Raw genomic sequence first — 114,624 nt, 5'->3', positions numbered from 1 at the left:
AGCAAGACCACAAAACAATTTTAAAATTGTTGCATGAAAATCACTCAATTTTCAATTGTTGTGTTTATCATACAAAAATTGTTTCCGGGCTAAATCAGGCCCTAATTTCCAAAAAAAAAACTACACTCACCAGAAATTAAACATTATTTTAATACACTTTTTAAATAAAAATGCTATTTACCATAGAATAATTACTTGTTCATAAATTCTTGCGGCACAAAAAATTCCAATTAGAAAAGATACCTAAACAATTTTTCCAATTGGTGTTTTAAAACAAATTAATTAATTTAAAATTATCTTAACCATTGCCACAATAAAGATTAACAATTATGTATGTAATATTTAACATTTTCTTGTTAAATTCTATTAATAAATTTAACAATTTAGTGCAAAATTTTATATACAAATATTTTTTGGCTTCAGCGCCACAATCGCAAATGTCTCAGCTATAAAATAAATAATAATTGATAAACTTACCATTACGCAGCAGATTTTTAAATGAAATTGTTTAAAAAAACAATAAAATTACACACTTTTTATTAAAAATTTATTAAACACAATAAAAATATACTTTTTAATCCTGCGCGCTCAAGTTTTTGTTTACAAACAAACCAAGTGTAATGCATTAAACACATTGAAGACAGCAGGCTTCCGACTTCAATCTGTCAAAAATAGAATACACACGTTTATATGAAGACGATTCTTTTGACGACAGCACAACTTCACGACGACACGACTTCGTTTGCTGCTGCTGCCCAATTAGACTAATTTCTATTTTTGTCAACTTCAAAACAGAAATAGTGTTGCTAATATAATAAAAAATGTAAATCAAATCAGTGCTTAAAAAAAATATTTTTTTTTACTTCATTAAGAGAAGTTTCTGATAACCATATTGAAATAAATTAATAACAGGTACATAAATTATTACCACATATATATATTTACTTAAAATAATTGTTTAAATCTTAATTACTTTGGAATTTTGTACGGTTATTTTTATTAAAGTAAAAAATTAAAGTGACACCACTGAATTATAAATCAGCTGTTTACTTTGAAGCTGTCGTCTTTAAAAGAATTCAGCGGCTGCCGCACGACTTCAACTTCAGCCAGCAGCATTTGTGTTCGTGAAGTCGTGAAGCCTGCTGTCTTCAATGTGTTTAATGCATGAAGTAAACAATAAGGCAAGGCGAATTTACATACCGGTTGGAGGCAGTGACGAATTCGCTCGTATTTGCCGGAATTTGCCACTGCCACCATCTGGTACAAGGCGTATTAACAAGGTGAGTGCGTCCCGGCAACAAATACAACAATGCAAAAACAACAGGCAATTTGTTTTTGTTAAAATGTACGGTAAATGTCAAAATCAAGGTGAATTAAAATATTACTATGTTATTTACAATAACAAATGTAAACATAAACAAAGTTTGACATATAGCAAAGTAAATTAATAAAGTAGACTCAGTAGAACAGCTGACTATTTTTTTTACTTTGGTCTGAACTGTCAATTCACTTGTGGTTGTTGTGGCGAAAAATACAACAAGCCCAAAAGCAAAAACAACAACAGGCAACTTTGACAGCTCAGACCTTAAACCAAAAACAAAATTGCTTGTGGTTTTTGTAAATGTTGTATTTGTTGTAGTACTGTCGCTACTTTATTAATTTACTTTGACATATAGTGTACATAAAACCACAGCGAATTAAGAAACAGCTGATTTTATGCACTCACCTTGTTAATACGCCTTGATCTGGTATATAAATTCGCTTTGAAAACAAGCAAGGCGTATTATTAAATGCACCTTGAAAACAAGCTTAGAGAAAAGAATAAACTAACGGTAAATTGTTAAAAAAGCTTAAAATTTGTTAATAAATTTAATCAAAATTTAGCTGGTTTCCTTGCTAAATATTAATTATGCTTAAAATATAACATTCACATGTGAAAGTTGTTATTGTTGTTGTTGTAACAGCTAAAACTATACAATTTTTCTAATCTGGGGGTTCAGCATCGAGGTCAAGGCCAAAAATTATCCTACTTCAACGTAGTTGGTCCACAAATCCATTGAACTCAGTGAAGTAGGATTGCCTGGGCGGTTGAATATGTAGGAGGACCCTAAATACATGCTGGTCATACATTTGGGATGGCACGGTTTATGCGCGACCAGTAGGCAATGAGACTGTTGCTCCATTCCGACCTCAGTTTTGGCAGGTCCACTCTTGTTTGCCTCGGCAGGTTTTTCTCGGAATCTGTAATGGGCGGTAGGCGAACGCTAAGTACGATATTCATGATGTATCCTATAATCCTATAACGTGCAGTGACCATAAGTCATCAATAGTATGGCCCGTCGCCATTATGCTGCATTCGTCCGCTTATGATATCACTTCCACCACTTGTGGAGGAGAAGGGCGTTTGGAAAGTTAGGCATTTTGGTTTATTTATGAAAATAGTAGACTCACAAGGTATCCTATCATGTCATATTGTTCCAATATTTCACAATGGTTTATGCATTGTGCTGTCATAACCAACCAGCAGAACTTTAGCCGAACGCCTAAGAGCCAGATAAGACGAGACGTGAATTTTAAAATATTAGAACGTTATGACAATATGACATGATAGGTTACCTTGTTAATCCACTAAAAGTGTATCCTTTTAATCCGAAGGCGTTCTAACTCTTGTTTACAAACACAAATGTGTGAAATAAACCACTAGAATTCATTTTTCATAATTCGATTTTCAAAATCAAATTAGATGACATTTCTTTACCATTCCATTATTGCATTCAGCACGAATGAAGACCTAACTCATTTATTAAAAACCTAAGTGGTGAGAATGTATTAGCCATAGAGAAAACACATAGAGCGGAAACTCTCCTGTCAAAGACCTAACTCAGTTGTCAAAAACCTGAGTGGTGAGAATGTATTAGTAAAAAAAAACATGAAAACAAAAACAACACTCGTATGTGTAACTTTTTTGAGTAATTTTTTTGTTTGAGTTTTTTTCGAGTTTCCGCTCTATGTTCTCTATGGTATTAGCAAAAAAACTATGTGAAAACAAAAACAACACCGCAAATGTGATTATTTTGAGTAATTTTTTTTTGTTTGAGTTTTTTCGAGTTTCCACTCTATGTATATTTCTCTATGATTTCAGTCATAGGGTAACATAGAGACGAGACGTCCTCAGACATATATTTTTTGTATTTTTGTTTGACAAATCGCAGTCTATCGTCTCTATTATTTCAGTCATAGAAAATAGAAAATGTTAAAGACCTAACTCAGTTGTCAGAAACCTAAGTGGTGAGAATGTATTGGTAGAAAAAAAATATTTAAAATCAAAAACAACACTCGTATGTGAATTATTTTGAGTAATTTGTTGGTTTGAGTTTTTTTCGAGTTTCCGCTCTATGTTTCTCTATGATTTCAGTTTTAAAATAATTTAGTTTAATAAAACTCTTAAGTTTATCGTTTGTTTTATTTATAACATTTATTTGTTTTCTTATCGATTTTTTATGATTTTGTTTGTTGGTTTTTTCTTTTCTTTTCATTAATATTAATAAGTATGTTTAATTTTTTTTTTCTTATTTATTTTCCTTTTATAAAGCGTAGTAATAATCATTTTGGTTTTTTTTTTATTTCTTTTTATGTAAATTTATTTCCTTTTTTTTATATAACATAATTAATTAATTATAATAATATACGTTTTTTTCATGTTAATATTATATTTATAAAAAAATAATAAAAATTGTTTTTGTTTTATAATTACGTTTAATTTTCTTTTGAAAAAAAAAATCATAAAATAAATAAAATTCCAAAAGAAATTAGTTAGTTTTAAAATCCATTTTCACAATGTCTAGTTATTTTTTAAACTAAAGTGAGAAACTGTGAGTTTAACTTTAGTTTAAAAAGTAATTAGACATTATGATAAAGGGGCTAAAAATGTAAGGTTTTATTTTATTAGTATTTTGTTTTTATAAAATTAAAATCGTTTATATTTATTAGTCATCATGTTTAAGAATTGTTAAGAAGTATTTTAGCTTAATTTACATGAAAAATAGTTTAAAATAAAGAAAAATAATCAGCAAGCTATTAAAGACTTCATTCAGTATTATGAAAAATTGTGTTAAATTGAAAGGATATATTTTAAATCAAACACAATTAGTCTTATATTTTGTAATTTAATGTAATTACTAGTGAGTTAATCACCCTTATTATATTTGGCGTCGTCGACATCGTCGTCAATATTGAGTCAAAAAATGGTATATTTTTCTCCGATATCGATTACTATTGGTAACTTTTGACAGAATTTTATACTTTTATTAGTCGGGTTAAAGTACAAAACGCTGTCAAATGTTATCGATATCGGCGTAAAATATACCATTTTTTTGACTTAATATTGACGACGATGTCGACGATGCCAAATAGAATAAGGGTGAATAAAAATGAAAAATGTGAAAGAATTAAAATCAATGTTCAAAATTCATGGAAATATCAGATCCACATATGTATGTATATTATGGGTCCTCATAAGATTCTAAGGATCTAGCTATATCCGTACGTCTGTCTGTCTTTTGAAAACACGATAGGGCCCAAACGAAAAGAGCTAATGGACAACATAGGTCTATAATTTCACTTAGCCCCCATACAAAAGTCCCCCCGGAAAAGTCTTTCAGCAGTCATAAATAAATATATTGATTATGCGGTAATCGTGATCAAATTTTGCAGTTCTAAATACTCTTAAATTATACGGTAAGTTAAGGATACAAAGTTCCCCTTAAAAATATGACTCGAACATTCATAATTTTCTTATAATAAATATCATAATGATGATATCACGATATCGAAATTAGTTTATCTTCATATCTAGATATTCAGACCTGTCAAAGAATTCCATTCCGATCGAAAGTGGAATTCTGTACCAAAAACTTCACTTTTGTTTTAATATAAAAAACGCTGTCAAATTAAAATGTTAAATACAGAATTATTAAATATTTTTTGAATTTACAACCATTCCGAACGAAACGTGTGACATGTCTGAATCTCTGTTTTTGTTTTAAACACAGTTTAAACTTATAATTTTATTAAGTAATAAACAGTTAAATCATTAAAGGTCTAGTTTCTGACTTGTTAGTTAAAGTTGTTTAGTTAGTAATAGAATTCTACGAATTCGTAATGAATTGTATTTAATTCCACAAAAGCAGAAAATTTGTATCAGACATCTCTCGGTGAATTGAATTCGTACACATCAATTTGTAACGTTTTTCTTTTGATTCTCAAGTTTTTTTTTTGGCTCCTGGTAATAATCATTTCCAATTGTGGTGGCGTAGATGAATTTCCATCTTTATGTCTCTGGAGCACCAATTAAACTTGAATTTAAACTTAAATTGATTACCATATATACTAGGAATATGTACAGGCTATTTTGCGCTTGATGGAGCTGTAGTTGTAGGCCTGTCTTTCACACATTTCATTCGGAAGTGTTTCAATTCCGATCGATTTTGTTTTTCCATTGATTTTATTAATTCCTAAAAGATTTCCGATTTTAATTTTGCAGTAGAGTTTGGTCGAAAATATCTGGTTTCGGATAAGGCCAAAAATCAGATTTCGGCCGAGACTGCAGATAATAAACTTGGGGTGAGTTCGTAAATGAAGTAAATTTATGCATCACTGATATCACCACCTGCAAACTTTTGCAATAGAAACATAAATTTCACAAATTTTTCGGCATCACTGCCACCAAAAATTTACATTACATTGACTTAAAGCAATAATTTCAAATTTGCTTTTTCGAACGCAAAACTTTTGCTGAAGTGAAGCAATATTACTGCTTTTACAAATGCACCCATGTATAGGATATCAAAGCTGAAATCTCAGTACTTAAATCTTGTTGTAATCCTCAAAAATATTTAATTTCAATGAAGATACAACATAAAATTGAGAAAAAGTCCATCATCTAAAGGGGATAATGCAAAGCATATACATATGTATATCATCCTAGCTTCAACATCACAAAACTGGAGCTACATCCGTGTTATGTCAAGAAGGTTCTGCGTGTATACGTGGAGAACATACAAATAATGGTTCGTAATTCGTATATGGGAGCTTTGAACGACATTCATAGAGACGCCATAAATACCCCAATTGCAGGATACCGAATGAATGCCGTACTAGGAGGTCGCCCACCGCTCATAGCCTTCTCGCGGAAAACAAGAGTAGATCTGGCACAACTGAAATCAGGGGCCAAATTACCGCATTAGATATCGAGTAAAATTTATCGTAATTTTCTTATTTGAGATTATGGCATTCGATATCGAGCAAGAAATTTAGTACATTTTATCATAATTTCGATATCGAAATAATTTTTCGATACGATAGCTCATTCGATCACGAATGCGGTAATTTGGCCCCAGAACGGATCAACAAGCTCAATACCTACTGGCCCCGCATAGACCGAGCCATCTCGAATTTATGCCCAGCTTGCGGTCAGGGCCCCCTTGATGCCCCAGCAACTACTATTTCACTTTGTCCAACGGTTTTATGGATCAACCCATTTGAAGTAGCAGAATTTCTTGGTGTTGACTCCGAAACCAATTAAATAAATAGCTGAGATATACAGGCCTGTCACAGAATCAAATGCCGATCGAAAGTGGAATTAATTCCGTATTTCTCTTCTTCAGAAAAAGTAAAACAAACACATTTCTTTCGGAATGAAACCACTTTCAGTTTTCAAAGTGGAATGGATATTTCTTTGCAATTATTTGTTTTTCTAAAATTTTTAATCAATTTCTGGTACCAAAAATTTTGTTTTAATATTAAAATCAGAAATATCCCAATAAGCATTTTTACTGGAATTCAAGTTGAAAGCAAGTGTAATTCAAGCCTTGAAATCTAGTCAAGGAATTGAATTATAGTTGTATTACACTTTATTTCAATAGCATTCTCCAGTAAAAAGGAAACATAAATTCAAGCCATATGTTTTTTGTTTGAAAAATATTTAATTTTTCAAATATTTTTCAAGTTTAAAACATAATTACATTTGCATTCATGTCAAATTCCAACAAAATGTTCAAGTGCTTGAATTTTTGGGGCTTTGGTGCTTACTGGGATAGAATTATTAAATATTTTTTTTTTTAATGAATAAATCACACGGAAAAAAAAACGTAATTGATCGGAATATACAGGCCTGTCACAGAATTCCATTCCGATCGAAAGTGGAATTAATTCCGTATTTTGCTTCTTCAGAAAAAGTAAAACAAAAATTTCTTTCGGAATGAAACCACTTTCAGTTTTCAAAGTGGAATTGATATTTCTTTGTAATTATTTGTGTTTCTAAATTTTTTAATCAATTTCTGTACCAAAAGCTTCCATTTTGTTTTAATATAAAAAACGCTTTCAAATTTAAATCCGAAATATAGAATTATTAAATATTTTTGGAATGAATAAATTCCACGAAATCTGAAGAACCTAAACCATAATCGATTAGAATAAAAACTACGGAATTGAAACCATTCCGAAAAAAATGTGTGACAGTCCTGATAAGCGGAAAACATTGTTTGATTCTTCGCTATTATCAGCTGAAAATCGCTTGTCATTTTGTAGCAGGTTTTCATTATATAATTAAGGATTTATTGCTTTCAAAATGTAATTCGATTTGAAAGAAAACATTTTCGAAACTGAATTTATAAATCATACAAATACAAAGGATTTTCTTTTCGAAACCAGTAACAATATGAAGCCCCTGCTCTTTTTACAGAAATCACTTGATTTTTAGAACAGGGGCGATAACAATCCGAGCAACGCTTTCGTTTTTAAACGATTTCCCATATTTTGGTATTCTTTAAATCAAATCCACATGAATTGCTCGTTTTACTTTCGTTTAAACAACCTTACGTTTTTGAAATAAGGCGCTAAATTATTCACCCCTATCGGCAATAACATGTGAAATTTTGTTCCCATGAAATATTCATTTCCCTCGAAGGGAATATTGCTATCGGGAATATCACGATGAACTTTACATTCACAATAGTTGATTTTGTTCGTAACAGCTGTTTATTGTTTACAAAATTCCATCTAAAAATTTCACAACAAGGGGAATTTTTTCACGTGAACAAAGTTGATGATCGAAAAAAGGAAAAGGGAAAATATTTCATATGAAATATTGATTCGCGATAGGGGTGATTATTCCGCAAATTCACGATTTTGTGCATTTTTTATTTGTTTACTCACAAGTAAATCATGTGGATTCGATTTACAGAATGCCAAAATATGTAAATTCCTTTTACATGGTTGGGGTCTACAGTTTAGTCATATCAAAACCATATGATTTACTCGTTTTACTATCGAGTAAACCAATCTGTTTCAATGTTCGAAAATCATGCGATTTACAGAACATAAATTTGTCAATTGTTCTTTTTTGAAAATCGCACGATTTCGAAGTCAGCATATATACAGAACAGAGGTAGGTAATCAGTCCCGTCTGTTCTCTAAATCGAGTGATTTCAAAAACAAACGATTTTCAAAATCGAATATTTGATAAATTTTTGTTGTGCAAAACGCACGATGTTGCACATTTGAAACAGGGGGCTAATTCTCGCAATCGTATACGAGCGAATACTTATTCGAACGTGCGACATTTTTATACCCTTCACCTTCGTGAGAAGGGTATATATAAGTTTGTAATTTCTACAATTTTCATTTCCGACCCTATAAAGTATATATATTCTGGATCCTTATAGATAGCGAAGTCGATTAAGCCATGTCCGTCTGTCAGTCTGTTGAAATCAATTTTCTGAAGACCCCAGATATCTTCGGAATCCAAATCTTCAATAATTCTGTCAGACATGCTTTCGAGAAGTTTGCTATTTAAAATCAGCTAAATCGGTCCATAAATAACGGAGATATGAGTAAAAAACCGGGACAACCTCGATTTTTGACCTATTTTTGATCTATATATGGATTACTAAGTCATTAATATAGACAATATGCATATCTAATGATTGATATTTCAAAGTCCATTGCAACGATGTAGATAAGGCTATAGTAAGTTGGACCTACAATGGGTCAAAATCGAAAAAAATATTTTTTAACCCGAATTTTTTTTCTTCAAACAATTTTTTTTGTCATAAATTTAAAAAAAAAAAAAAATTAAAAAATTTTTTTTTTTTTAAAAATTTGGAAAAAACTTTTTTTAAAAAAAATTAAAAAACAATTTCGAAAAAAATTTTGAAAAACAATTAAAAAAAATTTAATTTTGTTTACCTAAAAATATTTAAAAAAAATTATTTTAAAGTATAATTTGGTGAAGGGTATATAAGATTCGGCAAAGCCGAATATAGATCTCTTACTTGTTTATATTTTTGATTCTATTATTCGATATCGAATAAATTGTATAGAAAATTTTAATAATTGTGCTCCATAACGAACGAGTTTTTACTTTATTTTTTTTTTTAATTACGAGTGCGAGAATTTGTCCCCATATTTGTTTAATCGAAAGTAAAACGACCATTTTCGACTATTTGTTTTTGAAATCTCTCGATAATTGACCAATTGATACTGTGAAATCACCCGATTTCGTTTTTGAAACCATTCGAATCACAGAACACAGGCGAGGCGTTTATTTTAATAATTTATTCACTTTAAATTTATGATTTGAAGTCATGATTAGCTAGCTGTCTGTTTAAAAAAGCATACATTTTACTTCATTATGAAACATTTTTCTATATAAAATTCTAACCTAATTTGCAAAATTTTGAAGAAGAAAAAAAAAAATCATACAAATTTTGTTGAAATTTCAAAGGACTATTATTAAAATTTATTAAAAACTTTTTTCAAGAGCAAAACGAAAAACTATATTAAAATCTCCTGTAAAAAAATGATGTTCAAAAACTTAATTTTAAAATGTATGAGAGTTTTTTTTTTAAACAGAATAAATAAAAATAAAGAAATAATTTTATAATTTTATTATAAGTTTCTTTTGTTTTTTTGTGGTTGTTTTTATTATGTATATTTTTCTTTTTTGTTGTTGTTGTTTTCAAGTAATTTTATAAATTAATAATAATAATTATTATTTAATAATATTAATTATTTTTTTTGTTTTCTTTTAATTTGTTTTCTTTTTTTAATTTCTGTTTTATTATTAATTAATTCTTTAGTGTGAAAAAAGAACATTTTGTTTTATTTTTTTATATATTTTTTTTCTTGTTGTTGTTGTTGGTTTTTTATTTATTTAATTATTTATTTTTATTTCTCTTGTATTATTATTATTATTAATTATTATTTTAAAAAGTGTTTTTTGTTTTATTTATGTTGGGTTTTATATGGTTGTTTTCTTTAATTTTTTCCGTTTTTTCTTTCTTTTTTTATATAATTTAAATAATATTTCAATATTTTTAAACTTCATCTACGTTTTTGTTGTTGTATTAAGTTGCTGCTGCTGCTGATGTGTTTCCGAAGTTGAAGTTGGAGCTGGTGTTGTTGAACCCAGTAAAATGTGTTGGTCATTTGTTGTGGCTGCGTTTGCTGTTGTAGTTGTTGATGTTGTTGTTGTTAAATTGGCCACATTTATTGTTGTAGTATTTACAGGTTGTAGTTGTTGTTGTTGTTGTGTTTCAGCAGTATTATTGCCTAGTATATTGGTATTAGTTGTTGTCATCGTTGTTGTTGTATTATTTAATACATTTAAAAGATTTAAATCATTGTCCTTTTTAGTGGTTCCTGTTAATGTTGTCATTGTTGTTGTTGCTGCTGTTTCCGAACTAATGACGCCGCTGACGGACTAAATGGTAAAAAAAAAACAAAAAGAAAGTCATTTACAAATTAAATTATTTGTTTTCTTGTGATTTCATTAATTTGTTTAAACTTAAAATGTGTTTTTTTTAATATTTTATTCTTTAATTTATTTAAAAATGCCAAGCGCAACAGTGAAAAAAGCGATTTTCTTTTGATATAAAAAAATGAGTTGTGGTGAAATGGGTGAAGCGTTTTGATTTCTTTTAGGTGTAAGTTTTTAGTGTAGTTTTTTTGCAGTGTAATTTGTAAGTATAATTAAAAGAAATATATAAATATATTAAACTAGTACATTTTCAAGCCGTTGCAAGATTTTGTTTGTTGCTTAAACATAAGTGTGATAATAAAAAAAAGTAAAAGATGTGAAGAATAACACAAAATATTAAGAAAAAAATTTATTTAAATTAAAAAAACAAGTAAGAGAGCTATAATCGACTGTGCCGAATCTTATATAACCAACCTTCAGCAAATTATACTTTAAAATAAAAATTTTAAATCACCCCTATCGCGAATCAATCACCCCTATCGTGAAAAATATGTGAAATTTATGTTCCCATGAAGTATTCATTTCCCTCGAAGGGAAAATTGCTATCGTGATATTCCCCTAAAGTTTTCATTCACAATAGTTGATTTTGTTCGTAGCAGCTGTTTATTGTTTACAAAATTTCATGTTTTTCGTTCATCAACTTTGTTCACGTGAAAAAATTCCCCATGTTGTGAAATTTTTACATGAAATTTTGTTTTTTTGAATTCTCAAAATTGATGGCAAGGGTACGTAACCAAAACGCCAGGGTATCCCACACGATTTAAGTAAGTCCCTAGTCGACCTATATCTTCATATAGGAAGCTGGAACGCTTAAAAGACTTCACGATATGAGTTTTAATTGGTACTCCACCAGTAACGAAGAGTTTTAATGGTCTCCACCAGGGTTTATCAAATTAAAAAACACGACGTAAAACAGGAACCGTTATACGAAGCCTTACATCACACACGTGCCATAGTGAGACGCAAAATTGTCGAAGGCAAAAAAACTAAAACGGGCCTGATTGCACTTAAAAAATAATTGCAATGACGCGCGATTGCGAGAGACGCGCGAACAAAATCAACTATTGTGAATGTAAAGTTCATCGTGATATTCCCGATAGCAATTTTTCCTTCGAGGGAAATTGATATTTCATGGGAACAAAATTTCACATGTTATTGCCGATAGGGTTGAATATTTTTAGGAAAACAAAATTTTTTTAATTTTAATTTCAAAATTAATATTTTTTTTTTTCAAAATTTATTTAAAAAAATTTCAATTTTCATTTTAAAATTTTTTATGCCAAAATTTATTTTAATATTTTTTTTTTCAAAATTTATTTTTTAATTTTTTTTAAATTTATTAATGAAAAAAAATAAATTGGAAAAAAATCGGGTTCAAATTTGTTTTCCCGATTTTGACCCATTGTAGGTCTGACTTACTATGGTGTTATATACGTCGTTGGAAAGGTCTTTGAAATATCTATCATTATATGTCGATTGTGACTTAGTGATCCAGAAATAAATCAAAAATAGGTAAAAAAAAATCGAGGTTGACCTTATTTTTAACATTGATTTTGAATAGGAAAAATGGGAAAAAACTTCCGGGTAATTTTTATTCATAATTGGGCTGATATAGTTTATGGGGTCGCGAACGAAAAATGTGGAAATTACAAACGGAATGATAAACTTATATATACCCTTGTCACTTACCCCCATTAACACAAAGCCTGGTTATGCCTTAACAAATAGTTATACTGTCGGTTAAAATTATTTTTGTATGAAAACTGTCAGTATAACTATTAGTTAACACATAACCAGCCTTCGTGTTACTGGGGGTTAATGGTTTTAATTATCAATGTTGATATTAAAATCGCTAGAATTTTAAAAAAAGAAAATACAAAATTAGTAAGATTTTAATCAGAGATCGAAAATAACTCGTCCATATACTAAAAAACCCAAATTGTGATTTATATTTTTTATGATAAATATGAAGTAATGAAGTCTGAGTAACAGAAATGAGAATTTTTTTTAAATTGTTATTAATCTTTTCATAAATTTTATATATTTAAGCGTTGATTTGCATCAAATGCATTTTTGCGATTTATTTTTCATATTCGCAAATAAAAGTCACAAGCTGACCTTTACGAAAAAAATAAATTATAAATCGCTCATCCAGATTATTTGTGTTTTTTTCATTTTTGTTTCTCTCAACCCCAATCCTAAAATGTTCTCAAATAAATCACTCTCTCAGTGATATATCACAAAAAATTATTTTTAAATGGCTGCGTATGAGAATTTACCATTGAAATGAAAGTGAACCCGTTATTTTCGGTCTCTGATTTTAATAAATTTTTTTTATAAATTTATTTGCTTAAAAAAAAGGGAAATTTATAAATACTCTTCACTGTTCTGTAAATCAAGTGGTTTCAAAAACTAACGTTTTTTTTTACTTAAAAATAAAACGAGTAAATCATGTGGATTCGATTTACCGAACATGTAATCATTTGAATTCGCTTTAAAAACGAAAATGTTACTCAAATTTAGTTAACAGAACAGCTATGATTATAAATATATAAGCATAAATCCACGATCGCCAGTAAAAAAAAATAAACACTAGTTTCACAGAAAAATCTCCAATACTACACGAATTCGCTAATTTCTAGAGTTAAAATCAAGGCTATTAACTGCCGGTTTCTCTAAATGCGAACGAACGTTTTCTTTCGTATTTTAAATTGAAAACAACAAATAAATTTAAAATTTTTTTTGTTCTTTTCAATATAAAATACGAAAGAAAATGTTCGTTCGCATTTAGAGAAACGGGCAGTAAGTTTTGACCAGTATTTGCGCAAAAATTTGAAGAAAGTTCCAAATTCGAAAAGTGGCCATTAACTTAAACAAACTAATATCTATCTGTATGGTTTCCTACCATACAGATAGATATTAGTTTACAAGCAAATATATCTCTCAATTTACTTATCATATTAGAATAATTTATTGAGTTAAGAACAGTGTTATCAAAATTATGCCGTAAGAGAGAGATAGTGTTATGACTGAAAAGGAAAGCCTATTTCGAGGGAGTAATAAATTCACGTACAGAAAACAGTATCAGGTCCTTTAATATGTGTTCTACAAAGACATTTTCTTTCTTTTTAAGTAGAAATTTATAACCGATTATGGCCAATAGGCTAGGTTGTTGAAAATAAATAATAATAAAAAAATAAATAATTCCCTAGTACCAACAGATGTTGATTTAATCTTACACAATTGCCTCAAGCAATTTCAAAATTTGAGGATTTCAGTGAACTTTTCGATCACATTTCTTGCACTCGTACACGAGATACTAAAGTAAATCGTTCAAAAACATATTACAACCAAAAAGTAACTCTCTCTCTAGAAATACCACATAAAAAAATTTATTAATGAAAAAAAAATTCGGGTTCAATTTTTGTTTTTCGATTTTGACCCATTGTAGTTCCGACTTACTATGGCATTATATACGTCGTTGGAAAGGTCTTTGAAATATCTATCATTAGATGCCGATTGTGACTAGTGATCCAGATATAAATTCAAAAAAGGTAAAAAATCGATGTTGACCTACCACATATAATTGAGACATTTAAAACAGTAAGAAAAAACCGTTCATAATATATACAGTGGTTGACAAAACAATGGAAACTTTTCCAAATATTTCATTAGAGGCCTAAAATCTGAAATAATTTTTTAAAAAATTTTAACATTTTTGTAGTATTTTATTTGTATACTTTAATTAACTTAATTTAACAAAAAACAAATTCTAAAAATGAGAAAACAAAATTAAAAGATTTCTTTATTACGGCATTGACAAAACAATGGAAACTTAGGTATTATTTTAACAAATAAGGTCTAAACTTTGCAATAACTCAATATTTTGTTGGGTATCCCTTATTTTTTTATAACTGCTACATATCGACGATGCATTGAACCAATTAAAGAGTCAATGGTCTCCTTTGAAATATTTTGCCATTCCCTTATAACCGCCTCCGATAAATCTTCCTTCCTGGTGTAATTTTGGGTCCTTATTTTACGATCTACAATTTCCCATAGATTTTCTATGGGATTGAGATCTGGCGATTGAGCAGGCCACTTCAAAACACGTACCTCGTTGGATTGTAACCACTCGGTTACAACCCTATAAGGTGTGTTTCGGGTCGTTGTCGTATTGTAATCTCCAAACTAGGGGCATATTTTCTTCAGCGTATGGATACATAACATCGTTTAATATGGTTCTGTATCCTATACCTGTCATGGTATCTTTTATAATATGAATTGGGCCCATACCTTGCCCTGAAAAACATCCCCATACCATAATATTGCCACCGCCAAACTTTACAGTCATATTTGTGTAATTTGGATCTAATCTTTTTCCCTTTGGTCGCCTTACAAATGTTCTCCCATCACTGCCTCTTAAATTGTATTTGGATTCGTCGGAAAAGAGGACAGTAGTCCATTTCTGTATCCACCAGTTTAAATGATCCCTGGCAAATTGTAGACGAGCAGAACGGTTCCTTTTAGAAATGAGTGGTTTTTTCACAGGACGACAGCAACCAAGACCAGCCTCATTTGCCCGGCGACTAACTGTACGGGTACTTATTTCTAATTTTAGGCTATTAAAAACCTCTCGAGGAGTTATTTTTGGGAATGTCTTGAACTCTCTCGCTATTAAATTATCTTGTCTAGGAGTAGTCTTACGAGGTCTTCCACCAAAATGTTGAGTTTTTAAAGAACCGGTCTCACGAAATTTCTTTATAATTTTTGAAACTGCTGATTGATTTATTTATTGAATATTTGTCGCAGATACTTTTTTGTTTTAAACCAGCTTTAAAATCGTTAGTTATTTTATTTTTTAAGTCTTTACAAATCTTAACTTTAGCCATTTTCGTTAACTTTAAAAAAACCAATTATGCGAAAAACTTAGAAAAAGAAATTGTAAAAAATTACCAGAATTTAAAAATAAAATAACTGTAAACAGGATGCTTTTTACATCGTTCTTTTAAATATTATTTTCGTTTTACACTTCTTTCTTGCAGAAGTTTAAAAGTTTCCATCGTTTTGTCAGTAGCGAAATAGTGAATATTTTTAATTTTGTTCCCTTTTTTCAGAATATAATTAATTATGTTGTTTGTTTTTCAGTTAATTTATATAAATAAAACTATACAAGTAAAATACTAAAAAAAAAAAATTTATTTTAAAAAAATATTTTAAATTTTGGGCTACATATGGAATATTTGGAAAAGTTTCCATTGTTTTGTCAACCACTGTAGATCCAAAATTGGTTTTTAAATAGCGGATATATTGATGTATGAATCATTTTTGACAATTTTTGCAACTGAAAATATGTTATTCCAGGACAAAATATGAAAAATAAAATTTTAAAACAACAGCGCCCTAAATATGCCTTAAAATAGAATCTACCTTGTAGACTGATTAATTTTCTTTACCTTACTAGCAAAAATTTAAGAAAATTGAGCAATAATAAATCATTATTAAACTTATCACATTAAAATTAACAAAATGAAAATAAAAACCAAATAATTGTTTGCTATTTAACAAATGATGATTTTTTGTAGCTACAACACAACAATATGATGGTAATAAACTATACAAAAGACAAATTGTGCAATTTGGTAGGTGTTTTGGCAGATTTTGTTAAATTAATAACAAACTATTTATTACAAGCTTTGCTTTTATTTCAACACGTGGCTAAATTTTTAATTAAAACATAAATATTGTAAAGAAAAACAGTGAAGAATGAATTATATATAAAAAAAAAAGAATTAAAGCAAACATAGAAAGAAAAAACGAAGATTTTGTTTTTTTAAAGGATAATTTTGAAATTAACAAAAATTTGAAAACCAATAGAAAATTACAAAAACAAAAAAAAAACAACTGAAAAAACTAACTTGGCAGCAAATCATACTAAACGGCTTGAAGTGTTACCCCTTTGTTGTTTTTGTTGCTGTTGGAGTAGTTGTTGTTGATGTTGCTGTAATTGTTGTTGATGAAGATGTTGTTGGAGTTGTTGCTGTTTACTGTTGCCCATTAAACGCTTTTGTTTTAATTTTTTTAGCAAGTTTTTTTTGTTTTTTTTCGATTTTCACAAACAAATTTCAAAACAACACACAATCAAAAATAATTTAGATTGGATTTTTTTTGTTTAGAAGAAAAAAAAAGTATAAAAGAGTTTTTTTTTTGTTTTAAAGGGGAAAAGAAGAGCCAAAAAGTATTTAAGATTTTTTGTTTGTTTGTTTTTCATTCTTAACACGAATAACACAACAAATACAAAAAATAGTAGTTAAATTATTAAACCAACCAATAAAACCCTAAATTAAGTGTTTAAGAGGAAACAAAAAAAAAAAGAGAAGAAAGAGATTTGTAACAACAACAAATGGAACTTACCGTTTTTGGTGAGAGAGTCATCTGTTTCAGATTGCTAGTTAGGCCATTTATATTGTTGGTTTCAGTATTTTGTGTTTCAGTCATGGCAACTGTAGACGATGATGATGTGGTGGCTGCTAATGATGATGATCCGATGGGGTTGGAGGAGGAAGAGGTATTTGTAGTCGAGGTAAAAGCTTTTTTACTCGCTGACGTATCACTAACAAATGTAGAGGCTTTCCAGTCTATCGATGAACCAGGAGCTAGACCAACAATAATTGTTGATTTATGTGGTGGAACATTTGAAAAGTTTAAATTTTCACCTGTTTGCTGCTGCTGTTGTTGTTGCAGTTGCAATTGCTGCTGCTGGTGTTGTGTTAATTCCTCTGTGGTCATTTTATTTCGTATCAAATCGGCTATATGATTAAGCGCTTGCTCCTTTTGTAGCTCATCAGTGGATTTTGTTGTTGTAGTCGTTGCAGTTGTTGTTGTATTGGCTTGCTGCTGCTGTTGTTGCAGCTGTCTTTGGGCTTCATCGATGGGCTCAGCATCTGATTCATTGGTTTCCTCTTGTTCCTGGGAGGTTGGAAGAAGAGTAAAATTTTTATTTATTTTGTTGAATAAATATTGGTTTTCACCCCAAATTTAGGTTTGAAAAAAAATAAAAAATGCGGAATTTACAATTGATGACGTATATTTTTAACGCGGTTTTTGTCTTTAATAATCTATATTGTATGTCATTTTTAAGGGTACATATCTGTCATTTATAGTGTAAACAACAAAGTTTATATTTGCTTCGTGCCAATGAACCATGTGAGAAGTTTTGCTTTACTCTTTTAATTTGAGAAAAGTGCCGCTGAAGCACACCGATTGCTCACCAAAGCTTATGGTGAGCGTGTTTCATCAGTTTCAACGTGCGAGAGATGGTTTGTGCGGTTCAGAAGTGGATATTTTAACACGGAAGACAAATATCGCCCAAAAATTGGAGGCATTATTCCTTGAAGATTGTTGTCAAACTCAACAAGAGCTTGCTCCTGAAGCAGCGATTTTCAAAACTGATTCGTTTGAAGTGACCATAGGCCGAAAAAGGGTCTTTGAAATATCTATCATTAGTGGGTCGATTATGAATGGAAGACGAACTTCATTTTTTTTTTATTTTTTTAATTTTAAAGATGTATTTTTAGATTTTTTTAAATTTTTTTTTTTTAAATTTATTTGTAAAAAAAAAATTAAAATTTTTAGATACAAAATTTAAAAAATTTATTTTTTTTAATTTTTTTTTTAAAAAAATTTTCCATTTTTTTTTAAAAAAAATTTAATTTTTTTTAAAAAAATTTTTTTTATTTTTTTTTTTAAATTTATTAGTAAAAAATTTATGACAAAAAAATTTTTTGATGACAAAAAAATTCGGGTAAAAAAATATTTTTCCCGATTTTGACCTATTGTAGGTCCAACTTAATATAGCTATATACGCCGTTGCAATGGACTTTGAAATATCTATCATTGGATTAAATCCAATTAAATGTCAACCGATACGGGACTATAGTGGACTTTTATCGACTCCGCTATCTATAACTGTCCAGAATATATATATGTACTTTATGGGCTCTCAAATGAAAAATTATGAATGATATATTTAAAAAAAAAAAAAACTCACTTCTTCGGGACACAATTCATAGGCCATTGACCACGTGTTCTTGGCGGAATGTGATCTCTCCAACATATAACCATTTGTGTTGTCATTACTTTGTGCCGGTGGCGACCACGAATACGAATTATACTGACAACCACCAATGCCACGCTGACGATCCAGCTCATCCTGCAGCCACTCGACCGCTATAATCCAATGTCTACCAATGGCAGGATTTGAATTTAACATTTGCAATGCTACCGGTGATTTATGGAATAACTGTGTGAGACACTTGATGATTTGATAGGCGCGCTTCTGATAATGCGTTTTCGATCTTTGTATGGTCTCCAATAGGCCCTCACGCTCCTCGGCCACACCATTCAAAGCGTTGTGAATGCGATGATGTTGCCACGAGTCCTCAATGAGTAAGATGTGCAATAAGAGTTCGGTGTGATGGCGCATATCATGGCAATAGGCAAAGCCGCACTGCCACAGCAGTTCGGTGAGAACGGCTCTAGAGAAATGAGGATTTTCCCAACTGCAATACTGTAAGAGTTTTAGACCTTCCTCGCCCACATTGGTATCCTCAATGAGTTTTTTTATGTAACTAATTTTTTGTAAGTAAAAGAAAATTCATTTATTTTCATTTTATTATAAATATTATTAAATTATTGTAACTTACCTCGTTCTATTAAATAAAATTTCAACACATTCTGGTGATAAAGGCATTAAATCTTCATATCTTATACTGGGATCTTTAAATGGATTTGGTGAAGGTCTACCATTTTGATTAGATGATTGGCATCTATCCGAGATATCACTGCAACGTATCAAATGCGATACAACTTGATGTAATTTACTTAATTCTGGATATTGACATTTTATTGAAGGACCTGGTCCCTCATCCAAAGCCACTTGCATAAATATAACGGGAACATTTAACTGGAAAAAAATTAAAAATTACTTTATTTTATTTCACTATTCCTTTTATTTTGTTTGTTTTATTTTGTGTATGTACCTTTAAAAGTTGCTGTTTCTCCTGTATGCCTAAACCCACATACATGCTAAATAAACTAAAGTAGTGTGGCAAATGTTTACCATGATCGGCTACCTCACATTTTAATAACTTAAGAACACTTATTAGAATTTGTTCACATAGATTGCTGCCATCATAGCCAGCCAGCGGCTCATCATTGATGGCAAAATGACAAAAGAATACAACTAATTTAACAAAAACAGTACGAACTTCCGGTGATGGTGCGATTAATATATATTCACCCAAACGTGAGGGTGGACTCAATAATGCATTGCTAGCAAACCATTTTCTAACCGATGATGATAAACGTATATGATGTGATAGTGTATCATACCTAAAGTTAAGAGTTGTAAAGAAATCAAATTAAATTTGGAATTTTCAATTTTTATTGCACAATTAAAAATTTACCATTCAATAACTGGTCCACGCATAGACTTTTTGGTACGAAAACCGGTATGAAATAGAAATTGTGAAGCCAATTGAACACCTAATAAAGAGAGCTCATCGGAGGCGGGTGTCTGAAAAAGAAAATTGAAAAAGATTTTAAAAATTCAAATCTTAAGAGAACCTAGATCCCCCAATTACTCACCATTTTATCAGCCCTCGTTGGAATACTGCAACTAACCAATTTTTTAATAAAATTGAAAAACTCTACAGAAAATATACTCTTTGAGTGCAGGAAACGTATATTTTGATTTCTGCATAGAAAAAAAACAAAAATTCATTTCAATTAAAATCAACTAACAAGTCTGAAAATCCAAATCATACCTAACACTTCGCTCAATTGGTTTTGGCAATGGCAATACAAAATTACGACTTTCGGCTAACGATAGCTGTTCAACACTGGCCTCAAATTGTATGGGCTTTTGATCACAACGTGTATAGAACAGCATATAGGCGTTCCACCAGCGTTTCTGGCGACGATATTGCATACGCTTCAAATTGTTATCATAGATTTCACCCATATAGTCGCCGCCAAAACATTGAGCCTTCATTTCTTCGTCTTCGTTCATTTTGCATTCGGTTACGTCGCCATCATCGAACTTATACCATTGTTCTTTTCCAGTGGAGGGATTACTGGTTTAAAAAAAACGTTAGAAATAAAACAAAAATTTTAATGAGTTTGTTATTGGAAGGAAATGCATTTTTTGTGAAACTTACTTTGAACGTATATAACTGAAATAATGACCACCAGAAGCTTGACCACTATGTACAACAATGCCAGTCAATTCATATTTGGTACATTCATCATTTGATTGACAATTATCACCCACTTCAATAACCTCACCCTCAAGTTTAGCCAAACCAGAGACTGTATGAAAAGAAAAATGTTTAACAATTTATATTTAGTTGGATATTTTTGCACCCACAATTAAATTTATACATTTCTAACACTTTTAATGGTTCGATGGACCATTTTTTAACTATGCGTTCATTTAGTTATACAATTGTTTTGAAATTAAATATTTTAAAGCATTAATTTCTCGATTAACGTATGGTTCGAATGAATGTGTTATTTATTAAGGAAAGACAGACATTGGTTCGAAGGACCATTTTTTTAAATTAAAATGTTTTAAGGAGACTGTTGGTGTTACCAAAACAGCTGTTTAAAACACAAATAAATCTTTCGGATATTTTTTGTACTACAATCTACACTATTTCCAATTGATTTCAGATGTTTCTAATTGAATTTAAGAATATTCCAATTATATTTCAGAATTTTCTATTTATATTTCAGAAATACAAATAGAAATTTCTGAAAATCAATTGGATAATTGTGAAATATAATTGGAATATAATTTCAGAATAATACAATTAGAAAATTCTGAAATAAAATTAAAAATGTCTGAAATACAATTGGAAATGGTTAGTTCGAAGGACCATTTTTTTCGAATTCTTCAAAAGCATTACTTATTCTACTTTTCTTTATAGGTTTGTTTCTATAAAAATTTAAATTAAAATTTACTAACCTGTATAAGGCTCCATATCTAATAGTCTTGGAAATTCGAAGTAATCGTTGAATTTAATCGCACAAACACGTTCATAATCATATTCAAAACGTTTCAATTGTATGGCTAAAACGGGCGGTAGTTTTTTCACACACAACCGCTTAATTGTAACTACCTATAAATAAAAATACACACAAAAAAACAAATCAGTAATAAAACAAAACATTTGTTAAGATAACACCTACTTTTTTATCACATTTATCACAATGGTATGCATCAGCGCCCTCCAAGAGTTCACCTTTAACGTACTGTTCTAGAGATTCGGTTAATGAGCTATGATTTCGTATATCAACACTAAAAACACTAAATGGTTCCTCTTTTGAATAGCGATGAGGACATTCTTGGCATATTTTCTGATCACTAAATGACCCACCTAAGGTGTTATTCATTAATTGTGTTTGACCTAAAGCTTTCAGACCTTCATCTAAACTCTCGAACAGTGACATGAAAAATTCAACGGCATCTTGTTGTTCGCGCAAATTAACCGGTTCACCTTGGAGTCTAATAAAGCAAACAAAAAATTACAATTTCCTTTTTTTGCTAACAATATAATAATTTAAACTTACTTAAAATGTGTCCACAGACCACGTGGCACATAGAATTGTAATGCACTGTGACCCAAATGGGCAAAGATGGCCTGCACATGTTTGAGTATGACTACATGATAGTTTTTCCTTACATCATTATTATCATCGTTCGCATTGAACAGAGCCGAACCCATGGCATTGGCTTCGGGCTCACCGCTAAAGTCTTCGTTTTCATTGGTGGCTGCTCCATCAGCTTTAAGTATACCCACGCGTATTGAGGGTACCATATAAAGCTGTTGCAGCACAGAATTCATGTAGCAGGTGGCACCAGCGTTTTTCAAACCACAAAAACCTTTAATCGGTCTAGCTCCGACGGGTGGCAAATAGTCCCAATCACGTAAGGGATCTGTATCTGTGGGGGAAAAAACAAGACATCATAAATAATGCTCTTTGTTGTGAAAATTTATTATTTCCTGAAAAATTAACTTTATCGTGAAAATTAATCTTTTTCGTGAAAAATTCACTTTTACGTGAAAAATTCTTGTTTTCGTGAAAAATTCTCTTTATCGTGAAAAATACACTTTTTCGTGAAAAATTCACTTTATTGTAAAAAATTCACTTTTATGTGAAAAATTCTCATTTTCGTGAAAATTCACTTTTATGAAAAAATTCTTTTTTTCGTGAAAAATTTACTTTATCATGAAAAATTCACTTTATGGTGAAAAATTCACTTTATCGTAAAAAATTCGCTTTTATGTGAAAAATTCACTTTTTCGTGACAAATTCACTTTTATTTGAACAATTCACTTTTTCGTGAAAAATTCACTTTTTTGTGAACAATTCACTTTTTCGTGAAAAATTCACTTTTTTTGAACAATTCACTTTTTCGTGAAAAATTCACTTTATTATGAAAAATTAATTTTTTTGTGAAAAAATCACTTTTACGTGAAAAATTCACTTTTACGTGAAAATTTCACTTTTACGTGAAAAATTCACTTTTACGTGAAAATTTCACTTTTACGTAAAAAATTCACTTTTACGTGAAAATTTCACTTTTACTTGAAAAATTCACTTTATCATGAAAAATTCACTTTATTGTAAAAATTCACTTTTACGTGAAAATTTCACTTTTACTTGAAAAATTCACTTTATCATGAAAAATTCACTTTATGGTGAAAAATTCACTTTATTGTAAAAAATTCGCTTTTATGTGAAAAATTCACTTTTTCGTGACAAATTCGCTTTTATGTGAAAAATTCACTTTTTCGTGACAAATTCACTTTTATGTGAAAAATTCACTTTTTCGTGACAAATTCACTTTTATTTGAACAATTCACTTTTTCGTGAAAAATTCACTTTATCATGAAAAATTCACTTTTTCGTGAAAAATTCACTTTTTTGTGAAAAATTCACTTTTTTGTGAAAAATTCACTTTTTTGTGAAAAATTCACTTTTTTGTGAAAAATTCACTTTTATGTGAAAAATTCACATTTTTTAGTGAAAAATTTTAATTTGTCAACCGTTTATTTATCCACTCACCTGTGCAAACAAAATCCGTTATTGTATTCGTTAGCAACTTCATATTAGGAACGCAATTCTGACATAATGCTATTAATAATTCACAGGCAGCTGCAATCGTATGTGGACTACGACACACCGGTGGTGGGGCAGTTTCAGTTTTTAGTTTACCATTTTTACGTAAATGCAAATATTCTCGGGAGGCGGTAAACAGAAAAGCATCGATTAGCTCATGTATCAAATCGTTCAGTTGAGCCTTCGTTTCGGGCGATAGGAAAAACATCAATTCCTTGGCCAAACACAAATGACCTTCGAGCAGATCCTCGTGCACCTGTATGTCGCCAGTAGTTGTGACATGTTCTCGAATCTTTTGCAGCCATTTAATTTCTTCGGCCAACAGGCCTTCGCCAATGTTCAGCGGCCAGTTGACCACACAGCCGTAGGAGAGAGTGCGACACAGAAGTTGAAAGAAATCAGCACAGGTGGCTTCGTGTTGAGGCACCAGAGTCTTCAGGGAACTAACTAGTAAATTAACCATATAGGCAAAGGGCCGTCTGTCACCGGCACAATAAGTACAAGTGAGAAATAGTTGTTCGGCGGCCACTTGTCTAACATGTCGCGATTGATTTTTCAATATTAAAGACGTTATGAATTTATTCCATAGAGGATCAGCACTGAGCGCTTCATTAGCACTGGGATTTAAGACCAACGAGATGGTTAGCACCTCTAGGGCCTCTTTGCAAACCATAAAATCTTGACTGTCCGGCATGGAGGTATCGTCGGCAAAATCATTCTTCGTACCCAGAGCCTGTAGATTGCCGCACGACGATGCCCAGGCCAATTGCACTACCGCCTTGATGGTGGATATATCGGGACAGGACCACTGCAGAGTCGAGGCGAAGAGCAAGCGACAAACCTCACCTTCAGGACTGGCCGATAGCATTTCCCTGGCCAGATTCTCAGCCAACTTTTGTGAAATGGCCCTTAAAGTAATCTCTGAGGTATTTGGTATTGAGGTCAATATTTGTTTGAGTATTTCCACCTGCGAACGTGAGTCCATGTCGAAGTCGCACAGCATCGGTTCGTCGCCCACGCGCGATAATACACAGCCTACTATGTAGAGGAAAAGTTTGGCTAGTCTCAATACACACTGGAATGATGCACGTTTTGTGTGCATATCGGCGTTAGGTAAGAAATTATTTTTGGTCAGCAGTTCAAGTATGAAATGGGCACAACCTGAATGCAGCCATGAAGATTGTATTTGTAGAGCATTTTCGCCATACGGATCGAGAGCAGGTATGAGCAGGCTGTTAAGTACACACAAGTTGTAATGTACCTGGGCCGGGGTGGGATGCAGGAACAGCATTTCGGGTGTGCAATCAGTTGGGTTAATCTAAATTGAGAGAGTACAAAGTATATGTCACGATAAAGATTGAAAACAATTTATTGGTGAAAAAAAGAATATTTGGTCAAAAATATTGGTGAAAAATTAAAAAAAAATTATAAAAAAAAATCGAGTTAAAAAATATTTTTCCCGGTTTTGACCCATTGTAGGTCACAATTTCTAAGGCCTTGTATACGTCGTTTAGATATCCATATTTTCTATGTTAATGACTTAGAAATCTAGATTTAGTAGATCCATAATAGGTAAAAAATCGAGGTAGCCATTTTCCCGATTTTAAACTGCAACCTAAGCAATTTTAATTCGGGAAAATGTACGTTATTTGGGAGCTTCGGAAATTTGATTTCAACGATCATGGCTATATCGACTCCGCTATCTATTACCACTCATGGTGAAGGCTACACAAATACAAAACAGTTTTAAATTATAAAACAAACTCAAGATACTAACCGGTTCGTTGGTGGAGACAACCTGTTGTTGGGTCGGTTGTGTTGCCGTATTATTGCCAGTTGGCACTACACCCACCACATTGCTAACATTTCCAGCACTGTTATCCTCAGCTTCCCCTTCTTTGGTAACATTTGCTATATTCGCCACATTTACCGTAGTTTGCAATTGCTGCTGCAATTGCTGGGCCGCCGACATGCCACACATGATTTGTAGCATTTTCACGGTCTGACGATCACATGGCAGTAAATGTAACAACATTTTAGCACTTTCCCTCAGGCGGCCATGCTCCAAATCACTGCCCAATTGATAGAGCTTCAGGAAAAACTCTATATAATGGAAATTCTGTGAAATAATCACTCCCGGCAATGTGCTCTCCGATTCGACGCGTTGCATGTCGGGACAGGGTCTGGGTGGTGAACCAGTACTCGAATCACTAGATGTATCTGGACTGCTGGCCAAGCCCACGCCAATGGGTGTTAGTTTGGCAGTCAAGATCATTTTATCCCGTATAGAATACTGGGACAAGGGATTTATCTCGTCGCCAATATCAATCAATTCGCCGTTATTGTAGTAGAGATCGACCTTAATGTTGGCCGTCGAGGTGCCTTTAATGCGTTTAAGTAAGTTGCGCTTGAAGGAGGAAACCATTTCATTGTTGTGTGTGGTGATTTCTATGTCGTCGATTGGTCGTCCGGGATTTTGAAAACGTATATAGAGACTAGTATATTTACCGCGTGTGGCACGTACTAAAGGCAATAGATAACGATCCCCATTAAAGGAACGATCACATTCTTTGATGTACTCTTGCAGCACCTTAAGAATGCGACACATTTTTTCGGCTTCTATGAAACGCATTTTCGAATCCTTGGAATCGTTTTGATCCGCCTGATTGGCATCATCGGCCACCACGGGCACAGCATTGTTGCTGCCCAAAGACTTGCCCAGTATCATGATGTTGGTGTAGTGGGTCCTCAGACGTTCGCAGCATTCGCCTATGAACATTTCATGGAAATCACTGATGTTCTCCTGCAGGCGGGGACCCAAAGCCGTTGAAACTTCTTTGAGTAGATCAATAGCTTTGTTGGCTATTTCCTCGCCGCCCGTGGTTATGACACGCCATAGATAATCTTTACCTATCAAGTCCTCGTTGTCCAATATATAGCCCCGATGTATAGCCTTGAGTTTATCTTCTTTGGAGTTTACCGCCTTGAAGAAACGTTCAAAACACTTGATGCCACTTTCCGTTAGCAGATGTGGATCCAGTTGGAGTATATTGTTTTCGAAAAAGTCTTTATTTATGCCAGGATCAAGATCCGGCTCTTCGCCCATCAGTTTACCGAACCAGCGGAAACACTCTTCACGATCCGAGGGAAACACAGCATTGACGGCCAAACAGTGCCAGATTTGTTTAGCTTGATCGGCACACAGCCACAGTTGGCCATCTTTCAGCAGAAACTTAAGGAAATCTAAACGCTCCGATATTTGCATATTATGAGGATAACGGCCATCTATACATAGAGCGGCAGGATCAACACTGGGCATGTCGGCGATCATGGTGCGTATCTTATCCATGTATGATGTTAGACTATTAGTAACTAAGATGACTAAAGAGTGATCGTTTTGTAGACGTTCGATGACCTGTTGGCGATTGAGTGATTGTTGCGAACGCGGTGCATGACTGGGTGATGATTCATAAAGGCAACATATTTCACGGATCAAACGCAAAGCGGGCAATACCCAGGTTTCGCCATTTTTCAATTCCACCACACATTTATCCAGCCAAACGATTTTCTGGGCATCACGTTCCTGTGAGCAGCTATAGTCTAAGATTTTCACATGAGCCGCCAACGCCTGATCGAGCACCTCGGGCGGTATCTCTGAGCTGTGGGCCAAAGTCCAGAACAGCTTTAACACTTTCTGGGCCATAACACCATTTTTGTCATCTTCCGCTAGGCGTCGTATTAACTCCAAAAGTCTTTCTCTTTGGCGTTTGTTAGCAGTTGTCATGCTGGCCTGTTGAGGAAAAGCAATTATGTTCATGTTAGTGTGAAACAATGAAATGTTGATTTTGCTATATTACCTGGAATGATTCAAATAAATGATCTAATTGTTCTGGTGTAAAATCCCAGGCTAGTTTCGCCAATAAATCATGAACATTCTTAACGATCGCTTCATGTTTACCAGCTTGAGCTCTCCAAACGGCATCCAGGTCTTCTAGGGTTAAAGCATGCTCCTTAATTAAGAAACGTATGATCTTTTCCAACTTTTCTACATATTGTGGCTGATGTAGAGAGTCTTTTAGAACGATGCCCAAAACATCGGATTCCTTAATCCAGGCCTAGAAATAAAACAAGTAAGAAATTACAAATGCAATGACAAACTCATGGTGAAGGGTATATTAAGAAAGTGAATTGTTCAACAAAAATTTAACAAAATATCTACTCACCGCCATCCTTTCCGCTGTCAACCAATCCAAATCATCATCAGACATGCAATGAGGCAATTGTGGAGTTCTATGCGCGTAATATGACACCGAAGTTAAAACCTTATTGATTTCGTTGAGTGCATTCATTTTGCCATTAAAACTGGACACTTGCAACAGACGCAAGATCATTTTCAAACGAAACATCTCCAAATTACGTATCAGTTCCTCCTGGCCTGGCAAACGACTAGCTAAATAACGGGCAGACTTAACAATACCGTTTATATAATCATTACGTCCCTCGGGTTTCGCTTCACGCTTCAGTTCTTCGTCCGAAAAACTATCGAGTAAATCCAAAACCACATTCCAAATGGGCATGAAATATTTAGAAATTGTGGCCGGTGTTAAGAGTTCATAACACTGACCAAAGGGCCGCAACAAACTATAGATGAGGGCCAGTGTTAGTTTATTTTTCTGTTCCGGATCGGGTTGCAGCATGGCCCTCGAACCACCGGGCTTGGCACAGCCCGAGGCTACAGCGGCAGCCGCTTGTTCCTGTTGTTTGCGCAACAGCTGTAGGCCACGATTGAAACGTTCCTGCAGATTATCGAAGCCACCCAATTGACCGAAACGATTTATTAGATCGACTAGCCAGCCGCGGGGATTTTTCGGTTCGGGCGGTGGTTTGGCAAACATTTTATTGCCATCCAAAACACCCCACAGATGTTCGGGTGGCGAGAAGCATTCCGTCTGACGGGCCGCATTGAATGTATTGAATTTATTGTCGGGATCGAATACAATTGCTAGCAAATCCAACAGGTAGGGATTATCACGGGTCATATGAATGGCAATCAAATGTAACAATTTGCCACACGAGATCAAAATACAATGATGGATATTATATTTCCATGAGTTGACAGCCTCATCGGTAAGAATTTTCGTGAAGGATGTGGTTAAAGCACTATGATAAAATTCCACACAATTTTCACATTCATGATCCACGCCTGCGAAATGGAGGTAGGGGAAGAGAGAAAGAAATGAAAAACAATGTGAAAGAAAATGGGTTTTAAAATAAGGTAACTTTTCTAAAAAAAAAAAAAATATGGGTTTTAAAAAGTACTTTTTTAAAAATATTTTATTAAAAAAATACCTTTTTATATATTAAATACTTTTTTTAAAAAGTTTTTTTTTTAATAACAATTTTATTTAAAAAAAGTACTTTTTTAAAAATTTATACATACATACAGTTTTTAAAGCATACCTTTTTAAATATTAAGTACTTTTTTTTAAAAATGTACTTTTTCAAAAAAAATATACTTTTAAATTCAATTTTAAAAAGAGTACTTTTTTTAAATAAAATTTTTAGAAATACAGTTTTTAAATATTAAAAACTTTTTTTATAAACTACATTCTAAAATGATATTTTTTTAATAAAATATTTTTTAAAAAAGTACTTTCTTAAATTTTTAAAAAAGTACTTTTTTAAATAAAATTTTTAAGTAGTTTTATTAATTAAAATTTTTAAGAAGTACTTTTTTTAATTAAAATTTTTAAAAAAGTACTTTTTTTAAAAAGTGCCTTTTTAAATATTAAGTACTTTTTTAAAAACAACGTTTTAAAATGGTACTTTTTTAATTAAATACTATTTTTAAAGTACCTTTTTTAATAAAAATTTTTAAAAATACAGTTTTTAAAAAATTAATTTTTTTAAATAAAATTTTTAAGTACTTTTTTTAATTAAAATTTTTAAAAAGTAATTTTTTATAATTAAAATTTTTGAAAAGTACTTTTTTTAATTAATATTTTTAAAAAAGTACTTTTTTTAAAATACTGTTTTTAAAGAATGCCTTTTTTAAAAACTACGTTTTAAAATGGTACTTTTTTAATTAAATACAATTTTTAAAGTACCTTTTTTAATAAAATTTTTTAAAAAGTACTTTTTTAATAAAATTTTTTAAAAAGTACTTTTTTAAATAAAATTTTTAAAAAAGTACTTTTTTAAAGAAAATTTTTAAAAAAGTAATTTTTTAAAATACAGTTTTTTAAGCGTACCTTTTTAAATATTAAGTACTTTTTTAAAATGGTACTTTTCTCATAAAATATTTTTAAAAAAGTACTATTATTAAATAAAATTTTTAGAAAGTACTTTTTTAATAACATTTTTAAAAAAGTACCTTTTTTAATAAAATTTTTTAAAAAAGTACTTTTTTTAAATAAAATTTTTAAGTACTTTTTTTAATTAAAATTTTTGAAAAGTACTTTTTTTAATTAAAATTTTTAAAAAAGTACTTTTTTTAAAATACAGTTTTTAAAGAGTGCTTTTTAAATATTAAGTACTTTTTTAAAAACTAAGTTTTAAAATGGTACTTTTTTAATTAAATACAATTTTTAAAGTACCTTTTTTAATTAAATTTTTTAAAAGTACTTTTTTACATAAAATTTTAAAAAAAGTACTTTTTTAAAATACAGTTTTTTAAGCGTACCTTTTTTAATAAAAATTTTTTTAAAAAAGGAAGTTTTTTAAAAATTTTATTTAAAAAAATCCTTTTTTTAAAATACATACAGTTTTTAAAGCATACCTTTTTAAATCTTAAGTACTTTTTTAAAAACTACGTTTTAACTAAGTTTTAAAATGGTACTTTTTAATAAAATAATTTTTAGAAAAGTACTTTCTTAAATTTTTAAAAAAGTACTTTTTTTAAATAAAATTTTTAAGTACTTTTTTAATTAAAATTTTTCAAATATAATTTTTTATAATTAAAATTTTTGAAAAGTACTCTTTTTAATTAAAATTTTTAAAAAAGTACTTTTTTTAAAATACAGTTTTTAAAGAGTGCCTTTTTAAATATTAAGTACTTTTTTAAAAACAACGTTTTAAAATGATACTTTTTTAATAAAATATTTTTTAAAAATGTACTTTTTTTAAATAATATTTTTAAGAAAGTACTTGTTTAATTAAAATTTTTAAAAAGTACTTTTTTTAATTAAAATTTTTAAAAAGTACTTTTTTTAATTAAAATTTTATTTTTTAAAATACAGTTTTTAAGATTTAGAAACTTTTTAAAAATTAAGTACTTTTTCAAAAACTACGTTTTAAAATGGTACTATTTTAATAAAATATTTTTTAAAAAAGCACTTTTTTAAATAAAATTTTTAAGAAAGAACTTTTTAAATAAAATTTAAAAAAAAGTACTTTTTTAAAGTAAAATTTTTAAAAAAGTACCTTTTTAAATATTAAGTACTTTTTTAAAAATTACGTTTTAAAATGGTACTTTTATTTAAAAAAGTACTTTTTTTAAAAAAAATATTTTAAAATGTACCTTTGAATTAAAATTTTTAAAAAATACTTTTTGTACTTTTGTACTACGATTTAATGTACTTTTTCAAAAATATTCTTTAAAAACGTACTTTTTTATTAAATATTTTTTTACTTTTTATAAAAGATATTTTTTAAAACAGTATTTTCTTAAAAGGGTTCTTTTCTTAAAGGTACTTTTTTTGCAATATTACATTCTAAATGTTTATTAAAGATGGAATTTTATAAAAGATACTTTAAAAACTATTCTATAATTAAAAATTCTCTACTTACCAGCTGCTGTTAGCTGAATGGCAGCATTTAATAATACCTCCAATTCCTGTTCGGGCAGTACGGGTACAACCCATCTTGGATTTGATATCTTTTGTGTTAAAGATCTTAGTTTCAGCGTTGGAAATGACGCTATCAATTTCTCAGGCGATCTAAAATTACAGAAAATCAAGAGATAAACAAACAATTCTGTAATTATGATTCATTCGGTGTGTTAAAGCAAAGGCATATTTGTACACAAAATATCAAATACATAGTTTAGATAATAAAATTAAAAAAAAAATCAAAAACGTTTGCAAATATGAAAATTATAACAAAGTGTTTTGCATTATAATTAGATTTCTTATCTGGTCATTGGTGTGTTTTTTTTTTACTTGCTTGCTTGGTTTGCCAGTTTTGTTCGTTTTTGTTTTTATTAAATGGCTTTTTGCATTTTAAACACTTTTTTATTATTGCTGTTTTTTTCGGTGCGCTTGTAGTAACAACTTCTGAAGAATTTGTTGGGTCTTTGTTAAAGTTTATAAAATTGTTATGATGACGTATATAAAATATATAAAAAAAAAAACTGATAATTATAATCTTCAGAAACACTAACACAAAAAATAGAATAATAATAAATAAACAAAAAACCATTTGATAATTTATATTGAAAAATTGTTTAGCAACAAGATGTAATTGTTGTTTGTTCCTGTAGTTCAAAATGCAGTGAAATTTAATATACATATTTAATTATGCAAAAACTTAAAGCGGGTTTTGAAACTAAATTTAGTCTAAATAAATACGTAATTACATGGATTTAGTTCATGTTTGAAAACTTTTCATGAATTATTACTATTTTGAAATACCTTTTATTATATTTGGGGGATTCAAACGGTCTCCTATTAGGTCGTATTGTCATAATGTCATAATGTTTTTTTACTTTAAACAAATTCTTGCTATGCTGCAAACAAAAAATGAGTTATTTTATGATAAACCAATAAACATAGTTCAAAAAGTCTTCTTAGTTTATAATTTTTTTGTTTGAAACCCAACAAAAATTTGTTTAAACTAAAAAAAATATTTTAGGACATTATGACAATACGACCTAATAGAAGACCGTTTGAATCCCTCAATTGTTAAATTAAATAAAACAAAACATTACTGGAAATGAGCTATTATAGAAATTGTTTTATATTCATTGCCTTATCATTCATCGCAAATGTTTTTAATTACTTGGCCGTGGCATTTAATAGATTAATAGTTTAATTTGTAGGATCAAAGAAAAACAGATTAAACTAGTATTAACAGTGAGTCTCATAAATTTATAATTCTAGAAAGTTCCCCAAAATTTCTTTATTAAATTAACAAAATTTTGACACTTTTTTTTCTACATTTTGTCTTAAAATTGTTCATCATACAAAAGGATTAAAATTTATCATCTAATGGCGTTTTCTTTTCTTGCATAAATGATGCCTCTATTCTGCCTTTTACCTTTCTTAGTGTTCTGTTCTAAAGAAAACGTAGTTTGTTAAGCGTTATAACGTATTCTTTTCAAATAATGTTGCCCTAAAACCTCGAAAATATGCTACATGTTTCACCCTCAATTTTATCAAAGGGTTAGAAAGGCAGCACTTTTTAAACAGCTTTTCTTGTTGTTTTTGAAGTTCCTTTGTGTTAATGAAATATTTGTTGTACTTTTTTTATTAAAAATACAACAAATATTTGTATCAGAAAAGAAAACGCCATTCTGCTCTGGAAAATTTTGCACTTTCGCATTTTTGCAACTGTCAAAATGTCTTTTTCAAGAGAGAAACGTATAAAATTAACAGAGAATAACAAATTTGTATACAGATATAGTCATATTTGAATAACTTTGTTTGCAATATTGACCAAATATGAAATATCCATTTCCCTCGAAGGAAAAATTGCAATAGTGATATTCCCATGAACTTTTCATTCACAATAGTTAATTTTGTTCGTAACAGCTGCTTAATGTTTATAAAACTCGATGTTAAAATTTCGCCTTTTTTTCACCTGATTAAAGTTGATGAACGAAAAAAAAGGCTTTAGGGGGTGATTGTTACTAATACGGACAGTAAATCGAATACGATTAATATCGAAAATTGATTTTCTGGTACTAAAAACAGTAATATAAACAAGTAAAAGTGATATATCCAGCTGTGTAAAAATGTACATACAGTGGTTGACAAAACAATGGAAACTTTTCCAAATATTTCATTAGTGGCCTAAAAATTTTAACATTTTTTTAGTATTTTATTTGTATACTTTTATTAACTTAATTTAACAAAAAACAAAGCACATAATTAATTAAATTCTAAAAATGAGAAAACGAAATTAAAAGATTTTTTTATTAAGGCATTGACAAAACAATGGAAACTTAGGTATTATTTTAACAAATATGGTCTAAACTTTGCAACAACTCAATATTTTGTTGGGTATCCCTTATTTTTTATAACTGCTACACATCGACTATGCATTGAACCAATTAAAGAGTCAATGGTCTCCTTTGAAATATTTTGCCAATGCCTTATAACCGCCTCCGATAAATCTTGCTTCCTGGTGTAATTTTGGGTCCTTATTTTACGATCTACAATTTCCCATAGATTTTCTATGGGATTGAGATCTGGCGATTGTGCAGGACACTTCAAACACACCTCTAGGGTTGTAACCACTCGGTTACAACCCTAAAGATGTGTTTCGGGTCGTTGTCGTGTTGGAATCTCCAAACTAGGGGCATATTTTCCTCAGCGTAAATCGTTTAATATGTTTCTGTATCCTATACCTGTCATGGTATCTTTTATAATATGAATTGGGCCCATACCTTGCCCTGAAAAATATCCCCATACCATAATATTGCCACCACCAAACTTCACAGTCTTATTTGTGTACTTTGGATCTAATCTTCCTCCCTTTGGTCGTCTTACAAATGTTCTCCCATCACTGCCTCTTAAATTGTATTTGGATTCGTCGGAAAATAGAACAGTATTCCATTTCTATATCGACCAGTTTAAATTATCCCTGGCAAAATGTAGACGAGCAGAACGGTTCTTTTTAGAAATGAGTGGTTTTTTCACATGACGATAGCAACCAAGACCAGCCTCATTTGTCCTGCGACTAACTGTTCGGGTACTTATTTCTAATTTTAGGCTATTAACAACCTCTCGAGGAGTTATTTTTGGGAATTTCTTGAACTTTCTCGCTATTAAATTATCTTGTCTAGGAGTAGTCTTACAAGGTCTTCCACCTAAATGTTGAGTTTTTACAGAACCGGTCTCAGGAAATTTCTTTATAATTTTTGAAACTGCTGATTTATTTATTGAATATTTGTCACAGATACTTTTTTGTTTTAAACCAGCTTTAAAATCGTTAATTATTTTATTTTTTAAGTCTTCACAAATCTTAACTTTAAAAAAAAAACAATTATGCGAAAAACTTAGAAAAAGAAATTGTGAAAAATTACCAGAATTTAAAAATAAAATAACTGTAAAAACAGGATGCTTTTTACATCGTTCTTTTAAATATATTATTTTCGTTTTACACTTCTTTCTTAAAGAAGTTTAAAAGTTTCCATTGTTTTGTCTGTAGCGAAATAGTGAATATTTTTAATTTTGTTCCCTTTTTTCAGAATATAATTAATTATGTTGTTTGTTTTTCAGTTAATTTATATAAATAAAACTATACAAGTAAAATACTAAAAAAAAAAAATTATTTTAAAAAAAAATTTTAAATTTTGGGCTACATATGGAATATTTGGAAAAGTTTCCATTGTTTTGTCAACCACTGTATATAACCTTCATCAAAGTATACTTTAAGAAAAATATTCAAAACTATTTTTGGTGAAAAAAATTTGGATGTGAAAACCAATTTTTTGTGAAATAAATCGTGAAAAAAAATTTTGTGAAAAAAAAGTCTTACCAATCCTCGTATGAAACACAGGTTTTTAGATAAATTTTTTTTTATTTTTCAACATAGTCTCCTTTGAGCACTTCTTTCTATGCACTTTATCCAGTGTTTTTATTCTTTTCTAAAAATATGATTTGTCGCGGTCATCAACGGCCATAGGTATTTTATGTGATTTCATCATTGAAGTCAAATGTCTCACTGCCGAGACATTTCTGCAGGTTTGGAAACAAGAAATATTCACTCGGGTCTAAATAAGGAGAATACGGCGGATGAGGGAGCATTTCGTAGACTAATTCATGGAGTTTTTCCCATGGAAACTGCACTTTTGAGCAAATTTTTATTTTTTCCATAATATTTATCAAGTTTAGCCTAGGTTTGAAAGATTATTTTTGCCGCAAAAAATAATGTTTTACGAAACACAAGCTTGATCAAATTTTGACATGCCTGTTGACAGGAGCAGTGTTGTCCTTTCAATTAAGAGCCGGAAAAATCAAAAAGTCGCTGACTTATTGACCTACCCTCGCCTGTCGGCTATGATTTTTTATAATTTTAAAACCTATTTCAGAACAACATACAAATTTTTTAGAATATCGCGGACTTCTTGACCTACGCTAATAATAGAAGTGATAAAAAAAAACTATTGGTCGATTCACATGCTCTCATGTGAAGTTGTCACAATGTCCTAATATTTCACGTCTCGGCGGTTCGGCTTAACCGACTCTTAGGCGTTCGGCGCAGGTGTCTGTTGGTTACGATAACACAAAAAACATAGCATACAGAGTAGTATTTTGGAAAATTTTTAGCTTGAAAGGCAATAACAACATAGGAGACCTTGTGAATCGACCATATAAGTATATCCGAACTCTATGGTCTTCAATACAACATACATAAATGCTATATTAGAACCGCTGCATATTTTTGGTGTAGCATATTTGTCAAACAATTCCTAATACAAACAAATCAAAAACTTCAACAAAATTTATAATCCCAAAAAAATGTATGAACAAACTAGTAGTATTCTAATAAACAAACACATCAATGTTATGGTAACTTAGTTAAACAGCCTTCTTAATTAGTGGCAGCAAACAAAACTTCATAATAAAAATTTTAAAAGAAATTAATAAATGAAATTTATGACACATTTTACACACACATCATACAAAAACGTACACCCTTAAACTTGAACTAAATGAACTTGCACAAAAATACATAAAAAAAAATAACAATAATAAAACGAATTTAAATTAATAAGTAAATAAAATTTTGTACAATTAGAAATGTGTAGAATAAATACAAGTACAAGAAATAACAATGTACGTTTTGTATACTTATGAAAGATGAAAAAGAAACGTAATAAATATTAAATGTATGTACTAGATGTACATATAATAATGTGTAAATATTCAAATTTAAACTATTTATGGAACAAAAGAAATGAAAAGAAATTATGAACAAAATAAATAAATATTTGATTTTTTGTTTTTTTTTTGAGAAAGCACCATTTCCTCTTATACAGTGGTTGACAAAACAATGGAAACTTTTCCAAATATTCCATATGTAGCCCAAAATTTAAAATTTTTTTTTTGTATTTTACTTGTAGTTTTATTTATATAAATTAACTGAAAAACAAACAACATAATTAATTATATTCTGAAAAAAAGGAACAAATTTAAAAATATTCACTATTTCACTACTGACAAAACAATGGAAACTTTTAAACTTATGCAAGAAAGAAGTGTAAAACGAAAATAATATTTAAAAGAACGATGTAAAAAGCATCCTGTTTACAGTTATTTTATTTTTAAATTCTGGTAATTTTTCACAATCACACCTATCGGCAATAACATGTGAAATTTTGTTCCCATGAAATATCCATTTCCCTCGAAGGGAAAATAGCTATCGGAAATATCATGATGAACTTTACATTCACAATAGTTGATTTTGTTCGTAACAGCTGTTTATTGTTTACAAAATTCCATCTAAAAATTTCACAACAAGGGGAATTTTTTTCACGTGAACAAAGTTGATGAACGAAAAAAGGAAAAGGGAAAATATTTCATGTGAAATGTTGATTCGCGATAGGGGTGAATATTTAAAAGAACGATGTAAAAAGCATCCTGTTTACAGTTATTTTATTTTTAAATTCTGGTAATTTTTCACAATTTCTTTTTCTAAGTTTTTCGCATAATTTCTTTTTTTTTCAAAGTTAACGAAAATGGCTAAAGTTAAGATTTGTGAAGACTTTTATTTATTTATTATTATGTGTTTATTTTTAATATTTATTTGTTTACACTTTATCTTATTACTTAAAGAGGTTAGCAATAAATATATTCCTTTTCTACTTAAACATTTTGTTTTGTTGAAATATTGATAATAAGTTTATGTGTTAATTGTTTTAGAGGAAAAAATTTAAAAAACCTTTTTGAATCAATTTCTATATACTAAGAACTAAAACTAGGTTAAAAAAGGGTAAAATTTATAAAGCGATTAGCTCGTTTATGTGCTGGAATTCTGAGTGTTCACATCTTCTGATAAAGTTTTTTGTTAAATAATTCAATTTAACATTGATGGTAGGAAAATCAGCGAGTGTGTGGAGTCTACGCGTTGAATAGTGCCAAGGAAGTTTAAAAATCATTATTAAAAGCTTGTTTTGTGCCACTTGGAGCTTTTTCCTGTGGCAATTTGCTGACGTAGACCATTTTTTTTAAAGTTAAGATTTGTGAAGACTTGAAAAATAAAATAATTAACGATTTTAAAGCTGGTTTAAAACAAAAAAGTATCTGTTTCAAACATTATAAAGAAATTTCGTGAGACCAGTTCTGTAAAAACTCAACATTTAGGTGGAAGACCTCGTAAGACTACTCCTAGACAAGATAATTTAACACATTGACTGCCACGTCGGACACATATGTGTGACACTGCACTATGCGGTTTACGCCACGTCGGACACATACATATGTCTGACACGACTTTTATTCTCTCTAGCCATGTCAGACAATAGTGCTGGATTTTAAGAATTTTTTCGATGTTGTCTGGAAGTTCCTCATCAAAACTGTAATCTTCACATTCTTCATCACTTTCTGAACTTTTTCTAACTCAGTATCCCATAAAAAAATCCTTTTCGCCATTTCGTAAGACCCTCTTATTTATAAAAAGAATCTGTTTCTAAGCAGTAAATATTACTGATTGACAATTCCAATATTGACGATTTCGAAGAGATTACGCAAAGAAAATGCTGTGGCCCCCAGAATCTTATTTGGTGAAAGTTCCTTGGCAGTCAATGTGTTAATAGCGAGAGAGTTCAAGAAATTCCCAAAAATAACTCCTCTAGAGGTTGTTAATAGCCTAAAATTAGAAATAAGTACCCGAACAGTTAGTCGCAGGGCAAATGAGGCTGGTCTTGGTTGCTATCGTCCTGTGAAAAAACCACTAATTTCTAAAAAGAACCGTTCTGCTCGTCTACAATTTGCCAGGAATCATTTAAACTGGTCGATACAGAAATGGAATACTGTCCTCTTTTCCCATGAATCCAAATACATTTTAAGAGGCTGTGATGGGAGAACATTTGTAAGACGACCAAAGGGAAAAATATTAGAACCAAAGTACACAAATGAGACTGTAAAGTTTGGCAGTGGCAATATTATGGTATGGGGATGTTTTTCAGGGCAAGGTATGGGCCCAATTCATATTATAAAAGATACCATGACAGGTATAGAATACAGAACCATATTAAATGATGTTATGTATCCATACGCTGAGGAAAATATGCCCCTAGTTTGGAGATTCCTACACGACGACACGAAACACACCTCTAGGATTGTAACCGAGTGGTTACAATCCAACGGGGTACGTGTTTTGAAGTGTCCTGTCCAATCACCAGATCTCAATCCCACAGAAAATCTGTGGGAAATTGTAGATCGTAAAATAAGGACCCAAAATTACACCAGGAAGGAAGATTTATCGGAGGCGGTTATAAGGGAATGGCAAAATAATCCAAAGGAGACCATTGACTCTTTAATTGGTTCAATGCATCGTCGATGTGTAGCAGTTATAAAAAATAAGGGATACCCAACAAAATATTGAGTTGTTTGCAAAGTTTAGACCATATTTGTTAAAATAATACCTAAGTTTCCATTGTTTTGTCAATACCGTAATAAAGAAATCTTTTAATTTTGTTTTCTCATTTTTAGAATTTAATTAATTATGTCCTTTGTTTTTTGTTAAATTAAGTTAATAAAAGTATGAAATATAAATATGAAATATTTGGAAAAGTTTCCATTGTTTTGTCAAGTTTGTCATTCCGTTTGTAATTTACACAATACAATTTTCCGATCCTATAAAGTATGTATATTCTGGATCCTTATAGATAGCGGAGTGGATTAAGCCATGTCTGTTGAAATCAACTTTCCGAAGCCCCCATAAAACTTACTATTCATACATCAATATCTCCGGAATTCTTCCGGCTCGGTTGATATTTAAAATCGAGAAAATCGGTTCACAAATGTCTGAAATTTAAGGAAAAAAAACAGGACAACCTCGAATTTTGACCTATATGTATGTGGATTACTAAGTCATTAATATAGACAATATGGATATCTAATGAGAGATATTTCAAAGACCTTTGCAAGACGTATATAAGACCATAGTAAGTTGGACCTACAATGGGTCAAAATCGGAAAAAAAAATTTACCCGAATTTTTTTTTCACCAAATGTTTTTTTGTCGCTAAATATTAAAAAAAATTAAAAAACAAAAAAAAATATTTTAAAATTTAAAAAAAAAAATTTTAAAAAACAATTCGAAAATATTTTTTTTCCAAAAAATTAAAAAAAAAATATAGGAAAATCACATAAATTTTGTTTATCTAAAAATTTTATATTTCGGCACAGCCCAAACTTGTTTTAGTGAAAACAAAAAAAATTTGGTGAAAAAAAATTCGAGTAAAAAATATTTTCATTGATTTTGTTACGATAAAAATAAAAAAAAGAATTGCTTTCAATGAATTGAAAAAATTTACAAGTCCATTCTCTACAAAAAGATTTTGGGACTTGAAACCGGAGATTTCAATTAAAATTTTGACAGTAGACTTTGAAATCTTTCTACATTTGTGGATTTTGAATTTTTTAAATAATTTCATGGTCCCAAATTAACTATTTAATGAAATTTAATTTGGAAAAAGTGTAAAAATTAAAAATAAATAAAATTTAAACCAAAAAAGAAAAATATTAAAAGATTGAGGAGGTGAGGTGGAAAACACTTCATCTCTAGTGTAGGTGTAAAATAATGAACTACGACAGACGAATTGCAGGAAAACAACTTAGACAACAACAAAAATATATAATACTCTACAAACTGAAAAGGAAAATAAAATAATTTCAGAATGTAATGACGTGAGACACTCCCAAAATAAAAGAAAAATACACAACCTACAACACATTGAATACAGAGCAGGAAAAATTAAAAACAAATGAAAAATAAAAAATAAAAAATACTTACAAACATAGAAAATAAAATGCACAATTTAACAAACAATATTTAAAACGCACAAAAAATTTTTAGTTTAAAGAAAATTTGTTAACCAGCTATACTTTAGACTTAAATGGCTGGCTGTTCTTACTCATTCATATGTAGCAAGAAAGTGTGTATAGAATTTAAACTAAAAGAAAATCTAAATAAAAAAATATAAGGAAACAAATATGTAATGAATAAATAAAAAATAAAAAAAGAAAAATATGTACTTTTAATAATAAAATAACACGCGATTTGTTTGAATAATGCCAAAACACAAAACAACACTCTGCCATATAAAACAAGTTGCCACACATTAAAGGTTTTTAAAGCTTTAAAAATAAAATCTATGTACATATATGTAAACGAGTACAACAATACAAAAAATAAAGTAATAATTTTGTATACAAAATGCATGATTTGCTTTATTCTTGAGTTTATTTTATATGTTTTTTTTTTTTACTTACACATTATCCGTTGCCGCCGACACAGAGGCGCCAGGCGACTCTGTTAAGGGATTTATGGTGGCCGAAATAGTTGTAGACTCTGTAGGATTATGCGTAGTTAAGTTGGTTGAAGATGATGATGACTCCAAAGCTGTTACACCGCCCACCCCCACCAGAGTAGACGATGATGAAGTTGTATTAGATGAAGTGCTTGTAGTTGATGAATTATCATTACCACTGCTACCACCGCTACTGCCGCCGCCACCACCACCACCTCCGCCACTGCTGCTGCCTCCACCACCGCCACCACCACTGCCACTGCCAGATGATGACTGGCCACGACCACGCGTATCAGTCATTGTGTGTGGTTGTAAAGTGGCAGCTGGTCGTTTAAAACGCAAAAAACTAACCAAAACTAAAATTCCTTAAATAACTACAGTTTTCCTTGTTATTGTTCTTGTTCTTGTATACTATTTCTACAAAATACCATGGAAGAGGAAAACAAACGAAAAAAAGTATTTGAGGATTTGAACTTTGCAATCTTCACACTCAAGTCTCTTGAAGATTTGAATACCGTTTTCTCTCCCCTCCTTCTTGTTGTCGTTTATTTATTTAATTATTTATTTGTTTGTTGTTTTCTTTATCTGCAGTTAATTATTTTTGATTTTATTTGTGTTTTATTAATAATAATAAAAAAAATAAGAAACAATTTTGTTTTTCTTTTGCTCTCTTTCAGCAGGAGGAACAACAAAAGGTTCCTAAGCATACGTTTTTACATATTCCACACACACTGGCTAAAAGGCAAATGCAAAAATCCATAAAACTGCAAAAAGAAATAAAAAACAAAATAAAATAAATGATGAAAAATATATGTATAGAGATAGATGGTTGTATAGACAAACAAAAAAAAAATATTGTATACATATATGTATGTAGTATATGTATATTTTGCACAACTCAAAATGGGTATGGGTTATTCCATAGATAAGATCAATTTTCTATAGAAAAATCTTAAATGTTCCACAGAAAACTTATCGATATCTTTCTATAGAAAATTTATCGAATTTATCTTTTATAGACAATTTTTCGATAACTAAAATTGGCTAAACAACTTTTTTTGATAACAAATTTTTTCAAAAACTTAAATTTTCGAAAGAAATTTTGTAGACTTCTTAAATTATCTTTAGAAAATTTAACTATAACTTAAATTTTCATTAAACAAAATTGTCGACATCAAAAACTCTTTAAGGTAAATTTTTCGATAACTTATATTATCTACAGAAAACTTATCGATAATTAAAATTTTATCGATAACATATACTTTCCATAAAAAATTTTATCGATAACACAAATTTGTCATATAAATTTTATCGATAACATAAATCTTCCATCGATAAATGGATAACTTGAATTTCTCTATGCAAAATTTTTCGATAACTTATTTTTTCTAAAGAAAAATTAAATATAGAAAACTTATCGATAACTTCTGGCTCCTATGGAAAACTTATCGATAATTTACGTTTTCTATAGGCAATTTATCGAAAACCTCAATTTTCAGTTTAAATCTAAAAAAGTTGTTTCTATAGAAAAACACATCAGATTCTGAGAAAATTTCAATATATTCTAAGCAAACTACTGTTGGAATTATCCATAGAAATATTGTCCAGATTCTGACAACTTTTTCCATAGAAAAGTTGCTCAGAGTCTGACAACTTTTTCCATAGAAAAGTTGCTCAGAGTCTGACAACTTTTTCCATAGAAAAGTTGCTCAGAGTCTGACAACTTTTTCCATAGAAAAGTTGCTCAGAGTCTGACAACTTTTTCCATAGAAAAGTTGCTCAGAGTCTGACAACTTTTTCCATAGAAAAGTTTCTCAGAGTCTGACAACTTTTTCCATAGAAAAGTTGCTCAGAGTCTGACAACTTTTTCCATAGAAAAGTTGCTCAGAGTCTGACAACTTTTTCCATAGAAAAGTTGCTCAGAGTCTGACAACTTTTTCCATAGAAAAGTTGCTCAGAGTCTGACAACTTTTTCCATAGAAAAGTTGCTCAGAGTCTGACAACTTTTTTCATAGAAGAGTTGCTCAGAGACTGACAACTTTTTCCATAGAAGAGTTGCTCAGAGACTGACAACTTTTTCCATAGAAAAGTTGCTCAGAGTCTGACAACTTTTTCCATAGAAAAGTTGCTCAGAGTCTGACAACTTTTTCCATAGAAAAGTTGCTCAGAGTCTGACAACTTTTTCCATAGAAAAGTTGCTCAGAGTCTGACAACTTTTTCCATAGAAAAGTTGCTCAGAGTCTGACAACTTTTTCCATAGAAAAGTTGCTCAGAGTCTGAAAACTTTTTCCATAGAAAAGTTGCTCAGAGTCTGAAAACTTTTTCCATAGAAAAGTTGCTCAGAGTCTGACAACTTTTTCCATAGAAAAGTTGCTCAGAGTCTGACAACTTTTTCCATAGAAAAGTTGCTCAGAGTCTGACAACTTTTTCCATAGAAAAGTTGCTCAGAGTCTGACAACTTTTTCCATAGAAAAGTTGCTCAGAGTCTGACAACTTTTTCCATAGAAAAGTTGCTCAGAGTCTGACAACTTTTTCCATAGAAAAGTTGCTCAGAGTCTGACCACTAGGTAATATTTTTTAATCATTCAATACTTTTATTTTATTTTCATCCTGTGACTATGCATTTTGTTTATGGAATAACCCATACTGCAAATAACAGTAAAATAGAAATATGACACAACCAAGGAGAAATAAATATAACAAGGAATATATAAAACCACAAAACAAATCATCCATACTAGCAGCAGTAGTTTGCAAGTACATTATCTTGTTTGTAACTAGAAAAATAAAAATCCACTAAATAAGAATTCATACATATAGATAAAGATATATTCCTGAAGACATGACTAAAAGTTTTTATTACTCAAATGATGAGAATCATAAAATAATCAATAATTTATAACATTATTAGTTGGTGTTATAGTATTGAAGAAAAATTTAACGTTTTTATTTGTTTAATGAAATCAAATACTTTTTATTTGTTTGTACTCTTATTGAATTTGTTTTTGTTTAATGCACATTCATAAATTTATAACACTTTTATTTATTAATTTTTCACATTTTATAGCACTTTTTTTTAATTATTCTTATTTTTTATGATTTCTTTTCTTTAGTTGTTTGTAGTTGTTTTAATTTTAATTATTTATAAATGTGTATGTACTGTTTTTGTGATGTCATTATAATTCGAGAGCAGAAATGTCATATGATTAAATTTGCATATTAATTCATTAGATTTTTGATTAAGGATAAAGTGAAGAGAAGATACAAAAAAAAAAGATGTTTGATAAACATTGTTTGTTGTTGTATGAAGGTGTGAGAGCTGATAACAATGTCATCGACATGTCATGTTGTCATGTATATAAATGACGTATAATTAGCAAAAATGTGTTTACATTTTGTTTTACATGCCAAGTCTCATACATATACTGTTGTTAAAGTTTTTACTTGATTTTCGTTTCTCTGACTAATATTTGCTTGTTATTTATTGTAATTGCAAGTAATATCTTTTATAGCGATATTATTTTCTTATACAGTAAGGGTATTCCCAAATTTTCAATAAATACCTTATAAAAAAAACTATATCATAATAAAAAGAATAGTTTTTTGCAAAATCGCGAATTTCACAATAAACCTCTTACTTCACAAGACTAAAACAATTCCATAAAATGCCAAGTTTACAAATCAAAATGGTAGGCATAGGTTGAAAATGTTTATTTTTAGAAAATTTATTAATAAATATTCTTTTGCAAAATAAAACATCAATCTAAAAACAATTTGAAATACACATTTAAATGATTATGAAAATTACTAAACTTGATTTTATCGCAATTTCTTTAAGAAAAAAAATTCTAAAAAAGTCATTCAGAAGTACAAATAGAAAAAAAATCAAAAGAAATCTAGACTTATCACACGACCCATCAAAAATGATGTGAGTTATTCATGACATCTCAAGTAACAGCAAAACAGCTGATTAATTAGAAGACGGTTATGGTCTTTCTATAATAAAAAGACAATTAAATTCTTAAAAAATTTCAGAAACTTTAAAATTGCTAATTTTATATCTAGTAAACACTTTCATTTATAGAAAATTAATAATCTAATTGGTATTAAAATCACAAATTAAACTAAAAACAAATAAATAAATATCCTTAAAAGTTATCAAGTTAATAAAAATTAATTTTCCTTTTTTATACATATTTTTCTAGCTGAACAAAAAAGCACACTTTAGTATTTTCAAGTCTACGAAAATCGGCAATTAAACATAAATCCTAAAACACACAGCTGCGGAAACCAACCAACAAAAACATTTCTTTTTTTTAATAAAACGAAGACAACGATTTATTATCGATTTTCATACAACACACAAAAGAAGAAAAACTCAGCCGTCTCACTTGAAAATGAAAAATACAAAAAAAAAAAGTGAAAATGTATTGACGAGTTTTATTTTTGCACAAATTACACATACGATTTATTTACGCACTTGTTTTGTAAAAATAAAAAATATCTATATATTGTATATATAAAAATCGTTTAGAAATTGCTTTTAATTTATTTTTATTTCTTTTGTTTTATGTAGATTTATTTTTGCAAATTAAAAATAAAAACTGTTTAACACCGTCTGCCTCACAACGAATTGCAATTTTTCGCTCTTTCTTTTACACGTTATTCTTTTTATTCTTTCGTTTTTAATGCAATTTTTCTTTTCTTCACTCTCTTCTTTTTTCGCTATTTTCTTTTCTCGTGCACTTTATGTTTCCGAAAAACTCACCGATTGTTTTTTTTTTAATTTTTTCATATTATTTTTGCATCCGCCCAATTAGCATTCGATTTTGTTTCTCTCTCTCTCTTTATTATAAGTGCTCTTTTTCTGCTTTGACTTTTTGTTTTTCGGACTTGTATTTTTCACACAATTTTTTTAGCGACTCTTTTTTTTTTGCTTTTATGTTAGCTTTAAGAAAATTTAATTATTCTTTAATAGTTGTTTTGTATTTTAAAACAAGTGTAGGCAATTTTTTTAGATTTTTATCTACTTTTTTAAATTTTATTAAAAATTTCAACCGGGCACAGACAAAATGGCGACCTTTTTTGCTCGTCTTATTTCGTTTTGAAAAAATATATTTCTTCTCTGCCTGTGTTGCGTTTTTTCTTTCTTTTCCTTTTTTTTTTTTGCTAACTTTGCTTACTTCATTCAACTTATATTTTTCCTTTGTCGTATTGCAATTTTTTGCTTTTTAATTTTTTCAATATTTAATACAATATATTTTGATAATTTCTATTATTTGTGTTGTTATCTTACGTTTTCTATTGATTTTATATATTTTTATTGTATTTTTTGTATTAAATATCCCCAAAAAAGTCGTTTTTTCCGTGCTTAGAAATTTTACATCGACACTTTTCGGGAATTTGCAAAAATTCTTCTCCCAGAGAGAAATTATTTGATTATTATTTGATGTGCGTTGCACCGCATGGTTGTATTTAATACTACAGTGTTGTACATTTTTGTAGTAAAATTTATTTACAGCTGAAAACGAAACATTTCAAGATTCTAATTAGAAAATCAACGGTAGTCTCCAATTTTCAACAGAAGAACAGAAAGAATTAATGTAAAGTAATAAATAAGAATTCAATTAAATATTGAAATAAAAATACATATACAGATTTTAATAAAGTTTAATAAAAAAGTACAATTACTATGAATTCAAATAGAAAAATAGTAATTAATTTTAATAATTTAATTATTTATCGTAATGAAAACATATCTTTAAAAAGCATTATAATTAAGCAAAATAATGGTTATGTAAAAATTTAATTGAAATTATTTTCAATTTAACGCGAATGAAATCGTCAATTAGATATTCCCATGTATGTTACAAATTAATATAAATTCCACTTAGAAAACTGAAAGTGGTTTCATTCCGAAAAAAAATTCTTTTTTTCACAGATGGTATAATAAAAATTCTTATTAGAGCAGATGCAGAAATTTAAGTCAGCAGAATTTTTTATTTTCTTATTAATTTGAAATTAAAAGCGAACTACATATATTGATTTTAAATCGTATTGGAAAATGAAGAAATGAAGATGAATAATAAAACAAAATCAATTTGTTATTAGTAACAGGGTTTTGTTTGCTCTTTTTTGATTTAGAAGTTATAAAGTAATAAAAACACGCTTTCAAGATTGGTTATCGATTCAAAACTGTTAAAAGGTAACGCTAATTTGTGTTATTTAGAGGTAACTGTAATTTCGATCTGACTTAAATGGTTAATAAAGTTCACAAAAATTTCAAATAAGATGACATATGTACATTCTTTATATTCAATTAAATCGTATTAAAATCAAAACTTTGTATTTTCATAATATGAAATTATTTACAGTTCACTGTAGCCCACCTTGCAATTTTGCAATTGAATGAATCAGAGATGTTAACTATTTCGTTCTGGCGAAGGCTGGCTATTAAAAGAAGAATTATTTTCCGAAACGGCTTTTCGACATTATTTTAGGGGATTTTTACGATTTTATTTGCTTAGAAATATAAATGAGTCAAAAATTTAGACTATAAATCATCTACACAAAAACCAACAGCATTAAATTTAAACCAAAAAACCTAACGGTAGTTTTTAATTTTTTTTTTCAGTGTTTGAGCAAATTCCAAGACATTGGCAACCCTTAATCATTATTTTTACTTTTATTTTGACATTTTGAAGAAGTACGAATGAAGGTAAAAGATAAAACAGCAAAAGGCAAGAAAACGACGTACGTGTACTCTAAAAAATTTTTTTTTTCTTATTAATTATTTAGAATTTTTCGGCATTTAAATATATAAATTATCTTAAACATTAGAAAATTTAAGTGCTCTATAGTATATACCGCAGTTTGCGATAACTATAAAACGTAAATAATATAAATTATTTAACGGTGTTAAATTAGCAAATTTCGTTTTATGACAATTTTATGGTTGACGAAGTCTCACAAAAAAAAAAATAGCAAAAAAAAAACTAAAATTATTTTTGTTTTTAATATATATATATAATTTTTTTTCTTTTTTTAATATAATCTTTTTTCTCAACAATTAACTGGTGTCAATGTGTGGTGCATGTGTGAAAGGCAGTATAATAAGTAGGACAATTTACTAAAATTGCAAAAAAGGAAAAAAAACAAAAACATTTTGAGAAAAAAAAAATTAATTTGAAAGCAAAATTAACATCTTCTGGGTGACGATCAGCCAGTGGGCTGGACGTGTTAACAGCAGCCACATTATGCAGCTTTTGCTGTCCACAATATGCTTGGGCTTAACCAGTGCAGTGATTGGCAATGCCTGGTATCAAAAGAAACAATTCTATCCAGCTGTAGTGTACATCACCAAATCCAATGCCTCCATGGCGGTAAGTAGGAATTTAAGAATTTTAAAATTTGTAGTTAGCTGTTAAAGAAATGCATGACCTCATAAATGTACCTATGTGATGATATTTTAATTACAAATTATATTTCAGGTGATTTACATACAATTCTTTGCAATTGTTTTCATGTTTGGAAAATTACTGCGCAAGGTATTTTGTATTTATTGTGTTAAGAGGTTTTTAGTCTTTCAATAATTTTAAATTTTTTTGTATATAGATCTTTTTGGGCACTTTAAGAGCAGCTGAATTCGAACATTTGTTGGAACGATTTTGGTATGCTATTACCGAAACCTGTTTGGCCTTTACCGTTTTTCGTGATGACTTTAATCCACGATTTGTGGCTTTGTTTACGGTATTATTGTTTCTTAAATCATTCCATTGGCTGGCCGAAGAACGTGTGGATTTTGTAAGTATATTATGTTAAAAAGTACTTTGGGAATTAGCTGTTTTGTGTATTTTTTCCTAAGAGATAAAGACAGTTTTAATTATCACACTTGTTAATTAGTTTTTGTATATTAGAATGTTCTGTGAGGTGTTTAACTTGTGTATTGTATAGATGCTTCTTGCACTTTTGACACACATACAATTTTATATTTCAATTTGTTATAGTTTTTGTTGTTGCTTTTTTTATACGAGTTGTTGTTGGTTTCTTTTTGTTTATTTTTTTATTTAGTATACAAATACTAAAAATTGGAATGATCACACTACCATATGTCCTAATGACAAACAAATATTATTAAATCATCATTCTTTAGGTTTTTGATATTTTTAATTTTCTCAAAATATTTTGGCTGAATTGTAAGATGCTTTATAGAAAATGGTTGTCATGCACATAATAAGTTTATACAATTTACATAAAATATTTTAATTTATTTTGTAAAAAAAAAAATTAGATTTTTAAAATTTTAGAAACCTTTTTTTTTCCTACACAATTTTAAGCCAACCATTTTTCATCCAAATTGGAAAATTTTTGATCCAAATTTTTCAAATTTGTATAAATTTTTTCTCGCAAAATTTTTTTTTTTTATAAAGATTTTTTTTTTTTAAACAAAAAACTTATTCACAAATATTTTTTACCAACTCTCTTCTCTTAATTGTTTTTAAATAAATTTTAAAATATTTTTTTTTTTAATTTTTATTTTTTTGCTTAAACAAATGTTCAACCAAAGCTTTTTTTGAAAATGTTCTCCCAAAAATTTAATTAACAATAAATCAGCAATTCGGTTATTGGAAAAATAATTTACTTTTTTTTTTGCTGTTTTTTCAGATGGAGCGTTCTCCCGTTTTAGGCTGGCTTTTCCACATACGTGTTGCCAGCCTTCTAATGGTCTTGGGCACTCTCGACTACATGCTGCTCATGCATGCCTACAACTCAACATTGGCTCGTGGTCCCACTGTGCAATTGGTATTTGGTTTTGAGTATGCCATCTTACTAACTGTGGTTGCCAGCACGGCCATTAAATATGTTTTACATGCCGCCGAAATGCGTACCGATACACCCTGGGAAAACAAAGCCGTCTTTTTATTGTACACCGAACTGTTTATTGGTTTTATCAAAGTCATATTGTATGTTCTCTTTGTGGTGATAATGGCGAAATTCTATGCCCTACCCATGTTTGTATTCCGGCCCATGTTCTTTACGATAAGAAACTTTAAGAAGGCACTAAGTGATGTCATCATGTCACGTCGTGCCATACGCAACATGAATACCCTGTATCCAGATGCTACACCGGAAGAATTACGTTTATCGGATAATATTTGTATTATTTGCCGTGAGGATATGGTTAATCATTCGAAGAAATTGCCCTGTGGTCATATATTCCATACGATTTGTTTGAGATCGTGGTTTCAGAGACAACAGACATGCCCTACTTGTCGTTTGAATATATTAAGGGCCCCAGCTACGAATTCGACGGCTTTGCCGAGACCTGATGACAACAATGAGAATGAAAATGGTGCTGCAGCGGCAGCAGCTGTTAATGCGGGTGCAGGAACGGCAGCTAATGCCCAATTACCAAATGCTAATGCGGCCGGCAATGATAATCCAGCTTCTCCGGCTGCCACAAATGTTTTTGAACATTTTGGTAAGTCTTGACAATTTTTTTTTCGAAAAAAAAATGATTTTTTTAAAAAATATTTTTTTTTACAAAATTTAAAACAAAAATATTTTTTTTACGAAATTTAAAAAAAAATATTTTATTAACATTTTTTTAAAAAATATTTTATTTTTAAAATTAAAAAAAAATATTTTTTACAAAATTTTTTTTAAAAATATTTTTTTTTACAAAATTTAAAAAAAAATATTTTTTCACCATTTTAAACAAATTAAATTAAAAAATTTTTCATATACATATCAATTTTTTCACCTCAATATTGCTTTTGTTTTCTCTATAATTTTAATTTTCCTAATTTTTTTATTTTACAGCTGGTTTACCCAACCCCCTACCAAATTTGGCTGGTACCGGAGGAAATGGTTTGCCCAACTTTGCTGGCCTACCCATGATGGCGCCACCTTTCATGATGCCACCACCATTTCCATTTATTGCACCCTATGCTGTGCCACCACCACCCATGCCACCAGATCTAACCAACTTTACTGATGAAGAACTTAAAGCATTGGAAGGAAATGAAAGAAAGAACATAGAAGAGCGCATCAAGGTAAAAAAAAAATTCCCAGTTATAATCAAAACAACACTAAACTTGTGTACTTTTTTTTAGCTTTTGCGCAACATACAACTAATGTTGGATGCAGCCAACATCTTAATGAATAACTATCAAATAGTAGCTGCTCGTACACAGAACTTAAATCCAACGCCTGCTGCTGCAGCTAGACCAGCAGCAACAGCAGAAGCTGCTAGCTCCAATACTCCCGCAAGTACCGTAGAGCAACCATCAACATCTGCCGCAGCAGCAGCAGCCACAGCTTCTGCAACTGACACGGCTACACCAACTGCTGAAACAGCTAAAACGGAAGAATTACCTACAACCTCAGCGGCAGCAGCTTTACTAAAGACATCATCACCCAAAGCTGAAGTAGCTAACACTATAACGACAACATCTACCACAGATACACCAGTTGCCAAACATAATCAAGTGACTATAGAAGATTTAGGTGGTGAAGATCACATATATGTTGAAAATTCTACTTCAACTACTACTGCTCCCACTACTTCATCAGCTCCGACGTCATCAATAGACAGCACAGCGGAACATATGAACGAGTTGCGTAAACGACGCTTAAAATTCCTCGAAGAACGCAATAAAACGTCTACTGAATAAAAAAAATGAAAAATGTTAAGGCTCAATTTTACAAAATTACTACTTAACACTTTTTGCAACTGAACGTTGGACTGAAAACGATTTTTTCTTTTTCTTTCATATAAATATAAAAACAAACAAAAAAACACACATTTTTACTTTGTTTTAAATACTATATATAGTAACAGTAACGTTTTTCTAGCGATCTATGTGGAGAAATGTTTTATTATTATTAATTAATACTATAATTTTTTGCATTAAACGAAGTTGTAAGTAACATTTTGTATTTGTTTATATTGAAAAATATGCTTGTACGTTTTATTTTTTTAATTTTCATTACTACTATTTGTTTATTTTACTAGCATTATTACTTTTTTTCATTTCATGCCAACTTTTATCTTTCTTTTACAAAAAAAATTGCGTTATGTGAGCATTAACAGAAAAAAAGCCCTTACAAGAAATTTATTAAACAATCTTTTAATAGCAAAACAAAAAAAAAAGCGGATACAAAATGAGATAAAAGAAGAGAGATACTTTAAAAACAATATGTAGTTATAACATGTATTGTGTATAAATTAAGAAATATTGGATTTAAACAAACAAAAAGAAAATCGTATAAAATGGGAATGAAAAATAAAAATTATGATTAATGTATATGTATTTAAATAATTTATAATTACATTTAGAATTTAAATAAATAAAAACATACACAAACATTATATAAAATCGAGGATTTGTTTTAATTTTGAATAGCTTACAAGGAACAAAATCTTTTTTATTTAAAAATAATTTTTTCATAGCATTTCATATTCAAATGTAAATCGATTGATTTTCAAAATCGAATAATTGATGCAAATTGCACGATTTTGTACATTTAAACTTTTTTTTTACTCGAAATTAAAATAATTAAAACTTGTGGATTCGACTTACACAACACTATTGTGAATATGCCCAATTCACATCAATTGTGAATTGGGCATATGTGAATTCGTTTTAATATTTAAAACTTTACTCGTATACGATTTACAAAACGGGGATTATTTCAGATTTTCCCAAAACTTATATTTTTCTTATAGATGATTTATTCAACTCACCTTTTTTCTTTACAACACCTTCTTTATTGACAACAAAATTTAATTGCTGGTTTTTTATATTTTGATTGAAGAAACTTGTAGTGCGGCTAACATTCTATATCTGAAATAAATTTGTTTATTTAAAAAAATGTAGACTTAAATAGAAAAATATGTGTCTTTAATTCACCTTAACTACTGCGTGCTTCACTTTCCCGAAACTCGGCCGGATCGGTAAAACGCACAGTTAATATATAAAATATAGAAGGAAAGGGCACTAAACACAACAAGGCATAGTGATGTCCTAAAGCTATAATACCATAGGCTAATAAAAGCCATTGTATGCCTAAAAATTTGATGTTTATAAAAATAGAATTGACGAATATTTAAAATGTTGGTGAAACTTACATATTATAACTAAATTTTTAATTTCCAAGCACGAAGATTTGATTAGAGCTTTAAAAGATTGATCTAATTTCATGGAATAGTGTATGGCATTGGCTATCATGGATATAGCAATGCTCATGTAGGGAAAAGAATAGTCTGAAATAAAGGAAACGTGTTATTAAACATATGCGAAATAAATATTTTGAAAATAAATGCTAAAATATGCGATATATTTATTAGAAATATAAACATTTTAAACTTTATTATTTGGCCAAATCTTAATCAAGATTAAACTTCAGAAATTAACAGTTTTTCAAAATAATTAACTTGATTGTTATGCAGTTGATTACCAAATCATCCAAAACAATTTTATTTTTGGTGAACAAAATATTTTTTCCATATTTTGACTCATTGTCGCACAGTGGGAGAAAACCCTAATTTAGTGGAACTAAATTCGTATCTTCTAAACGCTTGGCCATATTAATTTCATTTATATGGAAATATTGCACGCAAGGAGGTAAGCTAATAAAGTAATGCAAAATGGGTACTGCTACTTCAGTAGAATGAGCGGTAGTGGCGGCTAAACTACACTACCTCGGAAGAAATTCTACACTATTTTCAATTGTAAGAAATTATTTTAATATATCTTTCAAAAAATTTAAATTATATAAGTAATTTTATTTATAGCAAGTAACTATTTAAATCTATAGATTTTGGACATTTACCCTATTGCCGGCATAGGTCGAAATATTCATATGAAATTAAACTTTTTTTAGTTTTATTAATAAGTTTATTTTTAAAAACGAATAACAATTACACTGTGCAACAACCAAAATCGGAATGGAGAAAATCGGGAAATATTTGGACTTGCTGTTATCAAAAAACTGGAGTCTGATGAATCACTAGGAAGTAATGGATCCAACAAAAGATGCATAACATCTTTCGATAACGGTTCCACTTTTTAATAGCTTTCAGAAGAAGTTCTGGACAATGTGGATATAGCACAGCGTTAAAACAAATAACATAAAACGCTTTGCAAATGTTATATTTTTAATCTAAATAAAGCACTACCATATTAAAAAGGACTCATAATTTTATATCAAATTTGGTATATTGGCATTTGTTTTTAGCAACTTGTAAGTAGTTAGAATTACATAAATTTCATTTTTATATAATGTAATTACCAATAGCACTTCTTATATACAATCTTAAAAAAATAAGGAACAAAAATCGAGGTAGTCGTGGTTTGCTATATCTCAGCCATTTGTGGGCCGATTTTCCCTAATTTAAATTGCAACCGAATCAGGACTATAGCAGATGTATTGATGTATCAATTTTGTATGTATGTCGATATATGACTCAGAATATATTTATGGGGTATCAAATGAAAAATTTAAAAATTCCAAAGGATACAACTTATATATTACCTGATGAAGGGTATAAAAACACTAATACAGGTTATAACTTAATTTACATACTTTACATCACATACTTACATATTAGTCCACATGCCAAGGCATGAATAAACGTAATCAATGGTAGAAAGTATAAAGCAGCATAAATGGGTGCCTTTCCTCTCACTTCCAATATGGTGCTAACCAATGGCCTTATAATAAACATGGTGACCAAACACAAAAAGTAGAAGACCAATATAATAGTTTGCCTAGAAACACAAAGAGAAAAACAATAGATTACTCCAACCGAAATCAGTCTAAAACAAAACTTACAAAGGATACACTGCCTCTTGGGTACAGTGTAAAGATTTCTCATAATTAGGAGCAGGATTATAGAAAAGGGTATACCAATCGGAGAATTTGCGAACTGGACAAGAAAATAAACGAAATTCACCCATGGGCTCCATTAAGAGTATAGCAGCTATGGCCGAAATAATAACCTCCACGCAAGCACAAGTAGTTAAAATCAATTGTTTGCGGGAAAATCTATAATAAAGGAAAATAAAATAAGTTTTACTTACAAAAACATAAAAGTATTTAGTTACTTTCTATCCTTGGCATCCAAATCAATAAAGAAACAGTGCATCATTAGGGGCAATGCCGCCATAAAGCCCAAATAAAACCACGAATAGGCATCCAACTCCTCCTCACATTGGGTACAAGCATAACTTTCATTTACCCGAAAACCTCTGGGACAGGGGCCACAATCACTCCAGGTTTCATTATCCAATTGTATGCGTCCACAATACTGACCCGGACAACGTTCTAATGATGAAGTCATTTTGAATGATGGCTATTTTTTATTTAAATAAATATTTTAACATCTTTCTATAAAAATGTCGCACAATTTGTAATTTTTCTTGCAAATTTGTATTGTTTACGGTCAGCTGTTGGGTAAAAGAGAGAGAGACTTAACCAACACTGTTTATTATGAGTGACACCTGTAGTGTTTACAACAACAAATAAATGTAAACACAAAATTTCCGGTGGAATTTAAATTCAAATGGTTGGCAATACTATTTTATAACTGTCAAATAAATTGTAAATTGTATTACACAGATTATTACAGATATGCAACAAATGGCAGTTGTTTAAAATTATATTTGTCTTCGGATCGAATCATAACTTTCAAGATGAGCTATAAAGCATTCCAATCATTTATCTTAATTCCGGATTTTCGATTTTTGGTGCAAAGTTTTACTTTAAGATATCAGTCAACCGCATAACTTTTAAAATCTCGACAGTATTACTCTTAAAATATTTTTCTTTAATGGCCCATAATTGGGGAGTGAGAATGTTAAATGAAAGCCTAAAGTCTTGTAAATAAAGTGTTCCTTTAATCTGACATATTTTGAGTAAACTTACATATTTCCAATCATATAATTTTTAACCTACTGGGTCCAAAAGTTTTACCCAGCAAAATTTCCATACAAAATTTGATTTTAAAACGTTTAAATTTAAAATTTCTTTATGAATACGGATTGTAATATTTATATATCATGTAAAAGGTATTTTTAAAAGCTATCCAATGACGTATATATAAATCGAATAAGATAAAAAACAACAAAAATAAAAGATAGCAAATATTTGAAGTATCCAGAGTAACGCCCATAAACTAAAGTTTCGCCAAATATTTACATAAATTTGTGTACATATATTTAAAATTTGTCTATACATTTTGAATTAAAACCAGAAATTTTAAATTTTTATTTAACTTTATCCATTGCATAATAAAATTTTCGCCTGCCATGTATATACCACATAGTTTCATGATAGGATTTCGGCAAGACCACCGTAACTTTATGCCCGCACGAAAATGTATAGTAAAATGTATTCGTGGTATGGGCCCCTTCACCACTAGCATCTAAAAGCTCTGCCACAGTCATAATTTGCATAAATCTATCTTCTGTATACACAACATAGGCAATCATTTTAATAATGGAACCCATTTGCACGGGCTTTTCGAAACTTATGTCACAGCAACGTTCACATGTCGGCCGTTGGCCACAATACAGATAGGCTCTCATCCAGCTAATTTCATAGGATTGTCGCATTAGAAAGCCACCAAATACGGTATTTTGAGCATTACGATTTTCGGGAAAGGACAGGAAAGTATTAACAATAAACGAATCATTCATCCAACGACATTTGCTGGGCAAAAAACGATTATTCAATTGTAGATGCGTGTTATTGGTAGTCTTCTGAAATAGATCGTACATTAGGGAATGTTCCTCTTCCGAGGGTTTTATTTTAAATATCGATGTTTCATGTAAACGTTTGCGAATTTTACGTCTTTCTTCACCCAAATTGAAAATTTCTCTTTCTTGTTCATTGCTTGGCTCTAAAGGATTGATGGGAGCCGCTTGGGTATTTGTGGCATTGCGAGCAGCCATTAGAAATACCGCCTGCGTTATTTGGCGAAAGTTGTCTTGATGTTTTTGCTCCAACCAAACACTTATCTCCAATGATGTCCTACCCACCCATGACACATGACCAGTTAAACGTATATCTTGATTGTATAATGGCAGTAACTTTGAAAACATCATTTTATCCACCAAGACGGTAACAAATGTATAGGGCAAATATTCGTTGGCCGGTAATTTGGGTAGTAGCACATGTTGTTGACATATCCACACTGCAAACATATCCAATTGTTCCATAAGCCGACCCAAGCGCACTGTTCCCACAGGACTGACATAATTCACCTGCATATCGGCACAAATACTTAAAGGTATATATGCCTCCATATAGGAATCCTTCATAGAGCGAACTGGTAGTTCCTGTTGTAGGGGGGTATATTTTAAAAGATGCTCGCGATTTTCAGCCTCTCTAATGTAGCCGGTTTCTAAGCCCAATCTTTGCATTATTTTGAGATTAACTAGGAGAAAAGAGACCTATTATTTATTTCAATAATTATTGAAAAATTCGTTTACCTTCTTTCATAGTGCCCGATTTTTTAGGTAGATCATTTTTTAAGCCAATATTTGCTGAAGAGCTAAACAAAATTCAATAGGTGTTGATTATTATTAAAGAAATATTTATTTGCTTTTACCTATAAGTCACCAATTTCAAAAGTATTGAATTGTTAACATATTTCTTGTTGTAATAACAATTTCCTAAGAATTTTAATGTCTTTAACATACAAATTTAATAAACAAGACAATTATAAAAAATATTTTTTGTTGACAATAAACAGGAAACTGAAAATTCAAAACAATTGGCAGCTCTAACTACTAATAAAAACAAATCCATAGAGAAATTAAGAGTAAAAAACCAAATTCAATGTAAATAATTAACACCATATTAACTAATTAACAAGAATATGAATGTAGTATTAACATTTTCTTTGTTACAACGTAAATAAAGTAAAAATTTTAATTTAATATTTAATCGGAACTCGTCTCTCTCTAAAACAAGTTTAAAGAGCATAATACCGCTGTTAAACATTTATCTCTCTCTCTTTCTTTATCTCTTTTTTACAATCATCATTTGTTTTGTTTATAAAAACTACTATTTAGTTTAGTTGGTTGTTGTTTTTTCCGTATAATACGATGAAATTGCTAATATTTTATTATTTAAACAAAAACGTCACGGATTTATAGTCCAAAATACAAATTCAACCAACAACAAAAGGCCTTGTTTTGGTGGTACTAGACTATGTAGGTTATTCATTTTTTTGGTTTCGTCAAGATAAGCAGTTATTTTTCGAATTTCATTCCAGACGGTGGAATATTTTTTAAATAAATTTTATTAAAAATGTTAAGAAATGTATTAAAAATTAGAAATTTGTTAGCAACAACAAGTTGGCAGCCATTACAGAAAGATTTTGTACTAGCGGCTGCTGTGTAAGTTGTAAATAAGATTTAGTTGGAAAGAATTATATGTAAATTGTTTTGAATTTATTAATATTTATAGTGGGTCCAGACGTAATATTGGTTTGCAGCATGGCGAAAATGATCCCTACTATGCTGGTACAATGGCTGAAGGTATGTATGTATTTTTAAACATTTGAGTGGAGGAAGGAAATGATTTAAATTTTTGAATTGCTTTAAATTGTTTACAGCACAAAAAATAAAAGTTGATTTTTATTTTAAAACGAATGATTAATAAATCACACTTCAAGACCACAACTATTCGGGGTTATCATAGAATCAAATCATTGTCGGAATCGGTATTGAAAACTACAAGAAAGGAACATTTCATTTATGAAATCCAATGTAATTTTTTGTTTAATCGATAAAGAATTTAATTCTAGATCGAATATAAAACCGATAACTTTCGATTTCGCGAGACCAATGTTTTTTTTCTGTCGTTTTCAAAACCGATTCTGGATTCTATGACAACCCTGATTGTTTTTTATATTTTTATTGAAGTATTTTTTCCTACAAAGACAATAAGATTCGGCACTGCCGAATATATATAGCTCTCCTAATTGTTTTTACTACATTTTTTCCGCTTTCTCTTTTCCACAGTCAAAGAAGAAACCATGAATCGTTTGGGCTTAGAACACGGCTACTCTCCAGTGCCCAAGACCCGTGAACATCTCTTGAATTATGAACCGAAAGTAAACGATTTACCACCACGTTCTATGCAAGATTCTTTTACCTCGGCCATTTTGCCATTGAGTGAGGACAAGACTTTGCAAGATAAATACATCTCATTTTTGGGTAATGTACGTCTGGGTCGTTTAATGGAGGATATGGATATGTTTGCCGTCTGGGTGTGTCATCAACATATCAAGCCCAACAATCTGCCAGAAAATGTACCCTTGCCATACACTTTTGTAACCATTTTAGTGGACAAAATAACATTTTCCGATGTAAGAGCTAAAGCCACCGAAGATATCAGAATATCGGGTCATGTTACATGGGTGGGTAAGAGTTCTATGGAAATTGTGGTGTGGATAGAACAAAAAGATCATAATGTGTGGAGAAAAATCACTAGAGCTTTGTTTCTAATGGCGGCCCGTAATGCCACAAATACGGCGGCAGCTCCCGTCAATCCCATACAACCGGCCAACGATGAAGAAATTAAGATATTAAATGGTGGCGAAGAACGTAAAAAGCGTCGTCAGATACTGCAGGCATCATCGATTTTCAAAGTAGAACCCAACAATTATGAACAATCGCTAATGTACAACTTGTTTAAGAGAACTACCCCTCAAACAACCATGGAATTGAATACACGTGTTTTGCCCGCCAAATGCCGCTGGATGTCCGACTCATTTGTTACCAATACCATGGCCTCGTTTCCGGAAAATCGTAATGCTCAAAATACAGTATTTGGTGGTTTTCTAATGCGCAATGCTTTGGAAATTAGCTGGGTGGGGGCCAGTCTCTATTGCAAGAGTCGCCCGAAATTGGAGCATATTTGCGATATAAGCTTTGAAAAGCCTGTTAGTGTGAATTCAATCATTAAAATGACCGCCTATGTGGTGTATACGGATGTTAACTATTTGCAAATGATGACTGTGGCCGATGTAATTGATGCCGCCACTGGCAATCAATTGACTTCGAATGTTTTCTACTATACCTTCTCTTCGGCGGAAGAGGTGCCCGAAGTGTTGCCCAGATCGTATCATGAAACTATGTGGTATATACAAGGTCGCCGTAAGTTTAAATATGCTTTGGGTTTGGAGTAAAATTATAGTGGCAGAATGAAATATTTTAGTTTTATTTAGAAAGTATAAGTTAAATAGTTCAAAGCTTTTTTGTAATATTTAATTAAATTAAGCTTTGCATAGAGCTTAAATCATAGATAAATGCACATAGATCGGAAACTCTCCTGTCAAAGACCTAACCCAGTTGTCAAAAACATATGGGGTGAGAATGTATGTGAAATTAAAGATTAGATTTTTATCTAGTTTCCGCTCTATGTTTCTCTATGGCTTAAATTGTTTTTAATAATATTCTATGTTATTGGGCCTATTATTGTGTTGTAAATTCAATCTTCATCCAATTGCAAAAAAATACATATAGAGACCTCGTGCTTAATTAATGAAGATTGAATTTAATTTATTTCTGTTAAGAAAAATGTCGTTATTAAATATTTAATTATACATAAGTACTTATTTGTTTTAAAAATTTTAAAAATTTGATTAAATAATTGTGAATTTATTAATAAATAAAAAATATTTTATTAAGAAATTTCTTCATTAGTAATGCCCAAAATTTGGCGCATTGAAACTGCTAACAATCTACCAATTTTTCGGAATGACGGGTTCAAATCCTAATTTATTTTGGAAATTTTGGGAAAATCTCTTGAACTAATTATTCAGATCATGATTTTAAATCGTTGGTGGGAATCAGTCATGTGTATAAAAAAATAGAAATTACAAACTTTAAATTTCAATTTATCTAAATTATATATATTTTTTTTGGAAGTATTTTTTCCAAAATCTGTTTCATAAAAAATTAAATTAAAAATGGTATTTGTACTAAATTTTAACAAAATTTAGCTATGTAAAAAAGTAGAGAAATATTTTTTGAATGTTTCCCTACATCCAAGAAATCTTAAAAAGTATTTTATTCAATCAGTATAGGGAATTTTCAAAATTTCTTATATAAATGTAACTGAAATATTTAACTTAAAAAAATATTTTAATATAAAATCCACTGTTTGTTCCAGAATTAAAACACCAAATGGTTGAATTTAATATCATTTTTAGTGATTTTGAATTTAAATGTATTTTTAGCGTGTTTTGAAAGTATGAACGGCGCGTTTTGGTTAAAAATAGTTGACAAAGCTGGCTCTTATATATTTAAAAAAAAATTATTTTTGCTCATTTATTTAGTGTAGGGTATTGGCATTGTCGGGCTTGATCAACTATATATTTATAATCAATTTTTAAATTTATTACTGATTTATAAAACAAATTTTGTTTTATAAATCATTTATTAAATTAAAAATTTATTATTTAGTTTTTTGGCAAATTAATTAAATTAAATTGTCTTTGAGTTATTTTGCTACACTGAAACAGGAAATGAAAAATGTATCAAAGTAATTGGCAACGCTGCAAAAAAATATAAACAAATGTTGAAAAAATCCAAAGTAATAACTTAAAATAAGATGAAATAATAAAACCGCTGATTTTAACAATTAAATAGTTTATAACAAAGTATATAATTTAAATATGACATTAATTTTATTTTACAATTTATTATTTATTCCTTGTCCACTCTCTTCTTCTCACTAAACAACAAGTTTAATAAAGCACAGGGTTGTAAACGTTTTTCTTCCTCTTTACTTTTATTTACATTCATCATTTGTTTTATTTATAAAACTGCTATTCTACGTGATGTTGTTGTTGTTGTTGCTATCGCATAAAACAAAAATAATGCAAATGAAAACAATTACGTCACGGTTATATTTTAGATATATTTTATCCAAGAATACAAACATAACAAAAAATATCTTAAGTAAAAGGTGTTGTTTGCAAAAATAGCAGAAGACGCACTAATTATTTTAATATTTCATTAAGATAATCAGTGATTTTACTGATTTCTTGAAATATTTTTCAAATTAATAAAATTTGATTAAAAATGTTAAGGAATTTATTAAAAACGTCCAGTTCCTTGGCAAAAGCAACTTGGCATCCAGTACAAAAAGAAATTCTATTATCGTCGGCTGTGTAAGTAGAAAAGGTTTGGGTGGAGAGTGGAAAAATTATCTATCATTGATGAATTTTGTGTGTATTTGGTTGTATCTATTTTTAGTGTGTCCAGACGTAATATTGGGTTGCAGCATGGCCAAAATGATCCCTACCATGCGGGTACAATGGCTGAAGGTATGTTTTAACATTTGAGAGTTAGAAGAATATGGGATAGTAATTGCTACCAAAGTAAATTAATAAAGTAGACTCAGTAGAACAGCTGACTATTTTTTTTACTTTGGTCTGATCTGTCAATTCACTTATGGTTGTTGTGGCGAAAAATACAACAAGCCCAAAAGTAAAAACAACAACAGGCAACTTTGACAGCTCAGACCTTAAACCAAAAACAAAATTGCTTGTGGTTTTTGTAAATGTTGTATTTGTTGTAGTACTGTCGCTACTTTATTAATTTACTTTGATTGCTACAATACTTAGATAGTCTTCTAATAGAGAGCTTATCTTAAGATATTATCTGCTATTTATTTACGAATTATTATTCCTTTTAGCATGAGAACACTATTACTGTAGCTTTTACATAATTTATTGTAATGAATTTTCTCAATAAAGATCAATTTTTATCTAAAACAGTCTAATTTGAATGTAAATAAGTAATATGTTCCAATACTTGTCATATTTACAGCTTGTTGTCAGGAAAACATGAAATTTAAACAAATTGTGAGTACGAAAACGATTTCCTGTAAAGCTGGCTAGTACTGGGACAAAATCAATATTTTAATAAACAAAATTAAGTCTGGTCTGTTCAATAACAATAACGAATTATTACAGAGTAATTCACCCTTATCGTGGTTGGCGTAAACGTCATACGCCTACGACTGTTTCGTACTAGATTAAAGATAAAACTGTTTCTTTAATCTAGTACGAAACTGTCGTAGGCGTATGACGTTTACGCCAACCATGATAAGGGTGATAATAATAAATGAACTTGAGCCAAATTAAAGATCTACTTTCAAATTACTATTACAAATTTTGCAAGAAAAATTTTAAATTAGTATTGAAAAACAAAAACAATTTGTTATTTTCCCACTACTTCTTCATTCCACAATCAAAGATTTAATTATATTTCTATTATTTTCCCCCATCACAGTCAAAGATGAAATCATGAATCGTCTAGGCTTAGAAGCTGGCTATTCACCGGTGCCCAAAACCCGTGAACATCTTTTAAAATATGAACCGAAATTATCCGATTTACCACCGCGTTCTATGCAGGATTCTTTTACCTCGGCCATTTTGCCATTGAGTGTGGATAAGTCGTTGCAAGATAAATACATCTCATTTTTGGGTAATGTCCGTATGGGTCGTTTAATGGAGGATATGGACTTGTTTGCCGTCTGGGTGTGCCATCAACATGTCAAACTCAATAATCTACCCGAAAATGTACACTTGCCATACACCTTTGTCACCATATTGGTAGACAAAATAACATTTTCCGATATGAAGGCCAAGGCCACCGAAGATGTTAGAATATCGGGTCATGTTTCATGGGTGGGTAAGAGTTCCATGGAAATTGTGGTGTGGTTGGAACAAAAAGATAATGGCGGCTGGAAAAAAATCACTAGAGCTTTGTTTCTAATGGCTGCCCGTAATGCCACCAATACCGCGGCAGCTCCTGTCAATCCCATACAACCGGCCAATGAAGAAGAGACCAAGATATTAAATGGTGGAGTAGAGCGTAAAAAACTTCGTCAGATACTACAAGCTTCATCGATTTTCAAAGTAGAACCCAATGACTATGAACAGTCTTTGATGTATAACCTGTTTAAGAGGACTACACCTCAAACAACCATGGAGTTGAATAGTCGCATTTTACCTGCCAAATGTCGCTGGATGTCTGATTCATTTGTTACCAATACCATGGCCTCGTTTCCTGAAAATCGTAATGCCCATAATAAGGTATTTGGTGGTTTTCTAATGCGCAATGCTTTGGAAATTAGCTGGGTGGGAGCCAATCTTTATTGCAAGAGTCGTCCCAAATTGGAGCATATTTGCGATATTAGCTTTCAACAGCCTGTGAGTGTAAATTCATTTATTAAAATGACCGCCTATGTAGTGTATACGGATGTTAACTATTTACAAATGATGACAGTGGCCGATGTAATTGATGCTTCCACTGGTAATCAATTGACTTCGAATGTTTTCTACTATACGTTTTCGCTGAAGGATGAGGTGCCCGAAGTTTTACCCAGATCCTATCATGAAACAATGTGGTATATTCAAGGACGTCGTAAGTTTAAGTATGCCTTGGGCTTGGAATAAATGCGATGCAATACGACACGAGATTAAATACTTTTAGTTTTAATAAGTCAATAAAACGAAGAGATATTTAAATATGTTATTGACATAAAGTTTTGTTAGTAGTATGGTTTACATACATAGAGGAATTTTTTTTTTTGAATTTATTAAAACTGCCCAATTTTCTTTTTAAAGAAAATTGTCCATATTTTTTCGGATTGTCTTTGCCAATGATATTAAATTTTGTGTACTTATTTATTTATTAAAGTTATAGGTATTGAATCTGTCATAATTTATTAATCATTCATTATTAATTATTGATTTTGAAATAAAATTGTCTAATAAAACAAAAAAAGCATGTAATAATGTAATAAATGTCGTTTCATTATAGACTTTATTCATAATCTTTCGCATTTTATATTTAATTTTAATATTTTATAATAGTGAATACCCCTAATATGTTTTAAAAGACAACATAATTAGATCATAAGTAAGGTATTCACGAAAGTGGAATCATTTTATTTAATTCTCAGTGTAAAATAACGACATCACCAATTGCGGCTTACGCCTAAAGAAGTGTGTCGTCCAGGAACAGCCAAATCGACCTATAGTTTCGTATAGGCAGTCGGAATTCTCGAACTCAACTCCTGGGTTTTATGGCCTCCACAAAAATACAACTGTATGTTTGGTAATCCACCATCGTTCCAAATTGAGTTTTGCTTGGTACTCCACCACGATAAATTATAGTTTATAAATTAAAACCATAACAAATGCATGGTTGCATTTGCGAATATTTCGAAAAACCGTAACGCGGTACAGTTAGACGAGGCCAACCAGTAACCAATGCGAGAGTGAAACGCAAAACTAACGAAGGCTAACTAACGATAATGCCAGTGACGCGCGAGTTCTTCCTCCACCCAGAGCGTAATTATGAATGGAATCATTTGCTTCTTCACAAAAAAGGAAGGTCTCGAGTTTTTCACGGGAATTTTCAATCCCGAAATCCCGGGAAATTGTGCGAGAATTCCCGCGAATTATTTTACTTAGTATATGTGATGTTTTTGAAATTGACTTTCTCTAAAACATGCATAAAGCTCCAAAACAAATGCAGAAGATTCATACAACAAAAAAGATTTAACCCAAATAGACCAATAATAATAAGTTCATTATTCAAATTATTCCATAAACTCGTGAATGTTCTGGGCTGTGGGAAAGACGTAACCACTAAATAAAATATATGTGAATTCTCTATTTATTTCAAAAATTTATTTTACGTAGGATGATTCAAAATAAAAAAATTAGTTTTATTTTATTTTGATGCTGTTAGATCTTACAAAACACTTATAGGAGTAAACACGTCAAACAAGTTTGTACACACACGTCAAATATTTGAGAAAATATTTGCCATGTGTGACCCTACCTTAAGACGAAATTTTTTGTTTGATTTAATAGCAAATAAAAAAATAAAATATTTATTTTTTTTTTTGCCAATTAACAGAATTAATTGGAATTCAATGAAGGTAGAACAAAATCTAATGGTAATTGAAGACATTCCGATACAAATGGTAACAGGTTTGTATATAACCAAAATAAGAAATCCAAACAGTTTATCTCTTTATATTCACCCCTATCGCGAATCAATCACCCTTATCGCGAATCAATATTTCACATGAAATATGTTCCTTTTTCCCATTTTTCGTTCATAAACTTTGTTCATGTGAAAAAATTCCCCATGTTGGGAAATTTTTAGATGGAATTTTGTAAACAATTAACATCTGTTACGAACAAAATCAAATTTTGTGAATGAAAAGTTCAGGGGAATATCACGATAGCAATTTTCCCTTCGAGGGAAATGGATATTACATGGGAACATAAATTTCACATGTTTTTCATGATATGGGTGATTAAATTTTGATTGGATCTTTTTATTTGCATCCAATTACATTTTAAAATCAAATACATTTTTTAGATTTTTAACGAAGTCTACATTCTTAAAATTGAATAATTTATTTTAGGCGGGAATTCCCGGGTTCTTGGGAAATTTCAAAGTTAATCCCGATTTCCCGGGAAATGAAAAAGTGCGAGAAAAGAAAAACTCTAATAAAGAAATTTTTTTCGGAATGAAAACACTTTTGTTTTGATATATAAAACGCTGCAAAATTAAAATTGATTATTTGGCAATGAAATGTATATCTGACCTATGTAATATTCGATTTATTGTATGTTTACCGGAGTCTTTTCAAAATGTATTTCAATCAAAAAAACTGTCAAAGATCAGAGATATGTATGGACTTGTTCGGAAATGCATCAATGCGCTGCATCTGATGCGAAGGACGTTATAAAATGGAAAAACAAGGCAAAACTGCAAATGTCTTGAGTTCTAAAAAGCAACAGTTAAACAGATGATGCGCAAAAAACCATCAAACAAGCATCACAAAATTGGCAGCAAACTAATCACAGATGCGCTTCAAATGCAGCGCAGTGATGCATTTCCGAAAAGGCCCCCTATATTTTATCTGAGGAACACATCTGAGGGGGGTAACCCCCATTTTCTCAATCTCTGGTTATTTTTTATCGTGACGATAAACTGAAAGTGCTCATACAAAAAAATGTTAATTGGAGGTTTATCGTTACGAAAAACGATAACCAGATATTGTGAAAATGGGGGTTAGTGTTAGTTTACTCGGGACATTAAAAAATTAGAGAACGCATTCGATATCGAGTAAATTTCTTATTCAAGATTATGGCATTCTATATCGGTCAATAATTTTAGTACATGTTATTAAATTTACGATATCGAAATCAGTTTTCAATTAGATATCACATTCGATCACTAATACGGTAATTCGGTCCAAGCATTTCTATCAAGAAACTGTCAAATATAGGATAGACGTTAGCAAAATTAAGTAAATTTTCTTTCAAATTATCACATGCTAACCACCAACAAATTTTATTATTATGGAAATATAACAATCTGATAAGATTTAAACACTTGTACTGGACCAAGATTGTTAATTATATTAAAATAATTCGTTAAATTTCCAAAAACAACCTTTAGGATCATAATCAATACAATTGTATAAACAAAATTTGTTCAAGTTTTTTACTAGCTAAGAAAACTAAACATCAAAATAATGCTTTGAACTTATTACCCCATTGAAATTCTAATGTTTCCAAAACAAATTTTGTATGACAATGTTGTTTTATAAACCTTTGAATTTCTTACTGAATAAGATTACAAATCCACCTAAGAAATATAAAAAAAACTATTGCAACATTTTCCCTCAACATAAATAAAAAAACAAAACACATTTTCATAATTTTTTTTTGGGTGATTTTGTAAGTCTTTTTTATTTTACAAAACAGTTTTTTGTCCAGTGTTTTTTTAATTTTACTTGGTAAATTATATTAAAAAAAAAGAATCAACTTTTCTTTCATCTCCACACACCACACAGAAATAACTTAAAATTCTAATTTAAAACTTTAGAATCTCATGCGATGGGGGTATTGAGAGGAGTGCAAAGCGAACATGCTCTTCAAGTATTTGGCGACGAATTTACCATCTTCGTTGGCCTTGATGGCCTTGATGACAGCGGTATCGACTTCCTTTTGGTCCTTCTTGCGGGCTTCGTTGGGAAGGAAACGTTCCTTCTTGGCAGCAAAGATATCACCTTCACCGGACTTCTTGTCCTTCTTGACCTTCAAGCGGCGGAAGTAGGCATCATCCAAATGTTCGGGTACCTTGTAGTCACCCAAGTTGATGCGGGTGGAGGTGCCGATGACGAAACGTTGAGAAACGCGACGCAAGGGGCAGGAGTTCAAGCAGAAGGGTCCGGTGACCAACAAGAGGCCAGAGGACAAGGACTTCAACAAAACAACACGCTTGCCTTGGTGACGACCGGCCAACAAGATGAGTACGGTACCGGCCTTAAGGTTGTGGCGCACGTTACGCTTGTGTTGGCTGAAAGTGGCCTTGGCGGAGCGCTTGCCTACGAACTTCTTGGTGGGGTAGTTAGCCTTGGGCTTCTTCAAGTAAACGGTACGTTCACCGCCGTTCTTGGGGCCACCAATCTTCTTGACCTTCTTGATAGCGGTCTTCACAGTCTTGACGACTGGACGCTTGGTTCCCTTCAAACGCCATTGAGCACGGCGTTTGTACATCTACAAGTAAAAAATTGGGGGAAAATATTTATTAGCATGGTTTCCAGTTTAAGGTTAGGATGTAAACAAAACAAACGCGAAGGTGGCAAACAAAGCAAACGTGGTAAAACAAATGATTTCTTATTACAAACAAGCGAATGGATTAAATATTTATTCCAATTAGTTTTTTTTGGAGTTAACTTATTTCAAATCACTTTCTTTAAACAAAAATTACCCTTTTAAAGTAGCCTCATTTTTATTTTTGACTGTAGAATTTTTATTTTATTTTCACAATAATATTACTTTTCAATAGATTTTCATTGTTTATTAACACATTTTTTTACTATTTACGCCATGTTTTTTTCACTTTCTTGCACACATTTGCCTTGCTTGAAACACACACATTCGCCAGCTTGAGGAGCACTTATTTGAAAAACACTTTTTTTGTGGGAAATTTTAGGAATCTTTACCTGGCTCTTGGAGTAACGCAAGACACCGCCATGGAGGTAAGTATTTAATGGATGTTTTGTAACTTTTTTGCCCGATTTAACGGCTTTTTTAACTTTTTCGACGGGTGCCATATCTGAAAACACGTGTACACCGCACAGAATTTATGGTAAAAAGGAAGGTTAGGTACGAAGGTGTTGCCAGATAAAAATGGCTGTCAAAGTGACAGCTGTCAAAATAAATGTCATATGGCAGACATATTGTTTTCGGAGTTCTTGTTTTTATTTACAGCCTTAGAGTAGGCAATACTAAATTGATAAAATTAAGTATGGCAAGGCTGTTGTGTTGGTGATTTTAAATTAAATTTTGTTCTGATAAATATATGTAAATAAGAGCTAAAAATATAATTGTAAGTGTAATTAAATATTAATAATAAAATTTGTTTATGTATGTACTTGTTTGCTTTTAATATGTTAATTACTTTTGTATTGTTATGCTGAGCAGTCCGTTAACACTACTTATTTATTTATATGGTAGCCTTATTCTCCGAATGTCATTTTATTGGTGGCAGCTATGTTGGTGCTGTGTTTAGTAAACGTAACTATACAGTGCACTCTATAAATGTAACTTATGTATGAAAATATAATTGACATTCCGTTATGTAATTATGTAATTTGATAATTTAATCTTTATATAATTTTAATTCCTTATTGAATCATAAAAATATTCATTAATTCAAATCTATTACACAATATAGCTTTAAAAATGTATTGAATTAAATTAGTTTTTCTTCATTTTAAATCTAGTAAAAAATGGCTTTCAATTAATTTTGTAAATGATTAAAATCCAAACAAATCTGAATGAAGAAGGCCTCCCTCAGAAAATGACTTGAACATTTAAAAATGTTTTATAATAATTAATATCGTGATGAAATTGGACATAAACAAGTTTTATATGAACCTAAATCTTTCTAACCTGCCCCCCATATAAGCCCTATATCAGAATAATATTTTATTGTCAAATATTGATGGTGGGTATACAAGATTCTTACTTGTTCAATCAAAAATTGTTATTCATCTCACCATGAATAACAAGCCTGAGGCTGTTCATTACACTAGGTCTACAACTGACAAGATATGCTTAACATTAACATGATATTAGTGTTAAGTATATACTCATCATGTTAGCGTTTTTCTCATGTTTTAACATGATGGTTAAACCAAGTTTTTTAACAACCCTTTTTTATAACATGAAATGACGTTTAAGCTTGACATCTGTCATTTTGTTGTACTCCACCATTAACATATTAAAGGCCGTATTCATAAACAAATTTAAAATTTAAACAACGTTTTATAATCAAATTTTGTATGTAAATGTTGCCAAAATTTCGGAAAAAATTATTTCCAAGGGAGCTAGCATCATAAAACTTTGTGTAATGACCCCTGTTGCTAAAATAAGTATTTTTAAGAAATTGGCAATAACCCCCTCCCCCTCTAATCTAATCACCATATTACCAATCATTTTCAGAAAAAATTTCAATCTATATTCTCATAGCACTTTCCACAAATATAATTTTAAAAAAGTTGCCATTAACCCCTAAGTTTTCTGATAAGCTAAATTTTAAAAATTTTTTAAATTTTAAAAATTTAAGGAAAAAAAATTTTTAGGTAAACAAAATTTTTTTTCCAGTTGTTTTTTTTTAATTTTTTGAAAAAAAAAATTTTTCGAATTGTTTTTTTTAAATTTAAATTTTTTTTCTTAAATTTAATTTTTTTTTGTTTTTTCATTTTTTTTAATATTTAGCGAAAAAACAACTTTTGGTGGAAAAAAAATTTGGGTTAAAAAATATTTTTTTCCGATTTTGAACCATTGTAGGTCCAACTTACTATGGTATTATATACGTCGTTGCAAAGGTCTTTGAAATATTTATCATTAGATATCCATATTGTCTATATTAATGACTTAATAATCCAGATATAGCTTAAAAATGGGTAAAAAATCGAGGTTGTCCTGATTTTTTCCTTATATCTCAGGCATTTGTGGACCGATTTTCTCGATTTTAAATAGCAACCGAGCCGGAAGAATCCTGGAGATATTGATGTATGAATCGTGTATGTAAGTTATTTGGAAGCTTCGGACAGACAGACATACAGACGGACATGGCTTAATCGACTCCGCTATCTATAAGGATCCAGAATATATATACTTTATAGGGTCGGAAAATTATATTGTGGAAATTATAAACGGAATGACAAGCTTATATATACCCTTCTCACGAAGGTGAAATGTAAATTTTGAACGGTTTGCTATCTATGGACCTGAACAGTGGAAAAAAGGTAAAAAAATCGATTTTTTTAAATTTTTTTGCGATTTTGAACTTGAAGATGAATTTTTTTTGATTTTATATGTTCACAATTTTTGTTCTTTATGACAAGGGCTATAACTTAGCCTCAGAGAGTAAATCAAAATTCCGAACTGTTTGCAAGATATGAGCCTGAGAAAATGATGACTTTTTTTTTTGCAAAAATGATACAGAGGCCCCAAATCTTTGGGGGCCCATAAAAAAAGTTCATGACTTTTGGTCTTTTATCATGTAGTGGTGTCCGTATATGGTTTTTGTTCGTGTTGCACTGTGTTGTGTTATCAACCGAAAATCAATGTTTCAGATGAAAATAAATATAAATATGTATATAATAAATATATATAAGTCGGTAAATAGTAGTCCAAATGAAAAAAGTAGGATATTTTCAACTAAAAAGCGATTTTTCATATGGAAATTAAAGCAGGCATAAACGCGGCCCTAAGTCTGTAACTAGTAGGGATGCCAATCCCGATAATCCCGGTATTTTTCGGGATCGGGATTTACCGGATCCCGGGATTTGTAAAAAAACAATCCCTGGATTTTTTGGGATTAACAAATCCCGGAAAATTACGAGATTTTTTAGTGAGTATATTCAGCATACTTATAATACTAATATAAAACAAGTAAGAGTGTCATATTCGGCTGTGGCGAATTTTGTATACCCACCATCAATATGTAGTTTTGGCCTTCTATGGGGAGATTGAATCAGCATAATCAACATATTTATGACTGCTCAAACAGTATGGGGCTAGAAAAAAACGGACCATTTTCAATACAAAACAAACCTTATCAACAGAGAGTATTTGCGGAAAATTTTGGCCAGCTGGCTCCTTTTGTTTGTGCCCTATCGTGTTTTAAACAGACAGACGGAAATTTTTGGTTATAAAATAAAACAATACTTTTATATGTTATTTTAAATGTTCAGTTTTGTTATGGATTTCTCACTCTTATAAAGTTCAGAATACGGATATGAATATGAATAACAATATGAAATATATTTTGTGTCAAATATATTTTAATTCAATGCATTAGTTTTTGCTTTGTTATATTTTTACTTAGTGTATTAATGAAATAAATAGTTTTTAATGTTGAAGTTGATGTTTTTTGACGTTTAATTAAAATCCCGAAGTCCGATTCCGAATCCCGGGATTTGTAACTAGTTGTCCATATGGAAAAATAACGATTTTTCGAATGAAGGAATTCGATTTCGAAAAAGGAACCATTTTAAATAGAAAAAATAACTATATTTTGTAAGTTGTTTTGAAAATATTTTAATTCCAATCGAATTACAACACTATAACTCCCCAGTTATTATGCATTTCTTACTACCATTCTGTTCATTACCCCCTGTCTATAACTGACAAATATTCGTCATAACAATAAATGACATTTGTCGCCAAGACAAAGTTGTCTAAGCAAGACAACCATTTTGAAGTTTATTATGAAAAAAATTTATCAGGTATAACCAGGGGGTTAAGTTTATTTTGTTTTAAAACTATTTATTCTCATTAAATTTTCTTCTAATTTCCAAAACACTTTTCATTCACGCTTCATTAGAGCTTAAATTCATTTAAACACATTTCAGAAATCGTTCATTATTATACTCAATATATATAAAGAACACTTGATTCAATTACACTATATAAAAATATTTATTTACAAAAACAACGTTTAACTCTATAATTATAGAAAAAAAACAAACAATTTGTATATAGTTCTCGAAGTCTCTACAAATTAATTGACGTCATCATTAAGTCTATATCTATAATGTTAGCGTTTTAACAAGAAGAAGGAAAGAAATACATGTTTCACTTTTCATTTTTATATTAATGTAAAATAAAATATACAAAAAAATAAAAAACAAAAAACGTTAAGTACTTGCACTTAACCTCATCTCATCAGTATCTTAATCTATAAAAGAATATAGATTTTTTTTTCTTTCGAAATAATAAAATAATGTAAATTTACAAGCATACAACATACATTTATACGGTATATGTAGATATGTATGGATGTATGGTGGTCTGTTGGTGTGAGTAGTTTAATTTAATTTTCAAAAGGAAAAGGAAATGTATATAAATAGGGTTACCACTACCACTACTACTAAAACTACTAGAGCTACTGATAATGATGACGCTAGTGCTAGTGCTTTTTTCACCACTTACCAGCACTAACAAAACACTATGCTTAAATAATTTTGAATAGCGAACGCTACAAAAAACAAGCAACTGAAATAGAATTTGAATACAATACATTCAACAACAACTACAAGCAGCATAAATTCATTTTCTATTTATAATAAAATAGAAATAAATAAATTTCTATACAAAATGCAAACCAACATGTTTATTTTATTATATTTTTTAAATCTCCCTCCCTTGGTTTACTACATACTACAAACTATTCCTTGAGCCTTGTTTTCTTCCCTTTACAAAACTAAACCAAAATTTTATTTAAAAAAAACTCACAGTGAAAATAAAAGAAATAAAATTTATTTAAAAAAACAAAACCAAAACTTGTATATGATGAAGATGATTTTTAAAGTGCAATATCTCAAGTGTGTTATTATCGCATCAGAGATAATTTAATAACAACCTTAGTTCTGTTCTGTAACTGTGTATGAGTAAAACTGTTTTGTGGATTAAACAAAAAAAGAAAATACATCTACATGATTCAAAGGACCTTAGCTGCACATGAAAGGAGAGGTAGCGAGAGTAAAGCAACGTTTTGGCGAAAGACATTTTATTCTTCTTAGATTTTCTTAAGAAAAAGTGTGAACATTTTCCTTTATTTTTTTGTTTTTTTTATTGAGGGTGAGAGAGTAAAAGGCAACATTTATTGTGTGTAAAAATTATAAAAAAATATATTTAAAATGTGGTTTAAACAGGAGTATATGGGTCATAACATGACAACCATCATAAATAATAAATATCTAAAAATAACCATAATCTAAAAGCAACATATTCACCCCTATCGCGTATCAATATTTCACTTGAAATATGTTCCCTTTTTTCGTTCATTAACTTTGTTCACGTGAAAAAATTCCCGTTGTTGTGAAATTTTTAGATGGAATTTTGTAAACAATAAACAGCTGTTACGAACAAAATTAACTATTGTGAATGAAAAGTTCATCGGAATATCACGATAGCAATTTTCCCTTTGAGGGAAATGGATATTTCATGGAAACAAAATTTCACATGTGTTTATGATGTAATCCTTGATCATAGAAGTGATTGCCACATTCAGCAGTCATGTAAAGAGAAACTGTAACATAATTAGATTGCGACAATCATAATGTACTTGATGTTAAATCTAACAGCGCCTTTGATAAACTGACTGACTGCAAGTTGCTGTAACTATTTATATACATTCCGCCATCTTCTAGAAGTTGCATGAATTATCTAACGGACCAAACTAGAATGTTCTATTTCTTTAGCAGCTTTAACAGTTAATATTGGTTAATATATTTTTTGCAAAAAGGCTATTTTTTTACAGTTATTTTTTAGAAATCTAATGATGCAATTCTGTAGAGAAATGTTTTCGAAAAAAAATAAAATTTTGTATAAAAATGAGTGTGGTAAAGTTATCTAAATATTATACAACGAAAACTGATGAACATTTTACTACATTTCAGTTGTTTATACAATAAATATGGTTCAACTACAAATAGTTTTAGAGCATTTTTATTAAAATAATATAGTATTTTGAATTTAATAGGAAAGAAAAAATATTTAAATTACATGTATATAGTTTATATAGTATATAGATCTGAGCAAATCAAAAATGGCTCCAAAAAATTTAGCATTTGCAGTTTTCATTAGAAAAAAAAAAATAAGTTAGCTCGGTCTACCTCCGTGTTACTACTACTACTAAATGAAAGTTTGGAATATTTTCTTTCATTTTATGTAAAAAAATTCTGCGACTTTTTGCGATCGCTGAACAAACTTATAAATTTTGTGATAAAACTCACGTATTTTTTATGAATATTTACAAAAAAAAGGTTTTGCATACTTTTAGGCTTTTACTTTTTATGTGGGGGATAGGAGCAATTATGCTCCTATCCTTATGAAACTTAACAGATAGATTTGGGTTTATATAAAACTTGTTTATGTCGAATTTTATCAAATTAATATTTTTGTTTTTCAAAATTGTTTTTGAAAATTTTTTAAAAATTTAAATTTTAATTTTTTTTTAATTTTTATCCAAATATATTAGTGAAAAAAAATTTTTTTGGTAAAAAAAAAATTCGGGTTAAAAAATATTTTTCCCAATTTTGACCCATTGTAGGTCCAAATTACTATAGCCTTATATACATCGTTGCAATGAACTTTGAAATATCTATCATTAGATATCCATATTGTCTATATTAATGACTTAGTTATCCAGGTATACATTATAGGCTTTTCCTTATATCTCAGCCATTTGTGGGCCGATTTTGCCGATTTTAAACAGCAACCGAGCCGAAAGAATTCCCAAAATATTGATGTATCAATCATGTTTGTAAGTTATTTGGAAACTACGGAAAGTGGATTTCAACATACAGACGGACATGGCTATATCGACTTCGCTATCTATAACGATCCAGAATATATGTATATATATTTTGTGGAGTAGCAAATGAAAAATGTAGAAATTACAAACGGATTGACAAACTTATATACATATATCCTTGCCACTCATGTTGAAGGGTATAAAAAGAGGGAAATAAATCTGTAACTTCTAATAAATTAAATAAATTTCGAAATTTGATATCAGGAATCCAGCATTGCCCAAAAAAGTTTTGAAAAATCCCAAAATTGGAATCCTTTACAAAATAATTAAATTTTTAAATTTTGATATCGATTATGCGATTTGAGAATTTTTACCCTAAAGTTGAATTTTAAATAAAAAAATAGAATTTTTTGGATGGATCTGACCCCGTCGGTATAAAAAATTTTCAAATTTTTTTCATCTAAAATACTTCATGTAATGATAGCTTTTAAAAAAGTATAATTTCCTTACATCTTCTTAGGTATTTTTTAGAAAACTTAAAAAGTACTTTTTCCCCCCCCCAAAAAAAAATAGTGAAAAATCGCCTTTTTAAAATTTTTGGAATTCAAATGCATATAACTTTGGACTAAGTAATAATTTTTAAACAATTATTTTTTTTTTATTGGACACCTACATTTATTGTTAGTCTAATAAATGACAAATAGAGAAATATTTGGACCCGCTGTTGTCAACAAACTGGAGTAGGGTGTGTAAAAATGTTGAAAATCGGAACACAAACGAAAAAATAGGATCGTGTTAAAAACTTAACATAGCCAAAGTGTCCTACTTTCATCCTAAATTCATTCTATTTCAAATTAGTTCCCTCCATTTTTTTTCTATACCACTGTGCGACGTTAAAACCAAAAATGGAAATCATTATGTTTGCTATGGAATCGCCCATATAAATTAATGTTGCTCTAACTCGTATGTGTATGTAGGTATGTAGGAGCTTTCAGTTTTTATAACCTTGATGATTTTGAAAAATAAAAATGTATATAATCATATGTAGAAACGTATGTATATTGTATATTTTTTTATTTCTAACCTCAAATATGATTTTCTTCATCTAAGATGTCTTTGTTAATGTGTGCATTACTATGATTTGCTAAATATGAAATCTCTATGAAGTAGTGTTTCCGTAACCGTTTTAAGAACGTTTATTTAATTCGATGTTAACTCACTAGTGGAGAGATAAAAGTTGTGTAAGACTCGGGTAGTCAGGTGGACATCTTACAGAGCATAGGCAGTTGGTATCTACAGCGAATGAGCTGTGCTTTTAAAACATATGTATGTGACTAAGGTTAATGGTGATACCTGTTATGATGGCTCTTTACACCGGGTAGAGATAATGAGTCTACATAGCTTATGCCCGTAATTTCAACAAATAGGTACCTAACAGTGCTTAATTACTTATGGAGTAAAAATATTTTGTAATTTTTACCCGTAGATATTGATTTGAAATTAATGTCAAGTTACCTTTTAGGTAAATTTATCTGGTGAGTATTTTACACAGTAGATATCTATTTGTTGAAGTTACGGGCATTAGTCAAGCTATGGATGGCGTTTCGTTTCGAGACAATTATTGAAAAACTCAGACTGAAATATCAGTCCAGCATGTGATCATTTTAAGATCATGAAAATCATTATAGTCCGACTTAAATCTTTTTTTTTCAGAACCGGATCTATTATCAATCTCCAACAAACCGAAACTTTTTAAATTTGAATCGATAGATAGATTTTAGGATTTTCATTATCATAAAAAAATCAAATAATTTGTGGTGTTTACTCAAGGTGTAGCATCTTACGACACGCACAATTGACCTCGTTCAAAAGCCATATTCCAACCATCATGTCACGAACTCCGCCCACTCCTATACGTTTCTCAAGCTCTCGGCAACAGTAAAATATATTTGGTTGCTACTACCACAAACATCAGCCATTTAACCAATATTCTTCTCGCTTTGGGCCTTAAACAACAGCCGCTACGTGCACCCCGAATGTCCAGTGGCTTCCTACAATTCCTGATAAGACTCTGGTCAGCTTCTAGTTTAAAATAAACTCTTACCAGGTTAAGGCTCCGTGCGGCCCGGAGATCGATGTCACCTATATCTCCAAGGTAAATATACTCCGAAGAGTTAAAACATTTAGGACAATATGATCTTCACCTTCTGGGCGGTTACTGCGTAACTCAATCCGAAAACGAAAATATTCGAAAATGTTTGTTAAATACATTTTAATTCGAAAGATTTCCTTTCGAATCGTATTATGGAGTAACCCCTCTGTTATCTTTCAGGCTGCTAAATAGCTGAAACGTTTTTAAGGGGAAAATAACGAAACCATTGACATTTATGTGGACAATCTTGCTGCAATCAAGGTTGTCAATTCCATCGTAGTAAGGTGGAAGTGTCCACTAGATAGAATACATTCTCTAATCCGACTTGGACATCAACTTTGACATATATGGGTGCCGCAACATGAATGCATCCGGAGAAATGTAAAGTGACTTTTCAATAAACGGGCCGTTCTCAAACAAATCTGTGGCAAGCATGGATATTCATATCTGTGATATTGAATATGATCATTGAATGCGAACACGGGGATTTGGCACGGGATATCTTATTATTTTTCATGCCAATGGTCCCTTGGTAGATACTCGATCAGAATTAGTCCGCACTATATGAACGGACGTATGGGTGGCTGTTTCTGGTGCTCTATATAGCGACATGATAAAAGAGTTCTTTCTGCCTAAATTGGATGATATTGATGTGGAAGAAATGTGGTTCCAACAAGACGGTGCCATATTGATACAGCCCGACAAATAATTCAATAACTGCATGCGACATTTCCTAATCGTATACCTCCTCATTTAGGTGACCAGAATTGGCTCCCTATGTCGAGGGATTTAACATCATAGGATTTTAAAGTCAAAAGTCTATGCCAACTCTGAATTAACGAAATTCAAAAACATTTATGTAAAATGGTCATGGAAAATTTAAAATTAAGGACTTGTATCCCATTGTTTCGACTGAAGTCTTTCACCATTCGATTCGAATGATTCGGATTGTTGTCATTTTGAAACACCCATCGAAGAGCCATTTATTCTTAAATCGATCCATAATTCCACCATGTCCATCTGTATGTTAAATTTAACTTTCCGTAGCCCCCAACTAACTTACATACATGATTCATATATCAATATATCCTCTATAGACCCGGTTGGCTTGCTATTTAAATTCGAGGAAATCTGCCCACAAATGGCTGAGATATAAAAACTAGGACTACCTCGATTTTTGACCTATTTTTATACCCTTCACCATGAGTGGCAAGTTTGTCATTCTGTTTGTAATTTCTACATTTTCCATTTGTGACCCGACAAATTATATACATATATACTGGATTGTTATAGATAGGGAAGACGATATAGCAATGCCCATCTGTATGTTGAAATCAACTTTCCGTAGCCCCCAAATAACTAACAAACATGATTGATATATCAATATATCGGGATTTCTTCCGGCTCGGTTGCTATTTAAAATCAGCCCAAAAATGGCTGAGATATAAGGAAAAACCCAGGACAACCTCGATTTTTTTACCTATTTTTGACCTATATCTGGATTACTAAGTCATTAATGTAAACAATATGGATATCTAATGATAGATAATTCAAAGAACTTTGCAACGACGTATATAAGACCATAGTAAGTTGGACATACAATGGTTCAAAATCGGAAAAAATATTTTTTTCACCAAAAGTTTTTTTTCTCTAAATATTAAAAAAAAAATTTTCAAATTTAAAAAAAAAGATTTTAAATAAACAATTCGAAATTTTTTTTTACAAAAAATGAAAAACAAGCAACTTTGGAAAAAATATTTAAAATTTTTATTTTGATGTATAATTTGGTGAAGGGCATATAAGATTCGGCACAGCCGAATATAGCTTTCTTACTTGTTTTTTAATATTGGACGTAATTGTCAAAAACCTCGCAACAACAAAATACATACATGCTAGTCAATGCATTTTGTTGTTGTATCGACATATGATTTGTTGAATGTTTGTCTCTATGATTTTAACTATTTATTTTGTTTTTGTTGCTTTTGTAATGCTCGCTTTCAGTTGAGGATCAATGACCATCATAATAGTGTATTAAAAAATATTAATAATTATCTTTAAGAAATAAAAATGCAGTTCAAGGTTTGTTACGAGTTTTGTTTGCTAATGTTTTGTACAGTACTGTATGTTTTATTTCAATTTGCAATAATAAAAGAAAACAATAAATCTAACACTGCTAAGTACTACTAAGTTTCAAACATTTTTCCAATCAATTTACTTGTTATAATTTCAAAACAATATTGAAGAGAAAACTTAGTATGAGTGAGTGAGTGAGTATAACAGTAGAATTTCATTGGCATGACAATGCAGGCAGGATACTCTCAAGAGAACGAATATGAACACGAGCATATGAAAAATACGGTAAAATACTAATGATGCACTTGTAAATACATACATACATATATTCATATGTATGTACAAGTGAATAGAAAAGGTGGCCATCTTAGATCGCTCTTTAATCTAGTAAATGGAGGTAAACAATTTTTAAAATACTTTGGAATGCAAGACTTGCAAGGGATTTAAAGTTAAATCTACCATTTTCTATAACTTTTATATATAAAATGTGAAAATATACAGTATTATTGATATAAATCTGACCACCTTTTGCTTTTGAAATTTCCCTCGTTTTTGCGCAAAATATAAGGCTGCCGCAATGTGTGCTTGTTGAATTGATATTTTAAGTTGATAGATAATATTGATGACATCTGATTATAAGTGTTAAAATGATTTTGTCAAATATTCTATTTGATAAAAAAAAATATTTAAGGTATTTTGTAAAATCTATTTCTATTTGACGTCATAAAACACTTAAGAGACTATTTTAAGAATAAATACAAAAAAAGCTTGATAAGAGAAAGAAAATTTATTTAATCATCACATCATCACATTTTAACCTTGATTTAAGTTAAACAATTTTTTTAATACAATTAAATCTCAGTGTATGTATTTGGCGAGGACACTTTGCAATGTATTCATTAAAATGGAATTAAAAATATAAATAGGATTAAGTAAATGTTGTTAATATGTTTAACAACTAAGTATGTAAGTAGGTACTTATCAAAAGAAAGTGTTTCTAACAAGGTCATACATACAAGTCAAGTAGAAATAATGATTTATAATACAAAATAAAAAATATTTTTTATATTAATATGAATAAGTACAAACACAATTCTAAAAATCAGGGAAATTAACTACACAGTTATAACACAAAGAATCTAAAAATTTAAATACTCTAGCTAAATTCTTAATAATTTTTTGATATTTTAATATTTGCGATGTTTTTTATTTATTGTATAATGAAAGTTTTTAATATTGTTACGAAAGTGCCCTAACAATTTAAATTTAACGGTCTGTAGCGAATGCTTTAAAGCTTTAGAAATAGAACATTCTAGTTTTGTCCGTTAATAATTCATGAAACTACTAGAAGATGGCACTGTGTATATAAATAGTAACAACAAGTTGCAGATCAGTTAGTGTATTTTAGGCGCAGTTAGACTTAACATCAACTATATTAACAGTGTGTTTTTATACCTTTTACCTTCGTGAGAAGGGTATATATAAGTTTGTCATTCCGTTTGTAATTTCCACAATATAATTTTCAGACCCTATAAAGTATATATATTCTGGATCCTTACAAATAGCGGAGTCGATTAAGCCATGTCCGCCTGTCTGTTGAAATCAATTTTCTGAAGACCCCAGATATCTTCGGGATCCAAATCTTTAATAATTCTGCCAGACATGCTTTCGAGAAGTTTCCTATTTAAAATCAGCAAAATCGGTCCACAAATGGCTGAGATATGAGGAAAAAACTAGGACAACCTCGATTTTTCATCTATATCTGGATTACTAAGGCATTAATATAGACAATATGGATATCTAATGATAGATATTTCAAAGACCTTTGCAACGACGTATATAAGACCATAGTAACTTGGACATACAATGGGTCAAAATCAATCTATTTAAAATTAAAAAAAAAAAAATTTTAAATAATTCGAAAAAAATTTAAAAAAAAAAATTTAAAAAAAAAAAAATTTTGTTTTCCTAAAAATATTAAAAATTTGTATTTTGAAGTATACTTTGGTGAAGGGTATTAAGATACAGCACAGCAGGCATTAATATAGACAATGTGGATATCTAATGATAGATATTTCAAAGACCTTTGCAACGACTTATATAAGACCATAGTAACTTGGACATACAATGGGTCAAAATCGGAAAAATTATTTTTTAACCCGAATTTTTTAAATTCAAAAAAAAATTTTAAATTAAAAAAAAAAATAAAAAAAAAATAAATTTTGTTTACCTAAAAATATTTAAAATTTGTATTTTGAATTATAATTTGGTGAAGGGTATTAAGATACGGCACAGCCGAATAAAGCTCTCTTACTTGTTAAAGTGTGTAATTGTTTAAATTTAAATAAAGAGTTGTTACAACTACTGCTTGCTTTTATTTGCAATTAAAAGTAACGATAATACCGTTTCTAAAAGGTAAAAACGTAACAATATTTTAAAAATTGTTTATATTTTTATAACCCCCTGTCTATACTTGACAAATATTTATCGTAACAATTATTGACGTTTGTTGTCTTTGCAAAATCACTAACAATTTTATTATAACAAAGCAATAATTCTAATAAATGGAGATTATACCTGATAATTTTTTATCTTGACAATCATTTTGACGTTTATCATGATAAAAATTTATCAGGTATAGGCAGGGGGTATATAAAATCTTGAACGTTTTTTTATATTGAAAATTTTCAATGTTTTTTCTTTTGTCATTATTTGTTTTCGATATTCTTGTATGTTTACAAATTTAAAAAAAAAAAAAAATCGATGAAAAACTTTCGATGTTTTACTTTAAACAATTTTCGATGTTTCCTTCCTGATTTATTAGTCTGCTTTTACACAGGGCAAGTTTACTTGAAGCAAGCCTCTTCGATTCTCTTTTAAACTTGCTCGTCTGTTTACACACAGCAAGTCTGAGTTCAATTTTGTATGTCAAAACCTAATAGACGCCATAGTGGAAATGAGAAAACAAAAGATAATTGAAGAGACTTGCCAGTACAAGCAAGTGTGTTCCCCTCTTCTTTCTTCTTGCCTCTCTCTCCTATAAACTTAGACTTGCGGCAAGAATACTTGACCTGTGTTAAAGCAGACTTATTGTATGACTTAAAAATGAAGGATTTATTCAAACTCCCCAGGAGTTTTTTCTCATTCTTCCTATTCAAATTCTATGTTAAAAAAACGTAAAGGGAAAAAACTCCCGGGGAATCTTTTTATATAATTGGGCTGTATAAATTTATTGTTAGCTGTGACCTTTTCCCATCTTTCGGTCAACATATGGATTCCGAGCAAAAATAACTATTCATCTTTCGAGGCCAAGAACGATTCAAGCCAATATCGGATACTCTGTTCCAAAGTGAAGCGTATCACAGAGAGAGCGTTCTGCATCGATTGAAACAAATAGTAGTCGGAAGAAGCAAATGTTCTGGACTATAAAGTGGGTGAGGCAAAACTTCCCAACCACTTCATTGTAAATACTTTTTAACAGGTATTGTAATATGTGGCAGAGCGTTGCCATGTTGGAATATTACGGTTTCAGGTCTCTTTGCATATTTCTGTCTGTCCGCATATTTTGGGCATTTTTCGGCCAATGCTCGCTTCAAACGAATCAGTTGCGTTCGCTACAGGTTCCCTGTGATGGTCTGGCAAGATTTCAGCAGCTCATAATATATAGGACCCTTTTGCTCCTACCAAATACAGAGAATTTTTGGCTGGTAGGCTGGTCTTCACACACGCTCTCTTAGGCTTCGGGTTATTGTAATGGATAAATTTTTCATCGCAAGTAATGATTCACATCAAAAATTTCTTTTATTTATTCGTAGATGTCCTGCTTTTGGATGAATATTGCTGCTCGAAAACGTTTTTAAATTGCTGCTTCAGTAGCTCCCAATGATTTTGCAAGCTCTTGTTGAGTTAGACAACAATCTTCATGGAGTAATTCCTCCAATTATTTTTCTTCCAACTTGTTGGACTGGCCTGGGCGATCTTTGTCTTCCTTTTCAAAATCACCACTTCTGAAAGGAACAAACCATCTCTCGTATGTTGAAACCGATGGAACACATTCACCATAAGCTTCGTTGTGCTTCAGCTTGTGCTGAAGCACATATGCCATATGTCGGCACAATGTCCTCTCCATATGTCCTCATTGTCAATGCTCTGCTTCAACAGACATTATTCATGTTGTTCGTTGTCGTACCACATTTCGTCTCCCTTGCGGTTTCCATTGCAAACTGGCCTTTGCTGTATATTGCCAATCCACAACCATTAACGATGGCGGATTTCGTGGTCAACGGGAATTTGGTTGCTATTTGACAGCAGGTCGTCGTTTGTGATACGGTTTGGCATATTCTAGGTCATGCAGGTTTAGGTGCAATTGGATTCCATTTGGTGCCTCGACATGTTTCGAGTGTCGAAAGAAGCAATCAAGTGCCTTGGTTTTCTAAAACGGTGTAAGAAATATTCACTCCATCTGATCTCCTTACTATTTACACCACTTATATCCTACCTAAAAGAAATACAACTCTCATGTATGGGCCGGTGCTTCGAAGTCTATTTTGGAGTTACTCGACCGCGTACAGGAGAGGGCGAAGATGCTTATCGGTGACAGTAGGGTATCCAGCTCTATTGACTCACTAGAACATCGTTGCCGTACTGTCCGTATGTGGAATAAGCTTCCTCCTGAAGTCTTTCCTGTCACTTTCAATATAGGAAAATTCAAATTAAATGTCCACAAACACTACTTTCTCTATCCTGCCTCCCATAACATATCTTCCTAGTTCCAACACAATGCTTTGCATGAGTAGGGGGTCATCACCTGTGTGCTGGTCCAACAAAAACCGTCTCATGCCGCTGTTCATATCAAAAGCCTTGCTTTCTTGGCCTTTGAAGCGCGCTTTACATGAAGCGTTTCGGTATAGCTCCTTTATAAGGGATATGAGAGAGTCGGGAATTCCAATATTTTCCACTATGAACCATATTGGCAGTTTATTGATGGTGTCGAATGCTCTTTCAAAGTCCACAAAAACTAAGAAGAGCTGGGAGTTGTACTCTGCGGTCTGTTCGATTATTATGCGCAAATGTGTCATGCTGTACATATTTTCGAAGTTCGAGAAGTAAAAATCCGAATCTAACAGTGATAGTTTCTTCAATCACAACCCGATTAACAAAGACATATCAAAGTGAAAATTACTTTCATCGCTTGGGATGATTTTGCCGCTTTGGTCGCCCAACATTCATTATTTTTGAAATATTGTTCAACAATGAAAACGCGTTGATCTCTCGTGCTCCATATTTAATTCAATTGCACACCAGCTTTCTCATTTAAAGCGTTTCTCTGTATGATTGACTCTGCCATAAACAGTCAGTTGTCAAACTGTTTTTTTGTTTTGGTTGGCAACGCATTACTCTATTAATGGTGGCAATTCTAATCGTGAGTGGATTTTGGAATATCATGCATATAAATATTCTATAAGTATTTATTACCCTTTAATTAAGAATCTCTATTTCTAGGAATTCATTTTATTTTGCTCTAAAAATTTGCATTATATCCTCTGACCTTCAAAATACATACATATGTACATACTTTGTTCCAGTTAATTCTGTTTTATTTTTCCTCTGAAATCAATATTATTCTTGGAAACAAATTTAAGCGTTTATAAGTTAAATGCAAGCTAATTTTAGACAGCTTTTCTTATTACAATATTTACAAAGAAATTGAGAAATATGTAAAACCCAAGCGTATTCTTAAATGTTAATAAGGGGGTGAAAGAAATAATGACAGCATTAAGAATATGAAAAGATTTGGGTGCATGGCAGCAGCGGCAGTTTCACCATCATTTGACACAATAATCAATAATTAATACAGAAAATCAAGTAAGAAAATTTACAGCAGCCCTGAATTAACATTGAATAAAACAATAAAAATTCTTAAGAACTTGAGCAAACACAACACAGAGCAAGGAAAAAGGATCCTTAAAGACAGCTGCAGTAAAGGCAGGCAGGCAGCAAGCAGTAGCAGCAGCTACTGCTCGCAGAAATTCAATCCACTGCCAATAATAACAATAATAATAGAGTCACCAAACAACATCACTTGTCAAGTGTCACTAACACATCATCATCATCAATATTGTCATCATGTACTTCACAAGAGGCATAAGTTTTATTGGGCAATGTCAGTCAGCCTTCCAAGTACTTGCTGGGATTCACACACTCATACTTATAGTAGAGCAAATAAATTTCTCAATTACTATTCGAATGTAAAGGAAAGTCAAGGAAGGAAAGAAGAACGGTAATAAAATGTGTTAAGAGGCTGCAGTAAAATTTATGGCAATTTTGTAAAGAAATGAAAATATAATAAAAACCTTTTTTAAAAAAACTTTAAAACTTTAACACCTCTTAAGCCTGCGCCATTATCTTATAAACAATAATTCCATTTTAACCTTTGAAATTATTACAAGTTTTCTTTGCGATTTTCTTTGCTTTGACTAGACATGACATTTTCTTTAGCAATTTATTTTCCTCACTATCACCAAAATCACAAGCATCATGCCTCCCTCCTTACATTTATCACTTTTACAGGGAGGCAAAGATTCTAAAGTACTCAAATAAAAAAAAAATAAAAAAAGAAATGAATCCTTTATAATTTTTTGTGCTTTTACATTGCACTGCGCTGCACATAAATTCGTTTCTTGTTTCTCATTAAAAAAAAAATAGTAAAAATCAAGCAAAAAGGTTTCGAATTCAAAATGTATTTAAACAACTGTCAGTTTGTATCGGAAATTCAACGTTGTTAGTTGTTAAATTTGAAAAATAACGGATAAAAAAATGCAATTACATATAAAAATTAAAGAGAATAATTTATTCATTTAATTGAAAACAAAAAGTTTTTAAAAATTTTAATAGAAAATTTTATAAAACATATTGAAAAATACATAAAATTAAAATAAAAAAAATAAAAAAATTATCAATTAATCATTGTTTTAATAATTATATAATCATGTAATATTAATGTAATTAAATATTTATTGACAGTGCTAAAATTAAAATTAAAAAAAATTATTGAAAATTTTAAAGTTTTAGTTGAAATAGTTAAGAAATAATTGAAAATTGGTGAGTTATTTTCATACATAAAATTTTATTACAATTCAGAGAAGTTGGCCGTATTTGATTTTCAATTTTTTTACATAAATTAATTAGTAAAAAAGTGAATTCGAAACATTTAAAGTTGTAAAAATACCAAAGATTTTGTAAAATCTAAGATTTCAAAATTTATCATAAATATTAAATGCAAAAATTGCTAATTGTACAAAACTTGGTGAGTTGAGAGAGAGTTTTTAAATTGAAACTACAATATTATAAAGTTGATCTCTTATGAAAATCGGATCCAGCTAATATCTATCGCTTTTTTAACAATAAAAACTTAAGAGTAAAGTTGGTTTTCTCATTTTTTGGAAAATTTTTTTTTCAATTTTGTTAATTTAAATTTTAAAATTTTTTTTTAAATTTTAAATTTTTTTTTGTTTTTTAAATTTTAATTTTTTTTTGGTGAAAAAAAAAATTTGGGTTAAAAAATAATTTTTCGATTTTTACCCATTGTAGGCCCAACTTACTATGGTTTTATATACGTCATTGCAAAGGTCTTTGAAATATCTATCAGATATCCATATTGTATATATTAATGACTTAGTAATCCAGATATACTAGGTAAAAAATAGGTCAAAAATCGAGGTTGACCTGGTTTTTTCATTATATCTCAGCCATTTGTGGACCGATTTTGCTGATTTTAAATAGCAAACTTCTCGAAAGCATGTCTGACACAATTATTGAAGATTTGGATCCCGAGGATATCTAAGGGTTTTCAGAAAATTGATTTCAACAGACAGACGGACAGACAGAAGGATATGACTTAATCGACTCCGCTATCTATAAGGATCCAGAATATATATACTTTATAGGGTCGGAAAATTATATTGTGGAAATTACAAACGGAATGACAAACTTATATATTTATACCCTTCTCACGAAGGTGAAGGGTATAAAAAGTGAATTCGAAAGTTGAATTTTCAAGTTGTAATAATAACGAAGATTTTGTAAAAATTAAGATTTAAAAATTTATCATAAATATTAAATGCAAAAACTTGAAAAGTTGAGAAAGGAGAAGTTAAATATTAAAATAATAATGTTTAGAGTTTTTAAATCGAAACTAAAATATTATAAAGTCAATCTCTTATGAAAATCACATTGGATCCTACAAATATCTATCGCTTTTAAATATTTTAAAACGATTTTTAACAACACAAACTTAACTTGAAGTTAGCACAAACTATAATTCTTAATAACGAAAAGTTTTACTGAAATTAAATTAAATCACACTATTTATTTTGGTTTAATTTTTATAAATTATGACCTACTAGCTGGGTAGAGTATGGACGATTAAAAAGTAAAAAATCGTATAGCAGAAATGCAATCTACGGAAAATTCTAAGAAATTTTCCCCAAGAAACCATAGGTCTAAAATCAAATCCTATCTTGCGCATTTTGTCTTTTATCCAATAAAAAAAATTAATACTGAAATATCATTGGATAAAAGACGAAATGCGTAAGATGGGATTTGATTTTAGACCAATGGTTTCTTGGGGAAAATTTCTTAGAGATGTATACCCCTATCATGTGAAATTTATGTTCCCATGAAATATCTATTTCCCTCGAAGGGAAAATTGCTATCATTCACAATAGTTGATTTTGTTCGTAACAGCTGTTTATTGTTTACAAAATTCCACGTGAACAAAGTTTATGAACGAAACATGGAATAGGGAACATATTCATGTGAAATATTGATTCGCGATAACGGTGATAATGAAAAAACCAGGACAACCTCGATTTTTTACCTATATCTGGATTACTAAGTCATTAATATAGACAATATGGATATTTAATGATAGATATTTCAAAGACCTTTGCAGCGTCGTATATAACGCCATAGTAAATTGGACCTACAATGGGTCAAAATCGGGAAAAAAATTTTAACCTGATTTTTTTTCACCATAAGTTTTTTTTCGCTAAATATTAAAAAAACAAAATTAAATTTAAGAAAAAAAATTTGTAAATTTAAAAAAACAATTCGAAGAAATATTTTTTGCAAAAACTTTGGAAAACAAATTTTTTGTTTACCTAAAAATATTTAAAATCTGTATTTTGAAGTATAATTTGGTGAAGGTTATATAAGATTCGGCACATCCGAATATAGCTCTGTTACTTGTTTTTCTAATATATTCTCACCACTTAGGTTTTTGACAACTGAGTTAGGTCTTTGACAGCAGAGTTTCCGATCTATGTTTACTATAATTTTTAAATTCATATGTTCATATATTCGAATATTATAATTATTTATAAATTTTTAAAGAGCAGCTACAATTTTCTTTCTTTAAATATATCAAATTTAAGTTCATCAGATATTTTAAAAATATTTTTTAAGTATTATTGAAAATTTTTTAAAAAAAATTCCTCATAAGTTTTTAAAACTGTTTTGTAAATCTAAAACAAATCTGCTAAGGATATTCCCCAATTTGTTCTTAACATATTTGTGGAATATTTCATGGCTCTATTTAACATGTCTTTCGGTGATAATTGCATTTTTTTAAAATTCCTACAAATTAATATCAATCATACGCACCCATGAACAATTTCACATCATAATATTAATAGGCAAATCGATTTCACATTATACATTAAATTTTAAAGGGATTTATTCACAGATGTGCAGAATATACATATATTTTATTGAAATCGGTTCAGTTGTTTAGAAGTTATAAGCGTTTAAAGATGTTACTAACACATATGCAAAAACGTGTACATGCTAAAAAGTAAGCAAAGCAATGCGTGTTTGTCCAATTTGTTGTTGTAAATAAATAAGAGAAACAATTAATCAGTATTGATTTCGCTCTGTTTTAAGTGAGAGTTGTTATAGAAAACAAAGAAGAAGACTTTAGTAATTTAAAGTCACTTAAAAAAATATATTTTAAAGATGTTTTTTTTTATTTTTTTTTAATTTTTAAAATACAAATACAAAGTAAATTGTAATTTCTAAATATTTTGTGAACTATAATTGCAAGATTTTCCAATAGTTTTGCATAGTTTCACTGAAAATTTTCGGGATTGGAATAGTGTTCATGGCACACCCAATATAAAGTAAATATTTAATTTCGAATATCTGTAGAACTATAATTGTAAGTGTTTAAAATTTTTACGAATTAATTTCTTATTACTGTGCGGAGTTTAGCTGATTATAGACGGAATTAGATTAGAGGGAGTAGCACCTCCCATACATACATAGTAAATACTGATTTCGAATATCTGGTGAAACAACATGGGAGGGGTTGGAAAAGTATTAATTGCAAGGTTCTTCAAACTTTGATCGCATAGCTCTCTTACCATTTTCCAGAGATTGGCTGAAAATGGTCGGGATTGCATTAGTGGTCGCGTCATAAAGTAAATAATTAATTTTGAATATCTGGAGAACTATAATTCTAAAAGTATTTAAACTCTGTATCAATCAATTTATTACCATTCTATGGAGGTTTGCTAAAAACGAATTTATTCCTGATCCCTGTTCGAAGTTTAGGTAAGCATGATCGGATTAAGCTACGTTTCCGAATACACCGTAATCGACGCCGATAACGAAATTCCATACATTTGCACCGAAAAAAAGTTCGTTTCAGAAATCGGAAATCAGAAATACCTGTCATTTGGGGCCGGAACGAAAACAACTTTAAGTAGGTTGTTTTCGGTGCTGTAGGAACGAAATTATTTAAATTATTTTTTTATTTCAAATTTAAAGAAAATCAAAATGAATAAAAAAAATAAATTTTCTTTATTGGAAGAGGAAAAAATAATAGATTTTGTCAAAAATAATAAAATTCTATTTAATGTGCGACATCCAAAATTAAAAAATAATTTCGTTTCTGTTTTATGCCGCAACCCAACTGAAAAGAAAACAATTCAGAAACGAGACGGTGACGAACACCAACGTTTTTCACTGAAAAGAAAACAATTCAGAAACGAGACGGTGACGAACACCAACGTTTTTCAGTTTCAGTTTTCGTTATCGGCGTCGATTACGGTGTATGCGGAAACCCAGCTTAATAAGGACTGACAGAGATGAAAGTAAAAAATATGTGAAATTTATATATATGATATTTCCTATGAAATATCCATTATCGTGATATTCCCATGAAATTTTCATTCACAATAGTTAATTTTGTTCGTAACAGCTGTTTATTGTTTACAAAATTCCATCTAAAAGACAAATATCGCCCAGGCCAGCCAAACAGGTTTGAAGATTAAGATTTTGAGGTTTTACTCCATGAAGATTGTTGTCAAGCTCAACAAGAGCTTGCAAAATCATTTGGATTTACTTAATCAGCATATTCAAAACGTTTGCGGGCAACAGGATTCATCCAAAAGCAGGGAATTGAATAACATACGAATTGAACCTGAGAGACTTTGAAAGTATATTGTGTATGGCTGAAATTATGTTTGAACGCTATAAAAGAAAATAATGTTTGCCCCGAATCATTACTTACGATGAGAAATGAATTCATTACAATAACCCGAAGCGTAAGATATTGTATGTGAAGCCCGGCCAACCAGCTGAATCGATATCAAAGCCAAATATTAATGGCGCTAAGGTAATTCTCTGTATTTAGTGTCAGCAAAAGAGTCCTACCTATATGAATCCTGCTGAAATCATTACAGACCATAACAGGGAACCTGTGCATTAACCGAAAAACGACCCGAATATGCAGCAAGACATGAAATCGTAATATTATATCATGTTAAATCTCGGCTACATTATGAAATACATACCTGTTAAAAACTATTTAGAAAGAAGTGGTTGTGAAGTTTTGCCTAACCCGCTTTATAGTCCACACCTTGCCCCGTCCGACTACTATTTGTTTCGATCGATGCAGAACGCTCTCTCTGGGATACACTTCACATTGGAAGAGAGTATCCGATATTGGCTTGATGCGTTCTTGACCTCAAAAGCTGTGCAGTTCTTTTGGCTCGAAATCCATCCATGAAAATCACTTAGTATTCAAATAATTTTTTAGGGTTTTTTGCTACAAAATGTTTAAAACTATTTCCGTTCGTGTTTCTGAATCAGGAAATTAATTGATACGAAAGTTAGGGATTAAGTTACTTAATTTTTAGTAGGGCAATAACATCGAAAAAGCCGCAAGCGGAATTTAAAGCAACTGTTTTATTAATGTAAATAAATATTTAAATATAATTTTCAACAACAATTTTAAATATCACCCTCTATTAAATTACTTGCCATTCATAAGTTATTTTCAAGCTAAATAAATTACAAACATTATATTATATTTAAAAAAAATGTATAGAAAAATATCAACATTTAAAAATCACTTAAGTTGCTTGATCAAAGGAAAAAAAATTGTCCTTGTCTGACGTCATTTAGAAAATAAAATTACAAAAAAAAAGAAAAAATCTGAGAAATTTTAAACCAAGTGCATTCGCATATTCTCATTGGCCTCTTAACCTCGTCCCCCGATTTCTCTCTACAACCACACTTAAGCAACCATAATTATTCAGTTAAAAACACAAACATACATTTCTACTCAATGAGACAATTTAAAAGACATCTGTTTTTGCTCGCTCACGAATCCTAATATATTTCAACAAAAGAGCATACACACATACACACCCACTCATATACAGGCTACTTAACGGGTTTTTTATGTTGCTGTTGTTGGTTTGTTTTGAAGTGGTTTTAATTGTGAATTAAGTCGCTATTGTGATGAGAGACAAATAAAACAACAACACAAAAATGACTAAAAGGCAACAAGAAAATATGATGATGATGACTGACTGACTGCACGCTAAATTTTTACCTCATGTATATTGTGAATTCTAGGTTACTATTTCAAGATATTTTCTGTTTCTAAATTTAACATTAACATTTGTAATATGTAATAATAAAAAAATAACGAAATAATGTCATAATGACGAGCCTAGCCGCCAAGGTAATTACAAATGACAATGATTTCTTATTGTTGTTGATTTATTGTAAACTTAAGTGTTTTCCTGTTTTCTTGTAAAAAAAAGGATTTATAAATAAATATTTTTAGGAAATTCAATGTTAAAGACAAGGTGAAATAAATTCTTAAAGAAATAACAAAAATGGTGAAATAAATATGCATTTGAAAACAAATGATAATAAATATTTACTACTTCAATGAAAGGTCAACGCAGCGTATGTGAAATATTTGAATTTCATAAAAGATATTAAAAATAAATGAAAAAATATTTAATACATTTTTGCGTTCATGCAAAAAAGACGAACAATTAACTAAATTAAAATTTAAAGAATTGAAAAAAGTTTTTTGTAGTGGTTTGTTTTAAAGAAAAGTGATTTTATAAAGTATTATTTAAATTAAAATAAATAAAAATAAACCTAAATGTAAAATGTAACCGGTTTTCTTTTAAAAAATCCATAGCAGGTACGAGTGGGGGTCAATATGTCCGTGACTTTTTGAATTTCCCGCCTCTTAAATGAAAGGGCAACATTATTCCTGCCAACAGGCATCTGTTCTGTCAAAATTTGAACAAGCTGTTTTAGTTTGTGTTTGACAGCCATTGATAGCAGACTACCGCGTGACTTGAGGAAAGCATTAAAAAGTGAATTTCGTGTGCTCATTAAGAAGAGTTTTTTTTGTGAAAAAAACTTTACTCAAACCAAGGCTAAGCTTGATAAATTCTGGGAACCCCCCAATTTCCATGGTAAAAAAGTGGTTTACTGAATTTCGTTGTGGCCGTAATATACTCGAAAGATGCCGAACGTTCTGGACGTCCAGTTGAGGTCTCTACATCCGAAACAATTGAAAAAAGATCACGATATGGTGTTGGCCGATATGAGATTGAAAGTGAGAGATTATGGACGCCATTGTTATCTCATATGGCTCAGTGGTTTCAATTTTGAATGTTCACTTGGGTATGAGAAAGCTTTCCGGAATATGGATGCCACGTTTGCTCACAATCGGGTGAGCATGGCAAAATTCCATGAATTATGATACGAATTGCTCCCTCATCCGCACCATTCCCCGGATTAAGCGTGAATGACTTTGGAATCTCATCTCACAAACAAATTGCAGAAACGCTGCACATTGTTTTCAAAAAGTCACGGACCTATTGACCCGCTGACGATGTTCTAAAACTAGTTAAATCAAAATCACTTTAATTTTTTGAAAATTGTTTATACTTTGAAATTTTAAAGTTCAATTAAAAGAATATCTAACCCTATCAAAAAAAAACTGAGTACGCACGTGTTTTGGACATAATGTCAATGCCCTGTGTTATGCTGTCCGCTTTCGACGCGATGCTGGTTGAGCTTTACATACGCCAATTCATTGGTAAGATACTTGGTAAAAGGATCATATGTGCTACGTTAGGAGAGATCAGTGTTTCAAAACTTGCCAATCGTGGAACTCGCAGTGATGAATATTAACTCCTCTTTTATGGAATTTAGCTATGAATCCTTGAAAAAAGGAGGATTAAAATTGTCTTATATGCAGACGATATAGAGGTACTGATATCTTGATATTAATTTGAGAGTGACAATCACCTTAGCTAATCTCTAAGTCATAGCATGCCTACACTAATAGCAGATCTATGAAATAGAGCAGGAATATTCTCTTGTTGTCTTCTAGGACATTAAGCGAAGCTTTACATACACTGATTCATTGGTAAGATATTTGGTAATTGGATCATATGTGCTACATTAGGAGAGATCAGTGTTTTAAAACATGCAAATCGTTGGTTGAGTCGGAAAGCAGAAGGATTAAAATTGTCAAATATGCGAATGATGTAGAAGCATTGATATCCCGATATAAAATTTCGGGATATAATATCGAGTAGTATGGCGTCAGCATTGAGAACACTGAGAGTGTGGAGTGTTGGCTAACCGATACCTTTCTTTGAATATCCCGAATAAGAATATGAGACTAATTGGACTCTTCCCACCTGCAGGTGTCCTGAGAATTTCCTGGGGCTGAATTTCCACATTCGATGTCGAATAAAATTTTTAGTAATTTTCTTATTTGAGATTATGGCATTCAATAACGAGCAAGATATTTAGTACATTTTATAGTATTCGATCACGAATGGGGTAATTAGGATCCCTGATATCTACAAAAGGTGGAATAGGTTCGGTGATTTCATTCTTCATTGAATTATATGGGATAAAGTTCTGTTTCAGGCTAACTAACATTTGTAGTGCTCTACATTCCGATATTTCTACAGTAAAACCTGCTGCTATTTGTATATTTACTTATAGCAAGGAGGACGTTAATGAAAAAGCAGGCATCTTCTCGACATCCAGGTTAACCAAAGAATAAATAAAAATACGGCACATTCTAGAATAAAGCTAATATGAGTCCATGGTCATGATAACTGCCAGGTTAACTATATAGCTGATGCATTTTCCAGACGTTTTGAGGTAATGTACTACGTTTGAACTCTGACATTTTACAAACTGCAACAGGGACTGTTTGGGCCAATGAAAGGTATTAAACGGCGAAAAATAAAGGCTATTGGTGTCATCACGACCAAACGCTGCATCATGGGAGTGTATAAAATGAGACTGAATCTACGGATCAATGTTAATAAATACAGTGTAAATCATATATCGTGAATATATTGAGCTCAAATATGAATTTATCCAATTGAACTTTAAATATTGGGTGTATGACTTGAAAATGTATAAATTTATTCAAAGTGTTGGCCTTGTTTCTGGAAATATATGGATTCCAAGCCAGAAGAACTGGCCATGAAGGGATACTCTGTTCCAAAGTGAAGCGTATCCCAAAGAGGGCGTTCTGCATCAATCGAAACAAATAGTAGTCAGTGGGACAAGGTCTGGACTATAAAGCGGATGAGGGGAAACTTCCCAACCACTTCACTCTAAATAGTTTTTAACTGGTATAACAAGTTGTGGGCGTGTTTTGTCATGATGGAATATTACGATTTCATTTCTGGCCGCATATTCTGCAGTTTTTAGGCCAATATTCGCTTCAAATGAATCAGTTGCATTGTGCAGCTCATAATAGATAAAGGGAATTACCTTAGCACCATGGAAATTCAGCTTTAATGTCGATTCGACTGGTTGGCTGGGCTTCACATACGATATCTAACGCTTCGTGTTATCGCAAGTAATGATTCGGTGCATCATCGTCTTTCATTTATTCTACATAGTTTGGGTAAAAATGGGCGGTATTGTATTAGTGGGCGTTGCACCTACATGCAATGTAAATTGTTAATCACCCCTATCGCAAATCAATATTTCACATGAAATATGTACCCATTTCCCATTTTTCGTTCATAAACTTTGTTCAATTTGTAAACAATAAACAGCTGCTACGAACAAAATCAACTATTGTGAATGAAAAGTTTAGGGGAATATCACGATAGCAATTTTCCCTTCGAGGGAAATTAATATATCATGGAAACATAAATTTCACATATTTTTCACGATAGGGGTGAATATTATAGAACTATAATCGTAAAAGTATTTAAACTTTGTATGAATAAATTTCTTATCACTGTACGGAGTTTGGCTGAAAATGGGCGGTATTGTATTACTGGGCGTGGCACCTATCATATAAATTAAATAGTTATTTTCGAATATCTGGAGTACTATAACTGAATCAATTTCATATCATGGCATGAAGTTTAACAAAAAATAGGAACGATAGGAACAGGGGGAGTCACCTTCCATACAAAGTAAATAGCTATTTCTAAATATCTTGAGAACTATAGTTACAAGATTATTCAAACTATTTTTTATACTTTCAATGGCAAAAGCAAATTAAAAACTAACAAAAAATTCCGGTATTAATTATATTCATTTAATTTTTTATAAAATCCTTCCACATTCTTTATTTTATTACAATTCCGAATAAAGATTTTAGTAAATTAAGCTCAAATTTAATTAATTAATTCAAAGCTCTGGTTAGCAACTAGTTGTGTTTTTATTTATTCTAATGGTTCTTTTTAATACATAATTAATAAATAAAACAATAGCTTAACTTCATGTTAAAATAATTTATGTTTCAACTTTCTTTATTTATAGCAATGAACGCCCAAATATTCCTGTTTATATTACTCTCAATAAGTCTAGAACACTTTGCACAAGCAGAATTTCAGTAAGTCCAAGCTTTTCTCTAATCATATCACATAAATCAAAAATATAATTTTCTCATTATCCCCCCATCAGACATAGTTTAGAAATCACAGATATTTTACCCGAAGATATAAAACGTTACGACAAAATGAGGCCGCCCAAAAAGGAGGGTCAACCAACGATAGTCTACTTTCATGTCACCGTCATGGGTTTAGATTCAATCGATGAGAATTCCATGACCTATGTGGCCGATATATTCTTTGCCCAGACCTGGAAAGATCATCGTTTAAGACTGCCGGAAAATATGACACAGGAATATCGTTTACTAGAGGTGGATTGGCTGAAACGTTTATGGCGTCCGGATTCGTTTTTCAAAAATGCCAAATCGGTAACATTTCAAACGATGACCATACCAAATCATTACATGTGGCTGTATAAAGATAAAACTATATTGTATATGGTGAAATTGACATTAAAACTGTCGTGTATTATGAATTTTGCCATTTATCCGCATGATACACAGGAGTGTAAACTACAGATGGAGAGTTGTAAGTAATGAGGACTGGGAAGAAGTAAAGCAAGTGCAAAATTTATTTGATTGTTTTGATTTTATAGTATCACACACCACGGATGACATGATATTTCAATGGGATCCCACCACACCTTTGGTGGTCGATGAAAACATCGAATTGCCTCAGGTGGCGCTGATACACAATGAAACGGCCGATTGTACGCAGGTCTATTCCACCGGTAATTTCACCTGCCTGGAGGTGGTCTTCACTTTGAAGAGACGTCTCGTTTACTATGTTTTCAATACCTACATACCCACTTGCATGATTGTCATTATGTCTTGGGTTTCATTTTGGATTAAGCCAGAAGCTGCTCCGGCACGTGTCACTCTGGGTGTCACTTCTCTACTAACTCTATCAACGCAACATGCGAAATCTCAATCATCGCTACCGCCCGTCTCCTACTTGAAAGCAGTGGATGCTTTTATGTCCGTGTGTACGGTTTTCGTGTTTATGGCTTTAATGGAATATTGTTTAATCAACATTGTGTTAAGTGATACGCCCATACCAAAGCCCATAGCTTATCCTCCCAAACCCAAGCCAGAAGAACCTAAAAAAGAGGAGGCGAAACCCGAGCCGCCACCACCACCAGCTCATCCACCGCTAACGGATGAAAAAATCGAAAAGATATTCGATGAAATGACAAAAAACAAAAGGGTAAGTTGAGGCTTTTCTTAAAACATAAAGTAGTTTTTGCAATTATTATAAATTTCCAGTCACATTTGGGTCATGGCCATAGCCATACTACACGTCGTGTTATGCGGCCACCACTCGATGCCGATGGTCCTTGGATTCCTCGCCAAGAATCTCGCATTATTTTAACACCCACAATAGCTCCTCCACCAGCACCACCCAAGCCCGCTGAACCCGAACCGCCCAAACCGAAACTAACACCTCAACAGGAACGTTTAAAACGTGCCATTTACATTGATCGTACTTCTCGTGTAGCTTTCCCAGCTTTATTTGCCTCTCTAAATGCCATCTATTGGATAGTATTTTATGAATATCTTTAAGGAGCTGAAAACGTCTAAAAACAACACACTCTCTATTGTAGATGATTAGAAAATTTAAATTTAAGAAACAAACTAAAAACTGTCATGCAGAAAAACACAATGTTGTTGAAGTATTTTTAAAGGTTTTTTATCTGTTTATATTTAGATGAACGAGGCCAAAACCAGCAGACATTTTTTCAAAGAAAATTTGAAGTTCTTTAATTACACTAAATGATAATCTAGACTTACCAGCAGAAGCTGCTGTTTCCAGATTCTTGTGATTTTATTATTTAATGAAATTTTTTTTATATTTATTCAAATTTTATACCATTTTTATATTTTAGCATTAAACAAATTCACTTTTTTATTAAGATTCTTTTAAATAATACTTTTTTTATTTAATTTATTATTTTTCCATTTCTTTAACGTTATTTTATCAAAAATTGTACGTTTTTTACCATTAACACATCTCCAAAAGGAGTGAGCAATTAAAAATGGCAGACACTGAATTTGCATTTACATCTTTATACTTTTTTAACACAATTTTATTTTAAAATAACTTTAATTACAACTTAATACTGCATGTTATCACATTTATTACATGATTTACTTTATATTAAAACACAAATATTTTAATTTTCTTGATTTATTAACACTTTGTAATTAATTTTATTAAGAACCAAAATCCTCTATGCATTTAATTCGCCAATGACTGACACTCAACTAAATCAAAACATCAAAACAATGCAATAACACAGGCATACAAACATGTATTAAATAGGAGGCCATGTTGTGTTTACATTTCTGCTCGTATTTACAACAACAAACGTAAAGAACTCTATTTTTAAGTACAGCTCTATTTAAAAAGATATGTTGTTGTTGTTTTCTAATGATTGTCTTTACTACTAGTTAGCAAAGTCTTAAACCTTTTATTGTGAATGTCATCATGGTGTCACAATAGTGATGTCAATCAACTATTTTAAATCATAACGTGTAATTAATGATGATGAAATGTTGAATAGACATGTAATTTCAAGTTGGATGAAACAAAATATTCTTAAATTACTTTTTTAATACAATGTAAACAAGAATTCATGTAAATAATCAAAAAAATATGAAAATTAAAGCAATTTATTTTAAATCTTTGCAAAAATTTAAAAACAAACAAAAAATATAACTTTTTTTAATAATAATTAGTAGAACCTTAACTAAATTAAATATAATATGAATAAAATATCAAAACACTAATAAAGCTTTTAAAATGTTTTAATAGAATTTATCCAAAATTTAATTTTAACATATAAGCAGTGGATTTTTTAATTTTTCAAAAATTGTTTTAAAAATCTATAATTAATTTATTATTTCTTTATGAAAACAACATTGTGTTTTTCTAAGCCTAAATCTTATTTCAACACAAAAACAATGTTCAAATAATTAAACTAATTAAGTATTTTAATAGGTTATTATTAAAAATATTAAAAACAAACAAATCTAACAAATACTTCAAATACCACATTTAAATATAAAAAATAATATTGTTGTAAATATTCAAACATAATTAAATTAAAAATTTAAAAACTAATTATGTTTATAACATTATTTTTATTTAAAATATAAATTACTTAATTAAAATTGTAAAAAAGAAAGGAAACATTTAAAAAAATATTCTAAAAAATTACAAATGCTAATAATAAAATATAGTACAAGTGTCACAATTATAGTTATAAATTAAGGGTTTAGTGTAAAAACATGATAAAAGACAAGGTTTTGAAAACGAATATTATTACTGAACTTTATAAAAATGACAAAATTATTTTTAATAAGAATTTTCAAACTAAAGTTTTGTTTTTTCTACAAATATTTAATAGTTTTTATTTTCTAGTCTCACATCTATTTTTGTTACATTTATTTTTTAATTTTTAAAGCTTATCATGTTTTTACTTTAAGCTTTTAAATATTTGCCGCAAATTATTATTATATTAATTTTAAGTAAACTATTTATTATGCTAATTGTTGTTTTAAATATTCAGTAAACAAACTTGTAAATATTATTTAGTTTAAACAAAGTAATTAACTTATTATTTTAAAAACATATGTATTAATGTTGCCATAATTTTAGAAACCAGCATATCTAGTTTGACTTTTATAAAAGCGCTGAAAAAACTTAACTATTATATAGAAATCTAAACTGCTAAAGTTTTTAAAAGAAACCTTATGCGAAATTGTTAAACTTCCGTATTTTTCTCAAACTATTTTCGAATTCTGGATATAAGTGTTGGCATATTTTTTAATTTCATACTTTTAGAAACTGGCTTATCTGCTAACAATTTTAAAAAAGTTCTGATAAAATTAAACTATTTATTGAATTTTGGCTGTATACTTTTCAAAATTGAACATTTTTTAAATTGATTGTGTCAAGTCAAAATAAATATTACCAAATAACCGCCGGAATTTAAAGCGATCTTGGATTTAAACTTAGAAAAATATAGTGTGATAAATTTGTATCTCTTTTTTATATCTTGCAACATTTTTCAAATTGAATTTTCTTATTATTTCCACAACTCTACATTTTATATTTCGTTTTAATCTCAAAGAAATTTTACGCCATTTTACTTTTAATTTGTTTTGTATATTATAAATATTATTACAACAAAATAATACACAAATACATTTATACAAACATGCATTCAATAGGCGGCCATGTTGTGTTTACATTTCTGCACATATTTACAACAACAAACGTGAAGTACTCTCTTTTTAAGTCTAGCTCTATTTAAATGAGATGTAGTTGTTGTCTTAAGATGTTTGTCTTTACTACTAGTTAAACCTTTTATTGTGAGTGTCATCATGGCGTCACAATAGTGGTGCCAAATAATTTAAATGATAACGTGTAATTAGTGCTAAAAAAAAGATTCAATAAACATTGGCCCATAATCATAGTCAGAAATAAAGAATACTTTAAGAGAATTTAACTCGACTTTACTCAAGAGTGGACTTTAGGTCTATCATAGACAAGTTAAAGTATACTTCTGACGTTGAAGTCGACTTTAAATACAAAACTAGCTGAAGTTGTTATTAACTCGTTTAACAACAGCATCAGCTGTTCTTCACCAAGTAAAAAAGTTCTGCAGAATGTAAAAAATGTTTAAGTTACAAGATATTGGTAGAGATTTTGCAATTATTGAACAGTTATCAATAAAATTAGTACCAAAATATTCTAATTATGATATTCATCTTATATATTTAATTTTTCCACAACAAACTACTTTTTTTTTTAATTTTGTTCAGCTGTTCAGCGTTGCAATTTGTCTGTATTTTGTTGTATATTGTATGAAAACATTTTCTACAATTGCGGTGGACCCCAGTTAAAGTCGGTTCAATTTAAAACATACTTTAATTTTGACTATAGTTGCAAAATAATTAAAAGCTGGTTTTTATTTTAAAGTTGTTTCTAAAAAGAACCGACTTTAGTGTTTGACTATGATTATGGGCCATTATTTTCAAGTCGAAAATAAAATATTTTACAGAAATTTAAGGTGCAATAGTTTTAAAAAGAGAAACATTATGCGAAAGAAATTGTTTAAATTTAGAATGTTTTTCAAACAATTTTCAAAATTATATAAAATAACCACTTGAATTATAGTAGTCTCCATAATTTCAATCTAGTGGGACAATTGTTTTTATACCGTTCAGGGTATTTATAAGTTTGTCATTCCGTTTGTAATTCTACATTTTTCATTTGCGACCCCGCAAAGTTCTGGATCGTTATAGATAGCAGAGTCGATAGAGTCGATATAGCCATCCGTCCGTCTGTATGTTGAAATCAACTTTCCGTAGCCTTCAAATAACTTACATGCATGATTCATACATCAAGGGATGGGAATTCTCCCGGTGCGGTTGCTATCTATTTAAATCGAGAATATCGCCTAAAAATGTCTGAAATATAAGGAAAAAACCAGGGCAACCTTGATTTTTTTTATCTATTTTCGATATAGATATCCAATAATAGATATTTCAAAGACCTTTGCAACGGCATATATAAGGCCAAAGTAAGTCGGACCTATAATGGATCAAAATCGATAAAAATATTTTTTACCCCGAATTTTTTTCACCAATTTTTTTTTTAATTAATTTAAAAAAATAATTTCTACATAAAATTTGTTTCGATAATAAATTAAAAAAATTAATTTTGTTCATTTAAAAATATTTAAATTTAAATTTTTTTTTTGTATTTTTTAACAATTTTCAAAATCAATTTTACTATTCGTCGTTCTATTTCACAGTAGATTTCTATAACGCTACATTTTATATTTCGATTAGGCTTCTAAAAACATTAACGTACTATTATTTTAATTTTTTTTTGTAATTTTAAGCAGATTTGTTAGAGATTTATATTTAGATAAATAATTTTAAGATTTTAAAGTATTATAAATATTATAAATTAAAAAAAGATTAAATAAATGTATGTCTGTAACGTGTTAATTATGTAAGTGTTAACAATGAATCAATGAAATCTGGTTAATTATATAATTGTTAAAGTAAATACAAAAAAATAAATAAATGAAATTGATTAAAAATTATAAATTAAATAAATAAAAAAATAAACGATTATGTATAAGTATATTAAACAATAAATAATTGTTGTTATTAAAAGAAAAAAAAGCTCTAAGCATAGCTGTCAGATGTTTCCGATCCCAAAAGTCTGATTTAAAATATAATTTTCAAAGATTTACGATTTAAAATCTGCCATCAATCTGTAAATAACTCAGATAATAGTGATTGAACATATTTTTTTCTTTTTTTCATCTAAAATTTAGTTCAATAAATTTGGCAAACAAAAATTCTGTTTAAATTGTGATTTAAAATTTGGATACAATATTAAACAATGTTTAAATTTTTCCAAAATACATAAACATCTCCTAAAATCAGCAATATTCTATATGACCCCATGTTCCAGAATACCCTACTCTTACCTATAATTAATTCTGTAAATAAAATGAATGAATCCCATTAATTCAACAAAAATTCATTCATAAAATTGTTCATTGAACTTTCTAAACTAAAAAAGAAAATGAAGCATCAATGAATTACCAAGAAAAGTGGGAGTTTTAAGAGAGCACATACAAAAACAAACTTAAACAAAACCATATGGTCCTTACACATTCAACAGTTTATTATTGTTTCCCCTTAACACACACACACATTCTTGATACCAACAATTTGTTGATAAACAATAATAAAAGAAATACAAAACAAGCAACACGTGTTTAAAATTATAAATAAAGAAAAGCCAACTTTTAGGCGCAGGCGTAATAAACCAAGAGTTGAAAAACAACAAGAGACAACCATTGTCAAAATGACAAGTGACAGCAACAAAAAAAAAGATATTGATTTTTCATTAAATGAAAAAAACAAGCACAAATTTACATACATCTTCTTGTTGCTTATTGAAAACATAAATAAATACACAAAATTAAAAGAAAACTAAATAAAAATTATAAAATAAAGCCTATCTTAAGGAGGTTTAAAGTTTTTTTCCCCACATCAAATGTAGTTTATTAAAAATAAAAAAAGAACATTAAAGGAAATAAACCACAAACAGACAGTGAACAAAAAAGAAAGCAAAGATAAGAGTTTTTTTTCTAGCCAACATATTTTTCCGGTTATGCTAAATATGCGACCATATGTGCCCTCAAATCGTATCGCCATACGCGATTCCATTGATGAAGACATAAGCGACGATGTAGATGATGAGGTATTCATTAAGGATTCAAAATCATCAAAGGTTTGTAATTCTTTTTTTTTTAGATTAAATACTTTATTTTTCTTTATGAAAATAATCTATTTCCAGATGAGTGAGGAGAAGGGCTTAAAGCGTCCTTTAATGGCACCCAGACGTAAAAATGGCAAATCCCAAAATTCGGTGCCCATAATGAAAAAACATCGCCGCTGCTGTTGGCGTTGCTGTGAACCCTTCTGCTATGGCCTGGCTGCTTTGACCATTATTATAGCCTTGATCAGCTTGATAGCTTTAATACTAACCATGGTTCCTGTGTCCATGCAAAAAATCAAATTATGGCTGCATCATCCACAAATTTCACCCTCTTTACCACTGGCTTTAAGCGATGATGGCCAGAAATCTTATGGCGACAGTATGGGCAGTGAATTTGTGCCTTGTACCCAGATCAGCGTGCAAAAGCTGTGGTCGCGCACCTTTCCCCGCATGAATAGTGAGAGTCCGGTGCGTAAAGCTGATTTGAATGGTGATGATGTGTCGGATATAATATTTGGTTTTGGTGTCGATGACAATATCCAGTATGAGGGCTATCCGTTGCCGAAATGCAAGAGCCCCATTCAAGGGGATGAGGTGCCCTGTGAGGGTGGTGTTATAGCTGTGAATGGTGTTAGCGGGGATTTGCTGTGGCAAACTTGGAGTGTGGCGAATGTGTTTTCGCTGTTGTGTACGGTGGATATAAATCTGGATGGTTATCCGGATTGTGTGGCGGCCGGAAGATTGGGGGTGAGTTAAAATTTACTGGATGTCGAAACAATTTTATGAAAAACTCAGAGTTTTTAAAATTACCGTCTTATATATACCCTTCACCTTCGTGAGAAGGGTATATACATATAAGTTTGTTATTCCTTTTTAATTTCCACAATATAATTTTCCGACCCTATAAAGTACATATATTTTGGATACTTATAGATAGCGGAGTCGATTAAGCCATGTCCGTCTGTCTGTCTGTCTGTTTGTCTGTCTTTCTTCAATAATTCTGTCAGACATGCTTTCGAGAGCTTTTCTATTTAAAATCAGCAAAATCGGTCAACAAATGGCTGATATATGAGGAAAAAACCATCAATCTGGATTACTAAGTCATTAATATAGACAATATGGATATCTAATGATAGATATTTCAAAGACCTTTGCAACGACTATAAGACCATAGTAAGTTGGACCTACAATGGGTCAAAATCGGAACCCAAATTTTTTTTTACCAAAAAACATTATTTTAAAATTTAAAAAAAAAAAATTAAAATTAAATTTAAAAAAACAAATTTTTTCCAAAAAATTAAAAAAACAACTGGAAAAAAATTGATTTTGTTTACCTAAAAATATATAAGATTCGGCACAGCCGAATATAGCTCTCATACTTGTTTTTTCATAAAATTGTAAAATGTGTGTTTTTCTAATTTGAGCGATTTTTGTGACTTAAGTGATTTTCGTTTTATTTTAAAGATCTTTTGTTTTCATGTCGAAAATGTTGAAGCGATTTTTCACCAATTATTGTTTTTTTTATGAACAAATGATTTGTTTTTTGTGAATTTGTCGTTTCTCGTAATTTTTAAGTGTTTTTCTGATTTTAGCGACTTTTTAATTTTGGCGATTTTTTTCTGAAATTTTAATATTTTTTTTTTAATTTTAGCGATTTTCATTAAACCAAATGAGTTTGTTTTCCTAGAACAAAAATTTATTTTTTGCTAAATTAGCATTTTCTATAATTTAAGTGATTTTTTTTTTAAATATTACCGTTTTTTTATTTGCGTTTTCTGATTTAAGCGATTTTTTCAATTTGCATTTTTTTGTCGTTTTCGTATTTTAGCGACTTTTCATTTTGGCGTTTTTTATTCCTGAAAAATTTATATTGTGACGAAATTAGACTATAAATTTTAATTTAACGGCCTGTAACGACTGCTTGCAAAATGTTTATATTCGTTATTCACAAAATGAATTGTTCTTTTAGCGATTTTCCGCGTTTTTTTTTTTAATTTTACGTTTTTTTAATTTTATAAATTTACTAATTTAGGGACTTCAATTCAATTCTCATGCTAGCTTTTTTTGTGAAATGGTTTAATATGTGATTTTTAAAGTGACACTTTTTGATTTTAGTCTTCATTTTAGCAACGTTTTGTGTTTTTCTAATTTGAGCGATTTTTGTGACTTAAGTGATTTTAAGTGACAATTCGTTTTATTTTAACGATCTTTTGTTTTCATATCAAAAATGTTTAAGTAATTTTTCACCAATTATTGTTTTTTTATGAACAAATGATTTCTTTTTTTTGTGAATTTGTCGTTTCTCGTAATTTAAATTTTTTTTTTCTGATTTTAGCGACTTTTTAATTTTGGCGATTTTTTTCTGAAATTTAAATATTTTTAAATGTTAGCGGTTTTTATTAAACTAAATGAGTTTGTTTTCAATTTTTTTTTTTGCTTCTATAATTTAAGAGATTTTTTTTAAATATTATCGTTTTTTTATTTGCGTTTTCCTAATTTAAGCGATTTTTTCAATTTGTAAAATTATTTTTTATATTTTTTTTTTTGTTGAAATTTAGATTTTTTTTTGCGAATTTGTGATTTTTGTATTTTAGCGATTTTTAATTTTGGCGTTTTTTGTTTCTGAAAATTACGAAATTACACTATCAATTTGAATTTAACGGTCTGTAACAACTGCTTGCTGTTCATCATGTTTATATTCGTTATTCACTGAATTAATTGTTTTTTTTTTAGCGATTTTTTTTTGGAAATTTATAAATAAATTTACTAATTCAGCGTCTTGAATTCAATCTTCATTTTAGCTTTTCTAAATAATCAAAAAAATATGAAAATTAAAGCAATTTATTTTAAATCTTTGCAAAAATTTAAAAACAAACAAAAAATATAACTTTTTTTAATAATAATTAGTAGAACCTTAACTAAATTAAATATAATATGAATAAAATATCAAAACACTAATAAAGCTTTTAAAATGTTTTAATAGAATTTATCCAAAATTTAATTTTAACATATAAGCAGTGGATTTTTTAATTTTTCAAAAATTGTTTTAAAAATCTATAATTAATTTATTATTTCTTTATGAAAACAACATTGTGTTTTTCTAAGCCTAAATCTTATTTCAACACAAAAACAATGTTCAAATAATTAAACTAATTAAGTATTTTAATAGGTTATTATTAAAAATATTAAAAACAAACAAATCTAACAAATACTTCAAATACCACATTTAAATATAAAAAATAATATTGTTGTAAATATTCAAACATAATTAAATTAAAAATTTAAAAACTAATTATGTTTATAACATTATTTTTATTTAAAATATAAATTACTTAATTAAAATTGTAAAAAAGAAAGGAAACATTTAAAAAAATATTCTAAAAAATTACAAATGCTAATAATAAAATATAGTACAAGTGTCACAATTATAGTTATAAATTAAGGGTTTAGTGTAAAAACATGATAAAAGACAAGGTTTTGAAAACGAATATTATTACTGAACTTTATAAAAATGACAAAATTATTTTTAATAAGAATTTTCAAACTAAAGTTTTGTTTTTTCTACAAATATTTAATAGTTTTTATTTTCTAGTCTCACATCTATTTTTGTTACATTTATTTTTTAATTTTTAAAGCTTATCATGTTTTTACTTTAAGCTTTTAAATATTTGCCGCAAATTATTATTATATTAATTTTAAGTAAACTATTTATTATGCTAATTGTTGTTTTAAATATTCAGTAAACAAACTTGTAAATATTATTTAGTTTAAACAAAGTAATTAACTTATTATTTTAAAAACATATGTATTAATGTTGCCATAATTTTAGAAACCAGCATATCTAGTTTGACTTTTATAAAAGCGCTGAAAAAACTTAACTATTATATAGAAATCTAAACTGCTAAAGTTTTTAAAAGAAACCTTATGCGAAATTGTTAAACTTCCGTATTTTTCTCAAACTATTTTCGAATTCTGGATATAAGTGTTGGCATATTTTTTAATTTCATACTTTTAGAAACTGGCTTATCTGCTAACAATTTTAAAAAAGTTCTGATAAAATTAAACTATTTATTGAATTTTGGCTGTATACTTTTCAAAATTGAACATTTTTTAAATTGATTGTGTCAAGTCAAAATAAATATTACCAAATAACCGCCGGAATTTAAAGCGATCTTGGATTTAAACTTAGAAAAATATAGTGTGATAAATTTGTATCTCTTTTTTATATCTTGCAACATTTTTCAAATTGAATTTTCTTATTATTTCCACAACTCTACATTTTATATTTCGTTTTAATCTCAAAGAAATTTTACGCCATTTTACTTTTAATTTGTTTTGTATATTATAAATATTATTACAACAAAATAATACACAAATACATTTATACAAACATGCATTCAATAGGCGGCCATGTTGTGTTTACATTTCTGCACATATTTACAACAACAAACGTGAAGTACTCTCTTTTTAAGTCTAGCTCTATTTAAATGAGATGTAGTTGTTGTCTTAAGATGTTTGTCTTTACTACTAGTTAAACCTTTTATTGTGAGTGTCATCATGGCGTCACAATAGTGGTGCCAAATAATTTAAATGATAACGTGTAATTAGTGCTAAAAAAAAGATTCAATAAACATTGGCCCATAATCATAGTCAGAAATAAAGAATACTTTAAGAGAATTTAACTCGACTTTACTCAAGAGTGGACTTTAGGTCTATCATAGACAAGTTAAAGTATACTTCTGACGTTGAAGTCGACTTTAAATACAAAACTAGCTGAAGTTGTTATTAACTCGTTTAACAACAGCATCAGCTGTTCTTCACCAAGTAAAAAAGTTCTGCAGAATGTAAAAAATGTTTAAGTTACAAGATATTGGTAGAGATTTTGCAATTATTGAACAGTTATCAATAAAATTAGTACCAAAATATTCTAATTATGATATTCATCTTATATATTTAATTTTTCCACAACAAACTACTTTTTTTTTTAATTTTGTTCAGCTGTTCAGCGTTGCAATTTGTCTGTATTTTGTTGTATATTGTATGAAAACATTTTCTACAATTGCGGTGGACCCCAGTTAAAGTCGGTTCAATTTAAAACATACTTTAATTTTGACTATAGTTGCAAAATAATTAAAAGCTGGTTTTTATTTTAAAGTTGTTTCTAAAAAGAACCGACTTTAGTGTTTGACTATGATTATGGGCCATTATTTTCAAGTCGAAAATAAAATATTTTACAGAAATTTAAGGTGCAATAGTTTTAAAAAGAGAAACATTATGCGAAAGAAATTGTTTAAATTTAGAATGTTTTTCAAACAATTTTCAAAATTATATAAAATAACCACTTGAATTATAGTAGTCTCCATAATTTCAATCTAGTGGGACAATTGTTTTTATACCGTTCAGGGTATTTATAAGTTTGTCATTCCGTTTGTAATTCTACATTTTTCATTTGCGACCCCGCAAAGTTCTGGATCGTTATAGATAGCAGAGTCGATAGAGTCGATATAGCCATCCGTCCGTCTGTATGTTGAAATCAACTTTCCGTAGCCTTCAAATAACTTACATGCATGATTCATACATCAAGGGATGGGAATTCTCCCGGTGCGGTTGCTATCTATTTAAATCGAGAATATCGCCTAAAAATGTCTGAAATATAAGGAAAAAACCAGGGCAACCTTGATTTTTTTTATCTATTTTCGATATAGATATCCAATAATAGATATTTCAAAGACCTTTGCAACGGCATATATAAGGCCAAAGTAAGTCGGACCTATAATGGATCAAAATCGATAAAAATATTTTTTACCCCGAATTTTTTTCACCAATTTTTTTTTTAATTAATTTAAAAAAATAATTTCTACATAAAATTTGTTTCGATAATAAATTAAAAAAATTAATTTTGTTCATTTAAAAATATTTAAATTTAAATTTTTTTTTTGTATTTTTTAACAATTTTCAAAATCAATTTTACTATTCGTCGTTCTATTTCACAGTAGATTTCTATAACGCTACATTTTATATTTCGATTAGGCTTCTAAAAACATTAACGTACTATTATTTTAATTTTTTTTTGTAATTTTAAGCAGATTTGTTAGAGATTTATATTTAGATAAATAATTTTAAGATTTTAAAGTATTATAAATATTATAAATTAAAAAAAGATTAAATAAATGTATGTCTGTAACGTGTTAATTATGTAAGTGTTAACAATGAATCAATGAAATCTGGTTAATTATATAATTGTTAAAGTAAATACAAAAAAATAAATAAATGAAATTGATTAAAAATTATAAATTAAATAAATAAAAAAATAAACGATTATGTATAAGTATATTAAACAATAAATAATTGTTGTTATTAAAAAAAAAAGCTCTAAGCATGGCTTTCAGAGGTTTCCGATCCCAAGAAAATCCCAAAAGTCTGATTTAAAATATAATTTTCAAAGATTTACGATTTAAAATCTGCCCTCAATCTGTAAATAACTCAGATAATAGTGATTGAACATATTTTTTTTCTTTTTTTCATCCAAAATTTAGTTCAATAAATTTGGCAAACAAAAATTCTGTTTAAATTGTGATTTAAAATTTGGATACAATATTAAACAATATTTAACAGTTTTTAAATTTTTCCAAAATACATAAACATCTCCTAAAATCAGCAATATTCTATATGACCCCATGTTCCAGAATACCCTACTCTTACCTATAATTAATTCTGTAAATAAAATGAATGAATCATTAATTCAACAAAAATTCATTCATAAAATTGTTCATTGAACTTTCTAAACTAAAAAAGAAAATGAAGCATCAATGAAATACCAAGAAAAGTGGGAGTTTTAAGAGAGCACATACAAAAACAAACTTAAACAAAACCATATGGTCCTTACACATTCAACAGTTTATTATTGTTTCCCCTTAACACACACACACACATTCTTGATACCAACAATTTGTTGATAAACAATAATAAAAGAAATACAAAACAAGCAACACGTGTTTAAAATTATAAATAAAGAAAAGCCAACTTTTAGGCGCAGGCGTAATAAACCAAGAGTTGAAAAACAACAAGAGACAACCATTGTCAAAATGACAAGTGACAGCAACAAAAAAAAAAAGATATTGATTTTTCATTAAATGAAAAAAACAAGCACAAATTTACATACATCTTCTTGTTGCTTATTGAAAACATAAATAAATACACAAAATTAAAAGAAAACTAAATAAAAATTATAAAATAAAGCCTATCTTAAGGAGGTTTAAAGATTTTTTTCCCCACATCAAATGTAGTTTATTAAAAATAAAAAAAGAACATTAAAGGAAATAAACCACAAACAGACAGTGAACAAAAAAGAAAGCAAAGATAAGAGTTTTTTTTTCTAGCCAACATATTTTTCCGGTTATGCTAAATATGCGACCATATGTGCCCTCAAATCGTATCGCCATACGCGATTCCATTGATGAAGACATAAGCGACGATGTAGATGATGAGGTATTCATTAAGGATTCAAAATCATCAAAGGTTTGTAATTCTTAAAGATTTTTTTAGATTAAATACTTTATTTTTCTTTGTGAAAATAATCCCTTTACAGATGAGCGAGGAGAAGGGCTTAAAACGTCCTTTAATGGCACCCAGACGTAAAAATGGCAAATCTCAAAATTCGGTGCCCATAATGAAAAAACATCGCCGCTGCTGTTGGCGTTGCTGTGAACCCTTCTGCTATGGCTTGGCTGCTTTGACCATTATTATAGCCTTGATTAGCTTGATAGCTTTAATACTAACCATGGTTCCTGTTTCCATGCAAAAAATCAAATTATGGCTGCACCATCCACAAATTTCACCCTCTTTACCACTGGCTTTAAGCGATGATGGCCAGAAATCTTATGGCGACAGTATGGGCAGTGAATTTGTGCCTTGTACCCAGATCAGTGTACAAAAGTTGTGGTCACGCACCTTTCCCCGCATGAATAGTGAGAGTCCGGTGCGTAAAGCTGATTTGAATGGTGATGATGTATCGGATATAATATTTGGTTTTGGTGTCGATGACAATATCCAGTATGAGGGCTATCCTTTGCCGAAATGCAAGAGTCCCATACAAGGGGATGAGGTGCCCTGTGAGGGTGGTGTTATAGCGGTGAATGGTGTTAGCGGGGATTTGTTGTGGCAAACTTGGAGTGTGGCGAATGTGTTTTCGTTGTTGTGTACGGTGGATATAAATCTGGATGGTTATCCGGATTGTGTGGCGGCCGGAAGATTGGGGGTGAGTTAAAATTTACTGGATGTCGAAACAATTTTATGAAAAACTCAGAGTTTTTAAAATTACCGTCTTATATATACCCTTCACCTTCGTGAGAAGGGTATATACATATAAGTTTGTCATTCCTTTTTAATTTCCACAATATAATTTTCCGACCCTATAAAGTACATATATTTTGGATACTTATAGATAGCGGAGTCGATTAAGCCATGTCCGTCTGTCTGTCTGTTTGTCTGTCTTTCTGTCTGATATCTTCGGGATCCAAATCTTCAATAATTCTGTCAGACATGCTTTCGAGAGCTTTTTTATTTAAAATCAGCAAAATCGGTCAACAAATGGCTGATATATGAGGAAAAAACCAGGACAACCTCGATTTTGGACCTATTTTTGACCTATATCTGGATTACTAAGTCATTAATATAGACAATATGGATATCTAATGATAGATATTTCAAAGACTTTTGCAACGACTATAAGACCATAGTAAGTTGGACCTACAATGGGTCAAAATCGAAACCCAAATTCTTTTTTACCAAAAAACATTATTTTAAAATTTAAAAAAAAAAATTTAAAATTAAATTTAAAAAAAAAAATTTTTTCCAAAAAATGAAAAAAACAACTGGAAAAAAATTGATTTTGTTTACCTAAAAATATATAAGATTCGGCACAGCCGAATATAGCTCTCATACTTGTTTTTTCATAAAATTGTAAAATGAGTGTTTTTCTAATTTGAGCGATTTTTGTGACTTAAGTGATTTTCGTTTATTTTAAAGATCTTTTGTTTTCATATCAAAAATGTTTAAGCGATTTTTCTCCAATTATTTTTTTTTATGAACAAATGATTTCTTTTTTTGTGAATATGTCGTTTCTCGTATTTTTTAAGTGTTTTTCTGATTTTAGCGACTTTTTAATTTTGGCGATTTTTTTCTGAAATTTTAATATTTTTTTTAATTTTAGCGGTTTTCATTAAACCAAATGAGTTTGTTTTCCTAGAACAATTATTGTTTTTT

General features: G+C 30.0%; 10 protein-coding genes across 15 annotated transcripts in view; 6 read left to right on the top strand and 4 right to left on the bottom strand.

The window, feature by feature from the left end:
• Positions 1–10,308: 10,308 nt before the first annotated feature.
• On the bottom strand, positions 10,309–47,155 carry faf (ubiquitin carboxyl-terminal hydrolase-like faf). 4 transcript variants are annotated; one of them, XM_065499008.1, is made up of 19 exons: positions 47,004–47,155; positions 41,670–42,471; positions 31,796–31,944; positions 28,231–29,210; positions 27,865–28,122; positions 25,785–27,797; positions 23,954–25,325; positions 22,454–22,826; positions 22,073–22,388; positions 21,849–22,002; positions 21,040–21,190; positions 20,647–20,955; positions 20,468–20,576; positions 20,287–20,396; positions 19,861–20,212; positions 19,525–19,784; positions 18,870–19,449; positions 17,234–17,788; positions 10,309–10,762 (listed from the first exon to the last, which is right to left on the bottom strand). In XM_065499008.1, the coding sequence occupies exons 2-19, from the start codon at positions 42,005–42,007 to the stop codon at positions 10,388–10,390; spliced, it is 8,754 nt and encodes a 2,917-aa protein (XP_065355080.1). In that variant the 5' UTR covers positions 42,008–42,471; positions 47,004–47,155; the 3' UTR covers positions 10,309–10,387. The 4 variants fall into 4 exon arrangements, with proteins under 4 accessions (XP_065355080.1, XP_065355079.1, XP_065355081.1 ...); XM_065499007.1 differs by having other exon boundaries at positions 46,891–47,133; XM_065499009.1 differs by lacking the exon at positions 47,004–47,155 and having other exon boundaries at positions 17,234–17,475; positions 17,536–17,788.
• A 1,254-nt stretch (positions 47,156–48,409) lies between these two features.
• Positions 48,410–53,088, top strand: sip3 (septin interacting protein 3). Of its 3 annotated transcripts, none has more exons than XM_065499004.1 (7): positions 48,410–48,460; positions 48,816–49,089; positions 49,198–49,254; positions 49,322–49,510; positions 50,372–51,188; positions 51,530–51,762; positions 51,823–53,088. In XM_065499004.1, the coding sequence occupies exons 2-7, from the start codon at positions 48,964–48,966 to the stop codon at positions 52,381–52,383; spliced, it is 1,983 nt and encodes a 660-aa protein (XP_065355076.1). In that variant the 5' UTR covers positions 48,410–48,460; positions 48,816–48,963; the 3' UTR covers positions 52,384–53,088. The 3 variants fall into 3 exon arrangements, with proteins under 3 accessions (XP_065355076.1, XP_065355077.1, XP_065355078.1); XM_065499005.1 differs by lacking the exon at positions 48,410–48,460 and adding an exon at positions 48,478–48,598 and having other exon boundaries at positions 48,812–49,089; XM_065499006.1 differs by lacking the exon at positions 48,410–48,460 and adding an exon at positions 48,492–48,598.
• A 503-nt stretch (positions 53,089–53,591) lies between these two features.
• On the bottom strand, positions 53,592–56,152 carry LOC135963983 (JNK1/MAPK8-associated membrane protein). The gene is made up of 5 exons (XM_065516017.1): positions 55,819–56,152; positions 55,547–55,759; positions 55,316–55,482; positions 53,841–53,975; positions 53,592–53,778 (listed from the first exon to the last, which is right to left on the bottom strand). Exons 1-5 carry the CDS (start codon positions 56,052–56,054, stop codon positions 53,624–53,626), a joined length of 906 nt encoding a protein of 301 aa, XP_065372089.1. The 5' UTR covers positions 56,055–56,152; the 3' UTR covers positions 53,592–53,623.
• A 799-nt stretch (positions 56,153–56,951) lies between these two features.
• Positions 56,952–58,461, bottom strand: LOC135948684 (acyl-coenzyme A thioesterase 9, mitochondrial-like). The gene is made up of 3 exons (XM_065498084.1): positions 58,326–58,461; positions 58,207–58,268; positions 56,952–58,151 (listed from the first exon to the last, which is right to left on the bottom strand). The coding sequence occupies exons 1-3, from the start codon at positions 58,412–58,414 to the stop codon at positions 56,980–56,982; spliced, it is 1,323 nt and encodes a 440-aa protein (XP_065354156.1). The 5' UTR covers positions 58,415–58,461; the 3' UTR covers positions 56,952–56,979.
• A 346-nt stretch (positions 58,462–58,807) lies between these two features.
• On the top strand, positions 58,808–61,384 carry LOC135963982 (acyl-coenzyme A thioesterase 9, mitochondrial-like). The gene is made up of 4 exons (XM_065516016.1): positions 58,808–58,932; positions 58,995–59,118; positions 59,189–59,259; positions 59,746–61,384. Exons 2-4 carry the CDS (start codon positions 59,030–59,032, stop codon positions 60,912–60,914), a joined length of 1,329 nt encoding a protein of 442 aa, XP_065372088.1. The 5' UTR covers positions 58,808–58,932; positions 58,995–59,029; the 3' UTR covers positions 60,915–61,384.
• Positions 61,385–62,750: 1,366 nt separating this feature from the next.
• LOC135949438 (acyl-coenzyme A thioesterase 9, mitochondrial-like) lies at positions 62,751–65,549 on the top strand. Its single transcript, XM_065499003.1, has 3 exons — positions 62,751–62,903; positions 62,989–63,059; positions 64,030–65,549. The coding sequence occupies exons 1-3, from the start codon at positions 62,815–62,817 to the stop codon at positions 65,196–65,198; spliced, it is 1,329 nt and encodes a 442-aa protein (XP_065355075.1). The 5' UTR covers positions 62,751–62,814; the 3' UTR covers positions 65,199–65,549.
• Positions 65,550–68,485: 2,936 nt separating this feature from the next.
• Positions 68,486–69,956, bottom strand: RpL6 (ribosomal protein L6). Its single transcript, XM_065499002.1, has 2 exons — positions 69,785–69,956; positions 68,486–69,335 (listed from the first exon to the last, which is right to left on the bottom strand). The coding sequence occupies exons 1-2, from the start codon at positions 69,893–69,895 to the stop codon at positions 68,658–68,660; spliced, it is 789 nt and encodes a 262-aa protein (XP_065355074.1). The 5' UTR covers positions 69,896–69,956; the 3' UTR covers positions 68,486–68,657.
• Positions 69,957–97,977: 28,021 nt separating this feature from the next.
• Positions 97,978–99,608, top strand: ort (ora transientless). Its single transcript, XM_065516015.1, is given in 4 exon segments — positions 97,978–98,048; positions 98,120–98,574; positions 98,642–99,284; positions 99,335–99,608. Coding segments are annotated over 4 exon segments (1,443 nt in total).
• Positions 99,609–105,261: 5,653 nt separating this feature from the next.
• On the top strand, positions 105,262–106,116 carry LOC135949199 (uncharacterized). Its single transcript, XM_065498683.1, has 2 exons — positions 105,262–105,372; positions 105,439–106,116. The coding sequence occupies exons 1-2, from the start codon at positions 105,262–105,264 to the stop codon at positions 106,114–106,116; spliced, it is 789 nt and encodes a 262-aa protein (XP_065354755.1).
• Positions 106,117–112,687: 6,571 nt separating this feature from the next.
• LOC135949436 (uncharacterized) overlaps positions 112,688–114,624 on the top strand; it is a 7,978-nt gene continuing 6,041 nt past the window's right edge. Inside the window, exons 1-2 of the mRNA XM_065499001.1 lie at positions 112,688–112,878; positions 112,949–113,617. Of these exons, the coding sequence (XP_065355073.1) occupies positions 112,759–112,878; positions 112,949–113,617 (789 nt within the window). The 5' untranslated portion in view covers positions 112,688–112,758. The remainder of the gene's footprint in view (positions 112,879–112,948; positions 113,618–114,624) is intronic.

This window comes from Calliphora vicina, chromosome 1 (assembly GCF_958450345.1).
Source record: "Calliphora vicina chromosome 1, idCalVici1.1, whole genome shotgun sequence".
NCBI lineage: Eukaryota > Metazoa > Arthropoda > Insecta > Diptera > Calliphoridae > Calliphora > Calliphora vicina.
This window is presented reverse-complemented; position numbering and strand designations above follow the sequence as displayed.

Excerpts from the sequence above, each read along its gene's own strand:
- faf (XM_065499008.1), bottom strand. The coding sequence starts at position 42,007 with ATGACTGATACGCGTGGTCGTGGCCAGTCATCATCTGGCAGTGGCAGT. Across the intron at positions 31,945-41,669 it reads TCGGCGGCAACGGATAATGT|ATCGCCTGAGAAATTGATAG; the intron begins GTAAGTAAAAAA and ends CTGTAATTTTAG. Across the intron at positions 25,326-25,784 it reads TTGTCTCCACCAACGAACCG|ATTAACCCAACTGATTGCAC; the intron begins GTTAGTATCTTG and ends CTCTCAATTTAG.
- sip3 (XM_065499004.1), top strand. The coding sequence starts at position 48,964 with ATGCAGCTTTTGCTGTCCACAATATGCTTGGGCTTAACCAGTGCAGTG. Across the intron at positions 51,189-51,529 it reads AAATGTTTTTGAACATTTTG|CTGGTTTACCCAACCCCCTA; the intron begins GTAAGTCTTGAC and ends TTTATTTTACAG. Across the intron at positions 51,763-51,822 it reads ACATAGAAGAGCGCATCAAG|CTTTTGCGCAACATACAACT; the intron begins GTAAAAAAAAAA and ends ACTTTTTTTTAG.
- LOC135963983 (XM_065516017.1), bottom strand. The coding sequence starts at position 56,054 with ATGACTTCATCATTAGAACGTTGTCCGGGTCAGTATTGTGGACGCATA. Across the intron at positions 55,760-55,818 it reads TTGGATGCCAAGGATAGAAA|ATTTTCCCGCAAACAATTGA; the intron begins GTAACTAAATAC and ends CCTTTATTATAG. Across the intron at positions 53,976-55,315 it reads CTTGGCATGTGGACTAATAT|ACTATTCTTTTCCCTACATG; the intron begins GTAAGTATGTGA and ends CCTTTATTTCAG.
- LOC135948684 (XM_065498084.1), bottom strand. The coding sequence starts at position 58,414 with ATGTTAAAGACATTAAAATTCTTAGGAAATTGTTATTACAACAAGAAA. Across the intron at positions 58,269-58,325 it reads TTGAAATTGGTGACTTATAG|CTCTTCAGCAAATATTGGCT; the intron begins GTAAAAGCAAAT and ends AATTTTGTTTAG. Across the intron at positions 58,152-58,206 it reads ATCGGGCACTATGAAAGAAG|TTAATCTCAAAATAATGCAA; the intron begins GTAAACGAATTT and ends CTTTTCTCCTAG.
- LOC135963982 (XM_065516016.1), top strand. The coding sequence starts at position 59,030 with ATGTTAAGAAATGTATTAAAAATTAGAAATTTGTTAGCAACAACAAGT. Across the intron at positions 59,119-59,188 it reads TTTGTACTAGCGGCTGCTGT|TGGGTCCAGACGTAATATTG; the intron begins GTAAGTTGTAAA and ends TAATATTTATAG. Across the intron at positions 59,260-59,745 it reads TGCTGGTACAATGGCTGAAG|TCAAAGAAGAAACCATGAAT; the intron begins GTATGTATGTAT and ends TCTTTTCCACAG.
- LOC135949438 (XM_065499003.1), top strand. The coding sequence starts at position 62,815 with ATGTTAAGGAATTTATTAAAAACGTCCAGTTCCTTGGCAAAAGCAACT. Across the intron at positions 62,904-62,988 it reads ATTCTATTATCGTCGGCTGT|TGTGTCCAGACGTAATATTG; the intron begins GTAAGTAGAAAA and ends ATCTATTTTTAG. Across the intron at positions 63,060-64,029 it reads TGCGGGTACAATGGCTGAAG|TCAAAGATGAAATCATGAAT; the intron begins GTATGTTTTAAC and ends CCCCCATCACAG.
- RpL6 (XM_065499002.1), bottom strand. The coding sequence starts at position 69,895 with ATGGCACCCGTCGAAAAAGTTAAAAAAGCCGTTAAATCGGGCAAAAAA. Across the intron at positions 69,336-69,784 it reads TGCGTTACTCCAAGAGCCAG|ATGTACAAACGCCGTGCTCA; the intron begins GTAAAGATTCCT and ends TTTTACTTGTAG.
- LOC135949199 (XM_065498683.1), top strand. The coding sequence starts at position 105,262 with ATGCGACCATATGTGCCCTCAAATCGTATCGCCATACGCGATTCCATT. Across the intron at positions 105,373-105,438 it reads AGGATTCAAAATCATCAAAG|ATGAGTGAGGAGAAGGGCTT; the intron begins GTTTGTAATTCT and ends ATCTATTTCCAG.